General features: G+C 39.0%; 1 protein-coding gene and 1 non-coding gene across 8 annotated transcripts; both read right to left on the reverse strand.

Moving 5' to 3' along the window:
- Positions 1–13,424: 13,424 nt before the first annotated feature.
- Positions 13,425–120,566, reverse strand: FKBP5 (FKBP prolyl isomerase 5). Of its 7 annotated transcripts, none has more exons than XM_072730833.1 (13): positions 120,396–120,566; positions 119,512–119,603; positions 114,044–114,146; positions 73,429–73,555; positions 69,554–69,698; positions 52,003–52,145; positions 50,883–50,997; positions 36,863–37,019; positions 31,181–31,271; positions 28,485–28,568; positions 19,777–19,962; positions 16,790–17,029; positions 13,425–15,715 (listed from the first exon to the last, which is right to left on the reverse strand). In XM_072730833.1, exons 4-13 carry the CDS (start codon positions 73,531–73,533, stop codon positions 15,611–15,613), a joined length of 1,371 nt encoding a protein of 456 aa, XP_072586934.1. In that variant the 5' UTR covers positions 73,534–73,555; positions 114,044–114,146; positions 119,512–119,603; positions 120,396–120,566; the 3' UTR covers positions 13,425–15,610. The 7 variants fall into 7 exon arrangements, with proteins under 7 accessions (XP_072586934.1, XP_072586928.1, XP_025846586.2 ...); XM_072730827.1 differs by having other exon boundaries at positions 73,429–73,558; positions 120,396–120,524; XM_025990801.2 differs by lacking the exon at positions 120,396–120,566 and adding an exon at positions 119,865–120,009 and having other exon boundaries at positions 73,429–73,558.
- Positions 100,965–101,067, reverse strand: LOC112914275 (U6 spliceosomal RNA). The gene has a single exon (XR_003233824.1). It is a non-coding gene; the product is annotated as a U6 spliceosomal RNA (small nuclear RNA).
- Positions 120,567–121,896: the final 1,330 nt, after the last annotated feature.

The following is a 121,896-nucleotide window of genomic DNA, read 5'->3' on the forward strand; positions in this document are numbered from 1 at the left end:
ATCAAAAGAATGACAAATGGCCATGTCTCTGTTGTATAACTTAAAAACACACAAAGCCATAGCCTAGTTTGTTTGGAGATAAAGACATAGTAAAAGTATAAAATCATCAAAATCATTGAAATCATCGACAGAGATGCTGTGCACTAACTAGGGTAATAGGTGCCTTTAAGAGGGAGGGTAGGAGGAAAGATGAAGGTCTTCAGTTATATCTGAAATATTTAATTTCTTTTTTAAAAAGACTTTATTTATTAGAGAGAGCGAGCATGAGGAGGAGGAGTGGGAAGGGCAGAGGGAGAAGCAGACACCACACTGAGCAGGGAGCCTGACTTGTGGCAATCCTAGGACCCTTGAATCATGACCTGAGCCAAAGGCAGATGCATAACCCACTGAGCCACCCAGCACCCCTGAAACATTGTATTTCCTATAAATAAAACCTCTGAAGCAAAGATGACAAAGATGTTAAAATCTGCTTATGCCTGACGGTGGGTACATGGACATCATTGTCTTCCATGCTCATATGTATGCTACAAATATTTCCTAATTAAAGTCACTTCCATAAATCAAAAGTATGTCAGCAACTCAAGGCTCTACAGACATCTTAAAAATAACGGTTGAAATGCAAATGCATCCTGTACCCTCCCCGGGGCGTGGACAGTTCTGCTCACTAGCACCCACCTACCTTACCGTGTTTCCCACACTAGGGTGCAGCCTCTGCCCCCATCAACTGAGAACTGTCAGAGCTGCTCAGTGGAAATTGTGAGGCTGAGTAAGGCTTGGCCTGGTGCTCTTCATTGGGAAGGAGTGATTCATGTCATGATCGAAATCCTAAGCCCTGGAATCTGCCTCCCTAGGAGTTACCTGGTTGGGAAGATCTGAGACAAAAACTGAAGAGACAACAACAGTCATGGAAAAGTTGGAAAGGTTTTGTTAAAAAAAAAAAAAAGTTCAGGCACTGACTCTCTGGCCAGTAGAAGTGAGTGTGTCTTTTTCTATATATGATTTTTTAAAAACTTGGAATACAATTGACATATAACATCAGACAAGTTTCAGGTATGCATTCAGGTGTGTTCAATATATGTATATATTGCAATGTGATTACCACCACGGGGTTAACTAACACCTCTAAAACATCGCACAATTATCTTGTGGGTGTATGTGGTGAGGACATTTATGATCTAGTCTCTTGGCAACTTTGAAGTATATCATACAGTATCGTTGACTATAATCATTATGCTATGCGTTCAATCTCCAGAACTTAGTCATCTTCTAGTTGTAAATAAATACTTTTTAACAACATCCTTTGACTCTACGCACTGCGTCCCCAACCCCTGGTCACCACCATTCTCTCTGTTTCTATGAACTTGACTTCCTAAAAGTCCACGTATGAGTGAGATCATACAATATTTGTCTTTCTCTATCTGACTTATCTCACTTAATGCCCTCAAGTTCCCATCCACATCCACATTGTTGCAAACGGCAGGCTCTTCTTCTTTCTCATAGCTGAAAAATATTCTAAAGCATATATATACACCACATCTTCTTTATCTGTTTATCCATTGAAAGACTCTTAGTTGTTTCCATGTCTCGGCTATCATGAATAATGCTGCCTCCAAAAATAATTTTTAATAATAGGAAATCCATTTCTTCTTGTCCCTCCCCACCCAAGTAAATGGTTAGCAAATATCTAAAGACTATGGTTTGAAAGGATACTATACCAAAGGATTGTTAGCCTGCCAGGGTTATCATCTGTCTTAGTTTGGTCTTTTTTTCTTTTCTTTTCTTTCTTTCTTTCTTTCTTTCTTTCTTTCTTTCTTTCTTTCTTTCTTCTTTCTTTCTTTCTTTCTTTCTTTCTTTTTAGTTTGGTCTTTAATATAGTTTCTAGACTAGAATGTGAGTTCAATAAATGTTAGCTATTATTACTCAACAGCAATAAAGCAAGAAACCTATATTAAAAAGGGGGACAAAGGACTTGAATAGACATTTCTCCAGAGATGATACACAAAAGGCCAGCTAGCTCATGGAAAAATGCTCAGTATCACTCATCAGGGAAATTCAATCTCAAAACCACAATGAGACATCACCTCACACGCATTAGGATGGGCTACTAATCAAAACCACAGAAAATGACAAATCTTGGCAAGGATGTGGAGAAATTGGAACCCTTGTACACTGTTGGTGGGAATGCAAACTGGTGCAGACTTGATGGAAAACAGAATGATGATCCCTCAAAAACTTAAATGTAAAATCATATGATCCAACAATCCCATTACTGAAAGAGAATTGCGAAGAGATATTTTACACACTCATGTCTATAGCAGCATTATTCACAATTGCCAAAAGGTGGAAGTGACAAAAGGGTCCATCAGTGGATGAATAGATAAATAAATGTGGTCTAGGCATACAATGGATTATTACTCAGCCTTCAAAAGGAGGGAAATTCTGACACCTTCTGCAACATGGAAGAAGCTGGAGAACATTTTGCTCAGTGAAATAAGTCAAACACAAAGAGACAAGTGCTGCATGATTATGCATGTATAGGGTATCTAGAGTAGTCAAAATTATAGAAGCAGAAAGTGGAATGGTGGTTGCCAGGGCCTGGGGGAAAGGACTGGAGAGTTGTTGGCCAATGAGTATAGAGTTTGCATGCAAGGTGAAAAACTCTTGGAGTGCCTGGTTGGCTTAGTCGGTGAAGCATCTGACTCTTGATTTTGGCTCAGGTCATGATATCAAGGTTGTGAGATCGAGCCCTTTGTGGGGCTCCACATTGGGTATGGAGCCTGCTTAAGATTCTCTCTCCCTCTCCCCTTCCCCACACCTCGAGTGTGCATATGTGTACACATTCACACACACACACACACTCTCTCTCTCTCTCTCTCTCAAAAAATAAAAATAAAAAAATAGACCTAGGGGCATAGTTATTCCTTGCTCCCCAGACTTCTGCCTGGAGCACCTTTTAAGAGAAAACTCTATTCCAAGGAGGAGATTAAGATTCCGCCTACCAGACTGGGTCCAGGGCAAGAGGGCTGGCATGGGCCAGGGTGGGACTGGGAGGATTCCACATGGGGGCGCATTTTGCAGCTCAGATGTCAGGAGAGGAGCCTGGAGAGGAAGCGGTGGTCGGCTTGGGGGAGCACTGCAGAAGGGTATGTGCCTAGACTGGGTCTGGATGTCAGCTGTGGGGTGAGCCCTGACTATACTTGGCCTCCACCAGGGCTCTGCACGAACAGGAGAGCCAGAGAGGCAGAGTTAAGCCTCTGCTCTTCCCCCAAGTCTTGTAGGTAGCGGTAGCGGATCACAGGTGCTCTGCAGTGGCACGGCCATCTGCGTGCCTCATTTCCTATTTGTGAGCTGCTCAAGCACAAGGGGCCCTTTCTTTCCTTCAGCATCCCCTGCACACAGGACAGAACCCAGACAGGCCACAAATGGTTGGGGGCTGGCTGGAGGGCTGACAAGGGGGTAGTGGTCCTATAGATATTTCTAAGGAAAACACTCCGTTTTCTTCTTTCTTTCTTTCTTTCTTTTTTTTTTGTTGTTGTGCTAAAATACTTAAAAATTTACCATCTTAACCACATAAAAGTGTATACTTGAATAATATTAAATGCATCTTCATTGTTGTACAGTCATCACCAGCATCCATCCTGTCTTTTTTTTTTTTTTTAAGATTATTTATTTATTACAGAGAGTGCACAAGTAGGGGGAGCCATAGGGGGAGAGGGAGAGGGAGAAGCAGACTCCCCACTGAGCAGGGAATGCAATGCAGGGCTTGATCCCAGGGATCTTGACCTGAGCTGAAGGCAGATGTTTCACTGACTGAGCCAACCAGGTGTCCCTCGTAAGTCTTTTTATCTTATAAATCTGAAACTTTAAAACCCGTTAACCAACATCTCTCCATCTCCCCTCACCCCAGCCCCTGAAAACCACCATTACAATTTCTGTCATGATTTTGACTACTCTAGATACTTCATATAAGTAGAATCATAAGTATTTGTCTTTTTTGGTGATTGGCTTGTTTCACTTAGCATAATGTCCTCATGTTTTATCCATGTAGTAGTATGTTAGACTTTTCTTCAAGGTTGAATAATATTCCATTGTATGTATGGACCACATTTTGCTTATCCCTTCATTTACCAGTGGGTGCATGGGTTGCTTCCATGTGTTAGCACTTTTGAATAATGCTGCTGTGACCACAGATGTACAAATGTCTCTTTAAGATTCTACTTTCAAGGGGCTCAACCTGGGTGGCTCAGTGGTTGAGCATCTGCCTTTGGCTCAGGGCATGATCCTGGGATCCCGAGATCGAATCCTGCATTGGGCTCCTGCAGGGAGTCTGCTTCTCCCTCTACTTCCATCTCTACTTCTTTCTATGTCTCTCATGAATAAATAAATAAAATCTTAAAAAAAAAAAAAAAGATTGTGCTTTCACTTCTTTTGGGTATATGCCCAGAAGTGGGATCGCTCGATCATATGGTAGCTCTACTTGGAACTTTTTGAGGAACCACCACCCTGTTTTCTATAGTGGCTGCACTGTTTTATACTCCTACCAACAGTGCCCGAGTGTTCCAACTTTTTCACATCATCACAAGCACTTGTTTTCTGTTATTCTTGTTTTCTTAAATTGTAGCCATTCTAATGGGTGTGAGGTGGTATCTGGTGCTTTTGATTTACATTTCCCTGGTGATTAGCGACTCTGAGCATGTTTCATGCATTTCATGTCATCTGTAAGTTATCTCTAGGGAAATGTCTGTCCAATTCCTTTGCTATTTTTGAGTCAGTTCATTTTGTTGTTGTTGAGTTTGGGGAATTCTCTATATAGTCTGGATATTAATCCCTTAGAGAGTTATGGTTTGTAAATATTTTTTCCCATTCTGTGAGTATCCTTTCTACTCTGTGAATAGTGGTTTTTTCCCTTTATTTTTCTTTTCCCCCTACTTGTGTTGAGGTATTTAACACACAGAACCATGTAAGTTTAGAATATACTACATAATGACTTGACTTTCACATATTGTGAAGAGATAGCCACAATAAGGTTAGCTAACACCCATGATGTCATGTAAATGCCAAAAAAAAAAAAAATGTTCCTTTTCCTTGTGATGTGAACTCTTAGGAACTACTCTTTCAACAATTTCCGAATATACCATTCAGCAGTGATAACTGTTGTTAGCATGCTGTACATGACATTCCTAGGACCTTCTGACCGTTCAATTCCCCCAACCCTGCCTCTGCTAACCACAAATCTGATCTCTTTTTGTATGAGTTTGTTTTTTTTTTAATTTACTTTTGAGATTCTACATATAAGAGAGATTATACCATATTTGTCTTTCTCTGTCTGACTTACTTCACTTCGAATAATCCTCTCAAGGTTTATCTATGTTGTCACAATGGCAGGAGTTCCTTCTTTTTTTTGTCTGAATTATATTCCACTGTGTGTATGTATGTGTGTGTATATATATATATATACACACATATATTTATATATTTATATACATATATTTATATATATGTGTGTGTGTATATACACACGCATACACACACACACACATATATATATATTTATCGATGGATACTTAAGCTGTTTCCATGTCTTGGCTATCGTAAATAATGCTGCCATGAACGTGGGAGTGCATATATCTCTCTGATATAGTGTTATCATTTCCTTAAGATGTATTTCTAGAAGTGATATTACTAGATCATATAGTAGTTCTATTTTAAATGTTTTTGGGCAACCTCCCCATTTTTCTCTGCACTGGCTGCACCAATTTACAATCCCACCAACAGTGTAGAAGGGTTCCTTTTGCTCCAAATCCTTGCCAGTATTTGTTATCTCTTATCTTTTTGATGACAGCTATTCTAATAAGAGGGAGGTGATATCTCGTTGTAGTTTTGACTTGCATTTCCTTGATGATTAGGAAAGTTGAGCATGTTTTCTTGGTACATGTTGGCTATTTGTGTATCTTCTTTGAAAAAAAAAATCTATTCAGGTCCTTTGTTCATTTTTAATTGGATATATATATATATATTAAAGATTTTATTTATCTATTAATGAGAGACAGAGAGAGGCAGAGACACAGACAGAGGGAGAAGCAGCCTCCATGGAGGGAGCCCAACGAGAGACTCGATCCCAGGACCCCAGGATCACACTCTGGGCGGAAGGCAGGCACCAAACCCTTGAGCCACCCAGGGATCCCGGAAATTTTTTTTATTGGATATATTTTTTAAAGATTTATTTATTTATTCATGAGAGACACAGGAGAGAGAGGTAGAGACATAGGCAGAGGGAGAAGCAGGCTCCTCACAGGGAGCTCGATGTCAGACTTGATCCCGGATCCTGGGATCATGCTCTGAGCTGAAGGCAGACGCTCAACCGCTGAGCCACCCAGGCGTCTCTAATTGGATATTTTTTGTTTGTTTAGGGTTTTTGTTGTTTCGCTATTGAGTTGTATGAGTTATTTTTTGTTGTTGTTTTGGATATTAACTAACACTTTATCAGATAAATAATTTGCAAATATTTTTTTTTCATTCTGTAGGTTGTAGCTTCATTTTGTTGATAATTTCTTTCGCTGTGCAGGAGAAATTTTGAGTTTGATGTAGTCCCACTTGTTTATTTTTTTATTTGCTGCTTGTACTTTAAGTGTCATGTCCAAAAAATCATTGCCAAGACTGCTGTCAAGGAGCTTCGTTCCTGTGTTTTCTTACAACAGATTTATGGTTTCTGATCTTACATTTAAATCTTTAATTCATTTTGAGTTAATTTTTGTGATTGCTGTGAGAAAGGGGTCTAGTTTCACTCTTTTACATGAGAATATGCAATTTTATTGAAGAGACTGTGTTTTCTCCAACTGAGTGTTCTTGGTTCCCTTGTCAAATATTGGTTGCCCATATAATGCATGGGTTTATTCCTGGGCTCTTGATTCTGTCCCATTGGCATATGTGTGTGTGTTTCATGCCAGTTCCACACTGTTTTGATTATTATAGCTTTATAATATAACTTGAAATCTAGAACTGTGATGCTCCAGCTTTGTTCTTTATTAGGATTGTTTTGGCTATTGGGGTCTTTTGTGGTTCCATATATATTTTATTTTATTTTATTTTATTTTATTTTATTTTATTTTATTTTATTTTATTTTATTTTATTTTTAAGATTTTATTTATTCATTCATGAGAGACACACAGAGAGAGGCAGAGGCACAGACAGAGGGAGGAGAAGCAGGCTCAAGGCAGGGAGCCCGATGCGGGAATCGATCCTGGGACTGCAGGATCACGCTTTGTGCGCGCCCAAATACATAATCATTCCTTTAAGGGTCTTAGTCTCCCAATTTATGTGGAAAAGAAGTTTTGGAGTTATATTCCAAAGTTATGGTAATATAAACTTATACATTAATAATTGTTTTCTCCTTTAAATGTATTATTCTCTTAAATCATGTTGAAAATAAAAAATACTGGGCATCTGGGTGGCTCAGTGGTTGAGCATCTGCCTTTGGCTCAGGTCATGATCCAGAGTCCTGGGATCGAGTCCTACATCAGGCTCCCCACAGGGAGCCTGCTTCTCCCTCTGCCTATGTCTCTGCCTCTCTCTCTGTGTCTCTCATGAATAAATAAAATCTTTAAAAAAACAGAATAAAAAGTACCGTCACTAACCATTATAATAATACTTTCTTAAAAAAAAAAAAAGATTTTATTTATCCAGAGAGAGAGCACAAGCAGGGGGAGCAGCAGGCAGAGGGAGAGGGAAAGCAGGCTCCCCACGGAGCCCAATGCAGGGCTTGATCCCAGGACCCTGGGATCATGACCCGAGCCAAAGGCAGATGTTTAACTGACTGAGCCACCCCAGCATCCTTCACCTTCATTTTTGAAAGATGGTTTTGCCAGAGACCCTTCATTGATTTTTTTTCTTCTTTGCCCACTTCGAATATATTGGCCAACTGTCTTCTGGCTTCTAAATTTTCTGAGGAGAAATCTACACACAATCTTATTAAATCTCCCTTGTATGTGATGATTTGCTTCTTATGTTGTTTTCAAGATTCGCTTTGTCTTTTGCTTTTGAAAGCATGATTATAACGTGTCTAGTTGTGGGTCCTTTTGAGTCTAACTTGAAATCTGTTGAACTTTGTGGATTCTTATGTTCATGTGTTGCACTAAATTCAGGAGGTTTTCATCATGGTTTAATATCGCTTTGCCCCCTTTTCTCTCTCCTTCTGGGACTCCTATGATATGTATGTTGGTCCATCTTATAGTGTCTCATAGGTCAATTACACTGTTTTTTTTTCAATCCTTTTTCTTTCTTTTCCTCAGCCTCATAATTTCTATTGTCTTTTTTTTTTTTTTTTTTAGATTATTTATTTAATCATGAGAGACACAGAGAGGCAGAGGGAGAAACAGGCTCCATGCAGGGAACCTGACATGGGACTCGATCCTGGGAGCCCAGGATCATGCACTGGGCTGAAGGCAGCACTAAACCGCTGAGCCATCTGGGCTGCCCAATTTCTATTGTCTTAAAGTTTGTGAATTCTTTCTTCTATCTCTGCCTTTGAATCTGTCTAGTGAACTTTTCATGTCAATTACCGTGCTTTGCTCCAGTTTTTTTTTTTTTTTTAGGTTTCCTAGGTCTTTATTGTTATTTCCATTTTTCTTCAGTTTTCTTGACTTTCTCCACACATTCTTTTAACTCTTTGAGCACCTTTAAGACTATTGCTTTAAAGTCTTTGTGTAATACGTCTTTCTTTTTTTTTTTTTTTAGGACAGATTCTATCGAATTATTTTTCTCTTTTGAATGGGCCATACTTTCCTGTTTCTTTGAATGCCTCGTGACTTTTTTTTTTTAATTGAACACTAGCATTTGAATCTAATAATGTGGTATTAACTCTGGAAATCAGTTTCTCCCTCTCCGCCCAGGGTTTGGTGCTTGTTATTGGTTTTATTTTTAGTTGTTATAGGCTATCTCTGTGCTAAGGATCAAACTGAAGGGGGCAAATGTAATGTCTTTTTTTCTTTTTCTTTTTTAAATTTATTTATGAGAGACACACAGAGAGAGGCAGAGACATAGAGGGAGAAGCAGGCTCCCCCAGGGAGCCCAATGCGGGACTCAATCCCAGGACTCCGGGGTCACGCCCTGGGCCAGAGACAGATGCTCAACCGTGCCACCCAGGTGCCCCAAATGTAAGGTCTTTAAGGTCTTTTCTGAGTCCTTCCCTCGGCATGTGCTATCACTTGCTAATTTCCCTCAATATGCACATTTGCCCACCTCTTTTCTCCTCAGCCATCACAAGCAGCAATCAGCAGAGCATGATCCCCAATATTCAGAGATGCTGTGCCTTTTGCTGTGGAAGCTGCTCCAGAAAAACCTGCGAACTGCCTGCCATTTGGAGGGTGCTAAGCCCTGAAATTGAGTGAAACTGCAATTTACCATCCCTGCCTTCCCCGAGAATTTGTGGTTCTTCAACAGACTCCAGGGCTGCAAAATATTTACTTAGATCCTGCCGTGCAACTGTTGTGAAGGTGGGGAGAGCTTCCTGGAGAGAGCTTTAGCATCAATTTCACTCTGCCATCTTCCCAGAATCTTCTTCCATTCCATCTGTGCAGGATGATGAATTCTTGAGTTATCAGTGTGACTGGACACAGACTTAATTAAAGTCAATATAGCCTGAAGACCACAGCCCCATTTTGAGTTATGCCCCCACCTCACCACCTCAAGGAATTCAACACAAAAAATCAGGTTGTAGGAATTGCTAGGAAACCATGTAGTTCTGGCCTCCATACTATCAAGATAAGTGACAGGAATGAAGGACCACTGGGATTGATGTGTGGGTCTGCTTTGTGAGAAAGGCCAGGAAACCAATTTATTGAGCATCTACTATGTACGATGCTGGTGATGGTGTACTTAGTACTGAGATGGTGAGGAGTCAAGGAGTAAGTGAGCTCCTGGGTCTCTCGGTGGTCACATGAATACCAAGTATATGTTCAGGCCAGTGTCATTTTTAGGAGGACTTTGGTGTCTGTAGAGGGTGAGAGTATACATGTGGCCTTAAGTTTTTAGACTGATGAGATCAGGAGTTCTCAGGGTGAAGAGATGGCTGCAAGTAGACCTAAGTTAGTAGAGCAACTAGAATTGGATGTGGTAACCTCAAATACCAATCACTGGCTACTTGTTCTTCCCACCTCATTTTCTGGGTCAGAAATTTGAGAGAATCTTAAAGCCAAATCATAATGTGTATAGCAAAGAGTTACCTTATGAAAACATGTGATCCAAAGCAGACTCAGGCCAGAAATATTTACTACCTAAAGGAAGGCTTAGACACCTAGTGTATTTGTAATGTGTCAAACTAAGCCAGTTTTAAATACATTCTCTCCTCGCGTAGTTTTGGGTATGGATCACATGATCTTGTAAGAGATCAACAATGATGAACAATGCAGCAAACATATTCTTTTTATATTTGGAAGGTCAGTGGAAAGGGGGAGGTTTAAGTCCCTGGCACAGAGCAAGCACTGAGCAAATAGTTATGACCAGCTTCAGCTTGTGGCTGCAGGACAGCTTTTCCTATGCACTGTTCCTAGCAGCTGATACCTACCCTACCTTTGTCAGTGTCTGGCATGATAGATTATACTACTTGCCCTTGATTATGTTAAAAAGGCGGGGTCCCTCCAAGCATGAATATTTAAGTCTCTGTTCATAATGAGCAGAGCTAAAAGGAAAACTTTTTGCCTTTTCTTGCTCCCAACAGACTCCAAGGTGGTGAGTTGTAAGGTTCTACTACCTAGAGAAGAGGATCTGAAAAAGAACCCAGATGTTTGGGAAACTCCTTCTCTTAATCCAAAGCATTCCTTTTTTTTTTTTTTTTTTTTTTTTTAAATGGTTTACTCAGGGTTTTATTCAGGGTAATTTACTACAGTGGGGGATCAGATGGAAGATGTTCTACGGCAGTTGCATAGTTATTCTCTACAAAATCCTTAGTTCACAGATATTATGGAGGGAACATGCAGAAGGGCATTGTAGTGAGATTAAAGAGTTCACACGTACCTCAAAGGGCTTGCATGGACCTGACAGCTAACTTTTAATTAGATCTTGTGGCACCATTGGTGTATCAGGAAGGACACATTATTATCTTAACAGATTCACTGAAAGCTAAAACAAACTTCCCCCTGTCCTGGAATAGGTGGGCATTTCTTATGTAAGTAAGTATTAACCTCCAAGGGGCCCACAACATACATCCCCAAGAGAGGTTTCTGAGCAAACATGAACAAGATGGAGGGGCAAAGATGAAGTCAGTATTGTCAGCACTCCTACACTGTTATCACTGAAATTACTTACAAAATGTCATTTGATTAACTGTAGAATATGCCACTGATTATAACAACTGTATTTAACCAATCACCTACTGTGTAGACTTATTTACTTCCTGTTAATAGCTTATGACTAAATCTTTGCAAACATCTTAAACTATTTCCTTAGGATAAATTATCAGTGGAATTTCTGGAGCCGGTTAAAGGGTATTTAATCATCACTTAATTTTTTTAAATTTTTGAATAATTTTAATTTACATAAGAGCTGCAAAGATAGTACAGAAAATTCCTGTATACTTTTTTGACCAGCTTCACCAGAGCATTCTTTAAAAAGTAAAACATGCCTATCCTTTACATATTAGCACATTTCCTGTATTTTTACTCCAAAGTAAAATGATGAAGCCTATGGCTCTGCTGCCATTTCAGGTCCACCAAATGCTTGGGGATTTCTTTTTAAAAAATATTTCTATTTTTTTACTTAGAGAGCACACATGCACACAGAGGGAGAAGTAGACCCCTGCTGAGCAGGGAGCCCAAAGTGGGGCTCTATCCCAGGACCCTGGGATCATGACTTGAGCTGAAGGCAGCCACCTAACCAACTGAGCCACCTAGGCGCTGCTTCTTGGGGATTTTAAAGAGGTACCAATATCTCATTCTAGTGCCAAGAGATTGTATCACAAACTAGAATAATTATATAAGGCTATCAGTTGACCTGGATAACTGTGGGCCAGCCACTTCACCACTTAGGGTCTTACCCGCCTCCCCACCCCCCCATTTGATTCTCCAAGATCCTCAGGGAATTTCTGCATCAGGGACTATACTCTTATTGTCCCATCCATAGGTAGGTAGCAGTTAGCTCCAACAGGATACTGATAAAGATCCTCTTGGGAGTTACGTCAGCGATGTCCATTTTTTGCAATGTATTACTAAGGTCACACACGTAGATGATATGCAATTATAGATCAAGAGATAAATTATGCAAATAGCAGTTATGAAATTATTGTGCCTTCTTGGTATCCTGTCCCTACCTCCCCACCAAACGTCAGCCTTGTAGGAGAAAAATAAGGAAGCACTGAGTGAGGGTCCCTGAAAACTTCCTCAAGCTGTTAAAGAATGTCCTTTAATGTACATTTCTGCCAGTCATTGTTATTCAAACATGTAAGGAGCCAGTTGATGGAAATAATATACAGCTAGGTTAGGGAATTCAAAATTTTGGGATTTTGACTTAACAGCTCAAATTCAGTGCATTGTGAATCTCCCAGGGTTGCCGGTCTCAGAGAATACATTCTAATGCACCATGCTAGAAAGGAGCCGCTAAAAAGGCCGAGCAAGTATGGACAAAGCTCTTCACTGACACTCCTCATGCTGTGGGATGGACGCGGGCTGCCCTGAATTACCCAGGTCACAAATTAACAACCGCGAAACTCTGTGGCTATCCTTACTACCCCCTGTATGATTGTTATTTGCTTAGAAAAAACATGCAAATAAAAGGAATTATTTCATTACCAAATAATTTAGCAGCAAAGGGGTAGGACTAGAATTCAAACCTGGAGATGAAGCATGGAATTCAGAGGGAATATATGGCAAAGTGTCTGGAGCCTACATTGACCTGTCTGCAGATGCCAGTCACTAGTCCTCCTGGAGGCAGGCTCGCCACTACCTCAGGTAGTCACCTTTCTTTTGCAGTGTATGTGACATCTCCTTAACCCTTCTGGGTATGTAACCATGAGCATCTGCTGAAATATGCTACTTAAGAAAGAGAAAGGGCATGCTTAACCCAGAGGATCACCCACCACATGCTTATGTTTTACATATTTACTAATTATGCAAATTAGCACATAATTAAACCTCTTCATTTCCCAAATTGAACCTACCTTACAATTAGCTAAAATAGTGGAATACTCACTGGCTGACGAGAAAAAAAAAAATCTTCTTGTTTTTCTGATTTGGTTCATCTGAACAAAGATGCATCTTTCTACCACCTTTAGCCCAATGCTGATTTCAAGCTGTGCCTCTGAGCAGGGAGGACAATAGTGTCTGCAGCCAATTTTCTGAGGTTGTAGTTCTTCAACTTGGCCCCCACCCTAGTTTTCCAACCAAAACAACGTTTTCTGAAGACTATTTAAGCAAAACCCAAGAATAAGGGGAAATCATGTTTGGTTGTTTATTTAAGGAACACAAAAAAGTGCATCTGAATGTTTTTCTTTTTTAAAAAAACAAGTTTTCAATTCATCATATATGCTGCCTCAGCACTCCAAATGCAGTCTGAAAGATGGTTCAAAGACATCCACTGGTTTCTAGACAAATTAAGATTACTGAATTTGATACAAGAACATATGAAGTTTCTTCTTCTTGAGTGGTGATGGGCACCTCACCCTCATTTTCTCAGAACTACCTGCATACCCCCTGTCCTCCCCTCTGTGCACACTCTTGCCCACTCCCCGCTGGTGACCCATAACACACATCTGGGAGACAATTGGCTAGGATAATCTAAGTTTTAGAACCTGTTTTTTTGTTTGCTACCTGCGAAAAGCTAACTGGCCTTAGGATCAAATCTCACTGGAGTCATGCTCTAGTCAAAAGAGCTACAAATACTAAACAGTCAAGCAACAAAGCAAAATCAACTTCTGCTTTTCATATTTCCTAGGCGAGATTGGGGCTTTTAAAAGAAATCTCATGAATAAAGACAAAAGTGAGAATTAAAAGCATTCTAGTTGTCAAAGGAGAAACTCACAATTTAATTCCACTTGTTCCATGGAGGAAAAAAAATGGTATAAATGGAAATTATTTTATTTTTAGGTTTTGATGTGGGTCCTAACCTAACAAGTGTTTTGCTAAAACCACCATAAAAGTTAAAACTAGTAATTGCCGGTGTTCTTTAGGATTTTACAAAGTGAGATGTTCCAGGTTGGAGCTATTGTTTCCTTTGATTGCAAACGCATTCCCACAAGTGCTTCTCAGGCCATGGGGAGAGAAAGCCATGTTCAATTTGCTTACCCGTAAGGACCAAGATTCCACTACATGTACGTACTCTGACTTGTCCTGATTCAATGCCCCAGGATTGGAGCTTTTAGGCTAGATGTGCCTGCACAGGAAGCAGTTTTCAATTCTTTTTCATGACTTACACCAGAACAAAGAAGCCATAAGAAAGTTGCTGCGTGCCAAACCTGCGAGGAAAACCCTTCATGTACAAGAGCAACTACTTATTTTTCCAACTCTGCAGATTTTGTTTTTAAAAATCAAGCTACTTTGTAGTAAAAAGTCAAAAATTTTTTGCATGATAGAGGAGTGTAAATACAGTTCCATAAACCAGTATACATGTTTATGAGCCAGTAATTTAAAAAAGACAAAAAAAAAAAAAAAAGCTGCATGAATCCTAAGTGGATATGTAAATAAATCCACTCCAGGTCAGAGATATTCTAAGAACAAGTCTTAAGTTCTTAATAGCAAGGTTTAGAATGGAAATCAGAAACTGAATGGCAGCAATGCTAGCAGGCAGAACGGTACTCCACATTACTTCCTACAAGAGACAGAGGAGGGGAAAATGCACAATTCTGATTACTCTTTTCACATTTCAGCATCTCAGAACTTCAAGGAAAGCAGGGAAAGCTAATCTAGAAACTCCCTCTGCTCATTATCATTGCTGAAGAATGTTTTGGGAATGACAGATTCCCTCCTCCAGGGCCAGGCTGGGTGCCAGAGAGCCCCACTCTCCCAAGCAGACTAGCTTAGTGAGGAAGTTTGACTAAAGTCAGCAAGCAAGTGGCCTCTGAGGTTCTGGCTTCAGAGTCTGGCACTGTGGAGAACCTGAGGGGATTCCAGACCCCTCTCCCTATGGGTTGTGTTGGTTACGAATGCTAGCACTTCAGTCATTTAAAAACCAAGACCTCCTCCTCTCTCCCACCCAACTGCAGGAAAGGAGAAAATCATTAAGCATTTATTTTTAGGTTTCTGCAGTGCTATTAAAAGTTCAATCAGATGTAAAACCTAACAGACAGCCCAAATTGTTAGGATTATCTCAAGGGACCCTGAATTAGATATTGAAAGTTGACACAAACTGAAATGAGCTGGACTTAGCTGGTGGTTCGATCTCACCACATCAATAGTCACTTCTGCTTCGTTCCACCGGGAGTGGTCCCATGCCACCCTCTCAAGGAGCACGCTGGGCAGCAGCAGGGTGGCTGTTTTCTGGGAAGCTACTGGTTTTGCCATTTGCTTCCAGATTCGCACAGACTATAACAAACTTTACATGAAACACTGTTGAGTCCTGAGTTGGGTGACAGCCCATGGAGGAAGGGGCCGAGTTCATTAGGGCTCTTCCCTCCTTTGCGTGGTGTCATACATGGCCTCCGGCTTTTTCTTCTGTTGCTTGACTTTCTGCTTCTTTTTCATTGGTGACCCCTTCTAAAGTCTTCTTGCCCATGGCTTTACTGGCCTCTTCCTGAGGAAGAAATAAGATATCAAGAGGGTTAGAGAAAAACCTGAAACATTCAGATAATTCCTGGCTCCTCCTGACTGCTTATCAGGTCTCAAACAGGAGAGCATTACAGTGGCTTTCCTGGGGCTGCCTGGTTGGGTAAGTCAGAGCATTGCTGACAACAGTGCATAGTGGACAGCTTTCACTTTTCTTCGGTGGGAAGGACTAGCTTGCCACAGGGGGTGTTGTGACAAGAGGACTGGGGAGTGGAGGATGAACTCAGGACCTGAACACAACCTTGCTGTAGGGGAGGTGATGAAGTAAAAGGGCATTGATGGTGGGCCTTCCCTATCATGGCCCACTGCCTGGGAAAATGGAAGTTGTTGGGAGCCGCGTGCCAGGAAGGGGTTAATGGATCGAGCAATGGCTCTCTGTTGACTCTTCCAACCACGGCCCACCTGTGTCACCCTTGTTGTTGAAGGCTTGTGGCTCAAGGACACATACTATTGCTATCTATTCAAGGGTGCATACCTTTGCTATCTATTGTGAAAAGACATGTTTGGAAAACTAAGCTTAAGACATCCTGCTTGTTATACAACCCTGCTTTATAAAAGAGTGAATAATACAAATAAAGTTGGCATTGTGGCTGAATCCAGCCATATGTCCCTCCTGCTCCCACTCTGTTTATGTCTCTTTTCTTTTCCTCATTCCCTTACCCTCATCCCTGGACGATTGTCGCCCCCAGTGCGCGCGACAGGAAGTCTCAACAAATATCTGAAAAGTATCTAAAAAAATACTTGATGTGTTTGATTTTTAAAAACTAGCAAGTTTTCCTAGTCTCTAGGGAACTTATTTTTCTCATCCCTTTCACAGACATGCAGTGCCTCATAACTCTACACGTCTGGTGAGTAGAACAGCCCATTCTTCTTCTGGATCCAAACCAGCCTCAGATCAGATCATAAATCGTCTTCCCCATTCTTGTGCCTCTTAGGTTGTCTATCTGACCCTGTGCCCTATGCTTAATCTTGTTGTAACAAAAACCAAAGGGGCAAGATCAGTTTTTGATGTACCTGAAGGGAAAGGCAGTTCTGCACATACCTTTGCATCCTGCTCTGCAAACTTCTTAAACATGTTGGCGTATATCCTGCGGTCCCGCTCGTTGTGCTCCTTAGCCTTTTTCTGGCACATGGAGATCTGCAGTCGTGCAGCCTTATTCTGGGGATTCACTTCCAGGACTTTCTCAAAGTCGCCCTTGGCCGACTCAAACTCGTTCAAAAGCAGCTGGGCTTCACCCCTCCTGTACAAGCCCTTTTCGTTGGCACTGTCTAGTCCAAGCGCCTAGGGACAGATGGTCTACATTTTAGAAAGCATGAATGTAACTTTTGTTACATGTGGACATGTTTGTGGACCTTTCAAAGAAATTCAGTATTTAAATAACTTACCAAAATTTTCTGGCCAAGGGGACTGGAAAAAGTTTACTGAAGTGACAAGATTCAAGGTAATTAAATACTAATCAAAGTAGAACCAACTATATCCAAATTAACTTCTGTATTTAATGCAATTTCCATTAAGATTCCAAGGGGACTGGGGAGGAGCCTATAGAGAAGTTCATTTTAAAATTCAATGGAAAAAACAAATGCCCAAGAATGGCTGAGAAAATTTTGGAAAAACAAAAATAATGAGGGGAGGCTTGACCGACCACAGAAAAAAAACATACTATGGAACCACTGAAATTAAACCACACTATGAAAAAAACTGAAATTAAAAGATGGATTGCTTGTCTCTGGGCAAAGAGGTTATGGAACAGAACAAAGCATTCAGAAACAGGTTTGTGTGTATATATAATAAGATTTAACAGGGACAAAAGCGGGAATGTCGATCAGTAGGAAAAGGATTAACTTCGTAATAAATGGGGCCTACATTGTAATAAATGAACATGGAAAATAAGAGAAATTTTTACCTCATATCAAAACACAAAAAATTCTAGACCAAGCATACTTACACGCATGCAATCTGTCCCATCAAAATACAATAGGGTTATTTTTAATTAGTTTTTTAAAAAAGTACACCTAGTTGGAGTAGTTTTTGCAAGTACTAAACAGAATTATTTCTATTATCTTAGAGTGGGGGAGACCTTTCTAATTAGAAAGGAAAAGACAGGGGATCCCTGGGTGGCGCAGCGGTTTGGTGCCTGCCTTTGGCCCAAGGCGCGATCCTGGAGACCCGGGCTCGAATCCCACGTCGGGCTCCCGGTACATGGAGCCTGCTTCTCCCTCTGCCTATGTCTCTGCCTCTCTCTCTCTCTGTGTGACTATCATAAATAAATAAAAATTAAAAAAAAAAAGAAAGGAAAAGACAGATTCAATGAAGTAAATACTAAAATTTTCCTTACAAGTGAGGAGAACAAGATCCCCACTGCCAGACAAAGGATTAATAGTAATAAGGTACAGACTGCCTCAATATAAATCAATCTAGTTGAAGGATGTGAGCAGGCAATTCACAGAAGAAATGCAAAATGGCTGGTAATGAAAAACTATATGATTTCATCAGTAACCAAGAAATAAAAATGAAAATAAGAGTTTTCTGTTGCAGACAATATTGAGAAAAAAAAAAGAACTAAGATTAAGGGATGTCTGGGTGGCTCAGAGGTTGAGCGTCTGCCTTTGGCTCAGGGCATGATCCCAGAGTTCCAGGATCAAGTTCCACATCAGGCTCCCCTACAAGGAGCCTGCTTCTCCCTCTGCCTATGTCTCTGCCTCTGTCTCTCAGGAATAAATAAATAAAAAACAAAAACTATGGATAATATTCAGTAATCCTATTTTTTGACTCCATATTTTCACTCCTATAAATATGGTCTGCAGAAACAATCCCAGAAATATACAGAAGTGGCCTGTATATATCTTCTATGTAAGTAGTTGCAAGTCTATCATGCTTAAGCCTTGAAAGGCTTAGGTTAAATCTGTTATTACATTGAACCTGAGGAGTTGATGTTCAATTTGATACCAAAGGCCATAGATTTAAGTAAAGTCATGGATGAAAATAATTTTATTTTATTTTTTTATTTTATTTTTTTTTTTAATTTTTTTTTTATTTTATTTATTTATGATAGTCACACAGAGAGAGAGAGAGGCAGAGACACAGGCAGAGGGAGAAGCAGGCTCCATGCACTGGGAGCCCGATGTGGGATTCGATCCCGGGTCTCCAGGATCGCGCCCTGGGCCAAAGGCAGGCGCCAAACCGCTGCGCCACCCAGGGATCCCGAAAATAATTTTAATAACAAAAAAAAAATTTTTTTTAAAGTATGCTTCATGCCCAGCATGGAGCCTGACATGAGGCTCACAACCCTGAGATCAAGACCTGAGTTGAGATCACGAGTTGGATACTTAATTGACTGAGCCACCCAGTGCCCCAATTTTATTAAAACTTATTCATAGTGTATTACTATAGTCTATGCATCAGGAAAGCCTGACTGTGGGACACCTGGGTGGTTCAGTTGGTTAAGTGTCTGACTCTTGATCTCAGCTCAGGTCAGGATCTCAGGGTTGTGGGATCAAGCCCTGCATCAGGATCCTTACTCGGTGGGGTATCTGCTTGGGATTCTCTTTCCCTCTGCCCCCATCCTCATATGCATGCACACACACTCTCTCTCTAAAGGAAAAAAATCTTAAAAAAAAAGTTTGACTGTAATCTCAATCTTTCTGAATTTCCCAATTCATAATGAGAAACAATTCCAAGGGCAGCCCGGGTGGCTCAGCGGTTTGGCGCTGCCTTCGGCTCAGGGCCTGATCCTGGAGACCCGGGATCAAGTCCCGCGTCGGGCTCCCTGTGTGGAGCCTGCTTCTCCCTCTGCCTGTGCCTCCGCCTCTCTCTGTAGCTGTGTGTCTCTCATGAATAAATAAATAAAATCTTAAAAAAAAAAAAGAAAAAAAAAAAAGAAACAACTCCAAGCAAACAAATGAACATAACAAAACAAAATGAAAAGCCCTCCAACCCCTTGGCTACAAAGGAGCAAAAGATGACCAAATATGAAGATGGAGAAAAAGATCTGGAACATCTCAAGTCCAGTCCACACACAGACACTCTACCTTGTCACAGCACTCAATAGCTTTGGTGTATTCTCTGAGCTTCAGGTAGCACATGGCCAGGTTCAGGAAGGCGGCAAGCAGAAATGACTCAGAAGCTTTTGACTCCTTTTCCGATAAGCCATATTCCATCTCTAACCACGATACGATCTTCCCATATTGAATCACTGCCTGCAGGTACTTGCCTCCCTGGTAGAAAAAAAAAAAAGCTAGTGAGAATTTGTTGTACAGGCTCTGGGGGTCGGGGGTACAAGAGAAATGTTAGCTCAGGCCTCCCTAAAAAAACCAAATCATCAAAGTTAAACAACCTCTCCTACTGACCATGGTATTTGATCATTTCTTTTTGCTCTTGAGAGATAGCTATCCTGGCCCCTTTCTCCATTCTCCTTGCAGTGCCAGTGCTTTCTGAGCTGGTTTGAGACAGTGAATTATAGAATGCTGTTCTCCAGCATGTACCATCTCATCTTTTTCAGAGGGGACAGTTCTTCCAGCAGGAGGGCATCAAGCCTTTGGGTTACACTCTTTGGTACAAGTATTTATCAGACTTTCAAAAGGTTGGTGAGTAGTTTTTTTTTTTTTTTTAAGATTTTATTTATTTATTCATGAGAGACACGAGAGAGAGAGAGAGAGAGAGAGAGAGGCAGAGACACAGGCAGAGGGAGAAGCAGGCTCCATGCAGGGAGCCCGATGTGGGACTTGTTCCGGGGTCTCCAGGATCACGCCCTGGGCTGAAGGTGGCGCTAAACCGCTGAGCCCCCCAGGGCTGCCGGGTGAGTAGTTTTAAACTCTATCACTAATTTACTTGAAGGGGAAGTTACTTTTCCCTCATCTCCTGTCGATCAGCACTCCATAGTAGAGACTGCATTCTGGCAAGTGCCAGCTGTAAACACAGCAAATCTTAAGTTACCTAAACCAGGAGTTGCCAAACCTTTTCTGTAAAGGGGCAGATCATAAATATTTTAGGCTTTGCAGGCCAAACAATCTCTGTTGCAACTGGGTCAACAGTAGTGCAAAAGCAGCTATAGACAGTATACAAATGTGCTTGATCCCTGAACAACACAGGTTGGGGTTGGGACTCCCCAGGCAGTCGAAAATCTGTGTACAACTTATTTCAAAAATGATTTACTTTTATTATTTTATATATTCATTTTTTCATCATGACAAGTACATTCTTTAATCCCCCTCACCTATTTTACCCATTCCCCCCAGCCCCCTCCCCTCTGGTAACCATCAGTTTGTTCTCTATAGTTAAGAGCCTGTTTCTTGGTCTCTTTCCCCACCCCTTTGCTCATTTGTTTTGTTTCTTAAATTCCACATATGAGTGAAATCATATGGTATTTATCTTTCTCTGACTGACTTATCTCACTTGGAATTATATGCTCTAGCTCCATCCATGTCATTGCAAATGGCAAGATTTCATTCTTTTTTATGGCTGTTATTCCATTATATATCTTCTTTATCCATTAACGTATTGATGGACACTTGGGCTGGTTCCACATCTTGGCTATTGTAAATAATGCGGCTATAAACATAGGGGTGCCTGTATCCCTTTGAATTAGTGTTTTTGTATTTTGGTGGGGGTAAATACTCATTAGCATGATTACTGGATCCTAGGGCAATTCTATATTTAACTTTTTTTTTTTTATATTTAACTTTTTGAGGACCCACCATACTGTTTTTCACAGTGGCTGCACCAGTTTACATTCCCACCAATGGTGGAAGAGGGTTCCTTTTTCTCCATATATTCCCCAACACTTGTTGTTTCTTGTGTTGTTGAGTTTAGCCATTCTGATAGGTGTGAGGTGATATCTCATTGTGGTTTTGATTTGCATTTCCCTGACTCTCCCAAAACTTAACTATTAACAGTCTACTATTGACTGTAAGTCTTACTGGTAATAGTTGATCAACATATTTTACATGTTATTTGTATCAGATTTTATTTATTTATTCATGAGGGACACAGAGAGAGAGGCAGAGACATAGGCATTCTGCCTATGTCTTCTGGAGAGAAGTAGGCTCCATGCAAGGAGCTCGATGTGGGACTCGAACCCGGGAATCTGAGATCATGCCCTGAGCCAAAGGCAGACGCTCAACCACTGAGCCACCCAGGTGTCTCTCATATACAGTATTCTTAAAGCAAGCCTGAAACAAGAAAATGTTATTCCGAAAATCATAAGGGAAAATATATTTATGATAGTGTACTGAGTCTGTCAAAAAAAAGTCTGTATATAAGTGGACAGGTGCAGTTCAAACCCATGTTTAAGGGTTGCCTGTAAATGTGTGTGGCTGGGTCCTGATAGAATCTTACTACAACAGGCTGTAGTTTGCTGACCTCTCATCTACAGACAAGGGAAATATATAGTTGAATAGTATCCAACATAAATAACCCTACAACATAAATCACATAGATGTCAGTCAGCTAACTACATGAGAAAAATCTCAACATATTTTTGCTCTTACCTGATTAGTAAAATTTTAACAATTATGAATAGCAACTGTGTAGTCAATTCAGGTGAATTAATTATATATATGCTCCAAGAAATTATGGGGCTGAGACAATGTGTTTATTGCCATTTTAAGATGAAAGAAGTGACAGCTGGTAAATACACAAAAAAGTACAGGTGAGGAATCTCCTCTGAAGGAGTTGATTAGAAGACTGAGAACAGATGACACATCCTACCTAGCATATGGCATAATTGGAGCCAGATCCTCAAAGGTATTAGATCCAATGTCTGAGCCATGTAGTGTTAAGATGATGTCAGGAGGATTTACTGTAGTCAAAGCAGTGTATACACCTCAATGTAGAACTGTCTCTTCACACATGCACCCCAAAGGTCACCCAATGACAAGAGAAAAACCCAGAGCAGATCTACAAGAATGTTCCTGTTCTAAAAGACTTCAAGTGGTTCACAGAAGAAATGGCTCCACTTGTAGAAGCAGCCCTGATGCTGATTTTTGGTGATGAGGATGGGCAGACCAGTTCCAAGTGGAAGGCTTAAGTCTGAATCAAAGGAAAGTTACATCCCCCACTGAACATCCCGCTTCACATGTGACTTGTTTAGAGAAGACTTACTGAACTGTGTTATCCCCTGTGCCCTCAATTCATATGGTGAAGGCCTATCTCCGTGATGATATTTGGAGATAGGGCCTTTGGGAAATAATTAGGTTCAAATGGGATCCTGAGAGTGGGGCCCTCATGATGGACTTAATCCCCTTGTAAGAGACACAAGAGAACTTGCTTCCTCTCTCTCTCCCTTGCTGCAAGCACCGAGGACAGTTCATTTGGGGACATAGCAAGAAGGCAGCCATCTGGAACCCAAGAAGAGCACTCTTACAAGACATCAACCCTGCTGGCACCTTGATCTTAAGACTTCCAGTCTTCACAACTGTGAGAAATAAACTCCTGTTGTTTATATCACCCAGTCTATGAGATTTTATTATGGCAGCCCAAGGAAATGAAGACAACACTTTTATTTTTTGTCAGAGCCCGAGGCCCACTACTCCTTTTTGGGACACTACAAAAAAGAAAGTCCTCACGAGTTGTCATTTCTTTTTTCTTTTCTTTTCTTTTTTTTTTTTTTTAACGAGTTGTCATTTTTTCTGTCCCTGTCTTTTCTCTTGGGATGGTGAGCAATTTGAGGACAGAATCACGTCTTAGCCCTTTGGAATATCCAAAGATACTTTAGCACAAAGAGGCCCTTACTGAAGGTTTGCTGAAGGAAGATTAAGATCAAAGATATAACTATGGAATTTTTAAAAAAGATTTTATTCATTTATTCATGAGAGACAGAAGGAGAGAGAGAGAGAGGCAGAGATACAGGCAGAGGGAGAAGCAGGCTCCATGCAGGGAGCCCAACACGGGACTCAATCCCGGGTCCCCAGGATCATGCCCTGGGCCGAAGGTGGTGCTAAACCGCTGAGCCACCCGGGCTGCCCTATGGAATTAAAACATTATTGGGAGCAAAAATGGAGAAGTGGGTAGACATGAAAGGTATTGTTTCGTTTAGATTAGGTAAGAAGGACTATTCTGCCTTAGTTCCTTCTTTCTCCTTCTCAAATGTACCTACTACTTTTTCTGATTATCTCCTATGTATTATTATAGGGAAAGAAAAAAGCTGGAGAAGACAGTGACCCATGTCTTATAATAATGGTAGGTTTTGGGGCATTTGGGTGGCTCAGTCAGTTAAGTGTCTGCCTTTGGCTCAGGTCATGATCCCAGGGTCCTGAGATTGACACCTGAGCCGGGCTCCCTGCTCAGCGGGGAGCCTGCTTCTCTCTCTGTTCCTCTCCTTGCTAGTACTCTCTCATTCTTTCTCTCATGCTCTCTCTCAAATGAATAAAAAAATAATAATGGTAGGTTCTAAACAGTCAGAATAGCAGGGAGCTATGGTTTCAAAAAAACAAGCAAACAAAACAAACCAAAAAATCAAAACCAAAAAACTAAGTAATAGGCTTCATAGTAAGTTCCTTCACGTTTTTTCTTTAAAGATTTTATTTAGGGCAGCCCAAGTGGCTCAGCGGTTTAGCGCCGCCTTCAGCCCAGGGCGTGATCCTGGAGACAAGGGATTGAGTCCCATGTCAGGCTCCCTGTATGGAGCCTGCTTCTCCTTCTGTCTGTGTCTCTGCCTCTCTGTCTCTCTCTGTCTCTCTCTGTCTCTCATGAATAAATAAAATCTTTTAAAAAATGATTTTGTTCATTTACTTGAGAGACAGCATGCATACAAGTGGGCGGAGGGGAAGGGGAAACAGATTCCCTGCTGAGCTGGAGCCCCATGTGGGGCTCGATACCAGGACCTTGCAATCACGACCTGAGCTGAAGGCAGATGCTTCACCAACTGAGCCACCCAGGTGCCCCAAGTTTCTTTACGATTATATAGCATTTTAATTTCTTGAAAGCTCTTTCATGTATATCATACTTTTATTTAGAGTTCAACTTCCAATGAACAAAAATCTTGTTTCATGGTATTTCTGCTTCTAATGTACTAAACAAAAGTTTTCAGCTGGGGGTGATTCTGCTCCCTGGGGGGCACCTGACAATGTTTAGAGACATTTTTTCATGGTCACAACTGCAAGGAGTGTGCCTGCTACTGGCATCTAGTGGGTAGACCCAGGGATGGAGCTATCACATATCCCATAGTGCCCAGGACAGCCTCTCACCAAAACAGAATTATATAGCCTCAAATGTCAATAGTGCCAAGGTTGAGAAATCGTATCCTAAAATGTATGAAATGGACACTTCGTTAGGACTTTTTTTCATTAAGCTTAAAATCCTAGAGTTATGGGATGACATATTTCTAAATTACAGCACTGGCTTCTTGGTTCAACAAAGTCAAAACACGGCAAAGCCTGGTTCCTCTGAAAAGGTTTCAGCAGTCCATCAAGGATCCTTAACGAGCTTGCTTGAGAAATGCTTTTTTCCCCAAGGAGCACAAGGGGGCGCAAGAACCCCATTTCATGGCAGCGTCCTCAGACTTCATACCACTCTGTCTCCAAGTCAGAAAAGAGAAACACTAACCAAGTATGACAGCTAGTGCTCTTGTCCTGCAGAACACTATCAGCTCTGAGGGCAAAAATAATGTCTAATTGGCTTGCACAGGGCCTGGCATAATAGCATGTTGTATCTGTTTAATTATTTTCAGAGACAAATGAAGAGTCTTTTGCCTTTCTTTTCTTTAGTGTTCAGAGGTTGATATGAGGAGTTTACAATCTAAACAGTAAAATTATTCCCATTTTACAACTGAGTGCAACTCAACACTTTACTAACAGGAGAAATTTACCCATTTATGTGTAAACCAAACCGACAGATTGATGAAAATGGGTCTGTAATGTACCAGATGGCATGAAATGTAGATTTTTATTTTACCCCATCCCTGCTCTCACCCACACATCTGGACTCTGTGCATGTGCACAACGTGCCAAGTCAAACACTCTGGAAAGATGAGGCCCAGGAGGGCAGAGTGGCAGATTGAAACCTGCCCTGAATTTTTAAAAGGGAATGCGTATAGGAAACTATCTACCGACCATTTTGAAGTCTTACATCTAAAACTAGGATCACTGCTGGGATTTTTTTTTACCCATAATTATGAAGGTACCTCCAGGGAAGTTTCTAATAGTACAAAATGTTCAGAGACATTCTGGGAGAAAAGTCTTAGGTCAGTGGTTTTGAACCTTCCATTAATTTTCCCCCAAAAGACAAATGTTTTGACAGATTTTGTCTATCAAATTGCATGTTAAAAATAATATGTTCCATATGTGTGACTGCTGATCCAGATTTCATCCAAAGATCAGTAATTTTAAGAGAGTTCGTAATATTATGAAATACAAAAATCACTACTGCAATTGTGATGCTTAGAAGCAACAAAGTTAAGTAACTGTAAGGACACTGAAGCATTGCTTTCTGCTGCTGATCACTAATCCTGGCCATCTCACTGTATGTGTCCGGGACACAGCTATACGACACGTGGCTTTGCCACATTACTTCATTACCAATAATGTTCCCTAAAGTTCTGAGTCATCAGCAACCAATTAGAACTTCTGAATAGCTGAGCTGTTTTACTACACAGAGTTGATAGAATTCTAGTCAAATGCCAAAAACCCCAACTCCCCAATCCCCAAACTATTAATATTCTATTTATAAGTTTGGGAAATACAAAAAAATACAGTAAGGATTTTATAGACTCTAGGAAACACCACTCACAACCTATAGTCCTAAGGGATTTTGCAAAAAGTATTTTATTCTAGTGTGGTATGTATTTGAGTCTACAAATAACTCATGTGGAATCTTACTTAAATAACTTAGAAATATCTAATATATTTCAATCCAAATTTAAAAAGATCAAAATTGCTCTCAAGACTTTTGAAAATCACAGAACTTTAGCAAGAAACTTCTCTAATCCATCACGTTTTTTAAAAAGATTTTATTTATTTATTAAAGATTTTTATTTATTTATTCATGAGAGACACACAGAGAGAGGCAGAGACACAGGCAAAGGGAGAAGCAGGCTCCACACAGGAAGCCCGATGTGGGACTCGATCCCAGGACTCCAGGATCACACCCTGGGCGGAAGACAGCGCTAAACCGCTGAGCCACCTGGGCTATCCTTATTTCTTTATTTGAAAGAGAGAGAGAGCATGCACTCGAACAGGGAGAGGAGCAGAAGGAGAAGGAGACGCAGACTCCACTGAGTGTGGAGCCTGACTTGGGACTCGAGCCTATGAGACCTGAGCTGAAATCAAGAGTCGGATGCCCAACCAACTGAGCCACCCAGGTGCCCCTAACTCCATCACCTTTCACACACAAAAGTAACCTCTTTGGACCTTAAATGGCTTTAAATCACTTGGTGCCATAAAGCCCAGTTCTCCCAATTTGGCTCATGCCACCATTCCCCAAAGCTTTCTGGTGATTCACACATTACTTCAGTATAGCTATAAAGTATAGTATAATAGCTATAAAGAGATGTAAATAATTATATATTATCTATACCAATACATTTCAAATTTGTTTAGCTACAACCCACAGCAAGAAACATGTTTTCAATTATGATCCCGTACCTACTCACACACAACTGAACAAACTTAATGAAACAAAATCTATCTTTACTAATAGGTCTGTTCTCACAGTCTGAAAAACAATAACCACACATGTTGGCCCCTGGCTGTCTGAATTCTGTCTTGATTATATAGTCTTACATAATTCTCTAGTTGTTTCATGGGGGTTAACACTGCTTCCCCTCCTTCCAGAAAAGGTTGTCAGTACAATAGCCAGTCTCAGAGCAGACACTCCATAAAGACTTGCTGAAGGACATTTAGGCATCACTGCTTTAGACTGCTGAAAATATCATCCAATTTTGTTCATGGGCTGCAGTGGCAAGAAAAAAAAAAAAAAAAAAGAAACCCTGACAAAACTTCGTTCTTTCTTTTTTTTGTTCTTTCTCTCTCTTCTCTAAGCCAAGCCCTTTCTGTTGGATTTGGAGAAGGTACTTGGTTGGGTGTGGAGAAGAAATGGACAGAGCATTCTGATTAGAGCTGAATAAAGTGCTGTTTTCTTTTATACCTGGGGGGTTAAGATCTAAGTGAGGAAGTATCACATTCTGAGAGGTAACAAGAAAGGGCTTTCGAGAAGCAATCAATAACAAGTATCATTCAGGAGTTTCTCAAGATTCCTCACAAAACCAAGTATGGCAGGGATTATCTTGGCCACTAGAGAAAATGAACATTCTCCTCCTGTCGGTTTCTTCTGGGATCTGTGCAAGTTCTCCTTCCTTTTGTCATATGCCTTAGTGGTTTCACCAAGACAGTGGAGAGGAAAATGATGTGAAACTTACCTCCACTAATTCTCACTTACTAACAATTATTCTGTACATTCTTTGTTTCATTCCACAAACACTTGAGTGCCAACTACGGACCAAGCAAGTAACCTTAGGCCCTGGGTGATATAGTGGTGGGTAGGCCAGCAAGACCTGGCCTGCTTTTATGGAGGGTTACAATCTACAGCAGAACGTGTACAAGAGGTATCTGTATTCTTTTTGTCACGTTAATCCATTCTTTCTCACCATTTATAATGAATACTGAAAATGACAGACTTGCAAAAATTCAGGCTTATTTTTATCCAAAAGGGTGCTGATGGAATTCAGAGTATGGAATATTAGCACAATTCACTGACACTTGAATAAATTATTGAGATGGAAAAAGTGGTACAAGGACTCACATACCTTGAAGTACACAGTTCCCTTCTCTTTGACAATGGCAGCTTGCTCCAATTTTTCTTTGGTGTCCATCTCCCAGGATTCTTTGGCCTGTTATGTAAATTTGTAAAAACAGATGAACAGAGAAGGAAAATGCATCAGTTGATGCCTGTAAGAACAGAGAGGCTGCTTCTAGGATACACACACCTCAGAACACACTGGCTTTTAAAACTCTGCGCCATTGCCCATTCACTGCTAGGCTGGAGCTCACCTTCTGTGATGACTGAGCTGCTGTCTGACCCATGCTGCCTGAGAAGGAGGGGCAGGCAAAAATACAGTAAGGAACATAAGCTGTCATGTGCTGTTAAAGAGTGCACCTTTGGAGCTTTGAGGAGAGGACAAATAATAAAACCCAGTGTCCCCCCCGCCCCAACTGCCATTACAACATCAGCAAGTTGTTTCTCTCAAGACTCAGTGTTTCAAACTCTACAATGGGACCACTACATAGTCAAGTCATGGCTGCATATTCATATAGAATTTTTTAAATGCCAGGTCACATTGTTGTCTCTCTACTTTGAAATAACCAGGTATGCACTAAAGTGTCCAAACTCAGTCAACCTGCAGACAGATACCTAGGGGATTTCAAGTAATACATAAGAGGGAAGATAAAGCTGATGTAGAAATGTTGCAAAGGATTTCATGACCATTTGCTCTTTTGGATCATGTGTATTGTTTCTCTCCACCATTAGAGAAAGGAATCCAGAGATAACTTCACTTTCATTAAGAATAGGTGGATTTCAAGGGAGCATCAAGAGTCAAGAGAACAATCTGGGATGCTTTAGGGAAAAAGACAGTGGCTGTGTTAGTGCTACTTACTACACAGGAATTACAAAACTCTAGTGGGTAACTGTGAAATTCTCTCTATTCAAAAAAATAATTAGTGATGTTTTCCTGCTGCCACCCGCCCCACCGAGTGAATAATGACAGTTACTAGTCTTTCTGGCAACCTTATGTTGCTTCTAACAATTTAGCTCTGTTAGTTAAAAATCTAGTAACAAGGGCCCTTTGCATTTTTTTTTATATGGAGTTCAGTCTTTTCAGAGTATAAATACATTCTTACTACTATGAGGCAGAGATTTAAATCATGTTGCCTCCAACATCACACTTTCACATGGTTTCAAATATATGGAGCAGTGTTTCATGGAACAACCCCTTGGAGCAAGAGATGCACGCAGGCTTGCTTCCTGCACACAACAGTGAGAACGCTCCTCAATGTCCACTGAACTGTGGATGGGAAGGGGCTGTGGGTTACTTGATTAAATGGAAACAGGAAAGCCAAAGGTCTAAATAACCATATGCTAAAGATTATTTTCTCTCCCTTTAATAATAAAAAACATGGGATCCCTGGGTGGCGCAGCGGTTTGGTGCCTGCCTTTGGCCCAGGGCGCGATCCTGGAGACCCGGGATCGGATCCCACGTCGGGCTCCCGGTGCATGGAGCCTGCTTCTCCCTCTGCCTGTGTCTCTGCCTCTCTCTCTCTCTCTCTCTGTGACTATCATAAATAAATAAATAAATAAAAATTAAAAAATAATAATAATAAAAAACATTGTGCTATGAAGACTGCTTTGGAGGATCAGCGCTGAGCTGGCAGGCCTTCAGGAGAGGTAACTGGACAATTAGCGATGGTCATGACAACAGCCTATGTTTACTCTGGGGAACACGGAGTGTGAAGGGTATGATCAGGAACATCATTGTTGGGGGAAAATCCCAAAGCAGTCTTCCCCTTAGTCCGAAGTTACAGCCCTACAGGACAACTGTTTCCTGACTAAGTCTAATAAAATGTAAATAGTCACATTTCTAGTCCACAGCTTAATGTACAGAGAGCATGGAGACAACATTGTGGGAATTAAAATAAGTATTCAAAATGCAGTTCTTGAAACTCTCCGGGCAGGGTGGGGCCGTGGTGATGCAGGGGGACTTCGTTGGATGTGATGGCATACCCAGCACAGACACAGGCTTTATGTGTGACTGGTGAAGCTGCTGATGGGAGCCTCCAGAGGTAGGCCTGGGATAAAGACACGCGCCAGGAGGTATGCCACTTCTGGAACCCCAGGCAACAGACAGACTCTTTTTTTTTACACTTGGGTGTGTGGAAAAGGGAAAGGCCAGAGGGTCAGCAGGTTTGTCTCTTTTGTCCCTGGTTACAGAGTTTGGGGGCCCAGGAAGACCTGCACTTTGGATAACAAATTGGAGCCACAGTAAAGGCCTCTCCATGACTCTGGAGAGGGGTATGATCCATTCAACACTGGAAAACTGCACCCCACTCCCCCAAGGAGCTGCTTGGCAGAATGTGAACCTTTTTGTCTTCAACCCAGGAAAAAAAAGTACAGAAAGAACAAGTCTAGGAACAAATAAGGGAACAAGTCTTGGATTCTACCCAAAAAACTAAAACTAAAAAAAAAAAAAAAAAAAAAAAAAAAAGGCTGACACGTAGGAACAAAATAAGAACACTGAGCTCCTTTGCTGTGTATCAGCTGTGCGCTATCAGCTCTCTCGTACTCTGGGAGCAGTGTCAAAGACAAGAGACAAACTTGGTCACGAAAAGCACAACATACGAATAAACACCATCCATCCACACGACTTAATGATATCCAATTGTCACTTATCGGGAGCTGGCGGAGAGGAAATCTACCATGATTTCAGAGAAGCGGGTATTTTCCCACCTTTTCGAAGCTCTTCAGTGTCACTTCATATATAAGCTCAGCATTAGGCTCGATGCCAAATTTCGGCTTCCCTGCCTCTCCAAAACCATATCTGAAACAGAGAGTAAAAAAAAAACTTTAAAAAGAACTGATGTATTTCCAGGCACTGCCTTTGGTATTTTGAGGCATCACAGTAGCACAGAGCTCTCATCTGGACACTACACACATCAGGGACCCTGAAGACAAACCAGCTGTGGATCAGAAGATACAGTGCCAAAGTGTCGCTCTGTGGCTCTTGAAGAAACCAGGCTAGATTTAGTTTTCTTTTCTCCTTCACCAGCACATGTAATGTAACACCTGTGCTACTTGGGAAATCTTCCTTGATGTGATTTTAAATTTCACTGCTTTTCCTCTGCTGATTTCATATCTAGTTCTTTGTATAAAGTAGCCATTGTCTGGCTGTCAAGACTTTTCCCCAAAGCTTTATCAGCAGCACAGAGAAGACAGGCACTGTGATTGTTACAGTGCTGTTCATTAGAGGCTATATTTTAATAAGCTTTTAACTTTAAAGTGCAGTCTCCCTCCAGTAGTATCAATTCCAGTCAGGTAAATAGAGGAAGGGAAGAAGGCTCACACATCAGGAAGGAAATTAATCTTCCCAGTATTTCTGCAAGACATTTAAAAGCACACCAGAACACACAAATGATAGAACAAATGTATAATCATAAAGAACAGCCCTGGCAAGCTCTAACACCTCATCAAGAAAAATGCTCTCATAGCTTTGTGGCTATCACACTATAAAACACTACACCTGTTAGCCAAAACTTACCAAAGAACATAACTGAAGGTATATAAATTGCTTTTCTGTTTTTATTTTCTTCCAGGTCATTGAAGGTCTTTAAACAAACCTAGAGCATTCAAAAAGCACATATCTCCTGTAATGGCAATTCTGGTGGCGTTGTCTGTCTGGTCCAATGGTTTCCCAGCATTCAGTACAATGCCCAGCATATCATCATGAAAGTGTTCACTGGAATATATTCTGTTCCCATCTTTTTCAATGCTAAACTACTCTCGAGTATAGGGAATAGTACTGCAAGATAACTTAGTAAACCCAAAAGGATGCCAAAACCAGATGGATGCTAAAACCTCCCATTTTCTCTGGGGCAAAATGACTGGGGGTGGGATGGGCAGAGAACAGTCATATCTTGTGGCTTATACCACCCTCTTTACCTCTTGCCTGGATTTTTCAGGAAGAAAATGCTTACTCACCTCTGCTATTACACAAGAAAATGAAAGCTGGAGCCAGAGAGGTACAGAGATACAAAGAGAATTGGTAGGAATGAGGTGTGGTAGTTTTAATAGCAGGGCAAAGGGTATCTTCAGCAAAGAAATCAAAGAGGACATAATTACCAGTGGCTAATTTTAGGCAGTCATGACTAGTTTTCTACTTGGAGCTCTTAGACCTATACATCTATTTGGTTTTTACCATTTGGTAGATAGCAAACATTCCTTAACTGTTGGGAACTAGATGGATAGGGGAGTCCTTGCAGATCATCTGTACTGACAGCATGTGGTATTTGGAGCCCTGTGCTAAACAGGTACAAACCCAATAATTGATAGTCTGACACTTGCCTTAGGTTAGTGACTGTTGACAGGGGTGACTTTAATCCCCACCCCTGCAAAAGAGACATTTAGCAGTATCTAGAGATTTAGGGTTTGCCACAACCACAGGGGTGCTACTAGCATTTAGTGGGTAGAATATCCTACAAGCCACAGAACAGCCCCCACAACCAAGAAATATCTGGCCCACAATGTCACCAGTGCTGAGGATGAGACAAGCTGCCTTAGGGGCACTCGTGAATTGAAGTCCCAAGGCTGGGGGCGGGGGGGGGGGGGGGGCTGGGTCAAGGAATGCACCAAACTGTCCTGATTCATCATCAATTGGATTAAAGAAGACTGACTGTAGACCTTATATCTACAGTCTCTCCTGGTTTCGAATGGAGAGATTCCATGAAGATTTATGTGAAGTACACCACCCCAGGGAGGTGAAAGCCCACACGCCAAGCTGTTTTGGGAGCATCTATCCTGACTTCCAAGCTATACAGACACTTGTCTGACTTATGTCAGATTGGCCTGGGCCAAGGGCCCACGGCACACAAATTCATCTGACTGAAAGACAGAATGCCACAAATGGAATTCCCAGACTTAGCCCAAAGACGAAAGCTGGGTTACAGTAACAGAAGGAATCTGGTATTAATGTTCTTGAATTAACGGCAGACAGCAAAGATACAAAACGTATCTGCACATGACCATTAAGGCTTCACGTGCATACAAGAAGTACCACAAGTGCTTACCGACTGCTTCATTTTTACAGATAAAGAAACTGAGGCTCAGAGGGGAGTGTTTCTGGATGTTAACACAAAAAGGCAGTGGCAGAGCCAGGATTTAAATTCAGACTCTGTGTGTCCCCAGAAAACTGTTTATTTTTAAACCCACACTGCCTCATAATTAAACATCATGGCTGTTGGCAGCCTGTCTTTTTGTTTGGGACTGGTGCAGGACAGAAACACAAGGAAAGGGAGCAAAAACACTGTAACTAGCTGTACCTTACCTAAAATAAACAACAGGTCACAGTATTAAACACTGTATAAAAGACACTCTTCTGTTGAGAAGAAAGAAAACGGGTTCTGTGGAAGTGTTTTATGAGTTTATTATGAAAATATCCTACCAAGGAGTCTCTCAGAGTCGCAGAGGTGTGCCCTGAACATTTTCTAGAGAATGAAACACAGATGACGTGAGACAACTACAGAGCGTCCATTTGCAGCAGCCACATGTACAGCAACACTCAGATGCAGTATTCTGTGCTGTGTGGGGATCTGAGCAAGACAAGTAAGCCCACTGCGAGCACTCACACCGCTTGGTGTGGGGATGGTCTACCTATATGGCTAGTCTTATATAGTGAACCTACGCAAAGCCTTACACCACAGAGTGTGCATTTTATATTACTCCTCAAGAGTAATCTTGAAGAGAGTATGTTCCTTTCTAACTGTGATGAGTTATTTACCATGAGACATATGAAAAAACTTATACCTAGAAATTTATTAAAACTTGATTACTTTTATGATTGAAAATATTTTAAAAATCTACCCTATGTTAAAACAGGGCTTCCTTTTTCTTGTAGTCTGAGGGTAAAATAGAATAGAAAAATAGTCACCACAGCAATAACAGCTAATGTACTGAGAGTTTATGTGTCAGGCACTCTGCAAAGTTCTTCACATTCATTAGACCTCCACAATTTTATATGGTAGATACTGTAGAACTTAAACTTGAAAGCATACAGTGGACATAAATACCACTCTCTTTATATGGGTCTAGAACTATAATTGTAGAAAGCTAGATTAAAAATAATGAGATATTACCTGGATATGGAGGAGAAGCTCTCTCTATGCTCTACTTGAGTAAAGAATAGTTCCTTCTAGAATGAGAGAAATAAGTTCCCCTGAAGGTGAAATACAACTATAGGGTAAATGTAAATAAAACACACTAAAGCAGGAATACAGTAGTGGAAAAAGGATGACAGAGAAAAAGAAGATATGAAATAAATGGTGCCTCCTTGAAGGCTCTAAAACAGATCAAGGTATAGAGCATTTGGAGACCTGGCCAAACCCACCCATGAGAAACAGGATCAAAGCTCAAGTTATGAGGGCAAAGGTGAATATGCCACTGGATTACTTTTGAGGCTCCTAAAAGGCAAGCAACTGTACAAAAGGCACGATGGTACCTATTGGTAAGTGCAAGCCATCCAGATTCTCAATAACTCAAACTCTAGGGACTGAAATCCAAGGAGCCAGAGTGGGAGGAAACTCCAGATAAGCAGATGCACTTTCATGCAAACAGAATCAAAACACCCTGGTTTCTCTCAAGGGTCCCTTTCTCAAGATAGAAGGGTTAGATTGGTATAATTTTAGGTCTAAAAATAATACCAAACATGTTTTCACAAGAGAGACTGTTAGTGTCTGATAGTTCTAAGCTGGGAAGTGCTAATGGATATCCTTATGATGGGAAAAATTTAGGCAAAAATGAGTCATCTCCGCTGCCTTTAGATTCAGGAAGAACACTTTTTTTTTCAGAGGCTCTGTATAAGAACAGGTGGCACAAATTCAAGTGGTAATAAATCATCCAAATGTTTCTTCTACTTCCAACCCTCACATGTTTTACTACCTCCCACCTAATTTAGAGAAAAGGAAAGAGGGGGGCAAGAGAAGCACATGAGATGAGCCAATAGCTTCCTGTCTTGGCAATAAAGCAGGCAAAACAAATAAAACAGCAAAACTTGCCTGTCAGTCCTATCCTTGACACACAACAATCAAGTAAACAGGCTTGCAGATCTTTGTGATACTACATGGCCTATTAATTCACTCCATGACTTAACTGTAGACTGATTTGTTTCCGCTGTTAGCATTAACTTCATTGAAAAAACTAAAATGTTGATTGCAAAAGCAAATGTATGTTTTTGTTTTTTTTAAATTGAAGTATAGTTGAATACAATGTTGTATCAGTTTCAGGTATGCAGCATAGTGATTTGACAATTCTGTATATTACACTATGCTCACCATAAGTACAGTTACCATCCATTACCATGTAATATCAGCACAATATTATTTACTATATTCCCTGTGCTGTACCTTTCATCCCTGTGATTGATTTTATAACCATAAATTTGTATCTCTTAATTCCCCCTTTGCGTATTTCACCTAACCCCCCCAAACCCTCTGACAACCAGCAGTTCCTTCTCTGTATTTGATTGTTTTGTTTGTTCATTTGTTTTGTTTTTTAGATTCCACATATAAGGGAAATCATATGGTATTTTTCTCAGTCTGACTTCTTTCACTTAGCATAATGCCCTCTAGGTCTATCCATTTTGTCACAAATATAAAACACTGATAAAAGAAATTAAAGATGACACAAATGGAAAGATGTGTCATGCCTTTGGATTGGAAGTATTAATACTATTAAAATGTCCAAACTATCCAAAGCAACCTACAGATTCAATGCAATTTCTATCAAGATACCAAGAGTATTTTTTTGTTAATATTTTATTTATTTATTCATGAGAAACACACAGAGAGAGAGAGAGGCAGAGACACAGGCAGAGGGAGAAGCAGGCTCCTTGAAGGGAGCCCGACATAGGACTCGATTCCGGGTCTCCAGGATCAGGCCCTGGGCTGAAGGCAGCACTAAACCACTGAGTCACCCAGGCTGCCCCCCAAGAGTATTTTTCACAGAACTAGAACAAATAACCCTAAAATTTATAAGGAACCACAGAAGACTCTATGTAACCAAAGCAATTTTGAGAAAGAAGAACAAAGCTGGAGGTATGATACTCCCAGACTTCAAGATATGCTACAAAACTGTAGTAATCAGAACAGTATGATACTAGCACAAAATAGATGCATAGCTCAATGGAACAAGACAGAGAGCCCAGAAATAAACCCACACTTATTTGGCCAATTAATCTATGCCAGAAGAGGCAAAACTATATAATGGAGGAAAAAAACAGTCTGTTCAATAAATGGTGTGGGGGAAACTGAAGAGCTACATGCAAAAGAATGAAAGTAGACCACCTTCATATACCACACACACACACTGAAATCTCCATCCTTTAGGTAACTTCACTGTGTATAGAACTGGTATGCTCCTTACCGTGGTCCAAGATATAAAATACATTGTTCTTCCCGTTGCATTTTCTCCAGGGCTTTGTCAATTCCAATTGGAATGTCATGGTCTTCTCCTTCCCCAACAATGAAGACCACATCTCTGCAATCGAACATCCTGCCATCACAGCGGCCTTCCAGGTGGACTGAAGAAGAGGAGACAGGTCTGTCAATAAAGGAGCTCCGCAGGGCTTGCTAATTTAGGGAAGGGATAAAGGCTTATTTCCCCTTTCTCATTTCATCCAGAGACAAATAGGGTATGTCCTGTTGACACTTAAGTCTACCCAGTCTGAAAATTTAAGGGTAATCCTATTTTTTTCTAAGTTTAAGCTTATAATTATCAACAACTGTATCAACAAGATAGGCTGGGGGCACCTGGGTGGCTCAGTTGGTTAAGTGGCCAGCTCTTCTGGCTCAGATCATTATCTCAGAGGCTTGGACTCCACACTCAGCAGGGAGTCTGCTTGAGAAGTCCCTCTCATGCTCTCCCTCCCCGACTCAGGCTCTAAAATAAATAAATGAATTTTTAAAAAATAATAAGATAGCTTAGTGGATACTAAAACAAGTGGAAACACAGGTTTAACCTACTATATGACAGATTTCCTCACCTGTAACACAGGATCAAGAAATGCTAAAATATTTGATAGATAATTATCAAGATGTCACAAATTTAATATCAAGTATATAGCGACTTAAACATTTATGACATCTTGACTTCAGATGCTTGGAAAAATATAACTAAATGACTATTTCCCCAAAGATAAACAAAGGTTAACTACATAAAGAAGCTTTTCTTAAGAGTTCTAATCTCATTCACAAATAAATTTGAGTAAACAGAAAACCCAAAGCCAATGTCATCAATAACTATATCATAGCTATAGCCCTTAGTGGAGTGATAACTGTAAAGTGTGAAGGAATTATTAGTCTACTATAACTTCACAAATCAAATTATTGAACTATCTCTTCTTAAATGTTAAGAGGTCAATTTCTTGGGGCCTGATTACCCATTCTACTCAAACTCACTCAGATTATTCCCAGGATAATTTCATATGTTAGACAATGAGCTTTTATGTTTCTTCAAGACAAAATAGGAAAAACACATTTAGACACATTTAGGTCTGTGTATTTTTCTCGATCTATTGACTTTTTTTCTAAGATAAACAACTCTGAATCTTTCCATCTATTTTTTATATCATTCTCTTCCATTTAAGTCTTTGACTCAGTAAGAAAAACGATGGCTCATGCAATAGCACAGCAGTCATCAAGCAATGTAGTAATTGGTCTTTCCTAAGATAATTCCTTATTCTAATTTCTGTAATATAATGGCCTAGATTGAAATGTAACAATTTCCTAAAACACTTCCTTTCTACTGCTTTCTCTAACTTTACCTTGCTTAAGACTAAAAATTACTCATTCTGTTATACTTGTTTCATGAGACAACTATTGGTTTCCAAATACAAATTCAATTCCAACTTACTCTACTTTTGAATTACATGATCTCAAAGGTCCTCTGAAATTCTATAATTTTATAAATCCATGACCCAGTGATATAGTTCTCGATATAGGCCAGAAACCAAGCTTCAAAGCTAATTCCTGCAGCTTATCATTTGATCTTGTTACCCTTTAAGCCCAGGCCTGAAAAATTAGAGAAACCTTGAAAAGTAAACAGTGGTGGAATAGACATCAAGAGCCATGATGTCACCTAGACATTTATGCTTCAAAGCTCTTTACCCTTTTCTGATTTAGACCTTCCTGATGTGCTTCCATCACAGACGTAGGATGGAGTTTAAGCAGCTTGGGCCAAATTGGAGGGAGGCATGACCCTCCAGACAAAGGCAAGAAATACAGTGGCTCTCAGGGTGGAGTTGACATATAGGAATTTGGCTCTACGTCCCACAGTCATAAATGTAGATTATCCTAACAGTCACTTTTGGAATGCTCTAGGTAAAATAAAACTCAACCAACTTACAGCACATAGAAAATTCTTTTGAATTAGAAAATATTTTCAAAATAAATTCAATTATTTTCAAATACATCTAGAGAGGTTCTGAAGGGTGTCTAAAGCTTAAGACATTTTTACTAAAATAAAAGCTGTTGTTACTAAAGGAACTGAGAGTTCTGAAAAGTTTATGCTCTAAAATACTTTAAAATCTGCCCAAGATATTGATGGAGACTCATGTGATGATACTTTCATGAAGTATCATAAAAACAAAAACAAACTGCTGAGCAAAGTGCATTTCAGCTTATGAATTATGGAATATTCTCAAGTACTGAGACTTATCCTAGTACTTCACAATTTAGCTGACAGATTTTTCTGTCAGAGGTTTATTGTTAGAAGTATCTTCCTCCCTAAAGGAGAGTACATTTAGTGGAGGAGGAAACTATCAGTACATTCATTGTGGTTTTTGGTTGATCAAGTTTGAATGTTTTCAAAACAGGAAATCCAGAGACTCTGCAAAGGATTCCTGCCTGTGTGTCAGTTTCCTAGGCTAGTTTACAGCTTGATTCATGTACTTGATGTTAAAATTATATAAATAATTTCAGAAGTTCTTTTTATGGGGACAACCCATCATATTAGAGAGGGGAAAGATTGGCTACTAATCAACACGTTAGGAAAGATCAGTGAAGCAAGCAAGCTGAAAAAACAAGTTCAAATTATAAGGAAAGTAAGCAAAGTATGATGAAAACAGCTAGCCTATGAGAGACAATAAATGATAAAACTAGCGTTTATGGCCACCTGGTAGGAAGGCAAAAATCTGCAATAACTCTTGTACTTACTACTTTATTATATGGGCTAATTTTTTTTCTGTTAAATCTAACTCTTCTAAGTTGGAGTTGAACACTACGTACAGTACCATAAAAATCTTAAACCGATACATGCACACGCACACACACATACACACACACACACCAGTTCATATGTATATATAAAACCACTACCTTTTAATCTGGAATGTCAGAGTAAGAGAAGGTACCACAGCCTCAGGGAGTATACACCCCATTGATTCTTTACATCTATAAGTAGCAAAGGCTATCTCTCTTAACTGGTTTCTAAACTCAGAACACTGGTGTGACAAGTTCTACAAGACTGCTGACAAGAACTCACACAGTACCCTGGAGCCCCAGAAATGAGCACCATGGACTGCCACAGCAGAGGCCCCCCTTCATGGTGATAGATGTAAACGTGCCTGGCTCCTACAGGTCCAGTGCTCAGCTTTTTTTGTTTTTTTGTTTTTGTTTGTTTGTTTGTTTTTAATTGTCTCAACAATCGATACCAAAGGAAACCGTAGCAACTCTAGCAACTCTGGCTAAGGAAGACGCGTGGTTGCTTTTGACCTTGCATCTCTTAGTGCAAATACTCACTTAATAAATATTTAATAATAACTAACATGACTCACTGGGAGCTTGGCCTCTAGGGCTCAGGAGGTCTGTTGCTAATTCCAACCAGCATGATTTACGGGAAGTAAATGATCTATGACGTGCCCAAAGAGAATAAAGTACATACAGGATGCTTCTACTTAGGGCTTTTTTGGTAGAGGAAAAAAAAATACACAAGTTAAAAAGGAACATTTTCTCTTGACTTAAAGTCTATGTAACTTGGAGGGGGGAGGTCCTCCAAATCCCATGAAGTCAAACCAAATGAAATTACCCGAGCTTTGCTGCGCAATCCGAGTGTAACCACATCAAGTAAGCCGGGTCTGCTGCAAAACATCACTTAAACTGGAGCTCTGACTTATTGTTCTCTTACTGCCCTAGAGCAATTTTGTTTTGAAGAGCACAGAACACCCTGTTCTGAATGTGGCTGGCACATGAACTCGATGTGCTGACAGCAATTTGTACTCTGATTAAAATAGGGGGGAAAAGGAAAGAGAGTGTACTGCAGTAACAAAAACTGGAATGCAAGAACCCAAAAACTGTAGAATTTGTATTTTAGGAAGCAAAACTGAGGAGACTCCATAACCTAAAAACAACAACAACAACACCCAAAAAAACCAGTGCTGTAAGTGCTCCAGCCTAGAGACGCTAGCTCTGCTAAGTGTCTGCTTTTCCCTTTTCTAATTATAGTAGCTGGTGTCTGATAGCTTTGCACTCATTCCCAAAACAATTACTGGGTCATGGGGATCTGAATGGGAATGCTGTAATGGCATTACTACTAGACAAGACCAGTCATCTCGCCAGAGAAAACCAGGTTGTGACAGGTTACTCCCACATGGCAAGGGTTTTCTCTGCTGCCTAATCCATGCCAAATGAGTTTCTGCCTGCCCAATAGAGCTGAACATCCAAGAGACAGTGGATTCTTAATGACCCCCTGAAACGGCAAATGAGGAAACAGAGATGGATTTCTATAATCAGGAGAGGCATATTCATCACTGATTAGAAGAGAAACTGTTCCCATCAAGCATGGTGGTCAAGTCCCCTGTCCGCCCCCCCACCACCCCCCGCACTGCCTCCTCCCTCCTCAGCACCACTTTATACCGTGGGAGAGGACCAAATACCACTGTGCGATTGCTGACAGAACTAAGGGGCAGATGCTACCTACCCAGGACAGTCAGGCACCCTGGCTACCTGAATAGAATAATCCATGCAACTGGATTATAGATCTTCATCTAAATAGGAGGCACATGCACAGTGATAAACTCTACCCCAACACAAGCCCTCATCACTCCCCTCTTTACACAGGGACAGCACTTTGGTCGGATGTGGACTCCAGTCTCATCCTGCCTCTTTATAGTAGTGGCTTTGGGCAAGGTCATCTAAATTATCTGAAGCTCAGTTTCTTCAACCACAAAATAATTCCAGCTAACTCATTGTTGCCGAGAGGATTAGATCAGGGCCCAGCAGCTGGCATTCCTTCATTTTCACGTCCAGGATCTCCTCTGTGAGACCACTGTGATCTGTGTGGATGCACAGAGATGAACCCAATGGAAGTTAGCTAGGATTATTTTCCTGTAATTAGTGGTAATTTAGACCAGATTAAACATATTTTAGAACCTGGATACAAGAAGCCACTGAATGGCTCCAGGGAGAGCACTGTTGCAGTATGAATGGAACTAAAAGTAGGCGAGGTGAAGGCCATGTCTTACACTTCTTTTGTACCTCATAATGTCTACCACAGAGTTCAAGGCCAGAAAGTTAATATTTACTTAACAATGAGTTTGAAACAGGGCCTTAAGGAAAATAGTAGTAATTTTCACTCATAGAATTTTCCTGTTTGAATGTTGGTCAGTACTCCTTTTTTTTTTTTTTTAAAGATTTTATTTATTTATTAGAGACACAAAGAGAGAGAACGGAGAGAGAGAGAGAGAGAGAGAGAGAGAGAGAGAGAGAGAGGCAGAGGGAGAAGCAGGCTCCTTTCAGGGATCCCTACGTGGGTCTCCAAGGTCTCCAGGATCACGTCCTGGGCTGAAGGTGGCACTAAACCGCTGAGCCACAGGGGCCTGCCCAGTACTCCTATTTTTAATAAATTCCAAGAGCTATTTAAAGTTTTTACTGATATGGAGCTTTTGTCCTTTAACACTATTTTAAAATAAATGATTCATTGGCTGGATTTTTTTTAAATAACAAAAAAGGACTATTTTCTATGAGGATTTTATTTTACCTGAAGACTTGAATATGCCTTTCTAGAAGAAGCTACATAAACAAGATATTTAAAAGAATAAACACTGTCCATTTTAGACCAAGTGCTATACTATATTTTTTTGTGAAAACATATAATAAAGTGGTTTTAAGAATTTGCTTTCTTACTGGAAAAAATTTACCAGGACATTCACAAATACTTCAAAAGCATGTGAAAAACAAAACCAAAGAACCCTCATAGCTCTATTAGATCTCAACATGTATATACATGAAATAATTTCTCTATTCAAAATTGTTGGTACCATTTTGTTTTTGATATTTATCTATTTATTGAGAGAGAGAGAACGCATACCTGAGGGGTGGAGGTGGTGGTAGAGAAGCAGAGGGAGAGGGAGAAAGAATTATCAAGCAGACTCCACGTCCAGCATGGAGCCCAAAGTAGGGCTCAATCACACCACCCTGAGATCATGACCTGAGCCGAAATCAAGAGTTGGACACAACAAAATGAGCCACACAGGTGCCCCAAGAAAAATCATTTTAGACAATTTTGCCTCCCCTCTCCATTGCCCATCTGCACCACATTTTGTTAAAATGATCCAGAGACTAGTTCCAGATTGTTATTATTATTTTTAACATTGTATTTTTGCCATTTCAGGGATCTGTTAAGTTAAATGCAACTTTACTGACACGGGAAGTACTCTTTTTGCTCACTAATGTTGCTTATGCCTTGAAGTCTTCACTTCTTGGCTTTATTTTTTGTGTTATTTTAGTATATCCTACAGTATTTTTTCAAAAAGGATATAAGTCTGCATATTCCAAAAAGTTGATTTTGTTCTTAAAGGATGAACTGAGTATACAACTCTAGGTTCAAAATACTCATAGTTGCGGGCAGCCCCAGTGGCCCAGTGGTTTAGCGCCGCCTTCAGCCCAGGGTGTGTGATCCTGGAGACCTAGGATCAAGTCCCACGTCAGGATCCCTGCATGGAGCCTGCTTCTCCCTCTCTCTCTATCTCTCATGAATTTAAAAAAACAAAACAAAACAAAACAAAAACACCTCATAGTTGTAATATTCAAAGTGCTGTCATGTAGTATTTAGTGTCATGAATAAATCTGATGTCATTCTGATTCTCATTCCTTTGCTCAGAGTTTGTTCCTACCTGGAAAAGTTCAAAATTTTCTTTTAAGCTGTGGAATTAAGAAATTTTACCAGAATGTATCTAGGTGAAAAAGCACTCTTTACTGCTGTAGGACACTTTCAACTGGCCCTTTCAACCTTTGAAGCTCTTCTATCTTTAGGAAAATTTCTACTATCACATATTTAATTAGATTCAAATGGTCTTTGATTTTTTCATCCCTATCTTCTTTCTTCCACCTTCCATATCTTTGGATTTTCTCACTCTATGTTCTGAGAGATCCCTAGACTACCTTTTTTATATCACCAATTCAAAACTCTGGGACTGCCCGTTTTGCCTTTCAACCCTTCCCCTGAATTCCAGTTTTGATAATAATATTTTTAATTTCCAGAAACTTTATCTTCACTTTCCTTTTTCAGAGAAGCCAGGTTTTTGACTTATGAATTTAATGTCCCGTTATATATTTCTGAAGACAGTAATTAGTATCTTTTTTTTTTCATTTTTAATTTATTTCAGAGGGAGGGAGAGAGAGCATGCACGTGTGCACATGGGGGTAGGGGGAGGAACAAATGGAGAGGGACAAGCTGACTTCTGTCCTGAGCACCAAGCCCAACATGGGGCTTGATTCCAGGACCCTGAGATCATGACATGAGCTAAAATCAAGAGTCAGACCCTTAACTAACTGAGCTGCTCAGTGCCCCCCGCCCCGCCCACCCTGTCCTCGTAGTATTTTAAAAATTCTCTTCTATTTCTTCTTAGTCCATGTGGGTGCTTCTTTTTCTTTTTTAATTTTTATTTATTTATGATAGTCACACACACACACACACAGAGAGAGAGAGAGAGAGAGAGAGGCAGAGACATAGGCAGAGGGAGAAGCAGGCTCCATGCACCGGGAGCCCGACGTGGGATTCGATCCCGGGTCTCCAGGATCGCGCCCTGGGCCAAAGGCAGGCGCTAAACCGCTGCGCCACCCAGGGATCCCGGTGCTTCTTTTTCTCACGGGTACTTGGTGATGTTTCTTTGTTATCTGGTCATGTTATAAAGGAAGGATTCAGTAAGATCAAATGATTGTCGTTATCTGGCACAGTTTTTCTTAGTGGTTAGATACATTTCCATGGTAGGCTTTTCCCCTAAGAGGTGGACTGATTGTGAAGATGTCTGCGTGGAGAGATGTTTACCGAGAAATACCAGAAATATTTACTGAGCATTTACTATGAGCTGAGCATGATGTGCACATGAAGGCTGGGGATACCTTTCCCCAGCGGTGATATACAAAAAAGTCTTCAGGAGCAAAACACTTGAACCTATTTACTATTGTGCAGAGCTTTTTCACTTTTCTTCACCTTCAAATCTGCTTTAAAAGTTCAAAGATACTTTATGTCTTTTTTCTCTAGGCCAAGGCCTAACACATGGAGTCTTCTGAGGCACATCCCTATTTTAACTTGGAAATCTGGCCTTACTGACTTTAGCCCAGGAGCAAAGACACAGCCAGACCCTAGAGTAATTCTTAATCCTTGGCTGCAAATTAGAATCACCTAGGGAGTTTAAAAATTTGTGCCTGGAGTTCCAGCCTGTGAGATTTAAGATTCTTATTTAACTGGTCTGGGCATCAGGATTTTAAAAAAAACTCCCCAGGTAATTCTAAATTCAGCCAAAGTTGAGTACTGCTACTAAAGTTTACTGCCCCAGCTGTTCCATATTGTTTTATAACAACCATGATGATTGCCCCATAGCCTGCTTTGGCTCCCTTGCACCAGCCGACTGTGTGCTTGGAGTTCTGCCCAAGTTTGTTGAGAATGGTATGTACCTCTCCAGAGAACTTCTCTACACCTGTTTTGAGTTGGATTTCCTGAGTCTAGTTTCCATCAGTCTAATTTTATTTACTTTATATATTCTAGAAATTCTTCATAATTTCTGATCCACTTCTTGCATTCTTCCTATTTTCCAGCATGATTATGGATTTTTTTACTCTTATATGAAATCATTCTCCAAACGCCTTGCCTGTCTCTTATTCACTGGGATCTGAATAGTGAAAGGAGGTAGGAAGGAAGGGTATTCCAACAAACTGAATCCTGCAGATGGCTCTGCTGAAATGTTCACATTTGAAAACACTGGCGATTGCATTTTTTGCATTCAAATATGGTGAAAGCACTGTGGGGCAAGACGGCCACATACAGCCAGCATTTTGATGTGTCTGCTCTAAGCACGGAGGTTAACAAATCAAAAATGTGAAAGACAGGGGGCTTGGGGAAGGAAGAGTGGTAGCTATTTAGAACCTGAAGTCAGTGAGATTAGATTTCTAAGAAAGCAAAGCTTAAAGGTAACAATGTAGCTTCTACTGCCAACTAAAGTATGATGACTAAAATATCCATCATCTCAATGTCAATTAGACTACCTTAGAACACTGTGACTTTTTTTTTTAATGGAAAAAGAACAAGATCGAATAAAAATTACAAGATGGTCATCTTAATCGACATAAGAAAAAGCACACTGGAACAGAATCTAAAAGTTGATTTGCAATTATTAGGATCCTAACAGAGAGGGTAAAAATTTCTTTGAGGAGGAACCCTGGGTGGCTGAGTCAAGTTAAACATCTGCCTCCAGCTCAGGTCCTGGACTCAGGGTCCTGGGATTGGGTGGGCTCCCAGCTCAGCCAGGAATCTACTTCTCTTTCTCCCTATTCCCCCCTCCCCTGCTTGTGTCCATGCTCTCTCAAATAAATAAAATCTTTAAAAATATTTCTTTGAGGAAGAATAAATCCTGTCAACTAACATAAGTTTCTCCCTTATTCCAAATACAAAGTAATTGAAGTAAAAGATCACAAGTCAGAAAAGCCTTTTGATTTCAGTCCATAACTTTATTTTTCAAAAACCAAACAAATATCCTAGAGAAATACGACTTAGGTACGATTAGTATTAAGAGCTATAGAATTGGGACCCCTGGGTGGCTCAGCGGTTGAGTGCCTCTGGCTCAGGGCGTGACCCCAGGGTTCTGGGATTGAGTACCGCATCAGGCTCCCTTCAGGGAGCCTGTTTCTCCCTCTGCTTATGTCTCTGCCTCTCTAACTGTGTCTCTCATGAATGAATAAATAAATGAATAAATAAATGAATAAATAAATAAATAAATAAGAGCTATAGAATTAATTTGAAGACTGTTGTTCAACAGGAAAACAAGACAACAAGGAAAAATTAATAATGGGTTCTAGGTCAACCCTGGTAGAGTCAAAAGGATTTGCTAATCAATTAGATGTAGGATATAAGAGAAACAGGAGTCAAGGATTTCCTTCCTTAAATCTATATTCAGGAAGCAAAACAAAGTATATAAGCAGAATATAGAGGGTAGAAAAAAAGAAATTAATTGTCCTTTGTTACATATAAAAAGATTATTAAAAAAAAGATTATCATTCCTGTTTTATAGATGACAAATCTGGATGCCCAAGCTAGTCAAGTAACTTGTCTCAAGTCATAAGAATATCAGGTACTGATTCCAAGATTCAGAAACCAAGTCTACCACTTGCCAAGCCTGTGCACCCCTCCCCTGACCACTCACTGTACCTTTACATAGAAGTGACAGGCACTCTGTAACTCTTGTGTATCTATAATGATATATTATATGATGGATCACCACTGTCTCCCATTCTCCTTCACTGCAGAACTGGCTTTGAATCTAAGTGTACAGGTGACGCTATTAGAAAAGGGATACCTGTAAGGACCAAGAAGACTCCCAAAGAACAAGGTGATCATAGTTTTGGACAGAGACCACTTTTAAGTCAACCCTCTGTCCTCCTCCCACACACAGCAAACTTGTTTCAAAGAGGGAAAGCAGGACACCTTACCCTTGATAAGTGAAAATATAATACAGTTTTGTAAAACCGATTTGTTCCAGTAAACCAAAAAAGGTTTTTGGGAGAAAAAGTAAAAATAAACCATTTACTCTAAAACCTCGCAGGAAAGTACAGCCTAACAATATGAGAGACAACAATCAGTCATTACCCTTTCTTAAGATATTTGGAAACAGAAAAAAGTAAAATGAGATAAAGAACTATTCAAATATTTTTAAAAACCATTGATAGTAGTTACTCTTCATACAAAAAGGAAGGGGTTATAAGAGAAAAAATGCAGGTACCTGCTCATTTGTGCAGAAGAAATACAGGTGCTATAAACCAGGAACTTATATGACTGGTGACCAATGGTAGGTAGGTAGGAAGGAAGGTGGAAATAATGAGGAAATGGGAACAGGTTAGTAGAGATGAGGGGGAAAAACACTTCTGTGTATATCTTTTTGTATAGTTTAGAATCACGGTAATGTTTCACCTACCCCAAACACAAACAGTAAACATCAACCAGAGTGTGTGTGGGACCCTAAATGGAACATAAATGTAAATGAACATAACTGCATTATAAATGAACAGCATAACCACACTGAAGGGAGTGAGGAAAAAGAACTAACCTAAGTTGGAAAGCAGTTGTTTTCATGTATGCTTTAAGGCTCATGACTAAAGGAACTGTACACAAATATTTCCCATATTTAGGAAGCTTATTTTTCACAAGATGTGGGTTAGCAATTCTGAAACTACATTCTATATAAACTATAATTAAGCAGTAAGCAAATATATTGTGTATAATGAGAGTGAGGTTTCTCACTGCTGGAGAAAGCTGTTTTAAATAAGCAAAGGGAGAAGGTGAGAATGAACCTGTGGTGTTGGATTGGAAATAGAAGGGTTAGGATGTACTCATAGTTTGTAATATATATACACAGACTAGTAAAAAATAAATTTGATTGTGTATATTTATGCAGATTGAGGCACACATATTTCCTACATCCATCTACTTGAGAGGTTCTAGAAACAATAACATTCCATAGTATGAGTATACCTAGCACTCAGATCTTGGTTTCTAAATACCATTCTCTAATAAAAGAAATCAGCTGATTCCAGCCCCAGGGCAAATGAGAGCATCCTTGTACCAAAAGTAAGGAAGTACTGAGGTGCCTGGGTGGCTCAGCTGGTTAAGCATCCAACTGTTAGCTTCATTTAGAGTCTTGGTCTCGGGGTTGTGGGACTGAGCTCTGGGTTGCGCTCCATATTCAGCAGAGTCTGTTTGGGATTCTCTCCCTCTGCCCTTCCCCCAGCTTACTCTAACATAAATAAGTAAAATCTTTTTATAAAATAATTTTTTAAATGTTTTTTATTTATTCACTTAGAGAACGAGAGAGAGAGAGAGAGAGAAAGACAGAGAGAGAGAGAGAGAGAGAGAGAGAAAATGAGCAGGGGGAGAGGGAGAAGCAGACTCCCCGCTGAGCAGGGAGCCCAACATGGGCCTCAATCTCAGGACTCCGAGATCATGACCTGAGCTGAAGGCAGATGCTTAACCATCTGAGCTACCTATGCAACCCATAAATGAAATCTAAAAAAAAAAAAAAAAAAAAAGAGAGAGAGAGAAAAATAAAAAGGAAAAATTAAAGAAGTGCTTTAAAAAAACCACAGGAGGTATGTTGAAAAGCACTTTCTAATGACCAAACTTGGGACATTTGAGCAACAACATAAATAAGATAGCAATGAATAATAACCTACAGAATAAAATAAACTCCCATGAGTCCATACTATTATAAACAACTGAATAAATAGGGGAGGAGAAACCCCTCCTTATAGCAGAATTCCAATTACATTGAAGAAGGAACAATGGAAATAGAAAAATCACCATTAGGCAAATACTACAGTTATAACCGTTGCATACAAAAGTCATCCATGGGAAAAAAAATCATTCATGGATGCTAAAATCACTGTTAAGGTGTAATGTAAAAGAAGATCTTGGGATCATCCATCTCCTAGTAGTTCTCTCCCAATGAGATACTTAGAAAGGCAAAAATAGGAAATTTTACAAAGCAGAACTTGGCAGATCCCACCTTAACCAAGGGACCAAGTTACTTGGGTCACCTGGGCTGCCCTGTATCAATTTCTTAACTGCTCAAAGATTGAATCTTTGAAAAGTGGTAATAACATAATCTTTGAAATGTAGCTGGGTTGCACTTGTTGCTTAAATTTCCACTATAGGGCAGCCCGGGTGGCTCAGCGGTTTAGTGCTGCCTTCGGCCCAGGGCCTGATCCTAGAGACCTGGGATTGAGTTCCGCGTCAGGCTCCCTGCATGGAGCCTGCTTCTCCCTCTGCCTGTGTCTCTGTCTCTCTCTCTCTCTGTGTCTCTCATGAATAAATAAAAAATCTTTAAAAAATTTTTCCACTATAATAATCAGGGCATTTTTCTAGGTATAGATAGAACAAAAATAGTATGGAATAAAATGGAATTTGTCCTAAGGATGCTTATAATTTAGTTGGGTAGACAAAAACAACAAACAACTGGAAAGGTATAAATTGCATAAAAGGCCCCATGAACGTTATCTTCTCAAAATTTAATAAAAGAAAAAAGCATCTTTGTTTTTTTTTTTTAAGCAAAACAGTCATGTGTCCACGCAGAAAGCATCTACCGAACACCAAATGCATGTAAGGTGATGCTGGAAACAAAAAGATGAAGAAAGATTCTGGTCCTCAAGGTGCATACTGGGGAAATGGGTAAACACTGATTACAGCATAAAGTGGCAAGTGATGTACATAATGGTATACAGAACAGGCTCTGGGAGGAACAGAGAGTGACCGGGTATCCCAGTCCTCGACAGTATCTCCTTACTCCCAACACAGCAAATAAAAACACGGAATAGCTTTAAGTCATCCAGTAAATGGCAAAGCAACCTGAACCCAGATTTCCTACACAGAATAGAATGAACACTATTATCAATTATGATCTAACTAAAATAAACTTTTTGACCTTGAGGAAAGCCAGTGAGATGGGTTTGAGAGCTCTGAAGGGCACTATAATCTAACTGCTCTGTTTAGAACTCTCTACTCTGTGCAATTTATACAACTTTCCTGAACTCATTTTCCTCATCTGAAGATAATAAATCTTATCTCGTAAGGTTATTTTAAGAAATAAATGAATAAATACGTAAGGCAGCTAACATAGTTGCTGGCACACCAAGGAGTCCATAGACTTGGGACTTGATGGATAAGATTACCTTTTCCTCACCTTCTGGGTCTGCAGAAGCTCGCACAGTACCTGGCATGGGCATGCTAGATAAATATTTACCAAATAAAGTCAGTATTAAATAAATGTTGAATTTAAAACTATTCTCAGGCTATATTCAATTGTTTATTGCTATAAATAGATTTTTAGAAAGAAACCTCCCTTTTCTCCCTATAAATGGAATCCAATTTTTAAGGACCAGTTCACTGTTACAGCGATACTTACTTTCTACTGTTGCTCCTTCATTTGGGTTTGAATATCCTTCTCCTTTCTGTTTGATTCTTCGGATAATGCCTCCATCTTCAAATAAATCTTCTCCTTTGAAATCAAGGAGCTCAATCTAGAAAGGAAAAAAAGGATTTGGCTGAGAAAAGACCAAACAGAGCCAATTTAACATACTTAAAAACAAGGGCAACCAATTCTCCTTTCATTTTACAAAATAAAACCCTTTTATATTTATCTATGTATCTCAGTTATTGGAAAAGTAGGAAAAAAAGAACACTGCACTTTCAATACCTGGAAAGAGCCTTCATGTAATGATAATGTCTAGGACTGCATCCTGTGGGATTGCGGTGCAAAGACAGACAGGAAACACTAGGAGAGCTGCCTTGTGGGCAAAAAGCCAGAGCTCCAAGGTGCTGGCCCAGAACTATTTTGTTGGACTCTAAAGGCCACCACCAAAAAAAAATAATAATAATAAAAAAAAAAATAAAAATAAAAATAAAGGCCACCACCTTTCCAGCCCAGATTCATGGAATTCCCTTTTTAAATGTAAAAATAAATCCTATGAATCAGGCTTATGGACAACTAAAGGTGTTTTTTTTTTACCTAATTATGATGTTTCAGGCATTTCCTCCCTTCATTTTTTAAGTCAGATCTTGACAAATATATATAATTCAACACAGGATGAATAACATTATCACCACCTACAGCTTCTAATGAAGAAGTGAGATCTGTGACAAACAGTAAGCCTGTATAACATGAAAATATCTTACAATGTGGTTTCAGTACATTTCAACACTTACCTCCCACATTTCCAACCTGTTTTCTTGTCAATTTTGGGTATGTTATACTCACACCACTGACCAGAACTTTTATTTCTCAAGCCTGGTGTCTTTTGTTTATTTGGATATAACTTTTCTGTGCCAGAAACACGTTTCTAAGAAAGCATTGGCACACACCCCTTGGGTTTGTGGGAAACAATTCAAGAAGCCAAGCTCCAAAATAAATAAGTCGGATCTGATCCTCAATAGCAAGCTTAGCTCCTTGTTCCACTGCCTGTTGCTTCAGAGCCAGCACTATAGTAGAACAGATGCTAACAAGGCAACATCACACACATACTTACCTCAAAAAAGAGAGTTGCATTCGAGGGAATTTTAGGGAGACTGCCAGCAGAGCCATATGCATATTCTGGTTTGCACAGTAAATGGCAGATCTCTCCTTTCTTCATGGTGGCCACCCCAATGTCCCATGCCTTGATAACTTGGCCTAAGAGAAAGAAAAGGTGGTTGAAAGCTGTAGGCCATATTTAAAAATACTTAACTGTCATAAGACACAAGTTCAAACGAATTTCCTATTCTCTTTACATTACACACTCAGGAAGTAGGAGCTACAGAAGAACCTTGTAAAAGCTACCAAGAAATAAACTGTGATTTATGAGGGTGATCAGAGAAGATTCCCTATTGAGAAGGATGAAAGTTGTTATCAGTTTCTTTTTTAATTAAAAAAAATTTTTTAAGATTTTTTATTTATTCATGAGAGACACAGAGAGAGAGAGAGACAGAGACACAGGCAGAGGGAGAAGCAGGCTCCATGCAGGGAGCCTGACGCAGAACTCGATCCCGGGTCTCCAGGATCAGGCCCTGGGCCGAAGGCAGCGCAAAACCGCTGAGCCACCTGGGCTGCCCTGTATCAATTTCTTAACTGCTCAAAGATTGAATCTTTGAAAAGTGGTAATAACATAATAACATAATCTTTGTAATGTAGCTGGGTTGCCCTTGTTGCTTAAATTTCCACTATAGGGCAGCCTGGATGGCTCAGCGGTTTAGCGCTGCCTTCAGCCCAGGGCCTGATCCTAGAGACCTGGGATTGAGTTCCGTGTCAGGCTCCCTGCATGGAGCCTGCTTCTCCCTCTGCCTGTGTCTCTGTCTCTCTCTCTCTCTGTGTCTCTCATGAATAAATACAAAATCTTTAAAAAATTTTTCCACTATAATAATCAGGGCATTTTTCTAGGTATAGATAGAACAAAAATAGTATGGAATAAAATGGAATTTGTCCTAAGGATGCTTATAATTTAGTTGGGTAGACAAAAACAACAAACAACTGGAAAGGTATAAATTGCATAAAAGGCCCCATGAACGATATCTTCTCAAAATTTAATAAAAGAAAAAAGCATCTTTGTTTTTTTTTTTTTTTTTTTTAAGCAAAACAGTCATGTGTCCTTTTGTCAAATCACAAGAACTACTGAACTCAGAATTTTTTTTTCCTACTTCCAGGAAACCAAAAGTTGACTTTACTACACAACTGTAGAAGTATATTAGCCTATATAGTTGAAATTATATCTTATAATAAGCAGTCTCAAATCCTTTGGGAAACAATAAAAATGTAGGTGACTTAAAGGGATAAAATACAAAAATGAGGTACTATGTCAATAAAAAACTTAAGGTCTGATTCAGGTAAACAATGAATCTCAATGGAAATGAATTTTGAAGAAAGCTGTTATCCTGAACTGAGAACGGGGTAGTAGGATATTAGAGAGTAAGGGGAACTCTATACCTAAGTAGGTAAGTAGGGATGCATTTAAGCATCTGCGACTTAGGACTACAGCTTGTCTTCATTAAGTATTACAATTTTTCAAAAGATCAGATACTTATTTTAGTTAAAAATCTGAAAGTTATATATGCCTATTATTAAAGCACACACAAGAGAGAAAGACATAAAGTGAAAGGGCATCCATTCCCTCCTTGTAAGAAGCCACTCTTATTCTTTTATATCTTTCTGGCGTATGCTGTCACATTTTATAAAAAATTTAAGACACAAATGACGGCATACTATACATTCAACTCAGCTTTTCATTTTACATATATCTTGGGGGCACCTGTGTGGCTCAGTCAGTTGGGCGGTCAACTCTTGGTTTCAGGTTAGGTCATGATCTCAGGGTTGGGCTCCACCACAGTGGGCACAGGGCTTGCTTAGGATTCTCTCTCTGTCCCTTCTCCCTGTTCACTCCACCCCCCAATAATATAGATCTTGATCTTTCTCCATCAGTAGAAAGGAGAATATGCATTTTAGAAGTTAAAAGTGCACCCTGTTTTAAGCTTAGACTACCTGAATTAAAATAACAAACCCTTACAAGTGATGTGCAAATCATTTAACCTCTGTGCCTCAGTTTCTTATCTGCAAAATGTGGATAATAATAGTGCCTGCCATATAGCTGTTATAAGAATTATTAGATAAAATGTCAAATGCATAGCATGGTGCCTGGGTTAATAAAGAACAGCCATCATAATTGGGGGTGCATGGTTGGCTCAGTCAGTAGAGCATGTGACTCTTCATCTTGGGGTTGAGTTCAAGCCTCGTATTGGGTATAGAGCCATCATTATCATCATAAATACAAACAGATCTACCTCATCCTACATGGTGGCATAATATCCCAGTCTCTCTCCTATTGAGAAACATATTAATAATGGTATTCTAAATAAGGATATTTTTTTTTAATTTTTTTTAAATTTTTTTTTTAATTTTTATTTATTTATGACAGTCAGAGAGAGAGAGAGAGAGGCAGAGACACAGGCAGAGGGAGAAGCAGGCTCCAGGCACCGGGAGCCCGATGTGGGATTCGATCCCAGGTCTCCAGGATCGCGCCCTGGGCCAAAGGCAGGCGCCAAACCGCTGCGCCACCCAGGGATCCCAAGGATATTTGTTCATATATGATTGTCTCCTTTGTTCTAGTATATTTGGAAGGTAAATTTCTAGAAATGCAAGGGTGATGTGTATTTTCAGTTTGATAGATATATTGTCCAATTGCCCTTCAAAAATGGCTACATCAATTTATATGCTTACACATGGGTCTACTGTGAAAACAGTCCAGAATCATCAGGCAAAATGTTAAATTTGTTGTTGACAGGTTGGCTTTCCTGTCACTTATTCTTTCCAAAGATTGCTAGGTTTTAGACTGGGCCCTTGAGAACATTTTTTTTTTTTTTTAAACTACCGACTCTGAAATTTTCAAGACATCTTCATGTTGTGGGGGTTACTACTGTACATTTGTTCAAGATAGTTAGTCAAGGGCAACCCCGGTGGCGCAGCGGTTTAGCGCCGCCTGCAGCCCAGGGTGTGATCCTGAAGACCCTGGATGGAGTCCCATGTGAGGCTCTCTGCATGGAGCCTGCTTCTCCCTCTGCCTGTGTCTCTGCCTCTCTCGCTCTCTTTCTCTGTGTCTCTATGAATAAATAAATAAATAAATAAATAAATAAATAAATAAATAAATAAAATCTTAAAAAGAAACAAAAAACAAATATTCTCTCTCCAAAATGCTCTCTGAAAAAATAAATCTTGTTAAATATTAATAAATAAATCATGCTAAAAAAAAAAGATAGTCAATTACTGAGGAACAAAGATCTAGCTATTAAGAATACAAAGGTGGCCATCCCCTTCTTCCTTCCAAGGATCATGCAATGTAGTATGGCTAGTGGAAGAGAAAGATACATGTGCTGTTTTTGTTTTAAGCAAAGCATGGTAAACCCTAACACAGAGTATAAAAAAGGGGGCTTTGGCTTTTGCTTTTGGGTGGGGGTTGGAGCAATCAGAAAAAGCTTGATTCACAGATAAGATCTACACTAGGCCTTAGGGGTCAGAAACATTAGCCTGTCAATTAAATCCACAGGACCCTCAACCTAAAAAAGATCATGCCTGTGCCTTTGCTTTTTTTTCTCATTTGAGAACATGAAGCTTCTTTTTCATTGAGCTCCCAATACCGAATGAAACACACTGAGCAAAGAGCCAGAGTGGTATGAACAAAGGCATTTAATTCTAAAATTGCCAACCCAGGGACTCTTAAAAAGTATTTCTCCTTTGATGTGATGAGTACCAGGTGTTGTATGGAAGGGTTGAATCACTAAATTGTATAGTTGAAACTAGTATTATACTGTATGTTAACTAACTGGAATTTAAGTAAAATATTTTTAAAAAGAAAAAAAAAAAGAACCTCCCCCTGATCAAAAAAAAATACAAAACAAAAAATACTAAATATATACTCATCATGGAATACCTGGAAAGTATAGAAAAGCACAGAGAATAAAATTTAAAACCTTGGATATCCCAACATCGGGCATAAACTGTTAATTTCCTGGTTCATTTCCTTCCAAATTATACATGTACACTTTGCATTTAATATTTTTACATCCACATTCTTAAAATTCTGGCCACATTTGGTTTTGTGATCTGCTCTTTACATTTCACACTGTATGAGCATTTTTCTTGTTAAAAGACAGTATCTGAAAAATGACCTTTAATAATTATATACTATTTCATCTTTTGATTATAATTTCATCACTTCCATTAATAAACACTTCGGTTCTTTCTTTTTTTTTACTATTATAAAGTTTTTTTTTTATTTTATTTACTTATTCATGATAGAGAGAGAGAGAGAGAGAGAGAGAGAGAGGCAGAGACACAGGCAGAGGGAGAAGCAGGCTCCATACAGGGAGCCCGACATGGGACTCGATCCCTGGTCTCTAAGATCACGACCTGGGCTGAAGGTGGCGCTAAACCGCTGAGCCACCCGGGCTGCCCTATTATAAAGTTTTGATGAATAATTTTGCACCTAAAAAACAAAAAACAAAACAAAAATTTTGCACCTAAATCTTCATGTATTTTTTTTTTCCTCCACAGTAAAAACCTCTTACCTGACAATCAGAACTATAGTGGGTGGGTTAATTTAAAATGTTGCTTCAAGTGAGGAATCAAAAACGAACATATACATACCTCAAATGTTTTATACCTTAAAACATATCAAAGTATATTAATTCAATAATCTTTGTCACAAGCCCAACTCCTTGTCTGTGAGTGTGGCTCTGGTGATAAAGAGTTCCACACCAACCTTACTGTATACATCATACTTATGATGTATCATTTCAATCTACAATGTGGGTTTCTTTCAAGTAGACTGGAAATCAGAAAATACTTGTAAAGCAATCAGCACAAAGAACGCTTCTGGTAAAAAACGTGTTCTGAATGGCTTACTTGTTTTCGTCTTTTACCCACTCCTAATTTAAGAGCAATTTTTTTTAAAAGAGCAATTTAAAAATGTTTTTAGCAATTCATCTTAGTAATGTCTTTCTAAAAATGTTCAAGTTTTCATAGAAATAATTCCTCTTTGTTTCTACATTAAGGGTTTTATGTACGATCTAATTAAATTCTAGAATTACAAAAAAGTACAGTGGACATGAACACGTTTCAGCTGATTCTTAGAGTCTGAGGCAGAAAAAAGCAGCCCCTAACATTTGGAACTACTTGACACTGACAGCTAGGCCTTTATGATGTCTGAAGCAGGCCTGGGGGAAGGTAGGGCATGCTATTCTCCCATTGGACATAAACAATCTCACAAAACATCAACATCAGCCAAGGTCATTGTGAGACCATGAAAAAGTGAGACAAAACAAAAACACTTCAAAATTTTGTCTGAACAAAAAATAAGGTCATTGTGCAACCTACAAAATACCAAACATCCCCCTCTCCTGGCTGACAGGAGTGACTGCTGCTTCTCCAGCAGGTGTAACTTTAGTCTCTTATCTATTCAGCCTTCCTCTTAGGTAATATTTACTAAGATACCCAAAGAATCAGCTCACATCCTAACAATATCCCATCCAGAGCAAAGACCCTCTTCCCTAAACCCTTCCCCAAATCACCTAATACAAGCCCAAATCCTATAATAAATCCTTTTGGACACTCTTAGTGAAATACCCCACAATTCCTATGTTCATTTTCCCTCCCTACAGTGAGTAATAAACCCAACTTGTTCAATGACAGCCCTGTTCTGTGGCTGGAGGGCATTGACAAGGCCCACTTAAACTGGCTGAAGCAGAGTGTAGCACCACACCACAGAACAGGAAACCACCAGTATCACTCAACATATTTGCAAACAGAATGAAGAGCATCATCAGTCTGGAATTGGTTAAGCAAGCTTCTACCATACTTCCTTAGGTTCAATTCCTAGAAGGAAAATTATAGGGTCGAAGTATAAACATTTTTAAGATTCGTAATCTTTAGGATCTTTTGATCTTTAGGATCATAATTATATACACCAAGAATATAGAATTTATCCTTACACTTGATCTGGACTTCAATTATATTAGCTCAAAAACAATTTATCAATTTCAGAGTCCTATTTCATTTGTAACAATATCTGAAATGAAAAAATATATTGAAACAAATGTATAATGTAGTTATCCCTAAGCTCAAATGCTTTCTATATAGTATCTGACTATAGGCAGTTGGAAAAGTTTAAAAGTATACAAAAAGCCCAGTATAAAGGCAACGAACTGTACTATTTTCTTCCTTCTGCAAAGTGTAATCAAAGAATACATTTTAAAATATAAAATTTTGGGTCACGTGGGTGGCTCAGTAAGTATGTGACTCTTGATTTCAGCTCAGGTCACAATCTCAAAGTTGTGAGACTGAGCCCCATGTCAGGCATCATCAGGCTTTGGACTGGATGTGGAGCCAGCTTGGGATTCTCTCTCTCCCTCTCTAAAACAAACAAACAAAAAACCATAAAATTGGGGCACCTGGGTGGCTCAGTTAAGTAAGCATCTGCCTTTGGCTCAGGTCATGATCCCAGGATCCTGGGATGGAGACCTGCATCAGGCTCCCTGGTCAGTGGGGAGCCTGTTTCTCCCTCCTCCCTCTGCCTCTGCCTGCCACTCCCCTTACTTGTGCTCTGTCAAATAAATAAATAAAATATTTTTTAAAAACTCATAAAATTTTATAGGTTCAATGTAGGTTCATCAATTTTAACAAGTGTATCACTCTGATGGGGTGTGTTGTAAAGGGGAGAGGGAAGGCTATGCAAGTGTGAGGATGGGGAGTATATGGGAAATCTGTACCTTCTGTTCAATTTTACTGTGCACCTAAGAGTACTCTAAAATTAAGGTCTATTGAAAAATATATCAACACATTTTAATGAAAGCAACCTAAGTGTCCATCGATAGATGAATGGATAAAGATGTAGATAAAGATGGATATATACGCATACACACAATGGAATGTTAATCATAAAAAAGAATGAATTCTTGCCATTTGCAACAATATGGATGATCTAGAAGATGCAATGCTAAGTCAAAAAAGTCTGTCAGCAGGGCACCTGGGTGGCTCAGTTGGTTAAGCATCTGATTCTTGATTTTGGCTCAGGTCATGATCTCACAGTTGTGGGATCGAGCCCCATGATGGGTTCTGCAGTGGGTGTGGAGCCTGCTTAAGATTCTCTCTCTCTGCCCCACCCCTCCCCCTCTCTAAAAAAGAAAAAAGACACCGTATGATTTCACTTATATGTGGAATTTAAGAAATAAAACAAGTGAACAAAGGAAAAAGACAATAAAAAACCCCCAGACTCTTGAATATAGAGAACTGGTAGTTCTAGGAGGGAGGTGGATGGGTGTATAGGGTAAAATAGGTGAAGGGGATTAAGAGTACACTTATCACAAGGAGCACTGAATGTATGGAATTGCTGAATCACTATATTGTATACCTGACACTAATACTGTAAGTTAATAATACTGGAATTTAAATAAATAGATTTATAAAATAAAGGGAAAGAATTTTAAATCATGTAACACATTTTAATAAAATATAACATTTTAATTTAATCATAGAATACTTTCAAACTATAGTGACCACTTTAGAACATTTAAAATTTTTAAAAATTGTGGTAAAATACATATAAAATTTACCATCATGACCATTTTTAAGTGTACAGATCAGTACTGTTAAGTATATTCACATTGTTGTACAACCAGTCTCTACGACTTTTTCATCTTCCAACATTAAAACTCTACCCATTGAACAACTTCCCATTTCCTCCCTGCCCCAAGTCCCTGGCAAGATTTTCATTCTACTATTTCTGTGAATTTGATTACTCTAGATTCATCTAGATATAAGAGGAATCATATAGTATTTGTCTTTTTTCCACCAGATATTCTACACCCAATGTGGGGCTCGAACTCACAACCCTGAGGTCGAGTCACACACTCTACCCACTGAGCCAGCAAGGTACCCCCTATAGTGTTTGTTTTTCCATGACTGGCTTTTCTTAGTGTATCCTCAAATTTCATTAGTGATGTCACATGTGTCACAGTGCCCTCTTTTTTTTTTAAGGCTGAATAATATTCCTCTGTGAGCGAGTGTATGACAATTTATCCATTCAGCTAGAGATAAACACTTGGGTGGCTTCCAGCTTTTGGCTATAATGAATAATTCTGATAACAAACCTGAGCATACACCTATCTCTTTGAAACACTGCTCTCACTTCTTTTGGGAACATATCCAGAAGTAAAATTGCTGAGTCATAGGGTAACTCTATGTTTAATTTTTTGAGGAAATGTTATACTATTTTCCATCATGGCTGTACCATTTTACATTTCTACACAAGGATTTCAATTTCTCCATAGCCTTGCCAACACTTGTTATTTTCTTACTTTTTTAGAAAAAGATTTTATTTATTATTCATGAGAGACACAGAGAGGGGGGTGGGAGCAGAGACACCTGCAGAGACAGAAGCAGGCTCCATGCAGGGAGTCCGATGCAGGACTTGATTCCGGGACTCCAGGATCATTGGCACGCCCTGAGCCAATGGCAGGCACTAAACTGCTGAGCCACCCAGGGATCCCCTTTTCTTACCTTTTTTGACAGCAGCTATCCTGATGGGTGTGAGGTGATCTCACTTCATTTTTTTTTTAAAGATTTTATTTAAAAAAAAAAAATAAAGATTTTATTTATTTATTCATGAGAGACACAGAGAGAGAGGCAGAGACGCAGGCAGAGGGAGAAGCAGGCTACCTGCGGGGAATGTGATGCAGGACTCGATCCCAGGACCCCAGGATCATGCCCTGAGCCAAAGGCAGACACTCAACCACTGAGCCACCCAGGTATCCCTCCCACTGCAGTTTTTATTTACATTTCCCTAATGAATGGTGAAGTTAAGCATCTTTTCATATGCTAGTAAGCCATTTATATATCTTTGGAGAAATGTCTAGGTTCATTGCCCATTTTATAATGTTTATTTGGGGTTTTTCCCTGTTGTTGAATTATAAGAGTTCAATATGTATTCTGGATATTAACTCTTTGTCAGAAATAGGATTTGCAAACAATCTTTCATTCTGTAGGTTGCCTTTTCACTCTGTTATTGTATCCTTTGAAGCAGTTTTAGATTTTGATGTCCAATTTATGTATTTTTTACTTTTGTGGCTATTGCTTTTGGTGTCACATCCAAAAAATCATTGCCAAATACAATTTCATGAAGCTTTTCCTCCAAGTTTTCTTCTAAAAAAATATAGTTTTAGGTCTTGTGTTTAGGTCTTTGATCCATATTTTAATTTGTATATATGGTGTAAAGGGTACAACTTCACTCTTTTGTGAGTATCCAGCTTCCCCAAACATCATTCATTGAGAAGACTGTTCTTTCTCTACTGATCGGTCCATAAAACATTTAAAGGTATGCATTTGAAATATGAGCATACTTAAAGTACTATAGGATGGAAGATATATGGTATTATACAGAAAAACACTTTTTCATATGGGAATAGGAAAGAAGGACAAAAAAGATAAAATGTTTTCATTGTAAAAGGGTTTTCTTTCAAAACATAAAAGGTGATAAACACTTAAATATAAGGCTAGTCACTAGCAAGTTTCAGATAATTATCTGATAATCTCTCTCATAAACAAATAAAATCTTTAAAAATATATAAATAAATAAAAATAAACTTTTCAAAATAGGAATCCAACCTGTAATATCAAGCATATAACAGCAAATATTTTTTTAACTTTTTTAAAATTTATTTATGATAGTCACACACACACACACACACACACAGAGGCACAGACACAGGCAGAGGGAGAAGCAGGCTCCATGCACCGGGAGCCCGACGTGGGACTCAATCCCGGGTCTCCAGGATTGCGCCCTGGGCCAAAGGCAGGCACCAAACTGCTGCGCCACCCAGGGACCCCAAATATTTTGCTTTTGATAAACCTATTAACTCTATCATTCTTGTAAGAAAAGTACCTGTTGTACAGCAGGCACTCAGTGAATTCTGCTGGACCAGAAAAAATAAAGTTATTTTTTGTACCTGGTTTGAGCTAGTTTTAAGCCTTAAGATCTAATATAACTCTGAAGAGATTGCTTGAGTTTGAATCCTGGCCCTACCACTTTATTGTATAACTTTGGGCTAATTACTTCATCTCCCTGTATCATAATTTCCTCATATGTAAACAAAAAAACAGAACCAAATGAAAATAAAAATGATTAATTATGGTAGGTACCTAAACCATAATAAAATATATATATTAGCAAAGTGGATTTCATCAAAATTAAAAACTTGTGTTCCTTTAAAGACCAATTAAAATGAAAAGGCAAGCCAAACACTGTGAGAACATAGTTGGAAAATCTGATAAAGTGCTTGTTGTGTTGAGCACAACTAACTGATTTTTTTTAAATAATAAAAAATAACAGATACTTCACAAAAGAAAATATATAAATGCCCACTAGGTGCAGGAAAAGATACCCTCAATATCACTAGTTAACAGGGAAATACAAATGACCAAAATGAGATACCATTTCATGCCCATTAGAATGACTAAAGTTAAAAAGACTGACCATACTAAGGACTGGCAAGGGTATGAGAAACTTAAACTCTCATGTACTGCTGGTGCAAATGCAAAATGGTATGGCAATGTCTTATAAACATACATCTACTATGTCACAAGCAAGTCCGTTCTCAGGCATTTACTCAAAACACATGAAAACATATACCCACACAAAGACATGAATGTGAATGTTCATAAAAACATTGTTTCATAATAGCCCCAAACTCCAATGTCGAATTTCTGAATGCATGAACAAATTGTGCTATTTCTATACTGTGGAATACTACTTGGCAATTCAACATTCATGAATCTCAAAATCATTATGTAAGTGAAAGAGGTAAAAATACCAAAAATGACATATGAAATTCTAGATAAGGCAAACTATAATAACAGAAACCAGATTGGTGACTGCATGGGCCCCAAGGTCCAGGAAGGACAGAGACTGCAAAAGAACATGAGAAAACTTTTCAGGGTGAGGAAATTGGTCTATATTGATGGCTGGTAGTAGTTACAGAAGTATTACCAAATTCACCAAGCTTTACCTTTCTTAGAGGGGTAAATCTTACTACAGGCAAATGCCACCTCAATTTTAAAAAACTCAAAAATTCTTAGAACAAATGTTAATATGACTGTCACCTAACAGATACTAAATAGATTGTATAAAGAATCCAAAAAATAATAATAGGCTTGGTGTGACAATAAATGGTGCTGGGAAAATTGGACATCCACATGCAGAAGAATGAAACTAGACCATTCTCTTACACCACACATAAAGATAAACTCAAAATGGATGAAAGATCTAAATGTGAGACCAAAAAATATATATATATATATGTGAGACAAGATTCCATCAAAATCCTAGAGGAGAACACAGGCAACACCCTTTTTGAACTTGGCCACAGCAACTTCTTGCAAGATACATCCATGAAGGCAAGAGAAACAAAAGCAAAATTGAATTATTGGGACTTCATCAAGATAAGGAGCTTCTGCACAGCAAAAGAAACAGTCAACAAAACTAAAAGACAACCTACAGAATGGGAGAAGATATTTGCAAATGACATATCAGATAAAGGGAGAGTATCCAAGATCTATAAAGAACTTATTAAACTCAACAGCAAAGAAACAAACAATCCAATCATGAAATGAGCAAAAGACACGAACAGAAATTTCACAAAGACATAGACACGGACAACAAGCACATGAGAAAATGCTCCGCATCACTGGCCATCAGGGAAATACAAACCAAAACCACAATGAGATACCACCTAACACCAGTGAGAATGGTGAAAATTAACAAGAAACAACAAATGTTGGAGAGGATGTGGAGAAAGCGGAACCCTCTTGCACTGTTGGTGGGAATGTGAACTGGTGCAGCCACTCTGGAAAACTGTGTGGAGGTTCCTCAAAGAGTTCCAAATAGATCTGCCCTATGACCCAGCAATTGCACTGCTGGAGATTTACCCCAAAGATACAGATGCAGTGACACGCTGGGACACCTGCACCCCGATGTTTATAGCAGCAATGTCCACAATAGCCAAACTGTGGAAGGAGCCTCGATGTCTACTGAAAGATGAATGGATAAAGAAGATGTGGTCTATGCACACAATGGAATATTACTCAGCCATTTGAAATGACAAATACCCACCATTTGCTTCGATGTGGATGGAACTGGAGGGTATTTTGCTGAGTGAAATAAGTCAATCGGAAAAGGACAAACATTATATGGTCTCATTCATTTGGAGAATATAAAAATTAGTGAAAGGGAATAAAGGGAAAGGAGAGAAAATGAGTGAAAATATCAGTGAGGGTGACAAAACATGAGACATACCTAACTCTGGGAAACGAACAAGGTGTAGTGGAAAGGGAGGTGGGTGGGGGGTTGGGGTGACTGGGTGATGGGCACTGAGGGAGGCACTTGGCGGGATGAGCACTGGGTGTTACGCTAAATGTTGGCAAATTGGACCGCAATAAAAAATTTTTTTTAAATAGGCTTGGTGTGAGGATTTTTTTTTAAATTTTTTAATTTATTTATGATAGTCACACAGAGAGAGAGAGAGAGAGAGAGAGAGAGAGAGAGAGAGAGAGGCAGAGACATAGGCAGAGGGAGAAGCAGGCTCCATGCACCGGGAGCCCGACGTGGGATTCGATCCCGGGTCTCCAGGATTGCGCCCTGGGCCAAAGGCAGGCGCCAAACCGCTGCGCCACCCAGGGATCCCTGGGGTGAGGATTTAATGAGATAATGCACATAAGGCCCTTAGTCTGGCATTACAAGCACTTAAAAAGTATTAGCTATTAGTCTTTCAACATATATTTTTTTCCTCTTACTCTAATATGCTCATTAGCATAATGCAGCACAGAAGATTATATTAATGTTATAGGCAGATTGTTGATATTACTTCATTATAGTTTTTTTTTTTTACTTCATTATTGCTTAATCTCAGTAGTAAGAGTATAGGTATGTGGAGAATCCAAAATGATGGGTTTCTTTGTTTCACTTCTCAAATCTGGGGAAAGAATATAACAGTTAGGATTTTTATCTTAATAATTCCCAATCATGTTTGTCACATACCAAGAACACCCAAAACAACTTCATTGAAGTAGCCCTCTATAAGAAATCATCAGACCTTGATAAGGGTAGTTAGGGGAGGAGCAAAGCCTTGGTGTGCTTGGATTTACTTTGAAGAACTGAAAGAAAGAATTCTTTCATCCACCAAATCTATCCCTTCCCAATTTTATTGATAATATATTTGTTGGAGGGAGGCGGGGAGGGAGAAAAACCAGAACTTCTACTACGGAAGTATATTGGAGAATCCTGAGTCCTTATTTTGACTTCTTCTTTTTTTTTTTTTTTTTTTTTTGTCAGTGTGCTATACCCTCCACCATGGTGTTTCTCCCATTCTCTCTCTCTCTTTTTTTTTTAATAAATTTTTTTTTATTGGTGTTCAATTTACCAACATACAGAATAACACCCAGTGCTCATCCCATCAAGTGATTTTGACTTCTTTTAAAATGAGTTATGAACACAGTTCTAGGAATTCAGAACATGTAAGATTTATTTATTTATTATTTTGTTTTTAAAGATTTATCTATTTATTCATGAGAGACAGAGAGAGAGAGAGAGAAAGAGGCAAAGACACAGGCAGAGGGAGAAGCAGGTTCCTCACAGGAGTCCAATGCGGGAGTTGATCCCGGATTCCAGGATCACAACCTGAGCCGAAGGCAGCCACCCAACTGCTGAGCTACCCAGGCGTCCCAGAACATGTAAGATTTAGTTAAAAAAACTAAAAAAAAAAAAAAAAAAAAAAGAGAGAGAGAGAGAGAAAGAAAACTCAAGAAAGGAAACCATCATCTCTTCATTCTAATTTGTGTAACATATTCTTAAGTGGTAATAATCAGTTGTCTTATTCAGTTTTTGTCTTTCCAGATTTCCTGAGGCTAAAAATGATGGTAAAGCATTATTTCAAAAAGTCTGTATACAGGAATAGTAAGCAGAGTTAGGACCCAAGCTGCTACAGCACAGTTTTTGCCATTCCACTAGAAAGCCAGTCAATAATCCTAATGCTATAACAACAGTAATAAACATGTGAGTGCTTACTATGTGCTAAGCAATGGCGTGCAGTATCTTATACTCTTCAATATACAATAGTATATACTATCATTATCATGATTTTACAAACAATGGAGGTAGGGCACAGAGTTTAAAAGATGGTACAGAAAGAAAGACACATATACACACAACTCAGGTAAAGCTCAAATATATATGGATGTACATATATATGGTGTGTGTATTTTTATGGCAATTTTCTACAGATAAACTGTCATAACTCTATTTTAAATACAAAAGTCACAACAGAATCCCCAAATTAGTGTGACTTTCCACTGAAATATTTCTATTTATTCCCTTGGTAGAGGTGCAATACAAGAGATCAAGAGAGCTCAATATAAAATCATTTATATTACTTTTCTTCATTTTGATCAAAATCTTAGGAAACAGAAAAGACTCATTCATCATAGGGTGGAGAAAATGGGAGTGTAAGTTCTCAGCAATTTTTTTTCTTAACAATTCATAAGTCTTACAAAGACAGCTGCTGAAAGAAGGCATCTTATTTTAAATCCATCAACTTCTTCAAGACAGAAATTCAAAGGGTAGAGTAAGGGTTTGGGGGGCGGGGCAGTGGGAACAAAGATGTCTAAGATTTCTGATTGAGGCCATTTACTCTGAGGTCATCTAAATTAAATACTGATGCCACACTCATGCTGTTGGCCCTGAAGGTTCACATCGCTAAATCAACAAAAAAGAGACAAATTCTAATTTAACTGTCAGTCATCATCTGCTTTATCAAGAAAGAATTTGTATTTGATTTTGATTTGTATTGTATTGAGACACAAAGATTAATCTCACAGGAACCACTGATTCACTAAAGGCCCAAAGGAGAAGGGAACAGTGGCAGAGCCAAGTACCAGAGCTTGCAAAGAGTACAGCTGGACAGGAAGCAGAAGTCACCCCGACATATGCCTGAGAGTACCAGGAAAGGCAGCATAGAAGAGAGGCAGAAAAGAGCTTAATTCCACAGTTCCTCACTTGCTATTTCCTTTCCCAGATCCATGCTTAACTAACAATTCATCTAAGATAGTAAAATGAGGAAAAAAAAAAAAAAGGGATGATAGTCAATACGGAGCCACAGTGGTAGACAGGGGGATTACTCCTTTTCTCCCACACTTAACCTGGGAATAAACTAGAAATCTGTTATATCTGTAGCAGATAAGAATTAAAAAAGATTGGTAATTCAGCCACTACCTTTCAATAAGCCATATGGCCCACAAAGTTCCATTTGATGTATAGGCTATTACTGTCCTTACAAGACTTTAAAAAAAAAAAAAAAACCCACTAAATTAACTAACGCTATTTAAAAGCATTTGAAAATAAATCAGTATTTTTTTCTAATTAATTAGTTTAAATCACATTTAAGACTTGAAAATAGGGCAGCCTGGGTGGCTCAGCGGTTTAGCCTGCCTTTGGCCCAGGGCGTGATCCTGGAGTCCCAAGATCGAGCCCTGCGTCGGGCTCCCTGCATGGAGCTTGCTTCTCCCTCTGCCTGTGTCTCTGCCTCTCTCTCTCTTTCTTTCTGTGTCTCTCATGAGTAAATAAGTAAAATCTTTAAAAAAAAAAAAAAGACTTGAAAATAGTGGTTTTCCAATCTTTTTTCCTCAAGACCTCCTTTACATCTTAAAAACTGAGGACCCCAAGGAGCTATTATCTATTTACTGGTATTTACCACATTAAAAATTAAAGAAAAGTTATTTACCAATTCACTGAAAAATAGTAATAACCTCATTATATGTTAACACAACTTTTTATGAAAAGTATAATTTTAAAAAATTTATTAGTGAGAACAGCATTTTATAAATGTAAAATGTGTCCAACTTAATAAAAGACAACCAGGTTCTCATACCTACTTTTGCATTCATCTGTTCCAAATCTGGTTTAACTCTACAGAAAAAATCCAAACCCACAAAAATAGATAGTTGGAAAAGATGGGAGTACTTTAACAGCCTTTTCAGATAATTATGAATATAATCATCTCATATGGCATCAAAGTTGGACAAGTGCACAAGCTGCAATGTGTAATCTGAAAGCATATCAATGAATTTTTCATGTCATATTACATTAAAATCCACTGGTCTAGCTTGCACAATGAATGGATCTTTTAGTCACGAGTGATTTTGTAACAGCTTGTGTTGGGAAAATATTGATTCACTAAGTTAGACAGATCTTCCAAATGTTAACACATTTCATCATATAATATTTTATTTTTTTATAACAAATTATTTTTTATTGGTGTTCAATTTGCCAACATACAGAATAATACCCAGTGCTCATCCCGTTAAGTGCCCCCCTCAGTGCCCGTCACCCATTCACTCCCACCCCCCGCCCTCCTCCCCTTCCACCACCCCTAGTTCATTTCCCAGAGTTAGGAGTCTTCATGTTCTGTTTCCCTTTCTGATATTTCCTACCCATTTCTTCTCCCTTCCCTTCTATTCCCTTTCACTATTATTTATATTCCCCAAATGAATGACATCATATAATATTTTAAAAATCACATTCGTTGATATCCACTGATCTCATCAGAAGTCTTTTAAGTTTGAGGAAGTTGTCAGGCTCCCAGTGGCAGATACAAATTTCCCAAAACTGTAATTTTTATTTGAAAACTCAATGGTAAGACATACTGTCAGTTGTCTTCCTTGAAGTGACATGCTCACTTCATTCATTTTTTAAAATTTTTATTTATTAGTTAATGAGAGACACAGAGAGAGAGAGGCAGAGACACAGGCAGAGGGAGAAGTAGGCTCCACGCAAGAAGCCCGATATGGGACTCGAACCCACATCTCCAGGATCACACCCTGGGCTGAAGGCGGCACTAAACCACTGAGCCACCGGGGCTGCCCCATTTCATTCATTTTTAAGAAAGTATCTGCCAAATACTAAATAATCAAGTCTAAACAACAACAGTTTGCCCTTTTAAAGAAAAATGATTATTATTAAAAAAATGCACTCAAGTTAAGTGCACAGGTACTTCGTGAGATAACCAGTACACTCGGGTATGCAAAAGTGCTCCATGTGTGCTTCCCCATCTGTCATAAAACAGCAAAACAATGTGAAACTCAAGGATCAGGATTTAATAAAATCAGTATTTTTTATGCTTTGTCGAGGACACCAAGTGAAACTGGCTTCCTTTCTGATCCTTATTTACACAGTGCATAAAGGCAGCGAAGCATATACGATTGCTGGCATAGTCTGGTGCCACTGCCTAGATTTTCACCAGGGCATCAGCAGCCTTTACCACTGCAGCTTGTGCACCTTCAGTAGACTTTACTGCCAACACTGTAAACAGATAAACAACATCTTAGTTTTATTATAAAAACAGTCTTGACATTATGGACCTCCTAAAAATCTACCAGCTCCTCTGATCCACTAGCTCCTATGTAATATAAATGGCAATAAATCCAAGCAAAACACAACTCCAAAAATACCCTCTTACCTTTGCCAAGACTAAAGACAAATGGTTCATTTCGATCATGACTGGAATCAAACTTCTTTCCATTTGACAATTTCCCTTTGTAATGGACATAAACTTTGTCTCCAATCATTGGTGTTTCCTCACTATTCCCCACTCTTTTGACAATCTAGAAAAGACAAACATCAAGAAAATGGAGCTGATTTTATTCTGATCAGAGAATAAAAAGGATGCACAATCCATTCCACTTTACCTAGACAGATTTACTAATAATTACCTGTCCTTCCTAAAGGCCTCCCCGCTAGTTCTCTTAATAACCCTCACTGTTAGAAAATCGTCCTATGCTACTCTCAATCTTTAATGCTATATTTAATTTTACTGCCAATCACACTATTCCCTCAAAATAACATAATAATATAACCCCAGAGGGCAGCCTGGGTGGCTCAGCAGTTTAGCGCCGCCTTCAGCCCAGGGTGTGAACCTGGAGACCCGAGATCCAGTCCCACATCGGGCTCCCTGCATGGAGCCTGCTTCTCCCTCTGCCTGTGTCTCTGCCTCTCTCTCTGTCTCAGTGTTTCTCATGAATGGATAAATAAAATCTTAAAAAAAATAATAATAAAGTTTTTTTTAATTAAAATAAAAAAATAATATAACCCAAGAGATCCTGCCTCATGCTTTGACACTAAAATCTCTCAAAACACAGAGCTAGTTCATATACAAACTGAATTAGACCAAAAAGATTAGACTTTCAAAAACATTCAAAAAGAAGTCGAAAGCAAACTTACAAAGGTGAGATTTTATTTACTTCCACCCTTTGCTAAAAACTTTACCTTTTGACTAGATTCCACTAGTTTGGTTTAATTTCAAAAAGCTCAATTTCCTGGTATAACAGGTTATACTTCTTATTATGTGAGGAATATTTACTGTGAAAAAAAAACAGTATCACTGCATAGTTTGATATGATACTGAATAGCTTGTTTTCTAGTAAAGCAAATGCCAAAAAAGCTCCAGGATGAAAAATAGCTAGCTGTCATAAAATCCAGTATGTTTATTTTTTTCTTGGCAGAGCAGACTACTAATGCAGTTGGTCAGTTCTGGGAAAAGAATATCAAATCCAGGCATGTAGTGGCATAATTTATTCTGTCAATCACCTATGCCAAATTAATCATTTTTATTAGATAACAGAGGATGGTAGCTAATGTCCAAGAAACATCATTTTAGGGGAAGAGTCTGAATTTTTATACAAAGAATTCAGTTATTCACTCCTAAATTCCTTAAGATGTATCCTCCCAGCCCCACCCTCATATCACCACATAAACACTGTAAACTTATATTCTACAATTTTCTAGTTCAAAAGTCCAGACATTCTTTAAAGGAAAAGAATCATTATCACAATTCCACCAAAAACCTGTTAGAACTAATCATTAATGAATTCAGTAAAGCAGGAGGATACAAAATCAACACACAGAAATCAGCTGTGTTTCTACACACTCATAACAGGGAAATATCTGAAAAAGAAATAACGAAAACAATCGAGAAATACAAGTCAAACCCACAAGATACTACCTCATCTGTTAGAATGGCTAGGATCAAAAAGACAAGAAATAACAAGTATTAGTGAGGTTTTGGAGAAAAGAGAATACTCATGCACTGTTGGTGGGAATGTAAGTTAGTGAAGCCACTGTGGAAAACAGTGTGACCATTCCTCAAAAAATTAAAAACAGGACTACCATACAATCCAGCAATTCCACTTCTGGGTATTTCTCTGAGGAAAATGAAAACACTAGCTCACGAAGACATATGTACCTCCTATGTTCAGTGCAACATTATGTACAATAGCTAAGCTATGGAAATAACCTAAGTGTCCACAGAGAAACGAATGGATGAAGAAAATGTAGTATGTATATTATATACACAGTGAAATGTTGATCCAGCCATAAAAAAAGAATAAAATCTTGCCATCGTGACATGAATGGACCTTGAGAGTATTATGCTAAGTGACAGAAAATCCTGTATGATCTCATTTATATGTGGAATCTAAAAAAGCTGACCTCACAAAAACAGAGAGTAGAAGGTTAGTTGTTAGGGGCTCTAGACTGGGAAAAATGGGAAGACATGAAGAGTTACTTTAAGTAGATGCTTTAAGGATACAATCTAGTCTTGATTCAGCTCCACAATGTAATTTTATTACTTTTATAGTAATAAAAGACATGACTACAGATGAGGCACTCTGCTAAATGCTTTATATAATCTCAATAACTATATGAGGTGGGTAGTATTATTCCAATTCTACAAATGAGGAAATTTCACCACAGAGAGCTTAACTAAAAATGCCCTAGGTCATATAATTAGTAGACCTATTTAATCTTAACCAAAAGCCCCATGGTGCTAGACAGGGATAAATTATAGGATTTAAAAGGCTTAGGATCTCAAAATGTTTCTTACAAACCTAAAAATCTTATCGGATTTACTCCCTGGAATAATATAGGGCTGGAGGCAGATTGGGGGCTATGTTCTCTGTATGGGTGCATGGAAAAGATGAAAGAGAAGGACTTAACCAGAGCAGGGAGATGCCGAGGACAGCCTGCAGATATCTATGGTCTCTAGAAGCATCCTGGAGTTCAGGATAGGTAATTCATACAGGTTAAGAAGCCCTATGGAAAAAGACAGCTGTATATAACTCTAAGACATAAAACCCCTATTTCCAGAGTTGAAAGTCTCCAAAATTTGGCTTTGCATGTACGTAGCAAGCTAACAGTAAAACGTATATTCAGAAGACTCAGGCACAGGAAGAAAGCTTTCACATAAGCAAGATTAGACAAACTAAAAAATTCCCATTTGCTGCTGCTGACACAAGGAAATATTGAAACTCAGCTTAGTGATGATATTTAGAACGTGTAAGATAATCTTTTCAGCAAGAAAAAAAAAACTATACAAACTTGTATGAGTAACAACAGTGTAGGAGAAATAATGACCTAATATGACTAAAATCATTTAACCTCTCTCATCTCCACTTTATTTACTTACCTGGAATACCAATATATACCTTCCATAAATAAAATGGAAAGTTCAAGAGGTGCTCTGATTGCCCCACAAGACCATTGTGAGACACAAATAAAAACACACATGTAGATGTGATTAATTATAGAGTGAAAAAGATATAGTGTGTTTTAATGAGGAAAGCTAATTCAAAGGTAAGATATATTCTCTGATGAAATCTCAAAAAATACCTTCACTGCACAAATAACAATTTGCATGTGAAAAAAATCCCTTTGAACTTTAGCAAGTTACCTTTTTCTTTTTCCTCTAATTCTTTTGAATTGTCACCAATTAGCTTTAATATACTGAAATATTATGTTAAAATAATAACCCATGTGTACGCTCTGAGAACTGGGAGACAGAGCCTTCTAGAGTCACACATAACTTGGATCTGGACCCCATTCATTTACCCGGCTGGGCCTCAGTCTCACCATCTATAATTTGGGATTTTTTTTAAAGATTTTTTATTTATTTATTCATGAGAGACACAAAGAGAGAGAGAGAGAGAGAGAGAGAGAGAGAGGCAGAGACACAGGCAGAGAGAGAAGCAGGATCCATGTAGGGAGCCTGATGTGGGACTCAATCCCAGGACCCCAGGATCATGCCCTGGGCCAAAGGCAGGCGCTAAACCACTGAGCCACCCAGGGATCCCTCCATTTTTAAAATATAATTTGGGATTAAAACAAACCTCAAGTCATGAAGATGAAATGAAAAATGGTTGTATTGTTTAACACTTAGGTAAGCCTCAATAAACATTATCGACCTCCACCTTCCAGCCAAAAGAAAAAAAGAAAGATTTTTATAAATTATCCTTCCAGACAGCAAATTTCCCTGCAAGTCATTCATCCTTGTAACCTCACCTTTAATACTCCTCTATCTTTTTTTGAGGTGATATCCTCTCCACGTTCAGCCACAGCTGCTGCTGGGTTTTCTCCACTGTTCTTGGCACCTTCATCAGTAGTCATCGTCTTTTATAAGCAAGAAAACCTGCTAAGAAGAAACATATTTTAACTTAGAAAAATAGCACTGCTTTGGAACATCTGAAAGTGCCCCTACATATGTATGGGCTTTCCCTGATCTAAGATTTACATAGGGCCAATAAAGTTAAATGCTGAAAATGAAAGCAAAAACACTTGTCATGAGCATGTACTGATGTCATGTGGTATGTACATAAAACACCATGCAACTCTTTAATTTCCCATCCAGCACTGGTTCCAAACTAGAGAGCAGTACAAGTCAGGTTTGGTAGTGATTATATTCCTTAACATGATTACACACCGAGAAGTAGTACTTTAGAACTCTGAAAATGTCTTTTTCCTATAGTCATATTTTTGACAGAGAATTAAGAACTTATCAAGCGATCTGATTTTTAAGATGACAATATACAGGGGTACTTGGCTAGCTCAGTAGTTAAGCATCCAACTCGATTTCAGCTCAGGTCGTGATCTCATGGATCATGGGATCAAGTCCCACATCAGGCTCCACGCTCAGTGGGGAATCTGCTGGAAGATCCTTTCCCTCTGCCCCTCCCACCACTTGTGCACACTCACCCTATCACTTTCTCTCTCAAAAATAAATAAATCTTTTTTCCCTTTTAATGGCAATATAGCATAGGGGTAAACAGAACAGGCTTTAGAAGCTGACAGACCCCAGTCCAAGTCTTAGCTCCAGCAATATCTGTCCAACACCTGCAAACTTAATCTCGCTGAGCCTCAATTTCACATCTGTAAAAGGAATGGAGTACATTGTTCATGGAGTTACTGTGAGGCATTAATGAGACAATGTATGTGAAGAGATTAGCACAGAATCATAACTTAAAATTTTAAGTATTTATCATGCTTATTATGGGTCCTCTTTGGAGCTACATTTTTTTATCTCCTGCTAAAAGCATCTACAGAATGAGGTTCTTCCCTAGCATGGCAGTTGAGGCCCTTCACAATCTGATCCTAACTTATCTTTCACAGGTCTAGCTTCCACCACTTTCTTTTACTTTCTTTCATGCAGCTCATGCTCGAGCCAAACAAGAGTAATTCCTAGCTAAAGCAAAGCCCACTGCTTTCCCATCTCCATGCTTTTGGCCTCTCATCTTCCTCTCCAAACACTCCTCCCTCTTCAATTCTTCCTTCATCATACCAATCCTGACCCTATACTTGGAAGTTGTTTGCACTTTTCTGTGCTATCATATATTTATAAGAAGACACACTGGATGGATTTAAAAGAAACCTTGAGAGCAAGGGCCATGTTTTGTTCATATTGAGATCCTCTAGAATGCCTCCACCTCTCAGACTGCTAAAACGAAAAGAGCAAGCAATTTGGAGCTCCTTACAAGATGTTGGCTATCTCTAACTTTTCGAAGCCTTTTCTCCCACCTATGTAATTGGAATAATATCTGCTTTCACAGGGTGATCTTCTGGATTAAATGGTATAACGTGTATTTCTAGAAGTATACATTCTGAAGTGGGCTCTTACTATCAGTCACCCAAATGACAGGCACTTTTTCATGCACGCAAACCAAACCAATGGGCCAATCAAACAAAACACAGCTCACTGTCTGCTGCCATGATTAATTCTACACTGCTCTCCTGGTTGAGCAGGGAAAGTCAAGAATGAATCACTTCTATAGCTATTCCCTATTAGACTAATAATGAATAAAGCTCCCCTAAAGTCAATATGGAATAATAGTACACTGCAGTGTTTTAAACTCATTTCCAATTGACCTAAATTTATTTCAGTGTCAACAAAGACACAAATCAAATTCTGCTGTGCCCAAAAATCTTCAAAGAGAACACCAAAAACCAGGGGCTAAGCCCCTTTGCTTTATTTTCTAGTACAGTTTATACCAAACACAAAAGATCCAACTGCTTGGCTCAGGATAAGGGAGAGGCCAGAACAAAGCATTCTCAAACAAACAACAACAGAAATTAAGTACCCAGCTGTATGTGATGCTAGGCTAGATAATTAGGAAAATTACATGAACAGGGTTGGTTCCAAGCTTCTAATAGCCTACTGCTTTTAACAGATTTCTCTAATGCATGGGTACTTGTAGAAGGCACCTAAAACAGAGGGGAAAAGATCTTTTAAATATCTGGGGAGTCATGAATCATATTCCTGGAAAAACACATTTACAGAAAGAATTTCATAAACTGACTTCATAGATAAACTGACATCCATCAGTAGATCCCTGGCAAAACCCTGAATTAAATCAATGAGCAAATTAAAATAACCAGATTGAAGGTTATTAGGGAGTAGGACAACCACAAAGTCTCAAAGTATGAACCTACAGATTATTTAATAAAGGAAAAACACTTTCCAATAAAGTGATCTGAGAGGTACCCTTAGCATAAGTGGTTTGCATCACCAAACTGTGCATCATCAAAGTAACACAAACAGCTATCACCGTGCCTCCTGATGTGATGTAATGGGAAGTAGACATATAGTATTCCCACCAAAAGTATTTATTTAACCTGAAACTAATCAAGAAGAAGACAAAATCAGTTGTGGAATGTTGTATGAGGCAATTGGCCTAGATGCCTCAAAATGTTGTTATGAAAGATCCTTCACCCCAAAAAAGATAAGGGCCTGTCCTATTTAAAGGAGACTAAAAGACGCCTGGGTGGCTCGGTGGTTGAGCATCTGTCTTAGGCTCAGGTCATGATCCCAGGCTCCTGGGATCAAGTTCTGCATTGGGCTCCCCTTGGGGAAATTGCTTCTCTCTCTCCTGTGTCTCTCACAAATAAATAAACAAGATCTTCAAAAAAAAAATAATAAATAAAGGAAACTAAAGAGATACAACAACCTTGGGTGCTGGGTTAGGGGAATGAAAGTGTTATAAAAGTACATTTTGGGGAGAATTAGAAAAACTTGGAAAAATAAGACTGTACATTAGATTATTATTACTTTACAACATTAACTTTCTGAAGTGTGATACAGTATTGTGGTCTTATGTTGAATAAGATCTTCATTCTCAGGAGACACAACCTGAACTATTTAGGGGGTGAGGTGTCATGATGGCTGCTACTTACTTTCAAATCATTTAAGAGAGTGTGTGTGTGTGTGTGAGCACAACTACCAAAAAAAAACTAAAAGTTTTGAGAAAGTATTATCACACATCCAAAGACAATGCCTTTCTTTTTAATGCTCGCCAATTGAGGATCAGCTACATTTTTAAATGAAAATATTACCAATCAAAAAACATTTTCCTGGGGCGCCCAGGTGGCTCAGACAGTTAAGCATCTGACTTGATCTCAGCTTAAGTCCTGATCTCAGGCTCTTGCATCAGGCTCCTGCCTCAGGCTAAGTTGGCTTGAGATTCTGTCCCCTGCGCCCCTCTCCATTCCCACCCCAGTGCTGCTTACAAGCATCTCTCTATCAAATAAACAAATGAATCTTTTTTTTAAAAGAAGTATTTTCTTTTGGTTCTAACCCTACCCTTTGTAATTAACAGCGTGCTAAAATTCAATAAATAGAGAACTTCTAAGTTGAGTTACCTTTATAAGTCTCATTTGTTAAAGGAATTGGCTTTAACACTTCAAGGGATGCAAGTAATCTCACACAATAATTCTGAGTAGTATGGAGTCCATACGAAAAGGATAGCACAAGTAATTGAAACACAATAATAAAAAAACAACAAAATGTTTTCAACTTTCAAAGGCAGTTAAATCTGGAAGAACAGAGAAATAAACCAAACTTTTCAAGTCTCTTTCATTAATTCCAGTTATGTCCTTTGGGGTACAGATTTTTATAAGCAAACAAAACAAATTTTTAAAACCCTTTTTCCTTAAAAAAATAAAAATAAAAATAAAACCCTTTTTCCTTGATCTAGTGTTATATGAAAAAAGGCAGTAAGATGAGACAATTCCTAAAAAACCTATAAGACACACTGAGAAAATTTCACTTTATTCATAAGAAAGCCTTTTCTTCTTTCCCCTACTCTAGGTTTATTCTGGATTTAAAATCACTATGTAGCTATGGATATTAATCTATGATAAAGCTCACTGTTCTGAACTGTCCATAGGGGGTAAACTGCTACACAGGTACACCAGAGAGGGAACACACAGTTCTGTTATGGACATGCCAGATAAAGCAGGCACTCTCCAAAGTGCAAGTCAGCAAACACCTGAGACATAACAGAAAAATGAGAATACGCTTAAAATTTCACCAACAATGTACTGAAAAATTCAGTTAACTGTCATATCCACCAAATGAGAAATCATTTTAAAGCATGATCCACTACTTTCCCATGTATATTATTCACTGTGTTGTTTTCTGTTAAAATATAGGTAACTTGTATCAAATTATCCTACTAAATTTTCAGAAAGAAGACAAAAGAAGGATATAAGAACTGGATACTTTGTCAGTGGCACAGAAAATTAGAGTAGCATTCTAAGTACCACAGATGCCTGGGTCATAAAGGCTTTCAGTCTCCTAAAACGAAAAGATGAAAGAAAACACACAAGGAAAGATGTATACCACAGGACTTGTAACTAAATGCAATAATTCATCTTAATTAAAAAAGAATACCCATGTAAGGATGAACTGTAAAGCCCTCATTGACTTTCAACTCCATGCCTGTTAAAACATTCAAGTCCAGGGATGCCTGGGTGGCTCAGGGGTTTAGAGCCTGCCTTCAGCCCAGGGCATGTTCCTGGAGTCCTGGGATCGAGTCCCACATCAGTCTCCCTGCATGGAGCCTGCTTCTCCCTCTGCCTGTGTCTCTGCCTCTCTCTCTCTCTCTCTCTCTCTGCCTATGTCTCTGCCTCTCTCGGTCTCTCATGAATAAATAATTAAATAAAAAATCTTTAAAAAACAAAACATTCAAGTCCAGGAACATGGAAGTTTCAAGAGGAGTTATCTATTTGTAGACAAGACATACATACAAAAAAGAAATACGCACGCAGAGGAAACAAGATCACACAAGGACAGACTATAGAAACTGCACACTACATTTAGCCATCTACTCTCCCCCAGTTAACGTCCTTCCTCCACAGTGGGGAAGGGATAGGGAAGATGATGAATAATACTCCCACACATGCCCATACATTCTTTTCTCCTTAAAAAAAAAATCTATGAAAAGATGTACAAATGGTCAATAAGTACATGAAAAGATGCTCAACATCATTAGTTTTTAGAGAAATGCAAATAAAAATCACAATGATATATGTAAGGGGAAAAAGTTTCCCCTTCTTCCCTTCCAGGTTCTTTGTTGGTCTAACAATTCAATTACATAAGACAGATTAACAGGGAGACTCCCGCCTCCAATATTTTGCACTATGGAAATCCCAAAGATAGGAAGCTTACAGATACTCAAGCAACTGAGGCTTATAAACCATTCTGAGCTAAGGAGGTAGGGGTCTAGTACTTCAAAGGGGAGGAAGACAATTCACAGGAAGATGGGAGGCGCAAATGTTTGGTAAACAAATGTTTGTCTGGGCCATGCAGATAAATATTTTTTATATAAAAAGTTATCTCTGAGGGATGCCTTGGTGGCTCAGCAGTTGAGCATCTGCCTTTGGCTCAGGGTGTGATCCCGGTCCCAGGATCGAGTCCCACATCAGGCTCCCTGTGAGGAGCCTGCTTCTCCCTCTGCCTATGTCTCTGCCTCTCTCTGTCTCTCATGAATAAATAAATAAAATCTTTAAAAAAAATGTATCTCTGATATTAGCTCTCATCCTGTTACATACAGTCCCTCCAACTAAATTCTTTTAGGCAGTTACAGGAGAGGTAAAAACCAAATAAAACAAAAACCACACAACAACAAATAAATAAATCTCTTCCTGAGTCAGTTAGACCTCAACTGCCTTCAGCTCAAAATAATCCACATGCCAGTGGCATATTCTGGAGTCATATATTCTGCTCCCCTTTGGATACCTTCACACCTATTACAATGGCTATTATCAAAAAATGGAAGATGACAAATCTTCCTTAGAAGATTCCTTAGCTTAGAGAAACTGGAACCCTCATGTATTGCTGGTGGATATATAAAACGGAGCACCCTCTGGTTCATCAGAATGTTCCATACAGAATTACCATTATGATCCAGCTATTCCACTCCTGAATATATACCCAAAAGAGAAAGCAGAGACTTGAACAGCAATCTTCATAGCAGCACTATTCACAATAGCCAAAAGGTGGAAATGATCCAAAAGTCCATAAACAAAATACTGTATTTATGTGCTATTAAAATATTCAGCCATAAAAAATAAAATACTGACACATGCTACAACATTAATAAACCTTAAAAACATTATGCTAAGGTGCAAAGAACCAGACACAAAAGGGCAAATATCATAGGACTCTATTTATATGAGGTATCTAGAACAGGCAAATTCATAGAGTCAGAAAAGTAGAATAGAGATTACTAGGAGCTGGAGGAGTGGACAGTTGTTTAATGGGTACAGAGTTTCTTTTTTGGGAAGGTGAAAAATTTCTGGAGAACAAAAGTGGTAATAATTGCACACCAGCGTGAAGGTACTTACCGCCACTATATTGTACATTAATACTGATAAAAACTATAAGTTTCATGTTATGTATATTTAAACACAATTTAAAAAAGAAAAAAGAGGGAATCCTGGGTGACTCAGTGGGTTAAATGTCTGCCTTCAGCTCAGGTCATGATCTCGGGAGTCCTGGGATCAAATCCCCACATCAGGCTCCCTGCTCAATAGGGAGTCTGCTTCTTTCTCTCTTTCACTCTCTCCCTTTGCCCCTCCTCCCACCCCCACTAGAGCACTCTTTCTCTCTCTCTCAAATAAATAAAATCTTCAAAGAGAAAGAAAGAAAGAATGAATTCTGAGCCCAGAGCAGACAGAAATTAACAGGTCACCCAGACTTGACTTCCATCTTTAATCCTCCTACCTTTCCCTTAACAGAAGATGCCTTGGTCATTTGCAACATACAAAGTGCTGAACCCAGGCTCCAGCAGGAATTGCTGCATCAATTCTTCAGGGACTCAAGGCAGACACTTAACCAATGGAGCCATATATATAATATAATATAATATAATATAATATAATATAATATAATATAATATACTACAAACTACTTCCTCCTTCATTCTATCTCTTAAATACATATAATGCTTTGCTACACTCGCTCTTCTCCAAGTAGTTACTGAAGACAACAAAGTTAAAAGTAATTTATAATTACTTCTGTCACTGACTACTTGGATGAATTACTGTCCTCAAATATTATATTAGTATTAAAACAAAAAAAAAATCTATCAGACCATCCAAATGCCGGAGGCTGAAAGACAGTACTATATTAATCAACTTTCTCCAAGAGGGTCCTGGAATCACGGGAAAAATCTGTAAAGCTCTAAAGGAGCTGAAAAATTGAACTAGAAGACAGCTGAGATAGGGGGAGAGGACAAAGAGACGCAAAGTGCCTTCTACACACCAGCGCTAAGAACAGCTCCTCCCAAGGGAGCCTGGGGTCAGGATCACAAAAGCAGGAATGGGCCAGAGAAATTCATTAAGCAGAGAACCATGTCCAGGGAAGAGAGAAGAAGCTGTGTCTGGACTGTTCCTGGCATAACTGCACAAGGTGGCTCCTATTCTTTACAGAGGATGTAAACATATTCATTATTCTTGGGGTTCAGACATAACACCACGATATATTGTGGTATTTGTTTTCTTTCCTTCATTCCTGAGGGGCCTTGATATCCTGGTCTTTAATTGCTGAAAAATCATCTTTGGGGATCTCAGGGAAGTTCCTACGATTTCTTTTCCTTCAGTGTCTGTCCTCTACCTCTAAAATACTAGACAAACTGTATACATCTTGGTTTTATCCTTCACATCTCTTAAGCAGGTTTCTAAACATGGAATAAACATGAGAATCACCTGGGAAGCTTTAATAAGCCACTGATGCCTGCACTCTACTCCCAGAGAATCTGTATTTAATTGGTCTGGGTTGAGGCCAGGGCAATCGGTGTTTTTTGTTTGTTTAAGGTTTATTTTAGAGAAAGAGAGAGTGTGAGCAGGAGGGGCAGAAGGAGAGGGAGAGAGAACCTCAAGCAGACTCCATGTTCAGCACTGGAGCCTAACACAGGGCTTGATCTAAGGACCCTGAGATCATGACCTGAGCTGAAATCAAGAGTCAGACACTTAACTTACTGACCTAAGCTGAAACCAAGAGTCAGATGCTCAACTGTCTGTGGCACCTGGGTGCCCCAAGGGCATTAGTGTTTTTATTTTTATTTTATTATTTTTTAAGATTTTATTTATTTATTCATGAGAGACACAGAGAGAGAAGCAGAGACATAGAGGAAGAAACAGGCTCCCTATGGGGAGCCTGATGTGGGACTCGATCCTGAGCCACATCAGGATCACGCCCTGAGCCAAAGGCAGATGCTCAACCACTGAGCCACCCCGGTGCCTCATACATTAGTGTTTTTAAAAAGTATCTCAGATCATTCCAGTAGTGCACAAAGGGTTGAGAAACGTTGGGGTTTCTCTTAGATTCCATTACTGGCTTTCTGCTCTATATTCTAAGAGATTTTCTTTGATGGAATTTCTAGATCACCATTTGGTTATCAGATATGTCCATTATTTCATCTACTCTGTTCAAAGGATCTTTTATTTAAAAAAAAAATATTTTCTTTATTTATTCATGAGAGATACACAGAGAGAGGCAGAGACATAGGCAGAGGGAGAAGCAGGCTCCCTACAGGGAGCCCGATGCAGGACTTGATCCCAGGGCCCTGTGATCACACCCCAAGCTGAAGGCAGATGCTCAACCACTGAGACACCCAGGCATCCCTCAAAGGATCTTATAAAGCATTGTTTTTTATTTTTGTATACTCTTATTATCTGATTACACATTTTTCTTACATGTCTTTATTTTGTGGATACAATTATTTTTCAAGTATTTAGGGATTCTACTTAGATGAGACATCTATGAATAAGTATTTGGCTGAAAATTTTTTTCATTTTTTGGCAGGGAATTGCTGGTTATGTGTATCCCCTAGTATCTCCCATGGGCATTGGGCAGTGGTAAAGGTTAAAGGTTAAGAAACGGAAATGAAGAAAGACAGCATACTGTGAATTACAAGTTAAGTAGAAAGGGCATTCATAAAGATGTGAAAGTGACAGGTGAGCCAGTTGATACTTGCATTAGGTTTACAAAAGGAAAAGGTGAAATGCTTTAAGTAAAAGGGAAATAAAGAGTAAAGGACCAGAAAGACTTAAATACATGGGTGAAAGAATCAAGTGTGGATTTGTTCATCAATTAAACATTTATAGATCATTTAAGTTACTGCTAAGCTAATCACAGGGCTAAATAAAAGTATGCTGAAGTTTTTCCTCAATAGAATGGTCATGAGAGTGTTTAAATAAAATCTGGCAAATTCATGCTACAAAAATATAATGCAGTCTTTGAAAAGGATGAGATAAATCTAGACAGTAGAGAATCATTTAGAGTCTAAACACCAGAAACATCCAAACAGCTGAATTAAGATTTTGTAAATGCTCATCCACTGAAAAAGAATACCATTGTAATAAATGAAGTGTATTGTTATGGTGCCCAGTGCCCAGTGATGACTTGGTCCTCTGGGCTGTTTAAAAAAAAAAAGTCAGTTGATGATATCACAGAGGGATAATACACGTGACAATGTGTTATATTGTAATTACACGCAGCAATCAACCATGGTTCCCAGCTGTTTGTAGATTTTGGTGTGTGCAATCATTTTACAGCACTAGATTACAAATTACATGAATATTACATGCTTGATGTTTTTATCATTGTTTTTTCTTAGAGTTAAGATAGCTAAACTCTGGAAATATTAATATAGAACAGGTAAGGTCTTAGCCATTCCAGATAAAATAACCTAATAATGACATTAAAAGATGAAAGATGCCCAAAATCTATTAAGCAAATGGTGAGTTGAAACAATCTATAATATCTTATTTTTAGAAGGAAAATAGTATATATATGTTTGTGTGTATTGCTTATATACAAAAGGTTTGGAAAGATACCTACTATTAAAACAGCCAATAAAGCTACCTCTGGAGAATGAGATCTGGGAGGAAGGGAGGGATAGGAAGGAATTTCCACTTAAATTTTATTTTAGATCATTTAAATAGTTGAACAGTAAGCATATATCACTTTCATGATCATTTTTCAACTTAGGACAAAAAGATGAAGCACTTTATGTTTCCATTCATCAGGATTTTTTATTGTTACTGCTCAATTGAATTCAAAAATTTTGGAGTGTCTTCAACGCAGAGGAAGAAAACTCTAGTTGAGCAAAGAGTGTAAGACATCTAGAGGACAGTCAGCGAGACGAAGCCTGAACTCAGAGAAAAGTGTGGATGTTTGTTGGGAAGTTATCACACTCTACGTGGAAATTAAGATAAAAGTATACAGCAATTACTACTAAGTAAATAAAACCATGTTCTCAAACTTCTAATGTCCAAGCCTCACTTCTGATTACTAGGACCCTTACCAATACAGTTGAACAGTTTAGAAAGTGCAAACCATCCCTGAAGAAGCCAGCAATATTCCAAATGATTAATTAAAAAGCTCTCTCAGTACTTCAAAAGCACTAGTTCTCTCATTCCTTTAATACCATACCATTGTTCAAATAAAATTACTTACTGCTCTTTCACCTCCTTGCATAAGCATCTGAATCCTTCTCTGGTACTTTGACTTTATGCATTGCCTCTTGGCTGTCACTAGCTGTAGCCTGCTCCATTCCAAGTCATGACATCCCTTAGCTGAAAGGTACATCTGATAGATATCACTGGTTAGAGTTGTGGTAGAGACTGCCAGTAATTCTCAAGTCTCTTTTTCTCCACTTCTTCCTTCTTAATAAAACCCCTATTTTTTTTTAACAGGATACAAAGCTTCCCAGAAAAAAGCCTCAGTGTCCTACCTTGCAGCTAAGTACAACCATGTAATTAAATTCAGTCCACTAGGAGATAAGGTAAATATATCTTGAAAGGAACAGGTAGCCAGAACATCATAAGCACACATCTGAGTTAAAAGCTGAAAGAAGCCATTCAACAAATAGCTACTGAATACCTACTACCTGCCACTCTTCTAGGCAATGGAGGTACAGCAGTAAACAACAGAAAAAGATTTCTGTCTCCTCACAAATTATGTTCTAGTAAGGGTAGACAGGAATAAGCCTCTATTACTTCATGTTTTGTTCATATTTCGAACATGTTTCCTCATGTCTTTGACAGAAAAATCTAATTTCTACCTGTGCCACAGGGCAAATTATCAACTTGGGTTGACTCATAGGATCAAACAGTTTGCTTCCAAGTCTGCTGATCATTTCTGAGAACAAGCCAATGAGGTAACACATGACAAAGATCTATAAACCCTGTATAAGCGGACAACGTGTCCTACTCATTTTTGTGCCCCTATCACCTAGTGCAAGTGAATGGCATAAAAGAGGCACTCAACAAACATTAAAATGAATTGTGATTTTCAAAAGCAGCCAATATAAAAATGGTAAGATATTGGACACTAGAGTAAGGAATCAGTGCTGAAATGACATTACCAGTTGACTATATTCTTTCCCCAAATCTACTCTGAAAAATCTAGAGAATTATACTGCACCTGAGTGTTAACTATAAAAAAAGTAAAAATATTCTGTTCTAATCAGGAGGGGTAACTACTAAAACCCTGACAAAATTAGCATATCTCTGAAGTGCACTGTAAGTATATGGCTGTGCATACATACACATAGCAGATTCATCTTATTAATTATATCAGTTTGGCTTAAACATGGGCAGCCAAGAATAGAAGACTACACCTAGCTGTCAATCTCCTAGCTGTAAGCATTAAATTGCAACTGGAGGAAGAAAAGGTTTAGAGAGCTTGAATGCAGACGGAAAAAACTAGGATAAAAATTCTATATCATATTGTATCCTCATATAATATTGTCTTATTAAAGCATTGTAATATAAATTAAGCAGATTCAAGATATGGTTTGCTTACTTGCTTTATCTATTTATTTATTTTTAAATATTTTACTTATTTATTCATGAGGGACACACAGAGAGAGAGAGGCAGAGACATAGGCAGAGGGAGAAGCAGGCTCCATGCGGGAGACTGACGTGGGACTTGATCAGGCTCCATGCAGGGAGCCCGATGTGGGACTCGATCCTGGGACTCCAGGATCACTCCCTGGGCTGAAGGCAGGCACTAAACCGCTGAGCCACCCAGGCGTCCCAAGACATGGCTTTAAATATATTCTTTTCAAGGTCCATTATTATGTTCAAGAGAAAGACTATGAGAATAGCATTTTGCGTCTGTGAACAAAACCTTACGTAGAAAGAACAAAAACCTTGGCTACCTTAAATCCCCACCATAAAAGTGTGGAAGGAGAATAGCATTTGAGGACAGAGAAGGGAAAGAGTGGTACTCTCAGCTTTGAGGTCTAGAGGACTCTGTTTGAGCCCTGGGTTATGAGAACAAGTGGATCTTTCTTCCCAAAAAAATTTTTTAAAAAAGTTCCTTCTACTGTGTAAGGTAACATATTAACAAATTCCAGAGATCAGAATGTAGACATGTCTGAGGAGCCATAATTCTACCTACCATAGATGCCTGGTCATCCAATCAAAATCCTAAGAATTTCTCCCAAACCTAGAATTCTGTTGACTTCCTCCATTTTATCTTTAGGGTTCTCGTAACATTCTTTCCTATCATCCAGTTGAACAATGTTCTAATCTGAGAGTAAAATTAAATTTAACATTTTATATGTATCATTCTGAAAATTTCTTTAGAATTTCAGAAAGCCCAAGTTAGAACACTTATTACAGTTTATCAGTTATATCACAAATTAAAACTGTAAGTAAATTTCATAATACACAATGCATATTTTCCCACCTTAAACTTAATCACTGGAAAATTATTTTAAATATTGAATCCTGGGTGGCTCAGTCAGTTAAGCATCTGTCTTTGGCTCAGGTCATGATCCCAGGGTCTTGGGATCAAGTCCTGGGTCAGGCTCCTTTGCTCAATGGAGAACCTGCTTCTCCCTCTCCCTTTGCTTGTGGGCTCTCTCTCTCTCTCTCTCTTAAACAAATGAATATAATCTTTAAAAGAAAAAAAATTTCTAAATCACGACTGCTTTTTTGTCTTTTTGTTGTACCAATTGAGAGGTTAGGGTTTTAAGATGTTATTTATTTATTCATGAGAGATACAGAGAGAGACGCAGAGACACAGGCAGAGGGAGAAGCAGGCTCCATGCAGAGAGCCCGATGTGGGACTCGATCCTGGATCCCAGGATCACGCCCGAAGCCAAAGGCAGATGCTCAACCACTGAGCCACCTAGGTGTCCTGAGAGGTTAGATATTGAAATCCCCAACTATAATTGTGGATCTGTTTCTCCTTTCAGTTCTATCAGTTTCTGATCCAGATAGTTTGAAGCCTTTTAAGTGTATAAATATTCAGGACTATTAATATCACTTTATCACAATGAAATGATCTTCTTTATTCCTTGTAATAGTCTTTGTTCTAAAATCTGTTGGTCTGAAATTAATATAGTTATTCCAACTTTCCTGACTAGTATTAGCATGGAATATCCTTCTCAAACCTTTTACTTTTAGCTTATTTGGATTCTTAGTATAAACAGAAGGTTTCTTGTAGGCAGCATATAGCTGAGTCTTGTTTTACCCAAACTACTAATGAGACCTGCCTTTTAACTGGGTTGCTTAGGTCATTTATAGTTAATGTGATTATTAATATAGATTGGTGGGATCCCTGGGTGGCGCAGCGGTTTGGCGCCTGCCTTTGGCCCAGGGCGCGATCCTGGAGACCCCGGATCGAATCCCACATCAGGCTCCCGGTACATGGAGCCTGCTTCTTCCTCCGCCTGTGTCTCTGCCTCTCTCTCTCTCTATCATAAATAAATAAAAATTAAAAAAAAATATATATATATATAGATTGGTGTAAATTGAACATTTTGATGTTTTCTATTTGTCACCTCTGTTCTTCCCCTTTTTATCTTTTTCTTGGATCTCTGAACTTACAGTTTTTATAAAATATGGAAAAATCTGGCCATTGTTTCTTCAAAGATTTTTTCTGCACCTCCCCCTCTCCTCAAGACTACAATTACATGTATTTTAGACCCTCCAAGGTTGTCTCATAGCTTTCTGATACTCTATTCATTTTTTCCCAATTTTTACTTCCTTTTATTTTGGATGATTTATATTGGTTTGGCTTCAAGTTTACTAATCTTTTCTCTTGCACTAGTTTGCTGTAAATCCCATGAAGTATATTTTTCATCTCACACACTGTAGTTTTCAAATTTAAATGTTCAATTTGGGTCTTTAAAATATATTACATACCTGTAGTTGACATTCTCAATCTTTCCAGTAATATATGGAATATAGTCATAATAAATGTTTTAATGTCTCTGTCTACTAATTCTATCATCTGTCTGTTTTGACTTATTGATTTTCCTCCTCAGAGGCTGTATTTTTCTGTTTCATTCCAAGTCTGATATTTTTTTATTGGAAGCCAAATGTGAATTTTACCTTGGTGAATACTAAATATTTTTGTGTAATTATAAATATTAAGCTTTGTTCTGGGATGCAGCTAAGCTATTTGGAAATACCTTGATCTTTCTGAGGTCTGTTTTTAAGCTTTGTTAGAAGGGATCAAAGCAGTCTTTAAGGCATTTGCCCCACTGCTGAGGCAATACCTTTCTGAGTATTCTACCCAATATCCTATGACATATTTTCCTCTCTGGCTATTGGGAACACAAACTGAGACACAATCAGAGATTGTTCCCTATAATCCTTTTGGGTGGTTCTTTCTTGGCATTGGGTAGCTTCCATAAAATACATGCACTATCAGTACTTGTCTGAAGACTTAATTAAAAGAGACTCCACAGACCTATAGAGTTCTCTCTTTGCGCAGCTCTTTCCTTTCTTTACTATAACCACCCTGGCCTCCTTGGACTCCAGCTCTGTCTCCTCAACTCAAGGAAACTGCTGGGCTCCCCTCACTTTACACTGCAGCCTGGAAACTCTCTCTAGTAAACTAGGATAATTGTAGGGCTCATCTGTTTCTGGTTTCTTGGTGATCATTGTCTTATATGCTGCTGCCTCTTGTCCAGTGTTTGAAACTTCATATATTTTTTCTGGGGTTGTTTGTTATGTGATTACAGCTAAGGGAGTAAATCAATCTCTCTTAATCCATCTTGGCCAGAAGCATAAGTACATGAGTACATTTTCAAGCCAGAAAAAGGAGATAGAGTAAAAAAACAAAAAAGCACAAGTATTACGAATGGAGTTTCAGGTAGGAGAAAAGGTGTTTGATAAAATAAACACTGTTTAGAACAAATTTTGAGTCTGAAGTTTGGAGGGATAGGCTTTCCATGACATTAAAAAAGTCAAAGGAGGGATGCCTGGGTGGCTCAGCAGTTTAGAGCTTGCCTTCAGCCCAGGATGTGATCCTGAAGCCCCAGGATCAAGTCCCACATCAGGCTCCCTGCATGAAGCCTTCTTCTCCCTCTGCCTGTGTCTGTGCCTCTCTCTCTCTCTCTCTCTCTCTCTCTCTCTCTCTCTGCCTCTCATGAATAAATAAATAAAATCTTTTTTAAAAAAATGTCAAAGGAGGCACCTCGGCGGCTCAGTTGGTTAACTGGCTGCCTTCAGCTCAGATCATGATCTGGGGGGTCTTGGGATTAAGCCCCAGGTCAGGTTCCCCACTTAGTGGGGAGTCTGCCTCCCTCTCTACCCCTCCCCTCACTTGTTCTTGCTCGTGTGCTGGTGCTCAATCTTGAATAAACAAATAAAATATTAGGGGAAAAAAAAAGTCAAAGCCCACAACTGAAAACAAATCTATCTCCAAAAATGGCAGGTACTTTTTTTTGAGATGGCGTTCAAAATTATGGTTTTGTGTATATTTTTTAAAAGTTGGATAATTGCACTCTCTTTTTTCCTTTAATCCATATAAGAGGTAATTGTTTTAAGCCTTATAAGAATGAAAAAAGTAGGGCAGCCCGGGTAGCTCGGTGGTTTAGCGCCGCCTTCGGCCCAGGGCTTGATACTGGAGACCTGGGATCAAGTTCCACGTCGGGCTCCCTGCATGAAGCCTGCTTCTCCCTCTGCCTGTGTCTCTGCCTCTGTCTCTGTGTCTCTTGTGAATAAATAAATAAAATCTTTTAAATAAAAAGGAATGAAAAAAGTGTGGCTCTACATTTTTAAGGGACATTAATAAAACACAATTTTTTAAAATCTGAAAACTATTTTTCCCCTTCTTTTGATTAATTCAACTGAAAACTATTCAGCAAAAATCACCTTAATACTTAAAAGTCATAATGCCACAAAAGTTGGCTTGTGATTGACATTAATCCTTAGTCTATAAAACTTGCTTTTGTTTTATAACCACAATTGGACACCTAATTATAACCTATCATGTATCTCAATATACTGAAATTTTATTATTGCCTAAATTGGAAGGAAAGCCCCCAAACCATTTAGGATACACAGATACACTGTAGCAGCACTTAATCATATGAAGAGCAGTCTATCATCAAGCCACTTGGTTTGATTCTCTGTATGTCTAATTTAAACTTCTAACTGGCCCCAGCACCATTTGCAGATATCCACCCTAAAAAAGCATATGGTATCACAAGAAAATAACATATACAGATGCAAAGAAACTGACAGAACACAAGAAGGGCAGAGAAGGCTATTAAAGTGTGTTGCTTGGATGACTGACTTCCTCCCCCCCGCCTCTTATTTTCTATCAAAGTGGCTTCTGTCACTCAGATTGCATTATTTGGCTCCTTGCCCTCATGCTACTCAGCTGCCCTTTATTCCAGCTATCAATGGCAATTATACGAACTAGCCAGATTCCCAAAATTTCATCTAAAGGTTCTGAGTAAAATCCTAAGCTGGGATGTAAGGGAGGGCTTTTAATGAAGAGTGAAAAGGCGGAAAAGAAACTGAAGGAAGCTAACTGGAGAGAGAAAGGAAAATCAAGAGGCTGAATATTAAACCTGAACTGGCTCATTCTATCCATAATATATCCTTACCTTCACACACTCTTCCTGGGAATTTAGATAACTTGGGTTTTTATCTACAGAGCTAAGAGTTGCCTCTTGAATTCAAAATTTATTCTATTAGCCAAAATTTAGTTAAAATTATAAAATTTAACACAGTAATATATTTTTAAAAGTTTGAGAAATAAAGAAAAGAGAATTCACCATAATCCCAAAATTACAATGTAAGGGTACTTCTTTTTTTTTAATGGACATTATTTTTTTAGAGCAAAAATAAGTAAAATAGCCAAAACCACCTTGAAAAGAACAAAGTTGAGAGCACTTACACTTCATGGTTCTAAAACTTACTACAAAACTACAACATAGATCAATGGAATAGAACTGAGATCTGAGAAATAAACTCTCAATTTATGTCCAACTGATATTCAAAATGGTTGCCATGACAATTCAATGGGGGAAAATAAGAGTCTTCAACAAATGGTGCTGCGACAACTAGATCCTCACAAGCAAAAGATCACAAAGTTTAATACCTTCCTCACACCATATACAAAACAGTTTAATACATTCCTCACACACGTAACTCAAAATGGATCAATGACTACAACGTAAGAGCTAAAACAATCTACCCTCCTAGAAGAAAGCATAGGGACAGTGAATCTTCACTGACCTTAGATTAGGTAAGGATTTCTTCTGTGAAACTAAAAGTACAAGCAAAAACAAACTGATAGGGATCCCTGGGTGGCGCAGCGGTTTGGCGCCTGCCTTTGGCCCAGGGCGCGATCCTGGAGACCCAGGATCGAATCCCACGTTGGGCTCCCGGTGCATAGAGCCTGCTTCTCCCTCTGCCTGTGTCTCTGCCTCTCTCTCTCTTTGTGTGTGACTGTCATAAAAAAAAAAAAAAAAAAAACCTGATAAATGAGACTTCATGAAAATGGAAAACTTTTGTGCTTCCTAGGACACCATGAAGAAAGTGAAAAGACATCACACAGGATGGGAAGAAAATTTTGCAAATCACATATCTGATAATGGGATTGTTATCTAGACTACATTAGCAACTTGGAGTCTAGGAGAAAAGGTAAAGAAAGAAAAAAAGGTGGATCTTTTTTTGGACATGCCGAGCCAATAACTACTTGTGATAAAACTCACTCTGAAAACGACCTGAAGACTGGCAGAACAGATCTTCCACAGCTGAAGACCTAAGGAGAAGACCACATCAAGATGGGGAAATGAGGGACTCCTGGGTGGCTCAGTCAATTAAGCATCTACCTTCTGTTTAAGTCATGATCCCAGGGTCTTGGGATTGAGCTCCCACATGGGTTCCCTGCTCAGTGGGGAGTCTGTTGGTCCCTATCCCTCTGCCCTTGTGCTCTCTCGCTTGTGCACTCTCTCTCTCTCTCTCAAATAAACAAACAAAATATTTATTTTTAAAAAAGATTTTAATTACTTACTCAGGAGACATAGGCAGAGGGCAAGAAGGCTCCCTATGGAGAGCCTGATGCAGGACTCGATCCCAGGACCCTGGGATCACAACTGAGCTGAAGGCAGATGCTCAACAACTGAGCCACCCAGGCGCCTCCAATTTTAAAAAATCTTTAAAAAAAGAGGAGGAGGGCAGAGACACAGTTGGTGAACCAAACCCCCAGGGCTGCAACCCACAGCAGGAGAGCTATCACAGGCATGGAGGAGCCAACATCCCCCTGGCACAACTACTGCTCAGTCATACTTGGTGGGCAGCCCTAGTTGGGAGGTACCCCTCCAAGCATACCTCCAGATTCTCTCCCTGAAGAGCAAGAGACCTGGCCCCACCCAGTAGCATGCCCATATTACAGTGGGGTCTCTCAGCTAGCCATGGGAATAAAGGGAAGGGGGCAAGCCCTGACCACCAGTGTACCCACAAGTAGAAGTCAGTCACTCCAGACAGCAGGGCTGAGGGCTGGCCCCATCCACTAGCACATCCCCCAAAGCTACAGCTGGGCCATTCGGCAGCCATGCACACAGCAGACTGCCCACCAGTGTCCCACCCTCCCCAGAGGATGCAGCCCATCATTGTGAACAGCCAGGCTGAAGGTCAGCATGCCCACAGCAATCACAGCCTAGCCACAACAGGAGAGCACATGCACCCAATACAGGGGACACCCTTGGAACACCTGGTTATGGTGATCAGAGGGGATCACACTATAGATACCACAGAATATATTCTATATAAGACCATTACTTTCAGACCAGGATATGTAGCTGACCTACCTGATAGAGAAACACAGATTCAAACAAAATGAAGGGACAGAGGAATGTGTTCAAAATGAAAGAACAAAAATAAATAAATAATTAATTAATTAATTAATTAAATTAAATAAAATAATGAAACAGACAAAACCAAAATTAAATGAAACAGAGATAAGCAATCTGTTGATAGAGAGCTCAAATAATGGTCATAAAGAGACTCACCAGCCTTAAGAGAAGAGTGAATGAAGTCAGCAGAAACTTCAACAACAAAATAGAAATATAAAAGAGAACTAGCCAGAGTTGAAGGATACAACAGCTAAAACGAAAAATACACTAGAGGGAATCAATAGATTACAAGATGCAGAAGAATGGATCAGAGATCTGGAAGATAGGAAAGTAGAAAACAACCAAGCTGAACAGTGAAAAGGAAAAAGAATATTTTTTTTTAAGGAAAAAGAATTCTTAAAAAATGAGAACAGTTTAAGGGAACTCTGTGACAACATCAAGCAAATTAGCTTTCACATTATAGAAGTCCTAGAAAGAGTAGACAAAGAGAAAGGGGTAAAAAATGTACTCAAAGACACACTAGCTAAGAACTTCCCTAACCTGGGAAAAGACACAGACATCCAAGTCCAGGAACAAAAGACAGCCCCAGATAAGATAAATCCAAAGAGATCCACACCACGGCACATAATAATTAAAATAGCCAAAGTTAAAGAAAATCTTAAAAGCAGGAAGAGAAAAGCAAACAGTTACATACAAGGGAAACTCCATAAGGCTGTCAGCTGATTTCTTAGCACAAAATTTGTAGGCTAGAAGAGGGACATGATACATTCAAAGTGCTGAAAGGAAAAAAACCTAAAACCAAAAATATTCTGCCTGGCAAGGTTATCATTCAGAATTGAAGGAGAAATAGAGTTTCCTAGACAACAAAAATTAAAGGTGTTCATCACTATTAAAGCAACCTTACAAATGTTAAAGGGAATTCTTTAAAAGAAAATTATGAAAGGAAAAATTTCACTGGTAAAAGCAAACATATGTTAAAAGATAGGAGATCTGGGTGGGGAATGGGTGATGGGCATTAAGGAGGGCACATGATCTCTCTATGTCTCTCATGAATAAATAAATAAAATCTTAAAAAAAAAAAAAAAAAAGCATCCCTGGGTGGTTCAGCGGTTAGGCGCCTGCCTTCAGCCCAGGGCATGATCCTGGAGTCCCAGGATGGAGTCCCACATCGGGCTCCCTGCATGGAGCCTGCTTCTCCCTCTGCCTGTGTCTCTGCCTCTCTCTCTGTCATGAGTGAGTGAGTAAATAAATAAATAAATAAATAAATAAATAAAATCTTAAAAAAAAAAAAAAAAGGAGGGCACATGATGTAATGAGCACTGGGTGTTATATGCAACTGATGAATCACTGAACTCTACCCCTGCTTGTGCTCTCTGTCAAATGAATGAATAAAATCTTTAAAAAATTGTAAAATAAAAAATAAAGACTTGTAAACAAGAGACAAAGAAGGGGATTACATAATGATAAAGGGGCCAATCCAACCAGAGGATATAACAATTGTAAATATCTATGTACCACACATAGTGCACATAAATATATGAAATAAATAATAACAGATACAAAGGAGAAATTGACAGGAATACAACAATAGAAGACTTTAACACCCCACTTATATCAATGGATAGACAGATCATCCAGACCAAAAAAAAAAAAAAATCAATAAGTAAACAATGGCTTTGAATAACATATCAGACCAGATGGACTTAACAGATATATATAGAACATCCAAAAACAGCAGAATACACATTCTTTTCAAGTACACATGAAACATTCCCAGAATAGATCACGTTAGGCCACAAAACAAGTCTCAATAAATTTAAGAAGATTAAAATCAAATAAGCATCTTTTCCAACCACAACAGTATGAAACTAGAAATCAATTACATGAAGAAAAGTGGAAACAAACACAAACATGTGGAGACTAAAAAACATGCTATAAACAAACAATGGATCAAATGAAATCAAGGAGGAAAAATTAAAAATACCTGGAGACAAATGAAAACAGAAATACAATGGTTCAATATCTTGGGATGCAGCAAAAGCAGTTCTTAGAGGGAAGTTTATTTGATACAGGCCTACCTCAAGAAACAAGAACAATCTCAAATAAACAATCTAACCTTACAGCAAAATGAATGAGAAAAAGAACAAAGTTAGTAGAAGAAAGAAAACAATAAAGATCAGAGTGGAAATAAATGAAATATAGACTAAAAAAACAGAAAAGATCAACAAAAACTAAGCTGGTTCACTGAAAAGATAAACAAAATTGACAAAACTTTAGTCAGATTCTTTAAGAAAAAGAGAATCCAAATGAATAAAATCAGAAATGGAAAAGAAGTTACAAATGAGACCACAAAAGTACAAAGGATTTTAAGACACTACAAAATGAAAAACTATATGCCAACAAATTGAACCTAGAAGAAATAAATTCCTAGAAACGTATAGTTGTCCGAGATTGAGTCAAGAAGAAATAGAAAATCTGAATAGACCAGTATTAGGAATAATATTCAATCAGTGATCAAAAAACTCCCCACAAACAAAAGTCCAGGACAGAACAGATGGCTTCACAAGTTAACTTTATAACATATATAGATTACAGTATCTATCCTTCTCAAACTATTCCAAAAAAAAAAAAAATAGAAGAGGAAAGAATGCTTTTAGATTTATTCTACAAAGCCAGAATTACCCTGATACCAAACCAGACAAAGACACTACCATACTGCAAAAAAAAAAAAAAAAAAAAAAAAAAAAAAATTACAGACTAATGTCCCTGATGAACATAAATGTAAAAATCCTCCACAAAAGATTAGCACATTGAACTCAAAAACATATTAAAAGGATCATTCACCACTATTAAGTGGGATTTAATACAGCAATGCAGGATGGTTAAATATCTGCAAATTAACCAATGTGGTACACCACATTAACAAAATGAAGAATAACAATCAAAATAATAAAATAATAAATAAAATAATAAATATTTTAAATAAATTTTTTTAATGGGCAAAGTATTCAAATAGACATTGCTCCAAAGAGATATACAAATAGGAATGTCATCTTAATAGGGCAGCCCAGGTGGCTCAGCGGTTTAGCGCTGCCTTCAGCCCAGGGCATGATCCTGGAGACCCGAGATCGGGTCCTGCATTGGGCTCCCTGCGTGGAGCCTGCTTCTCCCTCTGCCTGTGTCTGTGCCTCTCTCCATGTCTCTCATGAACAAATAAATAAAATCTTTAAAAAAATCATCTTAGTAGATGCAGAAAAAGCATTTGACAAAATTCAACATCCATTCATGATAGAAACTCTCAACAATGTGGGTACAGAAGAAATATACCTCAACATAATAAAAATGACAAATTCACAGCTAACATCACACTCAATAGTGAAAAGCTGAAAGCTTTTCCTCTAGGGTCAGGACCAAGACAGGGATGCCCACTCTCACCACTGGAAGTCCTAGCCACAATAATCAGACAAGAAAAAGAAATAAAAAGCATCCAAATTGGTAAGAAAGAGGTTAAACTATGACTATTTGCAGATGACATGATACTACATATAGAAAACCCTAAAGAATCCAACAAAAAATCTACAAAATCAACATACGGAAATCTGTTGCATTTCTATATACTAATGACTATCAGTAAAAGAAATTAAGAAAATAATTACATCAAAATCAATAGTATACCTTGGAATATATTTTTTTAAGATTTTATTTATTTATTCATGAGAAACACAGAGAGGAAAGAGAGGCAGAGACACAGGCAGAGGGAGAAGCAGGCTCCATGCAGAGAGCCTGACGTGGGACTTGATCCCAGGTTTCCAGGATCACGCCCTGGGCTGAATGAAGGCGGCACTAAACCACTGAGCCACCCAGGCTGCCCAACCTCGGAATAATTTTAACCAAAGAGGTGAGAGATATGTACTCTGAAAACTATAAGACATGAAAGAAATTAAAGATGACACAAATAAATAAAAAGATATACCATGCTCATGGATTGGTAGAATTAATATTGATAAAATATCCAGAGGCACCTGGGTGAGGTTCAGTCAATTAAGTGTCCGACTCCTGATTTTGGCTCAGGTCATGATCTCAGGGTCCTAAGTTCAAGCCCTGCATCAGGCTCTATGCTCAGTGCAGAGTCTCCTTGTCCCTCTCCCTCTCCCTGCTTGCTCTCAGTCTCTCTCTCAAATAAATAAAATCATAAATAAAATAAAATGCCCATACTACCCAAAGCAATCCAGATTCAATATAATACCTATCAAAATACCAACAGCTTTTTCCACAAAACTAGAACAATCCTAAAATGTTTATGGAAGCACCAGAGACCCCAAATAACCAAAGCAATCTTGAGAAAGAGGAACAAAGCTGGAGGTATCACAATCTTAGATTTCAAACTATACTATGAAGCCATAGTAATCAATAAACTATGGTGCTAGCACAAAAAGAAACACATAGATCCATGGAACAGTATAGCAAGCCCAGAAATAAACCCAAGGTTATAATGGTGAAATTAATCTATGACAAAAGAGGCAAAAATATACAATGCGGAAAAGACAGTGTCTTTAATAAATGGTGTTGAGAAAACTGGATAGCTACATGCAAAAAAATAAAACCGGACCACTTTTTTACACGACATAGAAAAATAAACTCAAAATGTATTAAAGACCTCAATATAAGACCTAAAACCATAAAACTTCTTAAGGAGACATAGGCAGTAAACTCTTGGACATCAGCCTCAGCAATATTCTTTGTTTATGCCTCTCCAGGAAAGAAAAGCAAAGGCAAAGACAACTAAAACATCAAACTAAAAAGCTTTTGCATGGTGTAGGAAACCACCAACAAAACAAACAAGGCAACCTGCTGAATGGGTGAAGATATTTGCAGATAATCTATCTAATAAGGGGTTAATATGCAAAGTATATAAAGAACTCATACAACTCAACACCAAAAAACCAATCGATTAAAAACTGGACAGAGAACCTAGGAATATATATTTTTCCAAAGACGACATATAGGTTGCCAATAAGTACATGAAAAGAGCTCAGCATCACTTATCAAGGAAAGTCAAATCAAAACCACAGAGACATCACCTAACACCTGTCAGAATGGCTATTATCAAAAAGACAAGAATAACAAGAGCTGGCGAATATATGGAGAAAATGGAACCTCTCTGCATTAGTTGTTGGGAATGTAAATTAGTCTAGTCACTACAGAAAACAGTATGGAGGTTCCTCAAAAAACTGAAAATTAGAAATACCATATGACCCAGTAATTCTATTTCTGGGTATTTATTCAAAGAAAATGAAAACACTAATTCAAAAACATACAAGCACCCCTATGTTTACTGCAGCATTATTTACAATGGGTAAGATATGGAAGCAACCTGAATGTCTATCGATAGTTGAAGGACTAAAGAAAATGTGGTGTATATATACAGTGGAATATTAGCTATAAAAAAAGTGAAATCATACATTCACAATATGTACGGAATTAGAGTGTTATGCTAAATTAGTCAGAAAAAGACAATTACCACGTTTTCACATTTATAGAATCTAAAAAACAAAACAAATTCACAAATACAGGGGAAAAAAAAAACCTGAGGGCTAAAAGAAGGGAAGGGGCTGGAAAGAGGTGAAATAAGTGAAGGGGATTAAGAAGGGCAAACTTCCAGTTAGTAAGTCAGTCACAGGAATGAAATGTACAGCATAGGAAATACAGTCAATAATACTGCAGTAACTTTATATAGTAGTAGATAAATACACTTATGCTGAGCACATCATAATATAGTTGTCAAACCACTGGATTGCACAGCTGAAACTAATATAATATTATGTCAATTATACTTCAATAAAAAAAATCTACAACTTAGTAATAAAGAAAACAACCCTATTAAAAAATGGGCAGGGGCACCTGGCTGGCTCTCAAGAGAGTGTGCCACTCTTGATCTCAAGATTTTGAGTTCAAGCCCCACATTGGGCATAGGGAAACTTAAAAACAAAATCTTGGGACACCTAGGTGGTTCAGCAGTTGAGCGTCTGCCTTTGGCTCAGGGCGTGATCCCTATGGGCTGGGATCAAGTCCCACATTGGGATTTTTGCATGGAGCCTGCTTCTCCCTCTGTCTGCGTCTCTGCCTCTCTCTCTGTGTCTCTCATGAATAAATAAATAAAATCTTTAAAAAAAAAATCTTAAGGGAAGCCTGGGTGGCTCAGTCAGTTAAGTGTCCAACTCTTGATTTTGGCTCAGGTCATGATCCCAGGATTGTGGGATCGAGCCCTGCATCAGGCCCCATGCTCAGCAGGGAGTCTGCTTGAGATTCTCTCTCCCTCTGCTCCCTTACCCCCACCCAACTCATACTCTGTCTAAAATAAAATAATAAATATTTTAAATAAATATTTTTAAATGGGCAAAGTATTCAAATAGACATTGCTCCAAAGAGATATACAAATAGCAAATAATCACATGAAAATATGCTGAATAGCACTAGTCAGTAGGGAAATGCAAATGAAAGCCACAGTCAGATATCACTCCATACCCACCAGTATGGCTATTAGGAAAAGGACAGATGATAGCAAGTACTGACAAAGATGTGGGAAAAGTAGAACCCTCATGCATTGTTAGTGGGAGTGTAAAATACTGCAGCTGCTTTAGAAAACAGTGTGGCAGTTCCTCTAAAAGTTAAACAATTCCAAGAAAAATGAAAACATATGTCCACACAAAAATTTGTACATAGATGTATGTAACAATATTCATAATAGCTAAAGAGTAGAAACAATCCAAATGTCCATTAACTATTGAATGGGTAAACAAAATGTGGTATATTCATGCCAATATTATTATTCAGTAATGAAGTACTGACAACATACTACATGAATGAACCTTGAAAATGTTATGCTAAATGAGACACAAAATAGGATGTATTATATGATCCCATCTATATGGAATGTCCACAAATCCACAGAGACAGAAAGTAGACTGGTGTTCTTTTAAGGTAATGGTAGAAGTAGAAGTGACTGTAAATGGGCATGAGATTTCTTTTAGGGATAAACAAAATGCTCTTAAATGGGATAATGGTAATAACTGCACATTTCTGTGAATATACTGGAAATCACTAAATTATACACCTTAAAGATATGAATACCATGCTATGTGAATTTTATGTCAATAAAGCCATTGAAAAAAAATACTCTATTGAACAGATGAACATTAATTATTAACATACATTGCTTCCAATGTATCTATTCTACCTAACACTGCTGTGAACATTTTTGTGCCTAGGCTTTGATCATATATAATTAAGAGTATGGATTCTTGGGGTACATGGGGGGCTCACTTGGTGGAGTGTGCAACTCTTGATCTCAGGGTTGTGGGTTCAAGCCCCATGTTGGGTGTAGAGATTACTTAAAGTTAAAATCTTAAAAAGAAAAAGGAAAAAAAGAGTACGGATTCTTTAAGGATTTATTTGAGAGACCGGGAGAGCAAGCAAGCACACATACACATGCATTAAGTGAGAGGGGCAGAGGGACAGGAAGAGAATCTCAAGTAGACTCCCAGCTCAGTGTGAAGCCCCAAGGCAGAGCTGGATATCATAACCCTGAGATCATGACCTGTGCCAAAACCAAGAGTCAGACACGTAACCAACTGAGCCACCCAGGAACCCCAAGGAGTGTGAATTCTTAAACACTGCTTCAGTGAGAATCTTGGCTTGAGCAGTGATATGAGCGACGCCTGGGCAAGTCACTCAACTACTTCATGCCTCAATTTCTCCATCTATCACGTGAAGTAACAGTAGTCACACCCCTTGGATTCTAAGGATCAAATTAAGTAAAGGCTTTGCGTGGTGCCTGTCACATAGTAAACGTTCAACATTAGTAGTTATAATTGTCATTCTGGTTTGTATTATTTTCTTCTTTAGATTTTTCTTTCTTTTTTTTAAGATTGATTGATTGATTGATGAGAGACAGAGAGAGAGAGAGAGAGAAAGAGAGAGAGCGGCAGAGACCTAGGCAGAGGGAGAAGCAGGTTCCACGCAGGGAGCCTGACGTGGGACTCGATCCCAGGTCTTCAGGACCACACCCTGGGCTGAAGGTGGCGCTAAACCACTGAGCCACCGGGCTGCCCAGGTTTTTCTTTTTTAATTGGGATATAACTTACAAAAAATATGAAACAATACACGAATTTGCATGTCATCCTTGCACAAGGGCTGTACTGATCTTTCCTGTATCGTTCCAATTCTAGTACATGTACTGCCAAAGCACACGCTCTGTTATTTTCTTAAGATGATTTCCGGAAGTGGTGTCACTAGGTCAAAACCCATGAACATTTATGTGTCTGAATACGTTTTGCCAAACCACATTTCAAAGGAGGTGCACTAACTTTTGATGCCAAGAGTAAATATAGGAGAGAACCAAGGTACCCATGCCATCATCAACACTATGTTACAGTAAATTTGTTTTGTTAACAATGTCTCACTTTGCTTATGGCCCTTAGCATCTTGAAACCCAACAGTTTTCTATGAATCCTACATACCATGATGAGTACTTAACTGAATGTGAAGTCTGTGCAGACCCTACACTGGGAGCCACAGTGGAAACTAAAATGAGTAAGGCCAAGGATTTTGTGTGAGGCAAAGCAAAAAAACATTTTAATTCAAGATAACTGTGATTAAGTATGAGAGGGTTACAAAGTATTTATAAGGGTAGGGAAAAAATGGCAGTTTATAAAGCAGGGAAAAAAGGGCAGTGTTCCAGCTGGTTCTTGAAGAATGGACATTAATTTCAACTGGCAAGGGTGTGGCAAGAGTAAAATCAAGGCTGGTGGAAGAACACGGCACATTCCAGGGCTGTGGCTTGAGTACAAAGTTGCTAGCGGGGAGAAAGGTGAGACAAGGAGGCACAGGGTGCTCTAGAAGCACAAAAAGGACCCTCTAAAACACAGCCAGGGACTACGTGAGCTGAGGGGGAGGGTTTCTCACAGGGCAAATAGCATGCAGAAAGACACAAAGACGTGAATCATCATGACCCATCCAAGGAACCGCATGTAATCCAATTTGGCTAGAGCGGAGAGTACATGTGGAAAGGATGCAGATGATGCTAAATAAATAGGCAGAAGCTGACTGTGAAGGACTTTGTGTGCCAGAATAAAGCATTTGAACTTTATTCCAAAGGAAATAGAGAACTGAAGCATTCTTAAGGAAAGAAGTGACAATCAGACTAGCTTAAAAAAACTACTCTGGCAACCCTCCAACAGCTTCCCAGCTCACACAGAATAAAACCCAAAGTCCTTATTACACTTAACACCCTACATGCTGGTCAGCAGCTCTCTCTGAAAATATTTTCCTATTTCCCCTCCTCTCACTCTGTTTCTGCCACACCAGCCTTCTTGCTATACCCCCTCCAACATGCCTCTCACCGAGACTTCTGCACTTGCTGTTCCCTCTGCCTGGAACTCTCCCCTGGAAACACACAGTTTGCTCCCTCAGTTAGGTTTCTGTTCAAATACTTTCTTATCAGAGAGGCCTTCCCTGTTACCCAATATAAAAGAACAAGAAACAAAAGCAATCAACTCTTATCATTTTTCTCCTCTACTTGCCACCCGGCACATATATTTACTTGCCTATTACTTGTATCTCCTTACTAGAATTAGAATATAAGCTCCATGACAGAGCCTCTCTCAATAACCCTGTGATATAGAACTGTTATTGCCACTTCCAGATGGTGAAATTAAGGGGCACAATATTGCCAGTGAACAATGGAACCAGGCACAATGACTCCTGAGCTTGCAACCCTAACCCATTTCACATAGTGTCAGAGGTCCTGACTTTGATACTAGATCATTTCCTGTGAATAGGCTCCATCCTGACAAGTTCTATAACAGTAAAAACTCTGAATTCACACTATGTCCTAAAGAGATATGGATTCTTACCACTGGTTATTAGTCAAGTTTCAAAAGCCAGGAAACATTTTTTTAAATGACCAACTAAAATACACAAGGTATCTGGACTTTATCCAGCAATAAGCTGTGTTTCTTTCTTGTGTAGGACCCAGAGAGATTAAAACAAGATGAAACAATTTTATGAAACTAAAAGGAACATAGCATAGGACACCAAAACTACTTTTTCAAGACCATTTTTCAAGCAGAATATTAACTTCTGGTATAAAATAAACTCCATCTTTAAGATAATCATTACAATTTTCTGAGGTTATCACCACCAAAGGAAGAACACAGTATCTACCTGGAAAATATCAAGTAAATATTGTATCATATGCAGATACATACCCCGATTTTTTCCCTACTCCTCAGATTACTAATTTCTTCTTCCCTGATTATTCTTTCAACCTAGCTCCCATTATTGAGAGAACCCCTTCCCAAAATGTAGTCCTCAATTAACACCTTTTCCTGTTAACTACTTCATACCAGAACTTACCACTCTTAAAAAAAAAAAAAAAAAAAAGAACTTACCACTCTTAATTCCAGCTACTTCCTCTATTATAACTAAATCTAGTTATAATTTCTCTTTTTTCTCTTCTGCAGTTTTTGATCTCTAATCACCCGATCACAGATACTTCAGGGCCCTTTTATATCCCTACCTTTTTAAAGAAAATCAACTTTTCAAAATTGGCCTCTTTTCTACTTCATTAATCTGTATTATCTGGCTCCTTTCCTAGGCTTACAACTTTAATATATTTTTTCTCTATCTTATCAACAGGACCTGCCAAATGTTCACTGTGTTTCCTACTTCCTTACTTTCCAAATTGGTATCTACCACCATATTCTGGGTTTTCTTCATTTCCTTCCTGAATTACCAGAGTTCTCCAGCTGACCTATTTCCAGCCTACTCACTCACTTCCATTCATTCTGTACATACTGCCAGTAAAGCTTCTCTCACACACAGTATACTCCCAATTCAAGGACTTTATTTATTTATTTATTTATTTTTAATTCAAGGACTTTAAATAGTTCTCCAGCACAACAGATCCAAACTTCTCAAATCTGCACTCAAGGCCTTCTACTGCTTCAGAATGTCACTAATAAATGTTTACCTTAAACATTCTAAGACAAATCCCCAGGAAACCAACATCTTGATCTCTTCTATCTGAATCAGTGCAATGTATACTATAGGTCTGAAGACCACCATCTTCCACTTGACTTCCATCAGGCAATGAGAATATATTAATCTATCATTTCCTAAACATCTCAAGTTACTACAGGAAGGATTCATTTTCAAAAGTTGAACTCTTCTAATCAGCAAAATGGAAGTGTGTACAGTTATTAGAAAATAACACCTCATATATCCCTAGTGAAAGTACAAAGTAGTAAAATATTTTAAAGGTGAATTTGCTAACATCTTTAAAAAGTTTAAGTGCAAAATATTCTTCAGCCCAGCAATACTTCCAGGAAATTATCAATATTCTCACAGAAGAATTATATGCAGAAGGATATTAAACACAACATAACTCCAACAGTTTAAAACAACAGGACACAACTCAAACTTCCTTACTGGAAGTAAGGAACCTCAAGATCAAGACCTGATATTTACATACATTATGAAAAGTTCACCATAATGAGTAGTTTACCACCTGTCAGCATACAAAGTTACTACGTTATGGACTATATTACCTATGCTGTACTTTACATCCCCCGATTTATAACTAGAAGTTCATAGTTCATAATCCCTTCACCTATTTCATCCATTCTCCTGCCCCCTCCTCTCCGATAACTACCAGTTTGTTCTCTGTATTTATGAGCCTGTTTCGGTTTTGTTTATAGATCCTACCTAAGTGAAACCAAAGGTATGTGTCTTTCTCTAACTTAGCATATAATACCCTCTAGGTCCATCCATGTTGCAAAGGGCAAGATTTCATTCTTTTTTATAGTTGAGTAATATTCATGTGTATCATGCCTTCTTTATCCATTCATCTATTGATAGATACTTAGGCTCCTTCTATATTTTGGCTATTATAAATAATGCTTCAATGAACATAGTGGTGCATCTACCATTTCAAATCATATATATATTTTTTAAAAATAATCAGCATTAAATTTTAACTTTTTTATATAACTTTTTAAAAAGTAATCAGCATTAAAATTTCACTTAAAAAGAGAAAGAGAAAGAAAAAAAATGCATTGTTCTAAGAATCCGCAATAGTCCTAACTAAACGTACACACAAATGTTTCAGTGCCTAGATGGCTCAGTCAGTTAAGCCTCTGACTTTTGACTTTGACTCAGGTCATGATCTCAGGTTGTGAGACTGAGTCCTGCATCTGACTTTGTGCTGGGCACAGAGCTTGCCTAAGATGCTCTCTCTCTCCCTTCTCCTCTCTCCCTCTCCCAAAAAAGAAAGAAAAAAAAGAAGCAAAAAACCAGACTCTTTTTTTTATTATTATTTATTTAAGAGAGAGAGAGAGAGAGCACACACAAGCTTGTGAGCTTGGGGAGGGGAAGAATCTAAGGCAGACTGAGTCAAAATCAAGAGTTGGATGCCTAACTGACTGAGTCACCAGGGTGCCCTGAGAAACCAGACTCTTAAATACAGAGAACTGATGGTTGCCAGAGAGGAGGTGGGTGAAGGGATGGGTGTAAAAACATATGAAAGGGATTAAGAGGTACAAAATTCCAGTTATAAAATAAATAAGTCATGAAGATGAAAAGTACAGCAACAGAGAATATAGTCAATAATACTGCAATAACCTTGTATGTATGGTGACAGATGGTGACTACACTTACTGTGGAGAGCATTGAGTAATGCAATGAATTGCTGAATCAATATACTGCACACCTAAGGGACACCTCACACCTCCTCTGACACAAATTTTTTAAATAAATTAAAAAATAAAGACTCCTATGCATAGTACTTTATGAAGTACCTAAAATACCATAATACCTAAAAAAAAAACTTGCATACATTTAATTTTTTTTACATACATTTAATTTTTAAGTAATTTTATCAATTATTTTCAACACTACAAAAACTACAGAATATATTAATTATAAGGAAATAAAGTTCAATTCAATATAAGAAAATAAAACTTATGCCATCAGAACTTCTTAAGGGTAAAATGGGCTACCTTGTTACACAGTGACCTCCCCTTCCCAAAAACTAAACTAAAACCAAAACTGCAAGTCTCTGAAAATGACATCCTTGAAGAATTTGACAGATGTGCCAGCTGTTTTATTTCTTAAAAGCGTATAGTTGAACACATATAATAATCTGTTGCATTTTTCTCTAGCATTACACAACTTTCCTGGCCTGCAACACACATACTGCATCTATTAACGTATTTAAGGATATGACAGCATTGTTCTAAGAATCCGCAATATTCATCTCTAACTAAACGTACACACAAATGTTTCAGTCTTCAAATGTCTATGGTTTCCAGCAGTTTAGTATTACATATTTTTTTTCCACAAAGCCTCAATACAATACATTTCCTGAACTTTTAGCTTTCAGTTTCCCGTTCGTCAATGGCTACAACTCTAGAGGCAATACATAAACACACCCCAGCTATAGTATTTCCACTTTTGACAACAGTGGATGAAATTATTATGACCAAACATAACTACAGTGCATTTAAGTCGTACATGACGGCTAACATAGCAATAACAGTAATTTAATAATTTACAAAGATGGAAATATAAATTATACTACTTATATAAGAATGAAAGTTACAAAACCAACAGTCTCTTTCTCAGTGTATAAGAATTGCAGGGCTTCTACCTAAAGAATCCTCCAAATACAAAACAAGTTGCAGATAAGACAGAGAAAAGAAAATCCCTCTCCCTTCAAAAAAAAAAAGGAAGCAAAAAAACCCCCAAACCATGGGAAATAGAAGTGATCTGATAAAAGCTTTGAGGACACGGAAAAAAATTTTTATATATACTTGTGGATTATACAATTCAACTTCACAGTATTTGAAAATGATAAAAATTAGTGTTTCAGTAAAAATAAATCTAATCTAGATGCCTACTTTCTTTGAAGGAATACAGCATGATAAAAAGTAGTCTGGAGCATCTTTATGTAACCCATGCCTTTCTCGTTCTGTAATCATGGGAAAGAATATAGAACATTATTACCAGTTGCAAAATGATTTCATGATAAAATCATGCTTAAAGTGACTAAAAAGTATTTGTACACCATGCAAAATTTCCAAATGCAGGAAGGACATCTTGCCAAAGTTAAACAATACACGTCAAGGGGGAAAAAAAACAGTGTGAGAATGATTTATTTGGTGGCTAGGAACAGGCATTATTTATATATGAGAAAAAATTATGTACTCTGTAAAAAAGGGAGTATTTACTGAGCATCTAGAGTGACCAGAAACTAAGCTTAAGGCTTTATAGATGTTCCACCACACTACATCTACACAGGAAAATAGTGTAGAAGAAAACAAAGCTTAAATAAGTTTCTCACCATTATGTGTGGCATATACTAAAATGTAAGAGACTGGAGAAGATGTAAACTTAAGAAGCTACTGCAATAAAAGTATAGGGTGGGGGATGTGAGGTGAATGTACAATAGCTCCCAACTCTTCATGCTAATCTTACCAGCACATCAATCTATAAAATGATAGACACAAAAAGCCTACTTTTCTTGAGAATTTATGTTTTGAGCACTATTAAATTTATAATTTACAACTCTAAAAATGAAAGAAGCTCTATTCTTCTTAAAGTAGATTTTGGAGTCTTAGTTTTGGATATTTAAGAATAGTAATGCTAAAAGAAAGAAGAGAAAAAAGAATAGTAATGCTCATCCAAGAAATGTAATCATAGGCTTCTCATTATGAAGCTTGAATTACAGGGCAGCCCGGGTGGCTCAGCGGTTTAGGGTCTGCCTTCGACTCAGGACGTGATCCTGGAGTCCCGGGATCAAGTCCCACATCGGGCTCCCTGAATGGAGCCTGCTTCTCCCTCTGCCTGGGTCTCTGTCTCTCATGAATAAATAAATAAAATCTTTTTTTTTAAAAAAAAGCTTGAATTACTATCACATTTTTTCTGACAGTAAAATTATTTTTTATCTTGGTTTTTAATAGCAATAGTAGAAAAATTATCAGAGGTACTACTATAATTCCCACCCAGATGGTTAAGAATCACACTAGGCATGACAGTAAAAAACAGCCCTACTTTAGCTCTAAAAGGTGCAGGCCTGCTCATTAATTAGCTGTGGATCTTGAACATGTGATTTGACTTCCTGTGGACCTCAATGTCCTCATCTGAAGGCAAGATGGCTGGACTTGAGGTTATATCCCTTCCTTCCTCCTCTTGGTCTCCCTGACTCTTTCTACTTTATGGCTTTAGTGATTTAGGATCTGGACTGGGGTCTCTGAGGACAGAGAGGAAAATCTGGAAAAAAGGAATAGGATAACATATACAACCAGAACATGGAGAGAAAAAAAAGTCAAAAACTCATACTTACAAAAAGAAATGGACAAATGGTTCAGGATAGAAGATCATGAGTTTCATTGTCAAAATTAGTTTGAATACAAGTTTCAGTTATATTGATATCAGAAAAGAAAGTGAGAAATGCCAGAGATAGGACTTAGAAATGTTATCTGTAACATACAACAATGCCTCACAAATAACCCAAGAAATCCTCCCAAGTTCCCTCAGTTCACTCAGAAAAGATCTCATGTCTGGCTTCATAATTCTGCCCCAACATAATCACCAACTATTTTCCGACAGGTTATTCCCCTCAGTCACTTTGGCTTCACCATTTCAAACAAATCTAGAATATCTCCCCTTCATCATCACTCAATGCTCTGTCTGAAATGCGTTTTCTCTCAACTTATACTATAATTTATCATGTTCTCACCATGTTTGAAGCACCATTCTCAGTACCTGACATGTATTAACTCATTTAATTCTCTCAACAATCTTAGGAGGGAAGTCAAGTAACTTGCTTATTAACATTACATAGAAGCAGAGCTCAGATTCAGACACGGGGTGTCTGGCTCCAAGGATCTTGTCCTCTCAGCTTGCTAACTAGTCATTCAAAGCTCAGACCAAGTTCTGTCACCTTCCTGAAGTTCTCATCTGCTTAGCAATTATTCCTGCCTCTTGAGTCCTTAAGTAAACCACTCATTTACCACTTACCAGTGGACCTAGGTTATTTATCTTTTGTGTATATATTTTATCTTTGCTAAATGAGGCTCTTGCCTCATTTATTCTATAATAAGAACCTAAGAGAACCTAGTATCTGAAACATAAAAGTGCTTATTAAACTATAATGGCATTTAGTGTTTATTGAAGACCTATACACAGGCTCTAGGCTAAGTGCCTTTATACGTACAGTCTCCTTTAATCCTCACAACTGCATCTCCTCAATATCACAAGTGAGAAAACAAGGCTCAGAGAAGCTATGTATGTTTTTCAATATCACATAGCAGTAGTGACAGTCTTAAGAGTCTGTACCATGCTCTTAATCTCCAGCCAACTGCAGAACACCTTGAACAATCAGTCCTAGCAACATTTCAGTTCAACCTGCACTTACTCTGCAGCATAACCCTGAACACTAATGATTCCAGACCAGAGTTGCAGCTGCTGCCCTCAAAAAAACTTGTAGCTCAGCAGGACTTCGGGACCAAACTGTCCTCTCACTGGCAGAGTCCCCATCATTGACCGAAATATTTTAAGTTCTACTTTAAATCAAAATATCAGGGCAGCCCTGGTGGCTTAGCGGTTTGGCTTCAGCCCGGGGCATGATCCTGGAGACCCTGGATCGAGTCCCATGTCGGGCTCCCTGCATGGAGCCTGCTTCTCCCTCTGCCTATGTCTCTGCCTCTCTCTGTGTCTCTCATGAATAAATAAATATTTTTTTAAAAAATAAGTAAGTAAATCAAAATACCAGGATATCCTTGGGCACCACTCTCTTCGACACCACTCTTCCCCCTTCAGGCTCCCTCATTCCCTTTACACTCAGACTCCTCTCTCTGTGCTTTTGTATTATAGAGTAGAAGGGTCCCGTTAATCCTGACAATCATTAGGATATCTAAATTTAATTTAGTGATAGCTCAGACGTAAGTGTATATTTGATAAATTCTATGCCCATAATGAAATATGAGCCTCACGGATCAGCTAGAAAAAAAGCAGCCAGAAAAGCAGAAAGAAAAAGATCTCCATAAACTGACCAAAAGCAAGCCTAGTTGATAAAAAGCAGAGAAAAGAGGAATATGAAAGCCACACTGTAAAGGAAAGAAAAAGTAATAAAAGCGGGAAAATGGACACAAACAGAAAGTAGAAAGTAGGAATCCAGGATAAATTCAGTGAAGACACACAGAAAAATAACACTAAAATCTAATCTATTTTAGGAATTCTGACTTCTTTATTCCTTTTCCTAACCTCTAAAGGAAATAGAAAAATATGAAGAGACTGAAAAATTTACTAGAAACATATATAAATTAGTTTTCCTGAGAAACCATTCATTTTAAAATTTCAGAGCTGCAAAGAAATCTTAAAATACTACCTAATCCAACCCACTCATTTTACAATTAAAATAAGGCTCAGAAAGGTTGATTTTAAATTGCCCAAGATTGTAAAGCTACTCAATCTCACCCCAACATCTACTCCTACCAGACTAGGGCTTTCTAGAAATGTATTTTACTCTTCCATTTTCCACTCTTAATAACTATTAAATTAGTTTCTGTATAAGCATCTCAGAATTTACATATTATTCCTACTTCCCTTAAAATAAAATAACCAGATATTCTGGATTACATAAGGCAATATGGAATTTTATTCTTTTATTCCCAACGTCAGTAATTTCAAATTAAGTCCTGGTTCTTAACTGGGAGAAGACTTAATTTCCCAGAAAAGCAGAAAGAAAAAGATCTCCATAAACTGACCAAAAGCAAGCCTAGTTGATAAACTACAATCCATCTGTAAAGGAATCATGCCCCAGACCCCTGGAGGCTAGACAACAGACAGCTATAACAGTCTTTATACATAAGACTTTAAAGTCTTCTATATTAAACTTTAGTTTAAGTACAGTCATTACCTAGGCCTTAAACATGTCTTTGCCTACAAAAGGCTGACTGAAGCCTTCTCGGGAAGGGAAGAAACTGCCTAATTTATTTAGGAACACAGCTTACTTTTCATATATATGAGGTTCATTATAGATTAGGGATAATCTGCTTTAACATGTTAACCAGATTAGGATTGTTGTACTGAAAATGAAAAGGACAAAAAGATGGGACACCTGGGTGGCTCAGCAGTTGAGCATCTGCCTTCAACTCAGGGCTAGAGGGATCAGTGCTCCTGGGGTCAAGTCCCACAAGGAGCTCCCCTCTAGAGCCCACTTCTCCCTCTGCCTGTGGCTCTGCCTCTCTCTCTGTGTCTCTCATGAATAAATAAAATCTTTTTTTAAAAAAGAGTAAAAAATTGACCAAGAAGAGTAATGAAGTTATTAACAGCTAAAGAGGAAAACTGGGAAGAGCTTTTCAGTTGGGGGTGAGCGGAGGGGGTGCTGGTGTGCAGCTGCTACAGAGATGGTATTTAAACTTATTTAGTTTGCAGACATAGGTGAAAATTTGGGCCTCAAATTTAGGCAGAAAATATGGATTTGGGGCCTAGCAAGCACAGCAATGATTAAGTCTTTAGAGAAAGAAGTTTACAGAAAAACATTTAAAACAACATCATTCCTCAGATAACACTTTGAAAATAACCTAACCTTCCACATGAATAATACTTATCACATAGATATATTTGGACTGCTTTATTCTAAATGAAAAGCTAAAAAATTAATTTTTTCCTCAGGCTAAGAGAAAAGGGTAAGGATTAAAACAGTTCCATAATTACTATTTGTCCAAAGTCAAGTCTCTGAACTAAAACACATTGTTTCTGAAGACTCCCTATTTGTAACAAAACTTTTAGAAAAAAACTGAGAGAAAAATCTGATGCACCAATACTACTACAATTTTACAATAGTGGTGAGAACTTAATAGTTTTATAAGTACATTAACCAAAATGCCCATATTAGTAAATCTGAAGAATAGGTAGTACGGAAGTTCATAATACTATTCTCCCTAGTTCTATGTAGTTGAAAACTTCCAAAATAAAAAATCTTTAAAAAGTCTACCTAGGAAAAAAAAAAAGTCTACCTAGATAATTTTTAAATTACTTTTAATTAAAAAAAATTTTTTTTTAAGATTTTATTTATTTATTCTTGAGAGACACAGACAGAGAGAGAGAGGCAGAGACAGAGGCAGAGGGAGAAGCAGGCTTCATGCAGGGAGCCCGACGTGGGACTCGATCCCGGGTCTCCAGGATCACGCCCTAGGCGGAAAGCTGATGCTAAACTGTTGAGTCACCCAGGCATCCCCTAAAAAATTTTTTTTGAGATACAGTGTGAGCAGTAATTGGGGACAGGGGTGGGGTGGGGGGATCCCAAGCAGACACCATCCCCAGCCTGGAATCCAAGATGGGGCTCAATCTCATCACCCTGAGATCATGACCTGAGCCAAAATCAAGAGTCCGATCCTTGATCAAATGAGCCACTAAGGCACCCCAGATATTTTTTATTTTTTTAAAGATTTACTTATTTATTTATGATAGAGAGAGAGAGAGGCAGAGACACAGGAGGAGGGAGAAGCAGCTCCATGCCGGGAGCCCGACATGGGACTCTATCCCGGGACTCCAGAATCACGCCCTGGGCCTAAGGCAGGTACTAAACTGCTGAGCCACCCAGGGATCCCCTATTTTTTAAATTCTACCTGCAGTTAAAGTTTGACAACTCAGAATTATAACAGATAAAAATTATTTTTCAAATAATGTTTTATTCATTCTCAATAGACCAGTGAGGGGATCCCTGAGTGGTTCAGCGGTTCGGTGCCTGCCTTTGGCCCATGGCGCAATCCTGGAGTCCCGGGATCGAGTCCCACATCGGGCTCCTGGCATGGAGCCTGCTTCTCCCTCCTCCTGTGTCTCTGCCTCTCTCTCTCTCTCTGTGTGTATATATATATACACACACATATATATGTATATATATATGTATATATATATATATGTCATAAATAAATAAATCTTAAAAAAAATAGACCAATGAAACTTACACCTGATCTTAGTCAAAAGGCCGAAAAACGGTAGACCAATGAAATTTAATGTGTATGAAAGGGGGAAAAGATCCTGCTTCACTTTAAAGAAACATAAGTAGTTTATTAAATGGAAAAAATCCTTTTATCCATGTTGTTTGACATTGGACATTTGTTATGTTTCTCTTCAACGAACCTGTAATTTTTGTTGAAGAAAATACAGTCCATGCAAATATATGGCTTTGGTTAGTAAAGACAAAATAAACATTTATCCCCAGTATCCATGATTAATTTGCTGAATGTAGTTAGCTGTCATGTTATGTCAAACATCTTCCACTCTAGTAAATAATCAAATAAACAACTTTTTAATGTAGATGCAAAAAAGGGGGGGAAAGATTTTTTAAAAGAACCAATATCCATAAATTATATCTAACCCTAACTTATAAAAAAAATGCACATATTTAAAATTATATAAATAAGAAGAGGGGAAAAGTTAAAGGTTTTTAACAATGATCATAGTTTAAGCCAGGACTTAAGTGGCTGTAATTTAAATCAAATCACTCAAAAAATAAAAAAATAAAAAAATAAAAAATAAATAAAAAATAAATAAATCAAATCACTCTACTGAGACTATAATAGTGCAACCAATAGAGAACAAATTGACTGCTTAGATTTACCACTTACTGATAGTCATATATGGTTTACAAGCACCTATCTTTCCTCTCTATGATAAACAGCACCACCCAAAAATGACAACTAGATTTGTTTGCCTCCTCTTCATCTGTAAGTTCCAAAACAATAAAAACTACACATCTGTGCAAAACTAGCACACTGTAAGTGTGTAACTTTTCTAACAGGAATAAGCAACTTCAATTCCCAGAAAGCTACTGCTAGCAATTAGTCTCATTCTCTAGGTGATGTGCATAGGATAACAAAATCAAGCAGGGTTTCCTTGGTGGCAGCTCTGCCTTGAATCATTTTCAGAATTTTACGTCTTCTAACAGAAATATGTCATCAGGAAACTTCAGAGCAGCAGCATAAAAACATATACTTAGAGACAAAAGAGACTGTTGGTGATTCTCTTTTTCTCTATCATTATGAAAGCACTGCGAAGTCTGAATTGAGGTATTTCATATTTTGCAGATGACAAGATCATTCTCTTCTTCAACAAATTGTTGTAGCTTTTTCCTTGTTAAAGTAAAAATTACATACCATAAAATGCCCAGATCTTAAGTAGTCAGCTCAATAAGTTTGAACAAGCGCATACACCAACTGGTGAATCTGGATGTTCCTTGTACTAGGTCTTGCAACTTTTCTGTAAGTTAAAAATTATACAAAAATAAAAGGTTACCGAGAAGTGTACACTTGAATTGCCATTATCCAAGCAAGCTACAGAATATTTCTATCTCCCCAGAAAATTCCCTTCTGCCCCTTTCCACAACCCTTACCCAGAAACCACTGTCCTGATTTCTACCACCTTACCTAAAGTTTTGCCTGTTTTATATTTTTCATAAACAGCATCATTTGGTACATATTTCTCTCTGGCTTCTCTTGCTCTGAATAATATTTCGAGATTCATTTATGTTGTGTGAATCAATTGTTCATTCCTGTTGTGAAAACTTGCTATGAACATTTTGCATCACTTTTTTTTTTGCATCAATCTTATTGTGATCATGTACTTTATTCCCCTTAACACAGTAAGCTTTCATTTAATGGAGGGGTTCCCCACATATAAACAACCCTGTTTAGTCATACAGCATAGACAGATGTACATATAGAGTAAAAACATATATAAATTACAAAAATCATAGATATTTTATCTATGTGTGTGTGTGCGTGTGTGTAAATGAACAGATTCTGAGAAGCCCACCCAGAACCAACAAAGATATGTTTTAAAAACTTATAAAGTTAATAGCGAAAATAAATCTAAGATGGAAAAGCTGTTCATTTCAATTCTGCTTAATAAGTATTATGTTTTAACCTAAGAATAATTCCAAAGAGAAACAGATTTTCTCTCCATATAAGTTACTCTGTTCTGCTTCAATGAAATACCTTCTTCTCGTAACAAATCCCCCCGCTCCCGCCACAACTAGAACTTCAAAACATTAAATGTTACCTCCACTACACAATAATCTTTTATGCGAGGGGTAAAGCCCAAAATATGTGTTAAAATTACAAGTTTTATTGTCTTGCTTTTTCAAAAAGTTAAACAGGGAAATAATCCATCAGCTAATACTTAATATGGGTAAAGATCATTCATCTTCATTGAGAATATATTCTGAAAAGGACTCAACCTCTGGGACTTTTTCTCCATCCCAAAAAAGTAATTTACTGCAGCATTAAATCTGTGACAGAGACATCTTGACTTTGAAATCCCACTGTAATTTTCAGCTGAAAGTAGGAGAGTTTCTCTAATTTCCAGAGTAACACTAAGAAACATACACACAAATCTGATTTTTGAAGAGATCCTTTGAAATTCCCAACCCTGCTTTTGATAATCAGATGATCATTTTTCAAGGGACTAGAAGTGGCTCATTTGACATCATCTATAAATTTCCAAGATGGAGGCAGAATGCTACAAATGGTTCTAGAAATTTACCATTGCTTTAGGAAGGGTTTGCAACTATAAAAGGAGGAAACAACCCTCCTCTAGTCTTTGATCTTTGTTCATCTTTTATTCCTCCTTCCCCAAAATAAGCAACTTCAAAAATACACAGTTCTAATGTATTACTTTTTTAATCTTACAAAACATTCTTAGCATTTGGATGTTCCCTAACTTCTGCAGATGTATAATTATTTACTTAACCCATTACTCACTTCGAAAATACATCATTTTCACTTTTCTAATAATTGTATCATTTTCTAAAACAAGGAAAACAGCCTCGATTAACTGTTACAAAAATGACAGCAGCTCTAAATAGCTACAGACCCCATCTTTCATTATCTTTTTCCTGATTGTTTTAGAGAATTACAATTTTATTCTTATTTTTAAAGTGTTTTTCTTCCAGACCAAGAGTAAAAAACAGATAGAGCAAATTCGTAGACCCCATACTCCCTCTGGTGGTCCTTCACTCTCATTAACTAGACAAATTCCGAAAGACTAGAAGTAAATACTAAATTACGGGTAAAATGATCTTGCTCCAAAAAAGAGAAAAGAAAAGAAAAGAAAAGAAAAGAAAAGAAAAGAAAAGAAAAGAAAAGAAAAGAAAAGAAAAGAAAAAAAGAAAAAAATGAACTTGCTCCATTTAAGTATCACAATCTTACATGTTTAAGTTTCAGCTGAGTACAGGCCAATTCTTTTTGTAACAAAGTGTGAGATACAAATTATTTCGAGTACTTGAATTTTAGTGTTTCAAATATTGCTAAAATATCCTTAATAACCTGTTATACAGATTAGTTACAAGGGTGCATAAGGCCCTACTCTAAATAATTCTAAGCTGTCTCTCTTGACAGAAGAGTCTTTTACCTGGTAAGTATCTTTTTTGCAAATTAAATCACACTTAAGTGGCTATTATTTTTAAATCAACAGTTATTTTCATACCAACAACCACTCAGTCTCCTATGTATATAGCTTTAATTTTCTTTACACTTTGGGGATATATTATCAAAAGTTAAAAATGCACACAGACCCTTTCTACCTCCTTGGCCATCCTGGTGAGTGCTCTTGGCTGGGGCCTATCCCACACCTAAGGCAAGATGATGGTGGCTACATAGAAGAAAAAGTCACTGGAGACAAGTCTAGGCTCCAACTCAATATAAGTGGACAGTCCATGATGGGGTACAAGGAGACAAAAATGATCAGACATGACCAAGCAAAACTGGTCATCCTAGCCAACAACTGCCTAGCTTTGAGGAAATCTGAAACAGAGTACTACATCCTGTTGGCCAAAACTGGTATCTATCACTAAGGTGGCAATAATACTGAATTGGGCATAGCTTGCGGAAAATACCACAGAGAATGCACACCAGTTACCACCGATCCAGATGATTCTAATATCATTATGAGCATGCCAAAAAAAGACTGGTAAAAAGAAAATAATGTAAAATTTTTCTTTAATAAAACTGGCCAGAGATTGTTTGAAAAAAAATGCACTGTAGAAAATTCAGAAATATACAATAAAATGAAATCTAATTATTAATCAGCTAGGTTAAAAAGCGCAAATAGTTTCGGGATGCCTGGCTGACTCTACCCATGGAGCATGCAACTCCTGATCTCCAGGTTGTGGGTTCGAGCCTCACACTGGGTGTAAACGTTACTTAAAAAAAAAAAAATCTTAAAAAACTTACAAATAGTCTCAGAATTTTAAAAATGTCCATATTTAGTGGTTCAGTATCAAATAATTACAGGATTTGGTGTGCCAAATATGTACAGTATGGATTTTTTTTTCTTTAGGAACTGTGAAAAATTATTGCAAAGGCCTATACAGATATATTCTTAGGTATAACATGCATAATACTTCAAAGCTACATTCATGACTAAGAGTGTCACCTGATTTATCCTCAAATTAGTTATTTTAATATATGCCCTTGTTTTTTTGTGGCTTTATTCATTCAAAAATATTTCATCACCCCCAAACTCAAAAGGAACCACACCTGAGGATAAATGACTTAAACACACTCACAATGCTTACTGTGTAGATGTGAGAATTCAACTTATACTTAATTTTGAAACTGAAATGTGGTTGATAATTTTATGATATGGTCTACCACAAGTTAAAGTGGACCAAAAAACCCTAGTAAAGTATCCAAAAACTGAATTTGAAAATGAGTTTTCAATTAAAAGGCATTTTTATAAAGTTCCTAAAAGCTGCTTTTGTGTAAACAAAACTATGAAATACTAGTTTAATTTATCATATGTGGTATATTTAAGCATCACCATAGGATAAAGATTATAATAATTATACACAGCAAATTACATACAGTAGTTAAAAATATATTCCTATACACTTTAAAGAACAATTATCTAAATCATCCAAAAGAATGAGGACCCTCAGACTTCTAAGATTCCTTACAACTATTTGTACAGAATAAAACCCACTCTACAGGACAAGTCACTGTGCAACCAATCTACCCTAACGATCAAAAAGACAACTAAGCTTTAACAGCAATGACTACTTCTACAGCTACAGAAAGAGGATGTTCTTTCTTCTCTAGACTGATTCTAAGCTAAGAAACATTTAGGAAATTAATCCAAAATATGTGTTCTTTCCCAATCCAAGAAAAAACAGAAAATTGAAGATTTAATTAGCTGCCGACTCCAGTATTTTAAGTTTTTCATGTTGAACTGGTTAAAATTATGTTTTAAAAAAGAAGTTCAGTGGTGCCTGGGTGGCTCAACAGTTGAGAGTCTGCCTTCGGCTCAGGTCGTGATTCCTGGATCCGGGATCCAGTCCCACATCAGGCTCCTGGGAGGAGCCTGCTTCTCCCTCTTTGTGTCTCTCATGAATAAATAAATAATTCTTTTAAATAAATAAATAAATAAATAAATAAATAAATAAATAAATAAATAAATAAGAAGTTCACCTAAAATTACCATAACTAAGAACATTAAAGATTCAGAAAAAATATTTGTTTTGTTAAATGCTGGGAAGACAAAGACCTCATACCATTTAAGCCTGTCGTTTGAAGACAGAAAACATTTTATAAAGACCATCTTTGATTTATTTTTTTTAAATCCCAGTCACAGCTAACCTATTGGTTAAAGAGTTCAGCTTTAAATGGTGTTACTAATTACCTAGGTAAATAGTAAAATTACCATTCAATGAAAAACTAATAAAGTAGCATAATTAACTCAAAATTATAACTTTGTTCTTAAGACATTACACTTCTGTTAAATATAAATCACCCCCAATAGTTACAAAAGACACATTAGAAAAGAAATTACGCTAAATCAAAGTGCCACTCACAAATAAATTTAAATATGTATAAAGTGTATAAAGCATAAAAAATTGCTGTATTTTTAATGTATTTTTTCTGTTGATACCCTATATGGGTCAGGGCCATAGCTGTAGATTAAGTGGAGGTCAGTTGGGAGAGAGATGAAGAGAAAATGGTAAGTGAAGGTATGACAAAGATTTCCCAAAAAGAACAAAAAAAATTTTCAAGTTTATCCTTGAATTTTGATTCAAATACCAAGAGAAAAAGCTACTATAATTGTCTAAAGTAAAAACGGTGTGTGTGTGGGGGGGGAAGCAGTGGGCAGAATTCCATAGACCATTAAAAATACTTAACCGAAACATGTGCCTCAACTTTTCTCTCGTCCACAATTTAACAAAATGGGGGAAACAATGAAAATAAACACATCTGTCTACCCTTAGCGAGGCAAAGAAAGCTGCCATTCAATGCTAAGCCTCATCCCGCTGGAAAACATACTCCTGAAAAGTAAATCCAAGGCCACGAGCTCCAACTACTGCGGGCAGAATCTACTGAACGGCGGCCAAGCGTCGCACACGCTGTCCTCAGCCACACCGGGGGAGATCCAGGGCTCTGCCTTCTCCGCTTACTAACTCGGTACCTTCCTATGCTTTCGCCGCCACTGCAAAAGCCAATGTTCTAGGCAAAGCTACCATGTTCCTCTAAGGCTCGTCCGTGGAAAGAAGGCACCGACACGCGGACCCCTCCAGCCGCTGTGTTGGGGGCTGGTGGGTTTGGGGTTGCTCGGTCCTGGGTGTGAGTCCTACCGTGTCGCCAGCGCACCTCCGCAGGCGTCAGTGGAAGGAGCTCTGACGTTCCGGGCGAACCGAACGACGAGCGAGTTCTCGCCGGCTTTCCCCTGGAGCGAGAATAGTCACCTGTTAGCCCCGCGCCGACTGGCGCCCTCAGGCGCGGCCGGGGCCGTCGGGACGCTGGATCCCGGCCGCTCGTCCCTTGGCGGCAGGTGGAGGCGGTGAACACGCATCCACACCCACCGCCCCGGGAGCGCAAACCGAAAGCGAGCGGCGCGGCGGCGGGCGCTCCGTTATCCTCGCCCGCCAGGGGCCCCGCCAGGTGTGCGGGCTCCATCGCGCCCGCGGCGTCCCGGCGCACGGCTCACCCGGCTCCACTTCGCCGCCGCCCGGGCCCCCGAGGCGAAGTTTCTCTCCCGCCCGCGGCAGCGGCGGCGGCGGCGGCGGCGGCGGCGGCGGCTGCTGACGCGCCGCCCGGCTCTCGGCGGGTCCCGCAGCCTGCTCCGGGCGGTCGCGGTCACCGGCGCCGGGCCTCGGGCGAGTCGGGGGCCGCCGACGGGAGCCGGAGCCGGGACCTGTCACCTCGGGCGGGAAACAAAAGCCGGGTGAGGACGCGCGGGCGCGCCGGCCTCGCCTCCGCGAGGGGGAGCGCCGAGGGGCAGGGAGCGCCTCCCGGAGGGAGCCCCAACCCCGCGGGCCGGCGGGGCGCGCCGGGGGCGCCGCGGCCGGGCGGGGTCGCCGGCGCGCTCGCCTCGAGGCCTCCCCGGCCCCGCTCGCCCGGAGCGCCGCCGCGGGGCCGGGAACGCGCGCGAACGGGGCCCCCGGCCCGCCGAGGAGGGAATTCGGCTACCGGGGCGCTGCGGCCGCCCGCCCCACCCCTGCGGCCATGGCGCCGGTACCTGTCGCCGTGGGTGCTCCTCGGCCTCGTCGCTCTCCGCCTCGGCCGCGCGCCGCTCGGCCCCCAGCCCGCCCAGCAGGCCGTCCGCGCGCTGGACGCCGCCGCCCGAGACTGGCAGCGCCCGCGAACCGGCCCGAATCCCCCGGGCAGCGCCCGGCGCGGTCCCGCCCCCGCCGGCCGCAGGACCCGCCGTCCATAGGGCCCCGGGGCTGTCAATCCGCCCCCAAAAGGCGCGCGGGCTGTCGCTCCGCCCGTCCGGATTGGCGGCCGCGCGCCGTCCGTGCGAATGAGGCCCCGCCCCCGGCCATTTGCACCTCCGCCTCAGTGTAAACTCCGCCTCTCCTCGCCAGCCCACGTGTCTGGCCCTTGGCCTTTGTGGGGTCGGGGGACGGCATGCGGGACACTGACGGACGCCGCCCCGCATCATCTCTTACCTCCGGAGGAACGGATGCCTACACAGGCTAGTTGACCTCACATCTGCATCGTATCTCTGACAGCTCTGCCCTCCTGTCTGTTTACCCGGCGTGACCAGAGGATGGAGAGGGTAGGCCAGTCCTTTTGCGGCAGGTAAGCATCAGGAAGGTTAGCATCAGGAAGTCAGAGATGCCCCGTGGAGCCTGGGGAAAATCCCGTCTTGAGAACCAGTTTAGCACGGCGCATTTCCCCCACGGCCTCAAGGGACTGTGAAGACCGTGCTTGGCCGTGGCTTTGTGCCTGTCCGGCATGATGAGATACCAGGCGGCTGAGACAGCAGAGGGCCTTAAAAAGTGATTGTGTATTCTGATCCCCCTTTTTCGCCCCCGCCGTCAGGAAAGAGTAGACCTACTGAGCAAACCCCACTTCGAGAGGGACCAGGCTCCTTCCACCAGAAGGCTGGCTGCCCCTGAGTAGTTCCACATAGAGATTCAGATGCCGGGGATTGAGCTGGCCGCACCTGGGCTTTAGGGAATAACCAACTCAATCCCCTCACTTTTGAGGAAACAGAAACCTCAAGTCCCATAGCCATGGGGCTTAATAGTCACCTGTGGAAACCTGTCTCATAGCCAGATCAGAAGCCACACCTCTTAGCTCCAAACCTGCTCTCTGCACTATGTCATGTTGGTCATTTAGGTGTTTGTGAAGAGCCTCTTCCACAAATCGCCATCCCTGCCTTCCTGAGGTGGTGCCTGAAGAAAGGACAACTGGGACCAACACCTAAACCTTCTCAAGGGCAAGGGCCCTGACTTAATGCCTAGAAGTTTCCCTGTTTACCAGGTGCCACAGAGAATCACTGAAACAATGTGTTCATGCATTAATTCAACAAGCATCGGTGATTAAATCCAAATCCAGCCCTTTGTCCTTCAATAATGTTATAAAGGTTTCCAACACCAATTGATTGAGAATCTACTACTAGGGGCTCTCAGTCCAGTAAGCCTCCAACTCTTGGTTTTGGCTCAAAGTCATGATCTCAGGGTAGTGAGATCCAGCCTGGTGCTGGGCTCTGCACTCAGCAGTATCTGCTT

The sequence above is a fragment of the Vulpes vulpes genome, chromosome 1 (genome assembly GCF_048418805.1).
Source record: "Vulpes vulpes isolate BD-2025 chromosome 1, VulVul3, whole genome shotgun sequence".
NCBI classification, from domain to species: domain Eukaryota; kingdom Metazoa; phylum Chordata; class Mammalia; order Carnivora; family Canidae; genus Vulpes; species Vulpes vulpes.

What these genes read in the sequence shown, in the direction of transcription:
- FKBP5 (XM_072730833.1), bottom strand. Translation starts at nt 73,533, where the DNA reads ATGACTACTGATGAAGGTGCCAAGAACAGTGGAGAAAACCCAGCAGCA. An exon ending in CACTGAAGAGCTTCGAAAAG is followed by an intron (nt 28,569 to 31,180) that starts GTGGGAAAATAC and finishes TTTACATAACAG; the next exon opens with GCCAAAGAATCCTGGGAGAT. An exon ending in AGGGAACTGTGTACTTCAAG is followed by an intron (nt 19,963 to 28,484) that starts GTATGTGAGTCC and finishes TTTTTCTACCAG; the next exon opens with GGAGGCAAGTACCTGCAGGC.